The 140,234-nt window shown below is 38.2% G+C and overlaps 1 protein-coding gene across 1 annotated transcript; it reads left to right on the forward strand.

Moving 5' to 3' along the window:
• Positions 1 to 5,625: 5,625 nt before the first annotated feature.
• B3GLCT (beta 3-glucosyltransferase) lies at positions 5,626 to 92,733 on the forward strand. The gene is made up of 16 exons (XM_034411057.3): positions 5,626 to 6,225; positions 18,306 to 18,519; positions 27,434 to 27,492; positions 36,866 to 36,905; positions 40,229 to 40,338; positions 53,498 to 53,574; positions 58,507 to 58,618; positions 60,455 to 60,591; positions 65,867 to 65,930; positions 70,849 to 70,980; positions 75,560 to 75,629; positions 77,711 to 77,824; positions 78,535 to 78,634; positions 85,717 to 85,836; positions 86,665 to 86,809; positions 90,879 to 92,733. Exons 1-16 carry the CDS (start codon positions 6,202 to 6,204, stop codon positions 91,038 to 91,040), a joined length of 1,680 nt encoding a protein of 559 aa, XP_034266948.2. The 5' UTR covers positions 5,626 to 6,201; the 3' UTR covers positions 91,041 to 92,733.
• Positions 92,734 to 140,234: the final 47,501 nt, after the last annotated feature.

Consider the following 140,234-nt stretch of genomic DNA (forward strand, 5'->3'; position numbering starts at 1 on the left):
CCTTACAATTTTATCACCACAAATCTTAATTTCCAAATGTATACAACTCAATTTTTATTTCAATTTATTAATCAAAATTTCTTTCTATTTTTCTCGTTTTCTAAACCCAATCTGTCCTATCATATTCTTAAACTTTTACACAGAGATCTCAAAATTTACCATTTCATTTTAATTATCACCCATTTTTTTTCACCGCTTATTAATAGTTATTCTTCAATATATTTTCCTCATTCTCCTCTATTACTCCACCTATTTATTTGGCTGATTTCCAGCATAGCATATTTTGGCTGAGTTTTCAGCATATTATCCTCCTTAGCTTCCCCTTTTATTTGGCTGATTACCAGCATTTTCCATTGTTTTGGCTGATTTCCAGCATGTTTTGTTTTGGCTGATTAACAGTATTTCATTATTTGGCTGATTTCTCAGCATATTCTCCTCCATTAACTCCAACTTCTATTCTATTAACTTATTAAAGATTTCTTTTTCCATATGTTATCTATTAATCCATTATTTCCAACTGTACTCTTCCAGGGTGTTTCCCCATTTATTTCTTAATATTAATCATTCCAAGATATATTAAGTGCAATTACAATTATAACTTCCATCTGTGTACCTTAATACATCATCTAAAATCATTAACAATTGATCATAATTATCATCCACCATTTTGTTATCAAATTAAAACTAAAACATGTTACAATAAATTATGCTTTTATAAACATATCACTTTTATTCACCTTTACTTCCCATTTCTATTTTTAATATTTCTATCTTTGTTTACCATGAACACTACTTATTTTTATTTAAAATTCATTTAAAATTTGAACCATTTAAACAATTAAACATTCAAACAATTTATCTATTTTGCTTCTTTTCCTTATCTGTCCATATGCGTTTCAATTTAAAGTCAGTACTTCTACGCTTAAAACTTGGCATATCCTTTTTAATTCTATTATAAAGTCCGTTTCCAGTAAAACATCAGCTTCTCCACTTCTGGTCCTACACCAAGTCTTTTATTGCTGCGCTAGTTAATTAAAAGTTTATTAAACATTGTATTTCTTCTTTCTTTATGTAGCCATCTAATGACAGAATAGGAATCTCCAAAGTTCAAAAAGCCATAGTTCTTTTCAAGGCAATCCACAATATGTGACAAGTCAAATGGTTCTTTTCAGAAAAGAACAAGTTACCGCAATAAACACTTTCACTTAGTCACAGCTTCAAACACCATTTTGAACATTTATGTAATCCGTTTGATCTATTTGTCTGTCTTTTAAAGATGGCAAATCCTTAATTTCGCTTTTCTCTTTTCAAGTTCATTTCAGTTTTAACAAGAAAGTTCAAATATCCAGCTCTGTTAATAAGCAATTCCCTCCAATCAGTGGTGAAATAAGGTTCTTAAAGGGTTTAAAACTTCTTTCCCCCGCCCTTTCTTTTTCCAAAATCTTCAAGCCCCTCAGATCTTCAGCTGCTAAGTAAGGCTGGGGGTCTTATTTATTAATATCCTCTTTAACGCGTTGTTCTCGCCTGGGCTGGTGTCACTCACCCGGCTCCGAAGCACATTGTCTTTTCTTCCTTCCTCCTGCAATTTGCTTGTCCCGATCTGTCGCAGTCTCGAGGCAGCCGCCATGGCTGCTATCCCCCGCCGCTGACTTAGAGGGTTGCCTCTGGCCTCCGAGGAACTTGCCCATTCTTCTCAGCCGCCCAAGGGGTCCCTCTCTTTTCCCCTGTCCCTTCAGGACAGGGTAAGTCCGCAGACCTGTCAGCGGCGGTTAGCCAGTCAGGGTTTTGGTGGGGCTCATCAGAACCCCACCATTTCCCCGACTGCATCCCCGCGACACCAAACCAGAAGAAGAGAGCTTTGTATTTCAAAGCAGTGTAAAATTCTGGATAAACCAAACAAACAGAAAACTTATAAAATGAAATGGGATTGGTTGTAAAAATGCAGACAAGGTACGTAGCTCAATAAAACAGAGCTGTGATTGGGAAAGAACTATGAAGAACAGTCTGGGAGACCAAGTGAATTCTAGGTTAATCGAGACAGAACTAAAACCTTGACTATGGTAGGAGACCAGACAGAACAATTGATGCCCAAATCTAACTTCCATTAGAGACTTCAGAATGAGCTGAAAGGTATTGATGGGATTGTGATGGAGCAGAAGAACAGGATCAATGCTGCTATTTCACTGTGTTAAAGTCAGCTAACTAAATCAGGGGCTGGTTCCTTTTCTGGAATTGAATCTTTAAGTTGAAACAGTAAAAATATAAGACAACTTATATCTAGATAGAGATCTAGAATCTTTGAACTCATTAATTGCTGCAGACTTTCATAGATGAGTCTTCAAACATTATAGAACTTACTTGTTTAAGGGAAACATGCATAATCTGTCTTTAAAAAACTGAACCATTTCGGTCAGAACCAAGTAAATAACTTGCTTGATTCCAAATCTAATTTCAGTGCAAACTGGATTCTGATGTATCTTTGGTGTCACCAGGAATAGAACCAACTTTCTTTGCTAACCAACTTTCTAACCTCTCTCTCTCCCCTCTCCCTTTCCTACCCATCTGTTTGCTGCTTTCGTTTCTTCCAGTTTATCATCTCATCTATCTCCTTGTTATAATGAGAGGGCATAGAAAAGAAGAAATAATTTCTTAGCGGTGCTGGAAAATTGTATTCTCCAGTGGCCTTGGCTCTCATTTGCAAATTGGTGCTGTATATTAGGCATTTGTGAGGGATAGAGTAGATTTCTGTTTCTCTTCCCTCCGCTCCTGAATAGGTTGCAAGGATAGTGGGGGTGGGGATGAGGAAGAAGGAAGAAAGAGGGAAGTGATTCTGAAGGCAGGTGAGAGATGAAGAACCTGTTGGTTCTCCAAACAAAAACGCTGAGCCAGAGATGAATCTTGGAGCATGCTTCATATTTAAAATGAGATTGTTATCTACTAAGGTTTGCATCTCAAAAGCAGGGAAGATGAGCATTTGTGGTATTATTACTTTGTTAAATGAATGTGGAAACATAACAATTGGTTTTTAAATAATGTTTAGATTAGCATGCTAATGTGATTTTTGTCTAATGTTCTGCTTATTTGTATTAACTTTTAATTTTAACAATATTTATAAGATGATTTCCAGCTGAACACATTTATGAAAACTCTCCCACATCTGGAATCTTTTTTTTCCTTGTATTCCATTATTCTGACAGCTAGAAAAAAAAATCCCTCAAATAAATATCTCCATTGCCATTTTTTTTTGCAGTTGCTGTGTGCAGGCACTGTAGCAGTTTGGTGCCCAGATATATGTTTTTGTCCTTGCAGGTTAAGATCAGTCATAGACTGCCAGGGCTGCACTGTGCAGAAAGACCTTCATGTTCCAAAGTAATATATTGTCATTATCTCTTTCAGGCAGAAGTGAGCGCTGAAGGTTCTTGAAGCATGAGAGACAGCCTGATTGTTGCAGAAAGAAGGCATGGTGGTATTTCATGCTCAGAGTATCTATGTGTTTGGCAGAAAAGAGAGTCGACTTCTGTTGCACCAGTTTACTTGGGGGAACATGAATTTTAGATAAATCCTGTGGCTATTCTCTAACTGTGTAATGCATTATTGATTTAAAAATAGAGGCATGGGTTATCAGCCATCTGTCAGCCACTATTTATATCGTAATTATAATTTAGGTAACAAACCTTTGGGCAAAACAGTTAGAAGTCTATTAAAATCTACTCAAGCAGAAAATGCAGTTTTCCTGCTTATAAAAGGTAGTCTTCTTTGAAAATATTTTGACTCCTGGGCACTTCATGGATGTATCTATGTAGTTTTTGTCATGTAATATGGATATGGTCTGCCGTTCCCTTTGCCTGGCATGTCTTTCAACTTCCCTGTCTGGCCTACAGTCTGCAGATTTCCTGGTTTTCTATCCAGGTACTGTTCTATCCAGGTACTGAGCAAGTCAGTAGCTTTTTAAGATCGTGTTTGTAACAGTGTAAAATATAAAAAGGATTCTATTGAGCATAACCAGGCAAAACGTAGGCACAAGAGGCCGATATATTATTTTATTTAAAAATACATTTAAAAGTTTATTAAACTTTTTAAACTAATGTATTAATAATATTAATATTAATAATGAGCCGTGGTGGCACAGTTGTTAGAGTGCAGGCTACTTCTGCTGACTGCCGGCTGTCTGCAATTTGGCAGTTAAAATCTCACCAGGTTCAAGGTTGACTCAGCCTTCCATCCTTCCGAGGTGGGTAAAATGAGCCAAATTGTTGAGGGCAATATGCTGACTCTGTAAACCGCTTAGAGAGGGCTGTAAAGCACTGTAAAGCGGTATATAAGTCTAAGTGCTATTGTTTATTGCTATTAATCAGATGAAACAAGATTGGCTTTGGGTTGGGTTGGGTTGGCACTAGATTTCAGGATATCTTTGGGTATAATATACAAGGAATTGCCCTGTTACCAAATATCTTAACTACCCAGCCTATCATTACTATCACCAAGATAGTAGTAATCCCCCACCTTCCAGATATGAAGTCAACCCCAGGTTTTTTTTAAAAAAGGAAGCTATTTCAGCCACTCCTGCATTACATACTGATTTTAAAAAACATCCAACTTAGATTATCCCCATTAAGTGATAATGCAGTTTTTGGCTCCAGCAATTTTTTTGCTTGTGGATGCCATATGGTAGTCATTCTCATTGTTAGCTATTTAGCACAACTGAAGAGAATTATTGGCCTTCAAACTTGAACAGATCTGTTGGATGCAAGGAAGGACAGTAAAACTATCCCATTTATTCCAGGAATCCAATATAGATAACTGAGTTCCCTGTGGAAGGAAGTGAGCAATCTGTTCCTAGAAGGCCAGCCGTACATGGTAATTATTTGGCTGCAAGCAAAGTGGGCAGAATACGTTTAACATAACTGGTCCCACTTTTTGCTGCCAAAAGTTGCATGTGGTGTGTGGATTGCAGGTTTTCCATTTTAATTTGTGAATTTAAAAGATAGAAATACCACTGGAGTCAACTTCTCAGCAGAAGTTCAGAACCTGCAGACTACAGAGCTTGAGTGAAGTTGTTATGAGTCCTGTGTTCTTCCCACATTCTCTGACCACCCCAGCAGTAAATAATAAGCAGCAAATAAATTTTTTTGAAAAAGACAAAATTGCTGGGAATGAGATAAAAGGAACTTGCAAGAACAGAAAGGGCAACATAGGAGGTAGAATATATGGAGTTCATCTGGTAGGGGTTCCCTCAACCTTGGCAGTGTGACTACTAAAATAATACTATATTTATCTGTTTTGGGAGTATAATGTAGAGATGCTGTGGCATTTATAAAAATAAGTGATTTCCTTTATTTGCAAACGGACAAAACAAATTTAATTAAGTAAATTTGCCAAATCTGCTTTTAGCCTCCTTGTGTTTCACAGCCAACTTGTAAGCTCAGCTACTTAACATACATTAGCTATACGTACCTCTAATTGATTTGTAGATGATGCAATGGAAACAGGGTCAAAAGTGACTAAGAAAAATGCCTGTGCTAATATCCTGGAAACAATTCTGATCATCCATTCTTCTGTGCCATTTTGTTGCCTGTTAATGTATTCCTAAAGAGGGGTCCTTTTGTAACAAGTATTATAATAGGCATTGATCAAGGATTTTAGGAGTTAAGTGTAAATTACTCTAAACTTATATTTTAATGACAAAATAAACAGTCCTTAAGATGAAAAACACAAAAACAAAGTTTTGGCCCAAAGTTTGCTTAAGTCTTTCCTATCTGATATCCATAATCGCTGGGAATCCTAGGAGTTGCAGGCCTCATACAACTTAAGTGATCAAATTTGGGAAGGCTAGCCTACTATCTGCAACTTTCCCAGCTCTTTTCTATCTATTTTTGAAAATACCTGAAAGTAAACTGCAGAATATCTTTATTTAAAGAATTTAAAGATTAGCAAATAGGTGCTATGATTAAGCAAATAGTTTAATTTTTTTCAAGTTTCTGGGCCAGCCTGAAATTTTAAAAAAAATAGCCATTGTTTTAAGAGCTGCGTTAGATTGTCAAGGAAATCTGCATTACAGCTGTCATGGAGAAAAACTGTTTGGTCTAGAAAACTTGACACTGACTTGATGGTAGATAATCAATAAATTAATAGTAATTATTTATCAGGATCTCTTTTTTATGTGTAAACAGAACTCTGAAAGAAAGTGAGCTGGTTCAATGAATGTTGGAGAAATACCACAGTCAGGTGAGTTCTAAACATTAGTTCTAAAACATTATTTTAAAAATATACATCACCAAGAGCTGTGATGGCGGAGTGGTTAGAATGCAGTACTGCAGGCTAATTCTGCCAACTGACAGCAGTTCAATTCTCACTGGCTCAAGGTTGACTCAGCCTTCCATCCTTCTGAGTTCGGTAAATGAGGACTCAGATTATTGGGGGCAATATGCTAACTCTGTAAACAGCTTAGAGAGGGCTATAAAGCATTACAAAGCAGTATATAAGTCTAACTGCTATTTCTGTTGCTGATACCAAATATTTGTATGGTTGGTTACCCTTGAATGAAACTGCCTAATAGATCTACTACTTGGTATCCCATGTTCAGTACTTGAAGCAAGTCCTACATGCCTTTACTTTGCCTTTTGTATCCTCACTAGGACTTGGACTGTTTAGGTGTTCAGCCAGATTATTAACTCTTAATATCTTCTGGTTATGAGTAATTCATTTTAGAATTAGGCTGTATAGCTACTATTTTGCTTTTCCTAATCTCTGACTTAGAATGGGACATTAATTATATGTAATTGAATGTGGTTACAGCCTACTTCCCAAACTTTGAGGATTCACAGCAACCTTAGTGTCTCAGTATTTTTTTCACAGTGCTCTAATGGCTCTCAAGATGTGAGCCATGATTCTCCGGCATGCTGCAGTGAACTCACTAATATCTTCATTCATTAACTAGTAAAATATCATGTGGTGCATCTGTGAGTTTGCTGTAGTGACCCGGGGCACCATCGTTACAGTTTGGGAACCATGAGTCTAGTGAATAATTGAGCATCCTGGAAGATTTACTGTTTCCCGTATTAAAGAGGACATGTTGCATTCAGCTGAATAGGGCAACACTTTCTTTACATTATTTTTATTCACCATAGGACAGTGTTGGTGAACTTTTTTGGCACTGAGTGCTGAAACGGCAGTGTGCGCGCGCATGTGTGTGTGCCGGAAACTGGAAGAGCAGCTGCCCGGTGCGCATGCATGTATCGGGTGGCTGCTCTTCCAGTTTCCAGCGTGCGCTTGCGCACTGGCCACCTGATCTTGGTTTCAAAGACCAGCTGGCCAGTGTGCATACGCGTGCCGGAAACCGGAAGAGCAGCTGCCCAGTGCGCATGCCAGCTGGTCTTCGCGCATGCATGTGTACCAGAAACTGGAAGACCAAGGGGCTGCTGCCCATGCGCATACCAGAAACTGGAAGAGCAGCCGCCCAGCATGCGTATGCGTACCGGGCGGCTGCTCTTCTGGTTTCCGGCGTTCCCGCGCGTGTGAAAACCAGCTGACTGGCACACTGGAACCCGGAAGAGCAACAGGCAACAGTTCGCGAACCCGGAGAGATGGCTCTGCATGCCACTTCCAGCACACATGCCATAGGTTAGCCATCACGGTCATAGGAAGTTTGTGGAAGGGGATACATGCATTGAGTAGTTTTGGCACTCTTGACTATGGACTTCTGGATGTTATTGTTGCAATATTTTCAGGATCAGACTCAATAAGATCAACAAGAGTTAAAGATTTAACTATATATTCTTTTATTTACATTAGGCATTCTATATTCACTGAATATTCACAGATAGAAGCAAGGGAAATGGTGTAGGTAGCTCCTTATATATACAATGGGTGGAACTATATGTGGGAGTGGTGAATTATGAATACATTAAGAAGTGAAGAATAAGTTAACCCCTGATACCCTGTCTGTACACTATTTACACATTGGAGAATAAGGCATTTACATCTGACAAATCCCCCTCTAAATGCCGATTCGTTATACAACACCAGTTACATTCAGATTCAGGACAATACAAAACATACAACTTAGAGGTTAAGTATTTATGCTGTTTAGAAGGTAAAGGCTTCGTTAATATATCAGCTAATTGTTCTGAAGTATCGCAATGCACTGCTTTAATAAATCCATCCTGAGATAATTGTCTCACATGTTTAAATTTTATATCTATATGTCTGGACCTTTGTCCAATGGCATCAGATCTAGATATTTCAATGGCTGCTTTATTGTCTTCATGCATAACAAAAGGCAGAGCAGGTTTTTTCCAGACATCTGAAATTAAATCATTAAACCATACAAGGTTATTTGCGGCCTTGGATAAACAAACATATTCCGCTTCTGTTGTTGAAGTAGCCACTAGTTCTTGTTTACCAGTGTACCAGTAAACTGGACAGTCATTTAAGAGAAATACATAACCAGATGTGCTTTTTCTGCATGAGGTGTCTCCAGCCCAATCTGCATCCGCATAACACGTAAGCTTTGGTTCTTTAATATCATTAGGTTCTAACATTAAACAAAAGTCTAGTGTACTTTTTAAATATCTTAAAATTCTTTTAACAGCTTCCCAGTGGTACATTGTTGGTTTGCTGACATGCCTAGATAATAAATTGAGTGGTAAAGCGATGTCCGGTCTAGTCCAATTAGATATGTAAAGGAGTGAACCTATGATTGATCTATAGAATGTATTGTCCTTGAACTCGGGAGAAGATTCATCAGAATTCCTTAGAAAGTCAGTTTGCATAGGGGTATCACAAGGTTTGGCATTGTTTAAGTTGCATTTATTTAAAAGATCTATGATCTTATCTCTCTGGGTAAGTTTGAATCCCCTTTTTGTCTTATTAATTTGGACACCAAGGTATTTGTTTACCTTGCCTAAAGATTTCAATGAGAAATGTTCATTTAGTTTAGTTACAAAAATTTCTCTTCTTTCTTTATGTTTTCCTATGTATAAAATGTCATCCACATAAATCAATACAAATTCAATGTAATCATCACCCCTCTTGACAAAGAAACAATTATCAGCAGTGGTAGCGTTGAAGTCCATGGTCTTAAGTACTTTTACTAAACAATCATACCACCGTTTACCAGATTGTTTTAGCCCGTATAAACTCTTGTTTAACAACCAAGTCTCATTTCTGTTTGTGTATGGACTATGAGGTGCTCTCACGTATATTTCTTTATCTAATTTTGCGTGTAGGTACGCAGTCTGTATGTCATATTGGAATACATCTAGATTGAGTGCTGAAGCTACCACTAGAGCTGTTTTGACACTCTCTGTTCTTACAGTGGGGGAATACGTGTCAGTATAGTCCTCTGGATATTTCTGTGCATAACCCTGTGCAACCAATCTAGCTTTGTATAGAGTATTTCCTCCCTCTAAATTCTTAATTTTATATATCCATCTGGTACCAATAATTGTCTTATCTTTAGGTGCAGATGCAGGTGTAAATACATTTAGTCCTTGTAAACTTTCCATCTCTTTCTTCATTGCTAATTCCCATTTTTCTTTTTCTTCGTGAGGAAGTTTTAACACTTCCTCGTATGTATTGGGTGTTGTTGGTTCACCATTCATGTGCATTACATAATCCTTGTATTTATTTGGCATTTGATTTCTGGTGTTTCTAATGATTTTCTCGGGTTTACTATCGTTATCATGCAAATATCTTGCTTCCTTTTTTGTTAGTGTGTCTGTCTTTATTTTGAGTTGGCTATTTGTCCAAGTTTTGGTTTTGTTTTTATATTTGTTGATATTTTGTTTTTCTATAGTCCCTTTCTCATGAGATTTTGTATCTTCATGTTTATTTGGGAATATCTCATTAAGATGTAATTTAGACCAGTTAGCTTGTTCATGGAACACAGCTGTTCTGGAGACTATAAATTTGTTGTTACTATCAATGAATCTGTATCCTTTAGTGCCAGTCTCATATCCCATAAATCTGAGTCTCCTGGACACATTTTCTCCCTTTCTTCTTAATTGTTTAGGTATGTGTACGTCTGCTGTGACTCCAAATATATGCATGTGTGCTAATTTTGGTTTTCTATTATACATCACTTCATATGGTGTCTTATTTATAATGCTGGACCATGTTCTATTTTGTGTGTAATTTGAATAATGTAAGGCTTCTGACCAGAATTGTTTGCTTAAGCCAGCATCTTCCAATGTGCATCTAATCATGGTTTGTAATGTGGAATTTTTTCTCTCTGCAATCCCGTTTTGGAACGGAGAAAATGGACTAGATGTGTAATGTAACATTCCTTTGTCTTTTAACCATTGTGAGAATTCTTTAGACATGAATTCGCATCCTCTGTCTGTCATAATTTGTTTTATTTTGATGTTGTGTTGTGTTTCTATGCGTTTGTAAAATTCTTTAAATTTTTGAAATGTTTCATCTTTGTGTTTTAATGTGTAAACAAATCCATAGCGGCTATAATCGTCCACTATTGTCAGGAAGTAACGTTTCCTATAAGTGATTGATGGAGTTAATGGACCAACTAAGTCCATGTGTACTAAATCAAAAATTTTGTTAGTTGATCTGGTAGATTTTCTTGGCCTGGGACTAGTTTTTAGTTTTGTAGATTTACATACTGAGCATTCCAGATAATTTTCACAATTTTTTATTTTAACACCTTCTGCGTGTTCAGTCATTTTTTGCACTACAGGGAAACTGGCATGTCCTAACTTCCTATGCAATATGTGAGCACACTCATCATGAATTGGTTTACCTATCTTTGGCTTCTTATCGTTGTGTGCATCTGTGTGATCATGAGATATTTTACATTCATCATTGTCACTGTTGCTAACATTCTCATCATCTATTTCAATACAATCTTCCATATTTGAATCAATGTTATGTAACCATTTTTCTTTTGTTATTAGGTAAGGTAGTCCTCCTTTAGTCACCACAGTGCCTACATTTATTTTATTCTTTTCCAAAGTTGCCTTTCCTTTTGAAAAGACAATGTTAATGTCAGAATCTCTGCTTAGTTTTATGGCACTTAATATGTTATGAGGTATTTCAGGTATTAGTAATACCCCCTCTATTTTTCCTAAACCAGGCAAGGTTACATTTCCTCTACCTAATACTTGAACCTTTTCTTGGTTAGCTACCTTAATTACAAATTTATCTTCTGCAAATGAAGACAATATACTTTTGTTATTAGTGGTGTGATTAGTTGCTCCAGAATCAATAAGCCAATTATTGTTCTCACTTTGTTGTGTGTTAGTGTTGTCTTGTTTATTTAATCCATTCAGTGAACCAGACTTTCTATCCTTTGAATTGTCTCTGCCCCCTCTATTCTCTCTGTGATTTGGTGGGCTCCTATATCTATGCCTTTCTATGGAAGGCTGTCTATAATCGTATTTGTTTCTGTATTCTGATCTATATCTTTCTTTTAAGAATTTTGGGCAATCTCTTCTATTGTGTTCCCTGGATCCACAATTATGACATTTAAATGTTCCACTATATTTTTCTTGGAAAGCTACTTTCCTATATGGTTTATGTTCTGTGTGATTGTTAGAACGATTCCTTCTAGAATTATCTTCTGTTATCAATTTGTTAGATAGACTTTCTATGGATAAATACCCTAGATTGATTGTGTCTAAATGTGACATAAAATTGTCCCATGATGGATCAAGTGAGTTGATAATGACACTCTTCATTGTTTGGTCTGAAATCACCTCCCCCCTCAAATGCAGTTCAGCTCTTATTTTGTTCAAAGATATTAAATGTTCACTTATGGAAACCCCTGGTTTTATCCTAGATGAAAAGAAGTCTTTAGATATCCTTGTGGTGGTGGCTACACTGTCACTGTGAAACAAATTAAACATGCATTGAATAATTTCTGAAACAGTCAAATTTGGCTTAATGCTGTGATACATTGCAGGAGACACACTAGAAATTATTAAGAAAAAAGCTCTATGGTGTAAACAATCTATTTTTAGTGTCCAAGGTCTTTTTGGGGGACTAGTGATAAAAAACAGTAAGTTTTCCTTCATAAAGACAACCTGGAGCTGTTGATACCATTCTTGTAAATTAATGCCATCAACCCTTAGTTTTGGGAAGTCACTGGGTAAATTTCCGACATTATTGGGTTCATTACTTACAACCTGAGGTAGTCCGTGGTCTCGTAAATGCAGAAAATTGCAAAACGGCGTGGGGATGCTCGCTACGAGTCTGCATGATCTTCTCTCCTGTTCATGTCTTCCCGGATCGTCAGCGTAGTTTCGCGCATGCGCGTTGCTCATTTCTTCTTCGGCGTCGTCGTGGAAGGTTCTCCTCATTGCGGCTTGCTCGCTCTGCTCTTCTTCAGATGAGTCGGTCTCTGGTTCGACTTTGGGGGTTCTGGCGACGGTGGCTGTTCTTCCTCTTCTATTGAGAGCGTTGGTGCTTGCTTCGGTCTGCGGCGTAGGGCGGTATCGGCAGGGCTCTCTGGGTTCCGGCGTCAGCGCTCTAGTAGTCAGGATGGGAGCGGGCAGGTCTTGAGGCATTGGCTTGCTCGTTCGCTTTTTTGGTGTCTTTTTAGTAATTTTCAGTTTTGGCCCAAATGCAGCAAAGAGCGTTTTCATCGCTGATTTTATTTGGTGTTTTGTTGGATCTTCCTCGCTTTCTGGTTCTGATTCTTCTGAGGTGTTTGAATCTTCCTTTTCGTTTTCGTTGTCTGATAATATTTTTCGCGCCAGAAATTTTGAATTGAGCTTGCTGATTGGTTCTGCTTCGTTCATCTTGGAGGCCGGTTGAAACCAAGATGGCCGCCATTCAAATTTTTGCGCGGGATCATCGTTTTTCTTCTTTGTAATGATTTTTTCCGCAGTCATATTACTCACTATTTTTGGATCTTTGGGTTTTTCATTGGTGATGTTTTTCTCTCTCGCTGCTCCGCTGTTCTTCAGCATATCTTGGAGGTTCGCGATGAGGCTTTCATCATTCTTCTGGCTTTTTAATAGTTTTAATATCTCTGACCTGAGTTCGTTATTTTCTATTTCGATTTCCTCCTGGTCATCAATTATTTCTTCGTCTTCAGTGGTGTATTCTTCGGATTCTCTCGAAATTGCATTCGTGGATTCGTTGATTATTTCTTGTTCTGTTTCCATTTCTTTGCTGTAGGCCCTGGTGTTGGGCCTATCTTTCTTAGACATTTTAAAGCTTTTTTATTGAGTCAATTAACCATCCTCTGCTACCAGTTTGTTGCAATATTTTCAGGATCAGACTCAATAAGATCAACAAGAGTTAAAGATTTAACTATATATTCTTTTATTTACATTAGGCATTCTATATTCACTGAATATTCACAGATAGAAGCAAGGGAAATGGTGTAGGTAGCTCCTTATATATACAATGGGTGGAGCTATATGTGGGAGTGGTGAATTATGAATACATTAAGAAGTGAAGAATAAGTTAACCCCTGATACCCTGTCTGTACACTATTTACACATTGGAGAATAAGGCATTTACATCTGACAGTTATCATCTCTGGTTTTCTCAAACTTGACTTTTTTGTTGCAGTATTTGTCTGCTGCTATGTATTCTAGAGAGGTATCTTGTTTTCTTTGTTCTATTTTCAAAGATGGGACGTGAATCAGTTACAAATGGAAATGTCTGCAATATAATATATAGCTATATAATAGCAGTTACACATTTACTGCTAGTTCCTAAATGTTTATGACAGCATTTCATATAGGCAATGGCTTCAGAATTCAAAATAAAAATGCAACATGCTGCTTCCTAAATTATCCAAGATTAATGGCCCTGTACAACAAGTCACTCAGAAGAAAGGCATTGCTCAGCTAATAATTGGTTAGGATGGGATGTCTGAACCACAAAACTAGGAAGTGTTTTGTATTATCCCATTTTGCATATTACTGAACTGGGGAATGTGTATTTCCAAACAAAAGCCTTATATGTTCAAGTACGTTAACTATTGTATTCTTGTATTATTGCCAAGCGCGTCACGTACTATTGGCCTTGCTGGATAAAGCAGATAGGAATCATGACCAGATGGGCTAATTCTACTTTATTGTAAAGCTACATTGATGGGAAGGAACTGCAGTTCTATTTCTCTTGTCCTTTATAGTCCAAAAGACTAGGAAAGGTCTTTTCTAAGCCTCCCACTATTCAACTACCTGTTTGACTGTCTCATATCTGACTGTTCCCTTGGCAATGTCCATTCACCTAGTCTCCCAAGGTCTTTCCCATTATACATGCCATTCCAACCATAGTTTAATTTTTTTGATTATTCATTTGACTTCAAAAAGCCTGGACTAGAGAATTAATCTGTACAAATATCTACATTATATATAATATATTAATATCTACATTATACATATAATACATTATATATAATGTATTAATTCTCTTAATTTTCATTAAGAGAAACATGTTCAATTCTGTAGTTGGGCGAAGGGTAATGTCAAATTACCACATTCAGGAGAACATTCAGTATACAGTATTTTAAAAATGATATTTTAGTATTGTTCTAGCATACATTTTCAGCACCAATGTAATTCATAATGTCCTTTTGTTTTCCCAAAATGGACATGTAAAATAACAGATCAGGTGTTGTATGCCATTCTGTCATTATGAGATGCAGTTTCATATAGTGATTAAAGGCATTGTATTAGAAATGGAGAGACTATGTGTTCTAGTCCTGCCTTAGTCATGAAGCCAGCTGGTTGACTTTGGTCCAATCACTCTAGGCGCTAAGAGGAAGAAAATGGCAAACTATTTCCAAAATGTCAAGACAACTGCGGGGATTAGTCCAGATAGTCGCCATATACTAGTCATAACATTGTATGTTTGCATACAGATAGTCCTCACTTAGTGACAGTTGGGACTGATAAGGGCCATGATTGTTAACTGAAGTATCATATGACTGCAATTTATAATTTTACATCTGAATTCTCTATTAATTCTGCTAGTTGCAAGTGTTTGGGAAACATGCAAATGATAATCATTTGACCACAGGATGTTGCAACAGTAGTAAATGGGAGGATTGTTTGCAAAACTGCTTCTTTTATACTGTTGTAACTACAAAATGAGGCACTCTATAAGCAAGCACTACCTGCACAAACTTTCTGAAATTATTTTCCCAACTCCCAGCTGCACACTTAAAGTTTGAAGGTAAGTATAATCTTGCCTTCACTTAAATCAGTGCAGTTTAACAGTCTAATCCTTAATGTAATTACTTAAAGAATCCTGTTTCCTCAGTGCATCTAGTAGTAAAATTGAAATCTTAGACTGCAGAAAATTGTATTTGCCTGGTCCTGTCTCTGAGATTGCCTTTGGCGCTTAATTTTATTTTAAGCATTACGAAAGATTGATTAAGTGTCATCAACTCATTTTCAACTCCTAGTGATTGCGTGTGAGATAGAGTTTCTCCATATTGATCTTTCCCTAACCTGTTCTTTCAAGTTTCCCAATACTGCATTCATTGCCACTGTAACTGAGGCCATCCACCTTGCCTTATTTTTCTCTTTCCTAGCAATAAAACTTTTTCCAGAGCTCAATCTTCATATAAAATATCCAAAATAGGATAATCTGAATCTACTTTTGAGTATTTGTTATTAAAACAATAATATATATATATATATATATATATATATATATATATATATATATATATATATGCACATATCATTAGAATTTGCTTTAAGTGATATTAATGTATTACTTAATCTTGTAAAATTTATACTGATCAAATCCTTATAGACTATTTGTATTGATATTTATCATATAATTTTCCTGTACATAAATTAATTCGTTTTAGTCAATAAGATTATCTTAAAGCAATGAAAAAAAAATTTCTTGCACATAATTGATTCTCAAGAAATCATATGCAGTCTCTTCAAGAAATAATCTACTAAAACCCTGAAAATTTAGAACACAAGGCGTATCTACTTAGTAATAAGGGCCCTTGCTCCTTTTTTGTTGTTATTGTTAGTTTTGTCAGCATTTCTACTGCATTTTTTAATATGTTGCTTTAAAGGGCAGCCCATTCTTTACTTTTGTTAACCTTTCTGAAATGCCCTTACTGAAGTGTCATGGTTCAATTGATAATGTTAAATATAATTGTTTTCTCTTAAATTTTCTGAACACTTGGTGATGTTAACAATAGAACTCACAAATAATCTTCTCTAGAGTGATAACATTTAACCTGTTCCTTGTTTCTCTTTTAAGTTGGAGATGAGAAACCTGAAGCCCGTCACTTCTGTGTCTTGCTTGTGTTTAAAAAGCACGTTTTAATTAGCAAAAAATGTTGAATGTGCAGGCACTTATCACACCACCTACCTACATCATGTGATCACAATTTGGGCACTTGGCAACCAGTTCACACTTAAAACTATCTGCAGTGTTCTGCAGTCATGCGATTGTGATTTGCGACCTTCCCAATCAATTTCTGACAAAAAGTCAATTGAGGAAGCTATATTCACTTAATGTCCATGTGGTTTGCTTAATGACTAGTAAAAAATTGGAGCTGGTCATCTGATTGCTTGCTTTATGACCTCCTTGATTTATGATGGATATTTTAGTCTCAATTGCGGTTGAAAACTATCTGTATTGAAATGTTTTCTTACCATACTACTTCATCATATCACTCATAAAGTTATGCTCACACATTAGTCATATATTAGCTTTCCAGTCTGAAATTCCTATTACCCTCTTGCGTATTCTGCACACATCCAGACTCAGGTGACTTACCATCCCATTTGCCCAAATCTTCTGCTCTGACACTGAAAACAAAGCAGAATCTGAGAGTGAGTGATGTTCACACTCTATATACTTGCCAGGATACAACTGTAACTGACAGGTTAACTGCTTTGTGAAGCCATAGTGCTTGCAAAGAGCTGACAGCGAAGCATAATGTGGTCTCCTTAGCCAATAGGTCAGTACAAAGATGGCCCAATCAGTTAATGTTTATCTAATGGCCAGCCCGGAATCCCTCGTTCTTCCTCTGCCATTTTCTCATCAAAAGTAACCCTGTAAAAACAAATAATTTCAGGTGTTTTTATTTATTAAACACATTTATACAGCTGCCCAACTCACACATGATGACTTTTCATGGAGGCAATCTGCCAAGCCATCTATTCTGCCCTGAATTTGGAGCCCTTTTGGTTCCAATTTCACTCACAGGAATAAGATGGTGAGAGGTGAGTTACTGGACATTAAAATCATCCAATAGTGAAATTCTTGTTTTGGAGATAGTGTGTGCAATTGTTGCAGAAAATTAAAGGAGTCGGATTTCGAAATCAAGAGAAACTTTATTTTGGCCAAAATGGTTCAAACAGAAATATAATTGTCTAACATCTGAACAACATTCTGTAAAAACACACAGTCTTATAGTCTTCAGTAGTAGCAAAAACAGGAAATATGTGAAATCAGTCTTAATGGCTAGGCCCCCTTATTGCTTAGGCAGGAAAGCTGATTCATGCTGATCCATGTGGTTTTTAGTTCTGCATTTTGACATGGAAGGAGACAGTTAACTCTGCAGTTTGACTTTTTGAACTCAGCAACTGTCTCTTACAATAACAAATCAAGGGACCTTTAGAGATCATTCAAGCCAACCCCATATTATTTCACTCTTCTATCCAAATTTCACTTTATGTCCTACTTTACAATTGTTGCAGCCTCAACCAAAAATCCAGACTGTAGCAGTGCAGGATAGCAAAGATAGCACCTAATTTACCTGTTGCTTAGATTATTTCAGAGGTTGCTTAATACATATTAGGCTCTAACCACTAAGAGGTGCTGTGTCAGCTCTTTTGCTTTATACATTAAAATCAATCTGTGGACCTTGAGGACCCTAGTTCAGAAAAGAAAGTGCATTACCAAGACCAAAAGAAAGCTATAGCAGATATTTATCCCTGTGATGTATATACCACAATACTCAACCTCACATTGTATATTGAGCCGAACTAGAGGCACAGCTGAATTGGGGGGGGGGGGAGTGTTGCTCCCTACCCTGCAGCAGACAGTGCAACAGTGCATATTTATAACCTGCAACCCTAATGCAGCAGTACGGTGCAGTCTATCTGTGCTGCTAAGGATTCCAGCGCTTGAAAGGGCCAAAAAACCGAACCGCAAGGAGAGGGTTAGATACCAGAAAGCCCCGCCGGTGAAAGAAAACGGGTTTGGGGGCGTGTGTGAAAAGCTAGTCCCGAAGGTTGGGGGTCGACACCCCCCCCCACTCCCTCTTCTCCGAGCCGACCGGCGAGTGACCATTTCTCTCACTAGGTGGCGTCGCCATCTCCAACGCGGCTCTTCTTATTTTCTTTCCACAGAGCTGCCCGGCACCGAGACCATCCCGAAGCCGCTGGAAATCGGCTCCCGCTGCAGCAAGACGCGGAGGCCAGCGCAGGCTAGCGCTTCCCTTCCCCCGGAGCTGCGAACTCGAGGAAAGAGACGCCGCTGAAATGCAACGCGGGGAGGAGCGCGGTTGGCTCGGGACTCCCTCCGCCTCGGCTGCTTTTTTCCTCCTCTCGTGCTGCGCCTGGGGTGAGTGAGTTGCTGAGTTGCGGGCAGCCCGAGCAAGAGCAACTGCTGTCGCCGCCTCTTTCCCTCTTCGGGGCGGGAAAGGAAAAGGCGCCACCAGTAGCAGCAGCAGTCGCCGCACGAGAGCTGCTTTCCAGCCGCTAGCCCTGCTCGGTCCGCTTTCTCCCCCATCCGTGAGGGGAAGCGGATGCGGCGGGAGGTTTCACCCCCGCCTTGAAGTTTGTTCGCGGGATAGGCTGCTGGCGGGGAACAGAGGGAAGTCGCTTGCCCTTCACCCCTCGGCGTTGCTCAGGGCGGCCGCTGTTTCCTGTCCCTCTTCGGTTTAGCGTTGCAGCCTGTCCGGCAGGGGGAAAAGTCCGGAGTCCAGAGCCCAAAATCTTTGTTTTTGCTGAGGTTGAGGACCGAGGGGGGTTGGAGTAATAACCCCGGAAACGAGTTGAAAACTCCGGAGAGGCAGGGCGCTTTTCAGCTCTCTTCAAAGTGGTTCACACACACACACACACACACCCAGTCCTTAAACCAGAAAGCGGGCATGGCGTCAAATTTGCCGCCCCCGCTGGGTGAGCCTTATGCCACCGATGCGACGACGGGAAGCGCGCTGGCCTTATGTATTGGTGTGCAGGACGCGTTAAAAGGCAAGGAAGGGTGGATGGATTCCCCAGGCTTTTGTGTCTCCCACCAGATCAGTCAGGCGGGAAACATCTCTCGAGTCATTCTCCCTAATAATTGGGCCAAAGGCAAGTTTTGATAAATGGCTAAGCAGGGCAGATTTAGCCGTCTGTTAAAATTTATTGCCACCGGTGTGTGTGTGTGTGTGTGTGTGTGTGCCAAAGAAGCAGCCTACAAACACCCGCCCTGCCTCTGAGCTGCCACAGAGGCTGCTGCTTCTCTGAGGCAGGGCAAGGGGTATGGTGATGTTCCTGCAAGCTTATGGTTCATAACCTTACTGCAATATCTCTTTTCCCGTTCAGATAGGTTTTTGTGGGTTGAATAGCAAGTGATAGGATATAGTTGGAAAGGCAGAGTGACTGAACAAGTGATGCGTGAAGTTTAAGTATGACAAAGGAAGGAAGAAATAGGCATCTGAGTTATCTTGGCAGAATTGGCTTGGAGTTTACACACTGATTATGTATTAAATGTAAAGAAAAAAGCAAATCGGTTTCAGATATGTGGGAAAACGAACACACTATGTTCCCACAACTACATGCATGGGCCATGTGATTCAGTAGCCAAGATTGACAATTTTCCGATGCTTATATCTTGGTTATGAACTCAGAATGAATGTCATGTCTAGTTAACATTCCCCTTTATTTGAGGCATGGTTTTTCCTTTAGTTTAAATTTCTAGTTAAAAATGGCAGCTGCTGTAAGTTTGGGCAACACAATTAACTGGAGAAAAGCCACTGGGGAGCTTCGTGAGATGGCTACAAAAAGCTGATCAACATATGCACCTTGATGAGTTGGAGTTGTTTAATGTCCCTGTGGCCTCTCTAGTAGTATAGCTATACTGTTAAAGGATTTAAGAGCTTCAGCATCTACAATGACATGAAGAAGATGCTTTGAAACTAGCAAAATATATTTGAATACTACCGTAATTACTGTACGGTAAATACTGCCCTATATTGGGCAACATTTTTATAAGATAAAAATGTTTGTTATGGTAGAAAAACTTATTTTAATATCTGTTTGCATGTCTCCAGATTCAACTGATTCCTGGCAGTTGATAGATGGCATTTTAAAACTAGCTTTTTTCTTATTGAATGTTGAAAGGGGTTATCATTTATCTTTCGGTCTTTTAGTAATCATTTCCTACTCAGGTTTGCACACTGAAATCCTCTTAAGAGTAAAAATGGAGAAACTAGAAATGTATTAGCATAAAGTATTATCAGGTAGTGGATAAAAATTGGCTTTTTGGATCTCTTCTTTTGATTTTCACTTCTATTTCTGATATCTGGTGGCATACAGATGCCATAAATATATTAAGCCAAGAAAGCTAAATTGCAGTATAAATATAAGAAGTACTTCCCTTCATCCTGATGTTCTACAAACAGATTTTTCCCTCTAGGAACAGACATTTACCAGTACTTACTCTATGCAGAGCAATCTATAACCAACTAAGATTGTAAATTGACAGAGACTCACAGAGCTATCAATGAAAGATAAATAAAAGAAACCACCCAATACATGTTGATTTCAAATAAGACTAAAACATCTCCCAGGAAAGAACAAAAATGAAAGATAGCCCTTAAGTGTGTGTTTGTGTGTGTGTGTTTGCACAGGCTTTAATGGTGGTAGTATTCCAGTTCTAATTGCTATTCAAAAATTAAAATATAATATCTGTAGGCCTACAAAACATAATACATAAGGGAAAGTAATGAAGACAAAAAAGGAAAACGAATATATTAAGTTCCAAGTTACATAATCTCACTTCTATCACTTGGCATACAGAGAGAAAAAAGCAGTTTCTGAGATCTGTCACTGCCTTTTGTGTATTTGTCAATTACATAATAAAACCTAAGAGGAAGCCCAATAAACTTCTGTGATTCATTTTAATGGTCTTCTTTCATTTGTAGAAAAGCTTTGGATCCAACATAGGCTTGTACTATTCATAGAGGAAGGGAGGCTGTTGATTCTCCATTTCCCCTGAAGATGCTGCCTGCTGAAAATGTGCTACCGGCAGCAATAAGGGACCTTTCAGATCAGCAAGAGAGATAGTGTTGAGAGGCAGGAGGAGAAATTGATGAAAATCCTCTCTTTGTTACAAGAAGCCTCTGCTAGTTCACATGGAAGACTAACAGTGCAGGCACTGTTAAAATCATACCATCGAAATGTTAGCAATTACAAATGTTATTTGGAAACATATTATTGTTTATTCTTTTTCTCATGTTCAGCTTATCTTATTTAATGTAACCAAATAAGACCACCTATTCATTGACAGGCCTAGAGAACCCAAGATTTAAATAGATGTTCAAAAAATCTGCAATCCCATGTTCGCACTTATCTCTGCCAAAATCCCAAGAAACTCAAGGGAGTTACTTCTGAATAATACATAAGCCAACACTCTTAGTTAAATAATTAAATCATTTTCTTTCTAGAACTTTTCAGTTGTAGAAATCTAAAAGTAAGCTTGTATGACTGCTGGGCTGAAGCTTCATCCCTATTATTCATTAAGTGATGATCTGGGAATATGTTTTATTTAGGAAGCATTCACTTTTGACACCTAACTGTATTGCATAATTTACCAAACCAATGGAGAAAAGGATTGGAGAAGAGGAAGAGGAAATAAAAATATGATCTGTATTTACATGCAAAAGGGAATTTGCACATTATACCTGTATAGATTCAACTTTGGGGCATGAGGCAGTGGAGCAGTAAGTAAACAAATGAGAAAGAGAAGTACTGACTCAATGTAAAAAGGAAATGCCCTGTGTATGTTTGACAGTGTAAACATGCCTAAAATGAATTTTATATTCCCATCGGTGTTAGTGAGTCTCGTTGAACTCAACAAGTCAAATTAGCATAGGACTGCATTATGAAACACAAGTAAGATTTATTTACAGGGTTTCTTTCATAGAGTTAAGATCATAAAGAAAAATTTGTTTTTGACAGAATAGTTGTAGCTCAGGGATGAACTGTGGGTCCTTGGTGCTCTGAACTTGATTGCTTTCTTGCAGACGTTTCATTACTCAACTAGGTAACATCGTTAGTACTAGAAGGAAGTGGGAATAGATTTCTTTTTGTATGCTAGTGAAGCAGCCCCTAACCTTTTGGTTTCATGGAGAGATTTTTCCACGGATTGAAGGCATAGGTTTGCATGCTGCCTGCATCCCACAGATGGGGCTTTGCGTGTTTGCATGGCCTGGTTTCTGGCACGCCACGGCCCATTACCGGTCCAGGGTTGGAAACCTTTATACTAGTGGCTTGCTCTGTCACTGTTGGTGGGAAAGTTTATCTGCTAATTTAAAAATGGGTTATCTGTTTTAATTGTGGATGGATTTAAGGTATTTAAAGTATTCAAATGTAATCATTTGACGTGGTGGCTCAGTGGCTAAGATGCTGAGCTTGTCAATCGAAAGGTCGGTAGTTCAGCGGTTCAAATCCCTAGTGCCGCGTAACGGGGTGAGCTCCCATTACTTGTCCCAGCTTCTGCCAACCTAGCAGTTTGAAAGCACATAAAAAATGCAACTAGAAAAATAGGGATCAGCTTTGGTGGGAAGGTAACAGTGTTCCGTGCGCCTTTGGTGTTTAGTCATGCCAGCCACATGACCACGGAGACGTCTTTGGACAGCACTGACTCTTCAGCTTTGAAACGGAGATGAGCACCGCCCCCTAGAATCGGGAATGACTACCACATATGTGCGAGGGGAACCTTTACCTTTACCTTTAATCATTTATTTATTTATTATTTATTTATTTATTAAACTTCTATACCGCCCTTCTCCCGAAGGACTCAGGGCGGTGTACAGCCATATTAAACAAACATATACTCACAAAATTTAAAAACAATTTAACAATTTGACAGAATATGGAAGTTTCCTACATGATTCCATAAATTGATTGCTGTTTTCTTATCTAAATATTTTTTCTACATGCCATTTATCACCATAATCTGCATTACTCCTGGAGGTGTACAATAAAACCCATTAGGACAGATGATGCACTCTCATTATCTCCCAAGTGCTCTCCAACAAAGTAATTTTTATTAGCTAATAATATTTTTGATTATCCAGTCATAATCTAAATAAAATTAAGAATGCAATAAATGCCCTTACTTAAGTTTGCTAATAGGCTGAGTAAAGAAAGCCAGGCTGAAATTAAATCTGGTCAGTATTGCGGGTCAGTAGGAGATAGCACTTGAGAATTCACATTCAGCATGTTGTGAAAAGGGTTACATTCCTCCTGAAAGAAAGAGCAGTCTCACAGTTTTAAGATGTCATTGCTGGTCTGAAAGATAGTGGTTTCATAGAATGCATTTGCTCTGTAGTCTTATTACTCTCATATGCAAAAAACAAGGAATGCAAAAAAGGAAATATTTTTTCTTACATACAAATAAAAACATCAACATCAATATTAAACTTTGAACATCCAAAATAATACTGGCCAACCTTTCCATAATGTAAATAGAAAGCCACTTCATAGGCACAGATTCAAAAACAGGTGTCTTCAAGACTGCAAACTAGAGATAGTAACTTCCCCTCATTAAAAAAAACCTATTTTTTTTTTTGCTAACCCTCTTTCTCAGTTAATCTATGTCTGCCTTTGTGAGTTATTGGGGAAGTATAAGGCACAACTGGATGAAAAAAGAGTAAAAGGAGAAACAGCAGAAAATGGACATTTTACAGTAGCCTTCCCCACCAAGCCACGCCCACCAAGCCACATCCACAGAACCGGTACTAACATTTTTTGAAACCCACCACTGCCCTGGCCCCATTTCTGCCTCTGACGCAGAGCCCTCGTCCGAGCCTTCCTCAGACTCCAGGACTGGCCCATGTTCTTCCTCAGCCTTCTCACTGTCCGACTCTGCTGCCAGCTCTGCAGGCTGCTGGCGGATCACAAGCTGCAGCTTTTGAGGGCTCACTAGTGCCAACTGTGTGCTGGCAAGAATTGAACTTTTCTCCTATGCGGCATCTCTTTCATTTACGACCTACCAGACCACCATACCAGGCCAGTTGTTCCTTTGATGTTTACTTCTTCCACTTTCCCACCCCAATCCAGGGGAAGGTTACTGCAAAATCCCCATTTCTTCCCGATCAGTTGGGACTCAGGAGGCAGAGCATAGATGGGGGCGAGGCCAGTCAGAAGTTTTACTACCGGTTCTCCAAACTACTCAAAATTTCCGTTCCTGGTTCTCCAGAACTGGTCAGAACCTGCTGAAACCCACCTCTGGGCCAGGGCCATCTGGGAGTTATGTGGGGACTCTGGAGCCTCCGGACATCAGAGAGGCAGAGGAACAGGGGGAGCCTGTTCCTAGTGCGCGCATGCGCAGAGCTGCCAGAAGGCAAGAACAGTTAAAATAAAAGGGACGACTCGGGAGTAAGGCTTGGAGATGATTGGCCCCTCCCATAAGACATAAAGGAAGAGCAAAGGGACGTGGCCTTTGCTGGAAGCAATGTGGATGGTGTCGGTTTGTACTTTGAAGCTCCATTTTTGACTCTGCTTCCGTGTGGCCTTGCCAAGATAATTGCCAATTAGGTTTTTGGCAGCGTGTCAAGGAAGATAAAGGTGGGTGTTTACCAGCCTTATCTGAAGGACTGTGGCAGTCTTCTGTTGGACTATTTATAAACTTGTGGTGATTCAGCACATGCTGTGAATGAAAGGAATTCACAGCCCTTAAAATTAATAAAAGTGTTTTTGGACCAATTGTATGCTTTTTACTATATCAGGAAGCCTAGGTCAGAACACAGCTGTCATGGTGGAGACATTCGGCAAAATGTCAGTGGGGAGAGGAGAGTCTCAGCAGAGTTGTGTAGGGTTAGAAGGTCACCAACTGTCATCTGTTTCTTCCAAGAAATACAAACCTATGGAACTGGTGATTGATGTGGTTGCTTGACTAGGTCAACAGAAGTGATCAGAGAAAAAAAATTGGAAGATCAGAGGAGAATCTGAAAGGCTATTGGCTCTGTGCAACATTTGGCACTTGTTTCATCTGTCCCCTGTTGTAATTTGCCTGTGTAGAATTACACAGTGACTTGTGTGAGAATGGTGGCCATATAATTGTAACTTATGTGAGATGAGTGACCATATAAGACGATTGTGAGATGGGAGAGAGGGAGGGGGGGAGAGAGAGATACTGAGGCAGTAAAAAGCAATATTCATCCATCTCTCTAACTTCCAGAACAGCATTGATTGAAGTACATCGAAGAGGGAGATTTAACCAGGGCAGATGGTCCCAAAAGTAATCTGATCCAAATCATGCAACGCTTGAATTGCACTTGGAAGAAAAGGGAAATATCTGATGCAGCACCTAAATCAGTGGTTTAATCATCCCAAAGCATTTATCAATTGTGCTGCTACATTCTGCTGAAATAGGTTAAACAGTTTCCTTCTTATTTAGCAGATTTCAGACTTATTTAAAAGATTTCAGACTTAAAATTGTTAATTCCCAAAAAATTCATTGTCTAAAAGGAGTCCATACTTTATTGTACAATACTCTTAAGCAACAGGCTCACTGGTAAATTACCAATATATTACAAACTTATCATTGCTGAGAAAGGTAGCCACCATAACAACTAGTAATAACGTTATTTCGCACAATACAACCACACTTGACAGGTATAACACCTATAAAATCTTGCTGCAAGTCTTTTAATGACTGTATCCAACTGCTTCTTGTAGATCATGCTTTAAAAATTAAATGCACTTTCGATATTCATATAGTACAGTATTACTTCCCTGTGTGTATTTAGGTAAACTACTCTGTGACCAAACATGAAGATGGTATCAAATTATTCAGGGTAATGGGTTTTAAAGCAGAATAAGGAAAAAACCCAGTGAGAGTAAGAATCACAAGAAGAAATAAGGTTTTCTGTAAGCAATTAAAAATAATGTGTATAAAATATATTAAAATTCTTTGAAAAACTAATTGAGGTTGTATTAGACCGTTCATTGGATTAACTAAACTGCATTGGCAAATACTATACTATGTATTTTTCCATTATTTACCAAATAAATTTGAACTCAAAATAGTTCTGCTGATCATATACATATATATACATACATACATACATACAAACATATAAAGTGCTTTTCTATCGAAGCACCTGGCCTACCCCAATAGGAGACGGAGCATACTGCTTCCCTTTCACCTTTCAGCTGCAATCCAGGAGCCCTCAAGCAATCGCATTCACGACAAACCATTTTATACCAAATTTATATTTGCTGATAAAGAAATAAAGAGAGACTAGCATAGTTCTATTTCAAGCTATTTAGCTCTCATCAGCTAGCCATACCCTTACTCGGATTCGAACTTGGGCTGCCTGCATATTAGGCAGTTGCATTAATCTCTGAGCCACAAGTTCTCCTCCCTTTATCAGCTTGAGCCAGGGGAGAGATTAAGTGTTTTTCTATCGAAGCACCTGATCTACCCCAATATGAGAGGGAGCATACTGCTTCCCTTTCGCCTTTCAGCTCCAATCCAGGAACCCTCAAGCAGTCGCATTCACGACAAACCATTTTATACCAAATTTATATTTGCTGACAGGGAAGCAGTATGCTCCCACCCATATTGGGGTAAACCAGGTGCTTCAATAGAAAAACATTTAATCTCTCCCTTATGGCAATTTTTTTTTCAAATTATGCCAGATAATGTTAGTTTTGTCTATCTTATGACTTGTAAGCCTTTAACTGCAAATGTTTGGGAAGCATATTAATGGTGCTTCTGCTGCTGTTCTGATTGTGCCCAGATTCTGATTGTGGCTGTTTCTTAGACTTGTTATCCTGACATTGTTTCAGGAAAAATGAACTGTGAACAATTTCAGCCTCTGAAGAAGTCCTGTTTAATAAATAAAAACGTTAAGCTTAACCTAAGGGTAAAGGTAATATAGGTATGAAATGCATGTTACTTAGAAAAGTGAAGTGCTGGATGACAAAGCTATATGTGTGTATAAGGCTGTATAGATTTGGTTTTGACTTGAAACTATCTAAATTGGCTTCAGATCAGATCAATATTTTTTTTTATTCCAGGAAGAATGGAAATAACATTTTCACACTACAGCAAGCAATACAGTACTAATTTCATATGTAATTATCTCATGCTTGAAACTAATGTCTATAATAATGACTATTATAGACATTCTACACATTTAAGAGATATTATTATCTAAATTGCTTTTTAATATCTATGTAAACATAATTTCTCATATTTAAAAAAACAAGACACACACTTGAGGGGAGGATAACTTTGTTCTCCTTTTTTCCAGCTTTAATTCTACATGTTGCTGCTGAAAATGGAAAAGATTGGATTGAACTTCTGTCAGAGGTACTAAATTTCTTGTCCAAAGATAGCAAGAAACTTTGAAAAGATTTATCTGTAAAATATGTCAAGTTTTGATATACTGGTAAATAGGTTTGCTTGAAATGCAAAGAAGTTTTTCACAGCTGTGATTGTGAACAGCCTTGTAATCTCATATGTTAGAATTCTGCTTTGATACCCATCACACGCTTACTGTCCATTGGAGTTGAGCAGCTTATAAATTCAAAATTAAAAAATACTGTTCATTTATGGTTCAATAGCCAGGTAATCTTGTACTTACACCTGGAATTGAGCCTGGAATTATTGTCATAAGTTGGGTGACTGTTTATTGGGTAATCACGTGAGTGCAGTCAATTTTATACATTTATTTATTTGCCTGATCTGTGTTTTTGCTGGAAACTGGCAACTGCCAAAAAGTGCCGAAAATCTCAGTCATGTGACAGTGGCACACTCAAATGGTCATAAATGCAAGCCGGTTGCCAACGCCACAAACGGAGGGCTCTAATTTATTATAGTAGTGATACTGAATGATTTCTATCACTGAGTGATAATTTAATTAATTATTTTGAAAGCTTACTTTTTGTACACACAAAAAATGTCCCCAGTTACACAAACCATCTTTTAAATGTCTATAAAAACAAATTGCCAAAATGAGTATTAGCAGTAACCAATTCGATATGCACAACAGATCCTGATTCAAATTTTTAAGGTATAAAATGTCTCTCTAAAGGAATTCTACAGAAAGTGTCATAAAAGCACATAAAATTACATATATAAACAAGACTTTTCTAAAATCATTACCTGACTGCAAGGATGCTGGGACAGGTTGAATTTAGAGGACTGTTTGTCAGTCCCATTCTTCAGCATCGTTGTAAGTTTGAACAGTCACTGAACGAGTGGTTGTGAGGTGAGGGCCACCTCTAAAGTGTTCACATTTCAAAACAAACTCTTTCCCGAACCGCAAGCAAAATGTAATATCTGCAAATGCAAGCAGCTTGCATAAACTTAATATCTAGAAACACATTTTTCTTTCTGCATGAACATTACATGTTTGAAAGAGGCTGCATGAAATAATGCTATGTAAATTTACATCAAGTATTTTTTTGTATTCCTGTATGCACTGCTTTACTGTGGAAGGTGGAGGGACTCTGTAAAACTGCTGTCGGTAATCTTTTGGTACCCAAGCATCATACAGAATTTGGGAAATTTTGAGGAGTTTTTTATGGGGATGTTTTATGTTTTAATCTTTTAGTGCATATTTTCCTCACAAAATGTCAGGAAAGTTTCCTATCTTAAAATGAGAACAGTCAGTAGTTGCAGCCAGAGGATGCCCTAAATGCTATAAAAGGGACATTGTGGGCTGTAGACTGCTAATGTCTGATGGAAGGAAGGGAAAGAAAAAGCAAAGTGATTAAAGGGCTGCAGGAGAAATTCAGTAAAGTTAAATCAAAGTGAGCAAGGATTTGGAATAGGTTAAAGAGGTTATATGTTGCAGGTTGTTGAGAAATACTTTAAACAATTAATTCCCTTCTGCCTCTTTATGATGCTGCTCTATTTCATTGGTTAGGAAATGCTTCCTCTTGAGTAGTGAGATTGCCACATGATGTATAGGCGATTTCAGCAAGTATCTGCTATCAGTTGCTTAGTCACTATTGAATAATAGTCAAGATATTTTTAGAACTTGGTTTCCAGGGTGATGCTATGGTGAACTTTTTGCTCCAAAGCACAGTGCTAAGTTCTGAGATCTTTGTACATAACACCAAATTATTAGATTTTGTTTTGGCCTTTTCAGCTGTATTTGGATTGTAATATAATTAGGATTTGAGCTTTCCTGGGATGTATGTTCTCATCAATATTTGGCCACATGGACTTACTTGAAAAAGTAGTTTCTTTTAATTATCTATATAAGTTCCAGTCAATTATAACAAACAGAAAATTTAAAATGGCAAATTTGATCACAGGAGCTAATTTTTTATACTACGATTTCTAATAAAGTGGTATAAAATAATGTTCTGCCAGGGACCCGTCCAATAAACCTATTTAAGCTAGGGATAGTGTAGTGTGGTAACTAAGAATGTGAACAGGGAATTAAAGGCTTAACTACCAATGCATCTGGCAGCTTTAGGCTACATGAAAATAATAAGATCAGTCTAACTTTTGCTGGGCTTTTATAAGAATTACTGAGTTGGTAAGCGTGAGGCTCATTAGATATTTAAAACTTGTAATATACCGTATTTTTCGGAGTATTAAGACGTACCTTTTTCCCCAAAAAAAGAGAGTGAAAATCTGGGTGCGTCTTATACTCCAAATGTAGCCCTGTCCAGCCTCCCAAACGGCGATTTCAGAGGCTGAAAAAAGCCTCTGAAAGAAGCTTCAGAAAAAAAGCCTCTGAAAGGCTGTTATCTAAAATAATATGGCAAGCAACAAAAGAAGAATCAGTAAAGGTTCTAACCAAACTATGTTAACAAATCTGGAGAATGACACAATAACCAACAGATCGGAAGACGTTAATCTACATACCAATACCAAAGAAAGGAGATTGAACAAAGTACAGATAGTCCTTCAGAAAAAAAGCCTTTGAAAGAAGCTTCAGAAAAAAAGGCTTTTTTCCTGAGGCTCTTTTTCGGAGGCTTTTAGAGGCAGAAAAAAAAGTTTGAAGTTTCAGAGGCAGAAAAAAAAAAAGCAAGGCACAGAGCTCACAACCAACAAACCTGTTGCTAAAATTCATCTCTGGAAACAGCAGATTGGGGATATTCCGGGAGGCAGATCTACCTACAAATCAGCTTTTCTCCAACGCGCAGCTTGGAGAATCCAAAGCTTCGGGTTGTTCAGTAGTTGATAGCCTACACTGAGTGTGTTCCTTTAAGAGATTTCTCTTCAGACACGCCCACTTGCTCAACAGAGTCCCAGTTTAGTTCACTCAGTTGAGCCTGTGACACTGTCTGAAAATTTCTCTGATTGCTATCTGAACTGTTCCAGAAACTTTGGATTCTCCAACTCCAGTCCTTTGTTTGCCGGGTGGTGAGTCTGCCTGCTGCTTCAGGCAAGGCTGTCAGTGTTTTTCCCATCTTACTGACGCCTGCCCTAGTGACTGTCCTCTTCAAACTGCCGCAGGTGTGTGTGGCAAAATCAGCCTTGCCCACACTGCCTTCCTCAACGTCTGGACTTTCTCCTTGGCGGCTTGAGACTGACGCCCTATGCTCAGCGGCGTCTCTCTCCTCTCCCCTTAATCGTCCTGGGGGCTTACAGGCGTTTGGATCACTTCTGAGTGATCGCACGCCGTCGGCATCGCTGGGATTATTACAGCCTCCTCCCCCTCGGACGCCTCTTCGCCGGAGCGATCCTCGAGCGCCGGAGCGCCCCACGTGCGCCCCTTAATTGCCGGAGCGCTCTTCTATCGACCTAGACAGCCGGGGAAGAGCTTCTGAGCCTTCGGCTTCCTCTACATCGGCTTGGCAGATTTCTGAGGGCTAGGCGTCGCCGCTTGAACTGTATTTCAAAGCGCGCGCCCCTTTTTTCTTCCTGTTCGCCCCAGCGCTGGGAGCTGCGATCAGCGCAGCTCGCGCCCCTCAGCCTTCCTCCTCCCCCCACAAGGACTTTTCCTGACGCTTGGTCTCTGCCCTTGGCTAAATTTAATCGCCCGCTCAGGACTTCAAAGGGGGAACAGCCCTCCCTTTATTTCTGTCGCCCTCGCTCTACAAGCCCAGCTCGGCGCCATTTGCCTTACGAGGAGAGGAGTTACAACGGCTGTCAAATTCTGCCTGGTGACAGCCTCACGCATGCGCAGTGAGTTGTAGAGGCCGATCTTCTGCTTAATAGCATTGGGAGACCTACTAGCCTGTCTCTTTGGAGCAATTGGCTAGTTGTATTACCTCCCCCCCCCCAACTCCTCCCCCCCCCACCTCTCCTCCTAGAAAACTTACCTGCTAGCCCTTGGCTATCTTCATTTACTCCGTTGATCTTCAACTGCTTCCTGTAAAAAAAAAAAAAAAAAAAGAAAAGAAAAGAAAAGAAATAATAATCAACAACTGTTTCCTCTATATCTATCTATATAACCACATAAATTAAATACTTACTGAATCTTCATCTTCCTCCTTCCAAAAAAAAAAAAAAAAAAAAAAAAAAAAAAAAAAAAGGAAAACAAGTTACAAGATGGCAGAACGTGCTCTCTCATCCGATCTGGAGGACAACAACAGCTCTCCCGAGCGCATTCACGACCAGGCCAAACAACGTAAACGGTCGCGTAAACGCGCCTCACATTCATCTTCATCAGCTGCTCCACGCTCTAAAAAGACAAAACACTCATCAGCTGCAGACAAGGACGCCTCCAGGAGACACAAGGCTCTGGAGCGCCAGTTCGAGAAAGCGCGCAGCCAGTCAACACAAGCTGCCTTCGCACACTTACCGACGCCACTCTCGCCCGTTGTCGAAGCTACGGTCCAGCCCGTCCATCAGGCCCCTCAACAACCTTTGCAACCGTTGTATCAATCGCCAAACATGGAAGTTTTCCCTGAGGCGTTTTCGACACACTGCTTGGAGCCGGTGGACCTCTCCTGTAGTGCCATTCTTCCTCGGCGGTCTCAGCCGGAGGCAACCTTTACTCCCACGGCGGCAGGCTTGCGCGCCACGGAGGCAGCTCCTCCACCTTCTCAGTATGATATTCAGCAGATCATCTCTGACACGGTAACCAGGACACTGGCAGCAACTTCTCAACAAGCTGCACCATATGGAGCCTGGCCTCAGCCACGTTTTCCTCCTCCTCCTCGGGCCCGGGACTCTCATCAGGTCCCTGCCCAGTATCAGGCTACGACGCATGAGTCCGAGATGTATCTGGACCATGGTCACCGCGAGGAGTCTTCTTCGGAGGAGGGAGAGTGCGACCCGTCGGATATGGACTTATCTGATGATGCAGATATGCCACCCGAAAAGCCAGCCTTCTCTGGGCTCTTTCGACCCTCGCTGTTCAAATCGCTCCTGCGCAAGGCCAAGTTGGCCACAAATATGGTTGACCCAGTCTCTCAAGTTGATCAACCCGGTACCTCTCAACAACATGAGGCCTTGTTCACGGCGCCTAAGGCGCAGGCGGACTTTATTCCATGTCCACAGCTTTTTTCTGAGGTGGTCCAACGATCCTGGACCACGCCCTCCTCCTTGCCCGCTCCTTCGGGACTAGACAAAAAGCTTTATTGTTCGGCGCCTAGTCTCCAAGATCTCCTTCAGTTACCGACAGTAGATGCGCCAGTGGCCAATCTGACGGCTTCCTCTGTAATTTCCAACGACGTCGCCGACGGTTTACGCTCAGAGGACCGAAAAGCTGAGTTTAACTTCCGACGTACTCACAATGCGGCCGCATGGGCGGTTAAAGCAGCCACCTCTGCTTCCTTCTTCAGCCGCGCCTGCTTAATTTGGCTCCGTCAACTCCACGAGCGCCTTCCCTCTGCGGATTCACGCCTCCGCCAAGATGTCAACAAACTGGTGGCGGCTACCGAATATACGGCGGACGCCTCGCTCAACGCCGCGAAGTTTGCTTCGCGCGCCCTGGTGTCCTCCGTTACATCTCGCCGTTTATTATGGCTTAAAAATTGGAGAGCTGATGCCAAGTCTAGGTGGCGCCTCGCCTCAACTCCGTATAAGGGTTCCCGTCTTTTTGGAGAAGCCTTAGACCCCATCCTGGTCGAGGACAAGGATAAACGGAAGGTGATGCCATCCTCGTATAAGAGGGCAGATCGTAGACCATCGTCCTTCTTCACCAGGCAGCCCTTTCGGAACGACTCCGGCCCTTCGGGGTCCTTCTCCTCGAGGCCCTATTCTCAAGGATTCGACCGTTCCCTCGATAGATCCTCCTTCAGAGATCGTGGTCGAAAGGCCTCAGCACCCAAACGGCCATTTCGAGGTACAGGATCCCGTACCTTTCGAAGAGGGAAGTGACTACATCCATCTTCCCATTGGCGGCCGTCTGACTCATTTTCTTCCCCAGTGGGAGATCTCAACGTCGGACGCCTGGGTTCTCCAAACAATCCGTCTTGGCCTTACCCTGGAGTTCCGCTCCAGACCTCCCTCACACTTTGTCCAATGCCCTATTTCTCCCAACCTGGACAAGCGCCAGCTAATGGAGGCAGAAATCCACCACCTGCTTCAAATCCAAGCCATCGAACCGGTTCCCCACCATCATCGCGGGACCGGCTTCTATTCAATTTTCTTCCTGGTCCCCAAATCATCCGGGGGTCACAGGGGCATCCTAGACCTCAAGAGGCTGAACGAATTTATAGTATATCATCAGTTCAAAATGGAGTCCCTTCGATCAATTTTGGCTTCCATTCGACCATCGGACTGGATGACCTCGATCGATTTGAAGGAAGCGTACCTCCACGTTCCTATACGGCTGTCCCATCGTCGCTTCCTACGCTTTGCCTACAACAACAGGCATTACCAATACAGAGCAATGCCCTTCGGCCTCTCCTCCGCCCCAAGGACCTTTACAAAGCTCCTGGCAGCAGTGGCGGCCCATCTACGTCAACATCCGATCCGCCTCCACTGCTACTTGGACGATATCCTAGTGCTCTCCCCTTCTCCGGCCCGAGCATCCCGAGACCTAGCAGTGCTGTGTCGCTGCCTTCGTCATCATGGCTTCTCCCTCAACATCCCGAAGAGCCAATTGCAGCCCACTACTTGCATTCTCCATCTCGGGACATTAATAGACTCTGTAAGGGGCCAGGTGTTCCTGTCAACGGACCGGTGTTCCAGTCTCCAGTTATTAACATCCCAGGTCCTCTCCTCTCGGAAGGTGCCCTTGCTGCTCCTGTCCCGCCTGCTCGGCAAAATGATTTCCTGCCTGTCTGTCGTCCCTTGGGCGAGGTTCCATTCACGCCAGCTCCAGTGGTTCCTCCTTCCCTTTCAGAGAGCCAGGAGAAGCAACTCTCCCACACAAGTTTTCCTCCCGCCAGAGGTCTCAAGGTCTCTCCTCTGGTGGTCCTCCCAGAGCCTACATCAGGGCAGCTACTTCCAGAATCTACAGCGCCTGGTAGTGACAACGGACGCCAGCCTGACGGGATGGGGAGGTCATCTTTTATCCCACGTTGCCCAGGGAACGTGGTCAGCAGAGGAGAGCCTCAACGGGATCAATTGGTTGGAACTCCGTGCGATCCGCCTCTCCCTCCAACGGTTCCAACGGATTGTGTCGGGGCACCATGTCCTGATACGCACGGACAATGTAACCGCAAAGGCGCACGTGAACCGCCAGGGGGGGACTCGCTCGGGTCCATTGATGGAGGAAACGACCCTACTGCTGATCTGGGCGGAAAAGCACGTCCTATCCCTTGTGGCGGAGCACATTGCCGGGACCGCAAACATCACAGCGGACTGGCTCAGCAGACAACACTTGGATCACGCCGAGTGGCGACTTCACCCAGATCTGTTCACCGAGATCGTCTGCAGATTCGGCACGCCTCTAATCGATCTATTTGCCAGCCGCGACAACACTCACCTACCCAGGTTCTTCACCCGGTACCAGTGCCCTCAGGCAGAGGGAGTCGACGCCCTCGCATCTCCCTGGCCCAGGGGTCTCCTCTACGCCTTTCCCCCTCTACCGCTCCTTCCTCGTCTGATCCGCAGGATAATAGCAGAGAGGGCAGACGTCGTTCTGGTCGCACCCCACTGGCCTCGGAGGTCCTGGTTTGCGGATCTGGTGGACCTGTCGGTGGCACGGCCGTGGAGGATTCCAGGGGACAGGATCGTTCTCAGCCAGGGGGTCATTCTGCACCCAGACCCGCAGTGGTTGCAGTTGACCGCCTGGCGCTTGAACGGATCTTGCTAAGGCGAGCCAACGTGCCTAGCAATGCGATCCCCACGATTCAGGCGTCAAGACGGCCGTCAACATGCCGCATTTACAACGCAACCTGGAACTCCTTCTGCTCCTGGTGTGCTAAATTCCACCTGGATCCAACGTCTGCTTCTGTCCCCGAAGTGCTGGGATTCCTTCAGCGGGGCATGGACAAGCACCTTGCGCCTAACACTCTTCGTCGCCAAGTTGCTGCACTTAGTACGGTCCTTTCGACTTCTGCAAAGCTTCCTCTCTCCCAGGACCCGACGATTCGCGACTTTCTGCGAGGGGCATCCAACCTGCGCCCCCCTGTTATACATCGATACCCGACCTGGGATTTGACTCTGGTCCTTCAGGCTCTCATGCACCCTCCATTTGAGCCTCTCGCCTCAATCAGCCTCCGCTTTCTGACTCTTAAGGTGGCTTTTCTGGTCGCGATTACTTCGGCTCGCCGTGTATCCGAACTAGCTGCACTGTCTGTGAGAAGCGACCTTTGTATCTTCCACGCAAATCGCGTGGTATTAAGACTAGACCCCTCATTTCTGCCTAAAGTAAATTCCACATTCCATCGAGCCCAGGAATTGATCCTTCCGGACTTCTGCCCCGATCCTCGACATCCTCGGGAAGCAGACTGGCACCTCTTAGATGTCCGACGGGCCCTGCGCCGATATATTAAGCGGACTGAGCAGTTCCGGAAATCTGAATCGCTCTTCATTTCCTTTCTTCCCGCTTCCATGGGCCGGAAGGTTTCTTCCACGACAATTGGGAGATGGATTAAATCCTGCATCTCTCGGGCTTATTCGGCTCGGAACAAACCGGTTCCGCAGAGAATTCTTCCACACTCCACCAGGAGCGCCGCCACTACGGCCGCCTGGGCCACTAATGCCTCCATTCCCGACATATGCAGGGCGGCTACCTGGTCATCCTTGAACCCCTTCATCAGGCACTACAAGGTGGATTCCTTTGCCTCAGCGGAGGCATCCTTCGGCCGCCGGGTGCTCCAAGCTGTATGCAACTCTTCAGACGACGTACAGCAGCCGGGTTCCCTCCCTGTATGAACTTGCTTGGGTAAATCCCGAAGCTTTGGATTCTCCAAGCTGCGCGTTGGAGAACGGACGTTGCTTACCTGAACGTCCCTTCTCGACGCGCAGCTGGAGAATCCAACCCACCCAGCTGGCTGCTGGACATTCCTTCCTGACGCTCTACTGCTCCTTACTTCGTGAACAAAACTGGGACTCTGTTGAGCAAGTGGGCGTGTCTGAAGAGAAATCTCTTAAAGGAACACACTCAGTGTAGGCTATCAACTACTGAACAACCCGAAGCTTTGGATTCTCCAGCTGCGCGTCGAGAAGGGACGTTCAGGTAAGCAACGTCCGTTTTCTTATTTTCCTCCCAAAAACCTAAGGTGCATCTTATACTCCGAAAAATGCGGTAAATGGTGAATATTTGTGGATATTTAAGGTTGTGAATATTTTTAACCACTTGTAACTGTCTTAAAAGAGTTTTTTTTTTTTCCTGTTCAATTGCATTGTTAATGTAGTTTCTGATTTCTTAATTCAGATGCCAGGAAAACATGAGCATTCAGGCCAAATAAGCAAAGGTAAGTCAACCTATTTGGTATTAACCTTTATAGTAAGTCTGTTATACTGTTAGTCAGGATGAATAATATCTGTTACATTCATTGTTACATTATGCCTGGTAGTACCTTCTTAGACCTTAATCCTTGTAACTACTATCATAGTATAGTGATTGGATCACAAGTTTACATTATTTTCTTTATCTTCACAAGAACAACTTGTAAGAACATAAAAAGACTTCACATTAGATCAGAACAAATGTATGCTTTATGCAATTGTTTCCCCACAGACACCAACCAGATACATTTTCCATTGCGCTGCTCCTCCAATCCATGGACGGGTAGTATCTTCTAGTTGCTGGGCAGAACTGAGTGCAGATCACTTCCAATTGGTTGGCCACGCCCACATCGTCCAATCATCTCCAGTCTTTCTCACTCAGTTGCTGTGAGAACTGGAGAAATTGAGTGCTCTCTTATTTCTATGATCCTTCCATTATTTTATTATTTTAATTTCTTATTTTTGTGTTTTGACTGTATTGCTTTGGATTGCTGCTGAACGGGACGAGTTTGGGGCTCCAAACCGTCCCGCCAGTCTCCCTGTCCATCGGGACAGCAGCGCACCGGATTCCGACCCGGCTGGGCGGATCCGCGTTACTGACAGCCGCTGACATCGTGAGTTAGACCTGGGGGGCGTTTGACCAACAGCGACCCCTCAGCTCTTCATTTATAAAGTCTAGAATAACAAATACCCTCTGCTCAATTAAGTTCTCTTTTCAGTAAAAATACGTTGATTTAGCTAGGACAGATTGTCCATCTAGCCCAGAGGTGTCAAACTTGCGGTGTCACATGATGTATCGGGACTTTTTCCCCTTCACTACACCGGGCCTGGGCGTGACCAGTGTGTGACGCATCCGGCCTGTGGGCTATGAGTTTGACAGCCCTGATCTAGCCCAATACTATCTATTCCAGGAGTAAGAAATATGATATCTACTTGCACTGCAGTTATTTGCCATCAACTGGGTTAGCTAATGGGAGCTGAAGTCCAAAATATTGGGGTTGGAATGGGACTTGCAGTAGGTCTTCATGGATATGGACAAAGTTCTTTCTCCTCTTCTGCCACTGCAATGTGATTAATTTTAGTGAAGATCCAAGGGGATTATGCATTGACTGCTGAGTTATGGATTCTTCCTCTTCACTCTTCTGTTTCTGATTAAGTACTTCTGATAAAAGATGTTACTATACTTCATCTTGGCAAGGTTATATTAGTCTCTGCATTAGACTTTTATCTGCTGAATACCATTCTTTCCATGATTGTGCTTATAAATGGTTTGAAACAAGATGGTGTGAAATTATGTTATTGCAAAAAGCATTAGGAGCTGAAGACTAAACAACATGATGATAGTACAGTGGTGAAATCCAATTTTTTTTACTATCAGTTCTGTGGACGTGGCATGGTGGGCGTGGTGTGGCTTGGTGGGCATGGCAGGGGAAGAATACTGCAAAATCTCCATTCCCACCCCATTCTGGGACCAGAGGTGGCATTTGCCAGTTCTCCAAACTACTCAAAATTTCTCTGGTTCTCCAGAACCTGTCAGAACCTGCTGAATTTCACCCCTGGTACAGTTGGATCTCCATGTTCATGGAATACGGATCCTGCATGAGTGATTGAGAGGGACAAATGTTTTTAGTCTTTCAGTAAGTGTCATCAAAGTAGGATAGTTTGTGACCTTTGTGTACATTTGCGTTTGGCTACTCTGACTTGACTTCAGGCATCTGTGTAATTAGACACAGAAAATATCTTATGGGAATTTGAAAGAGGTTATGCATCTGAATACTATAGAAGTTGTACTGTCTATATTCCTGAGACTGTGCATTATTAATATGAACACTAATATAAACTTGCTCTTATTTGCTGACTTTTGATAAATGATTTAGTCTTCTATTTTTATATTGTGAGCTGCTTTGTATATTTTGAAATGTGGTACAGCATAAATACAGTAAAGTTAACTTTAGTATAGGTCTGACGAGAGGGGACCTTGATTCAAAGAAATGGACTGGAAGGGATGGCGATACAAAGAGCAGTTAGAACCACAGTCCAGATTAGCAGAGATGGTTCCTGATGTGATTGTTTTAGAGCAAAACACAAACGTTGTTTTTCCCCTTCATTATTTGATGAAAGGTTGAATATTTTTAAGAGAAGGTTGCAGGCAGAATTAGAGAAGCAAAGCCCCTGAAAATCTTTCTGGGCAGCAATGAAGCTTTAAACGTCTCATTGATTAATGTGAAAGCTGTTTTAAAACGTTGATATAAATAGTAATCAGCTTTGTTTATCAGTAAGAGCCCCTTTCTCTTGATCTTAGTAATAGTTGAAACAAGGGCCTAGGTGTCAGGTATGGCCTGGGAAATTAATTGGTGGATAAGATGAATAATTTCTTTCAGCTGTCTTTGAACCATTGAGACATTCATCATGCTTGGATCAAAATGTAGAATGCCATAATTAGCACAAAAGGTTTAATGTAATTGTATCTAATGTATAGCAATATTGACATTAAGTCCCTCTCTAAGGAAGATGGGTGGTTAAGAAGTATGAGAGATGGATGGATGGATGGATGGATGGGTAGGTAGGTAGGTAAGTAGGTAGGTAGGTAGGTAGGTAGAGAGAGATAGGAAGGAAGGAAGGGAAAGAGAAAGACAGACATCAGGGCAACCTATTGGTGCAACTAATAATATGGCAGCATACAGCTCTTTAGGTAGAAGAAATCAATACCTTTTAATTATTATACGTATAATTATCTTCAGGATCTGATGATTAACCGGTATTGAAACAAGAATGAAGAGATAATTAAAAGTCCCAATAGATTCTATTATATATGTTAAGGAAATCATCATTCTTGTAAGTACCACGGTGTGAATTTTTTTTGTAGCAGTGAGACAAGTTTAGATTGTTTTTTACAGGAGCATAATGCATCCGAGAAAATGAGTAGCATTTAAAACTGTTTACTCTAAATGAAATAGTAAATTACCTTCGGTTCATTGAACAAATACTTTAAAAATCCAATTCGCTATACAAATTCATGTAAAATTACATGTGTATTTTTATTGTATCTTATTTTCCACAGTATGGTTTGTGAATTGGATTTTCAGTGGTTAATAAGGTTCTGGCATTATTCTTTTATTTAAATGTAAAACTTTTTTCTTGCTTTTTTCAGCCAATTTCTTAGAATTCCGGAGATACTCATGTATGCGTACATTACTTGAAAACTCAAGGTGTTTTTCAGTGGGCTATTTACAATAATACTGAATTCACTTAACTATTGTTGACATTGTTTATTTATTTCTATTTACAGAGCTAAGGGAAATAGTATTTGTCATCCAGAGTCAGAAGAATTCTTATCATTTGAAGAAAGCTGATGGTCTTAAACGAAGTATTTTAAAACAGGCTGCCTCTTTGGGAAAGGTACGCTATATATTATAATTCCAGGATATGTTTTTCATTTAAAGCTGAAAAGATTCACCTCTACAACTGGGTAAGAGTTGACTTCTAAGCTTCCATTCATATATTCTTTAATTATTTTTTAACATGATGCTTATGCTATTTGATTTTTCCTTTGTTTTGCATGATTTTTTTTCTCCTCATTTAGGCACATCATGCAGATTAAAATTCATACCTGAGTTTTGTTTAATAATTGATCATAACAAGGTCCTAACTTATTAATATGTATTTCTTGCATGTTTGTTTTTACTGACAAAATAAATGCTAAGTTCTTAATTTAAAGTCAAATAGAACTTTATTTGCATTGTTGCCTTTTAAATAAAATCAAGACTATTTGGGGTTCATGGGAGTTAGAGGAGCTAGATGCAAGTTAACAAGGTTAGCTCTGTCACGGTAATTAATTGATTACAGGTAGTCCTTGTTTAGCAATCCAATTGGATTGGCAACTTAGTCACTAAGTGCCAGTCACTAAGCAGAAAATCACACAATCACAACAGGTTTAGAATCTTACCTCCCCTTTGGTTGTTAAGTGAAAGACTATGGTCACTAAGTGAAACATCACCTGATCATGGCTTATAATTTTACTTCTGCCTTCTCTGTTAACTTTTCTTGCTTGTCACAGCCAGTTGTAAACACACAAATGGTGATCACATGACCACAGGATGTTGCAATGCTGGTAAATATATGCTGGCTGCAAAGCACATGAATGGTGATTATATGACTGATGGGCACTGCAACGGTCATAAATGTGAGGATTGGTCACAAAGCTATTTTGTTTACACTGTTTTAACTTAGAACAGTCCTTAAACAAGGCAGTATGCAAGCAAGGACTCCTTTAGAATCCTCTGGCAGGCTCCAGCTACTGCCTGAAACTGACCAGACTTTAATCAGTTTTACTTTGAATGCTTTTGTTGTTCTAAATGTTGGCATTGAGACAAAGTTACTTTTTTATAATCATCCTAATTGCAAAAAGTTGCTATCGGAGGAAATTGCTATCTCTAACTATTTATCAATAGACATATTTTGAAACTGTAAGCAAGAAGGTGATAGACTAACAATTGAAATTGAAACTTAACAGCAGTTTCAATTCTATCAACACGACAAGGAAAATTAATATTGTAACCAAGGGAAATTATCCCTGCCTGTGTAAATTTTTTAAAGAATTTTTTAATAAAATTCATGAAAAGTCTGGAAAATGATAATATATCTGATATGATTTTCATACATTGTTTTGTTTCTATTTTCTATCTGCCTGATATGCATTTTCTTGTTTCTATCTGGATGTTTGTATTTTCTATCTGATTTGGTATTGGATTGTTAATTTTCCTGCATTCTATGTTACTGCAGTATCCTTGAATTGGTTGACTACAATATATTTTCACAAACTAATGAGTAAACAGTAATAAAACACAGTGAAACTTTTTTATGTTACATTTATTTAGAACTATTAAATGTACTGTTATAAATAGTATATCTAAGAAGAAGAAAGAAATGGCTGCATTATTGTTATTTTGAAAAGAACCGTTATATTGAAGAAAGATATTTTTTATTTGCATGATAAATAATGATGAATAAAAATTAAGTAAGCTATTACTACCACATTGTAGCCACTATTAGTGACTTCATATAGAATTGTTATATTCTCTGAGGTCCATTCCATATGGGCATTTTCCTATACCATCTCATCCATGCATATCAAGTAAATTAAAGAATTTTGTTCCTGACACAAGAGGAATTGGAATTGAATCAAATAACATACGTTTTACATATATAAAATTGTAGCTTCATTCCCTGAAAATAAAAATAATCAGTAGATGATGGAAATGCACGTTGCCTAAAAATTCTTAATTAAAATATAGAATATGTTTCCATATTCTTTCATCCATGTATATTCTTTTACTATTGGGTGAGTGGGTGGGTGGAGAATAAATACTACATGTGATCTGTTATATAGTAATTATAATGTTGATACTGAGAAAAATATATAGATGGAAGTGGATTACTATTTTGCCCTAGAGTAATTTCATGTTAACATCAGGAAGTGGACTGAAATGAAACCTTTGTAATATGCTATTCCGTGGGTAGGTCATGCAGTACATATTTATTTTAGCTCATATTTATTTTATATATAGATTATATGCTACAATGTAGCAGTCCCCAACCTTTGCTTGATGGCCTAGCTGGGAAGGGAGAGGGGAACCGGGCTGTGCGAGTGGTTGGCCCGTATGCACATGGTCCTTGTGCAGCTATACCCAAGCAGCTGTTGTGACCCAGGCCCAAGTAAGTAGTAGGAAAATCAGTCAGTGAAAAAACAAACAAACTTTATTTGAACAGCTGAGAATTACTTCATTCCCAGCGTCGTTCAACTAAATTAAAGCAAATTCCTCCCAACACAAATTCCTCAGTCCTATCGCAAATCTTGGTCCAATTTGGCAAACTGCCAAAGGCCTTTCTTGGCAAACATTCAGAAGTCACAGATACAAAAATAAATACAAGATGTAGACAAAGAAGAAGACGAAGCTATCAACATTGTTTTCCGGCAAAGTCCAAACGCCGTTGCTGGTCTGTTTTAAGCCTTATGGGAGGGGACAGTCATGTCATAGCCCTACTCCCGAGTTGTCCTCTTTGCTTGAGCTGCTCTTGCCTTCTGGCAGCTCTTCTCATGCGTGCATTGGGAACAGGCTCCTCCTGTTCCTCTGCCTCACTCGTATCAGTCTCTGGAAGCTCTGGAGTCCGCACCTCACTCCCCGATGGCCCTGGTCCCATCTCTGCCTCTGACGCAGAGCCCTCATCCGGGCCTTCCCCAGCCTCCAGGACTGGTCCATGTTCTTCCTCAGCCTCATTGCTGTCCGACTCCGCTGCCAACTCCGCAGGCTGCTGGCGGACCACAACAGCAACGGGCCTGTGCACATGCAGCATGCTGCTCAATTGCAAGTTGAGCTATGTGCACATGCATGTGACTCGTGTGACTTGAGTTAAGCACATGCACCAGTCTTTGTATGGCCCAGTTCCGAATAAGCCATGGTCCGATAGTGTGCCGCAGCTCAGGGGTTGGAGACCCCTGCTGTAATGTATTTGGAGAATAACAAGTAAAAATACTGTGAAAGATAATGATGAATTCTAGCTAAACGCAGACTAGTACTTCTTCATCAATTCTAGAAAAGATGGGTGGAACAAGGGGCAGAGAAGGGCACAAGGCCACAGTGTTTGTCCATAATGCATAATAAAACATGATTTATGACGTCATGGATAAATTTTAAAACATGATCTGCAGCATCATATTTTTATTACCTTTGTATGCAAGTTCTCTTGGTACATGAATTTGCGTTAGTATTGAAGCATGAGTCACAATCTGGTTGATTCTTTAACTCACACTAATTTGATGAGCAAGTGGCAGTTAGTTAAGAGGACACAACTCTATTTTGTGCACCAATAACAACCCCTCTTATAAGCCACAATTGGTCCAGAATAGAATAGGGGTCACAGGAACTTATCAATTTGTTCATTTCATCTCACTATTTTGACAGCTGCACTGGTTTCTTATTAGCCCTAGGTTTAGTTCAAGGTGCTAGTTGTCACCTTTAGAGTTTTATATGACTGGAGGTCTTGGTATCTTTCGGACTCCTTATCTTCCAATACAATTTGGAAGTGCAGGTTTTCTTCTAATTTCTATTGTTAGGGAATGTCATCATCAAGACTTAAAGAAGAAATCCTTTTTTTTTTTTTCTTGTCTCTTCTGTGAAATAGCATCCTGGAAACGTGATTGTATTTTCTGGCCAATATTGATTTGGGAAGATCATTAAAACTTGCCAATTTCTGAAGGCCTTTGAGTTGGGACTTTTTACTGTTGTACCCTGTTACTGTGAGGTATTTGTCTAGTGTAATTATTTTTGAAATATTATATGGTGTTTGATTTTCATATTATAATTGTGTGATTTTAAAACTTTTCATAATCTTTTTAACACAATATTTAACCTTAAGGCAGAAATAAAATGTTAAAAGTTCAAATTAAAAATTTAAATAAAGAGAAAAAAGGGAAAAATCTATCTTTATCTTATACTAAACATTGGTGAATAGTAAGGTTTACCAATGAATTCACTATTATAACATGAACAACAGAAGATATTATTGTAAGATATCACAAAATTTCTGCCATACTACACCAAAATTACAGAATGTGCAGAAATGGATAAACTTACAAAAGAACTACAAGAAAAAGATGACACAGATTATTACTTAGTATGGCAAAAATGGTATAACTGGTTGGAGAAAAAGATGGAAAGAGATACATAGGGATACAAAAGAAAGAGGTCAATGTAGAGACAAGAATTTGAGTACCAACTAAGGAATATAACAATTTAAGTATGGAACTTATTATATACTGTCTCATGTAAATATGTAAATACATAGATATATAGATAAGAATAGAAAAACAGTCTACCGATGTGATAGCTTTAAGAAGGAAGTCATAAGACTTGATTTATGTTTGTATGTTTTGCATGTTGTATCATTGTATCTATGTTTGTTCATAATTTTTAATTAATAAATTATTATTATTATTATTATTATTATTATTATTATTATTATTATTATTATTATTATTATTATTATTATTATTATTATTATTTCTGCCATACTGCAGTACACATGTTGCGGCATTTTTTGATTAGTAGAGAATCTAGCCTTTTCCAAAACTGATAAATCATACATTCCCAGCAATCATAACTTACCATCTCAAATATATTTATACATCTCATTATTTGGGAATGCCAGTACACCCTCAATACAATTTTTCCTATATTTACAATGTACCTATAAATTTTAACTTTTTAAGTACTTGAAGCCATTGATGTAGCTTTATCAGAAATTCCAGGATTTTAGTTCATGTTGGTAATATCCCAGAAATATCCACTTTAAAAATATTATTGAGCTTTTGATAGAGATATGTTACAGATTTTATTTTTGTCATGGATTTCAAGTAAGAAAGCAATTCAGGTGCCTTTGAGGGAGCCACAGCTTCTGGTCCATATTGAAAATATAATGGAATATTAGAACATGATTAAGCTGAACGTCCCTCCAATGTTGTGTATTGTGAAGATGAAATAGGAATTGAAGTCAGGAAAAAAATCTTAAAATAGTAATTACACAGTAGTTGATTTAAAGTAATGATCCCAGCTTCTACCCAAGCTTTCCAATAAGCCAATGAATTTTACCACAGTAGAATTTTTCCAAGGAGTGAAATATTCATAAATCACATTATGAAAATTTGCCATCCGCTTTGAAAGAGGCGGTGGTGAGGCCCCTCCTCAAGAAGCCTGCTCTGGATCCGGCTGTTTTGGCTAACTATCGTCCGGTCTCCAACCTTCCCTTCTTGGCGAAGGTTGTTGAGAGTGTGGTGGCGCGACAGCTTCCTGGGTACCTGGATGAAGCTGTCTATCTGGATCCGCTCCAGTCTGGCTTCAGGCCTGGGCACAGCACGGAAACGGCATTGGTCGCGTTGGTGGATGATCTCTGGAGGGCTCGGGATAGGGGTTGTTCCTCTAGCCTGGTCCTGTTAGATCTCTCAGCGGCTTTTGATACCATCAACCATGGTATCCTGCTGCGCCGGTTGGAGGGGTTGGGAGTGGGGGGCACCGTCTTGCGGTGGTTCTCCTATCTCTCCGACCGGTCGCAGTCGGTGTTGGCAGGGGGGCAGAGGTCGACCCCGAGGTGCCTTGTTTGTGGGGTGCTTCAGGGGTCGGTCCTCTCGCCCCTTCTGTTCAACATTTATGTGAAGCCGCTGGGTGAGATCATCCGTGGCTTTGGGATGGAGTTCCATCAGTACGCTGATGACACTCAGCTGTACATCTCCACCCCAGGCCATCCCAACGATGCCCTTGAAGTGATGTCCCGGTGCCTGGAGGCCGTCGGATCTGGATGGGGAGTAACAGGCTTCGTCTCAACCCTTCCAAGACCGAGTGGCTGTGGCTTCCGGCATCCCGATATAGCCAGCTGGTGCCATCGCTGGCTATTGGGGGCGAGTTATTGGCCCCCACGGATAGGGCTCGCAACTTGGGCGTCCTCCTGGATGCACGGCTGTCTTTAGAAGAGCATATGACGGCCATGGCCAGGGGGGCTTTTCATCAGGTTCGCCTGATTCGCCAGTTGCGTCCCTTTCTGGATCGGGACTCCTTACGCACAGTCACTCAGGCACTCGTCACTTCCCACCTGGACTACTGCAATGCTCTCTACATGGGGCTCCCCTTGAGGAGCACCCGGAGGCTCCAACTGGTGCAGAATGCGGCCACGCGGGGGATTATGGGAGCGAGGGGTCGCTCCCATGTGACACCTCTCCTGCGTGAGCTGCATTGGCTTCCAATGGTCTTTCGGGTGCGCTTCAAGGTGTTGGTTACCACCTTTAAAGCGTTCCATGGCATAGGACCTGGGTATTTGCAGGACCTCCTTCTGCCGCCGATAGCCTCCCACCGACCAGTACGCGCCCACAGAGAGGGACTCCTCAGGGTGCCGTCAACCAGGCAATGTCGGCTGGCGACCCCCATGGGGAGGGCCTTCTCTGTGGCAGCTCCTGCCCTCTGGAACGATTTGCCCCTGGAGATACGAAGGATATCGGATCTCTGGGTCTTTCGCCGTGCCCTGAAAACTTTTCTTTTCCATCAAGTAGGGCTGGCGTGAACCCCCTCCTCCTTTTTTAGTCTTTTTAGTTTTTTAGTTTTAAATTGTCATGGGGTTTTAAATTGAACTGTTTTAAATTGGGCCAGTTATATAATTCTTTTAACAATTTTAAATTTTGTATCTGCATGTGTTTTAGCTCTGGCTGTTCACCGCCCTGAGTCCACTAGGAGAAGGGCGGTATACAAATTGAAATAAATAAATAAATAAATAAATAAATAAATAAATTTACCTCCTAACATGGCCCAAAGATTTCTTGCCACTGATATTCCTGGAAATAAAACACCTTTTTTTCTACAAGTTTTTTCCCAAGATCACTAAAAAAATAGACCATAACCTTTAACTTCTCTGATAAGGAATAATATTCCATTATATTTTCATTCCAACAACAGGTGGCTGATAAAATATTAGACCAATGGTATTTTAGCAAATGAGATAAATTAAAACAACCTTCCTGAAATGATCAAATTTTTGACAACTCTAAGAAAAAAGGTTGAGATCAGTATTTTTCAAACTTGGCAACTTTAAGGTGAACAGACTTCAAGTCCCAGAATTCTCCAGACAGCAGGACTGAAGAAGTCTGAGAGTTGAAGTTATTGAAGGCAACATCTTAAAATTGCCAAGTTTGAAAAACATTGGCTTAGATATATGGCTTCCTAGAATGAAATATAAACAGTTTTATGCAGACACAGCTCCAAATAACCAGATATCTTCAGCAAATAGGATAAACAGCTGTTCAGCTGAGGGCTTTTAATGGTTAAATAGCTGTCATTAGGAAGTACCTAGATGGGTATAATTCTTGTAATTTAAGAGATATAAGTGTTATACTGCAACATTCCAGGAATCTTTGGAGTTTGGCAACTTTTTGTTGCCTTGTACAACTCATACCGATGTAAATAGTTGATGGTGACTTCCGGTTGACGTTGCAGTGAGATTGGACACGAAGAGTGGGTCTCCGCACTCCCGTGCCGAGTTCTCACCATTGGTGGGCTCTGAAAGGAGCCAGAGGCGCCCTGTGATATCACAGAGTGTCGCAACTCTCCTGCTGGACCCGGGTTTTTTTTCCCTCTCAGCCATGTCGAGGAGAAGAGGCAGCCTAAAGATGGCTGCCACGAAGCTGGGACAGCCGAGGAACACCTAAGACTGTTGCTGGAGCGGAGTTAGTGAACAGTGTCTAGAACTGGGTGGGAGGATTCTTTCTTATTTAAAACCTAACCCCAAAAAGAAATAATACAGGAAAAGAGGCTCACAACTATTTGCTAAAGCATCGACTAAGCACTTTGAGAAAAACTTCAGAATTGAAAAAAAAGAATTAAAGGGAGAAAAGCAAAAAAAAACCTGTTAAAAAAACAGAAAAATGGACTTTTAAGCCGAGCAGGCGTTGTTCTGGAAAGGCATTTTAAAAATACTGGAACTATTTACCTAGAAAACTAACTTTGTTTTCTATATTTTGAGTTATAAAACTGGTTAACGTTGAAATCTAAACTGAGAGTGCCATCTGCTGACGAAAGGAAAGTATAACATACTCTTAAATCCTGGAAAATTCTGACAAGGATATGTTTTATGCACCTATGTTGTGACTGCTGGAGATTTAAATATGAGAATAAGGAAGATTTTTTCATTAAAGAGACCCCTGAATGCTATGATACAAGATTGAATGCATAAAGGGGATTTAAAGAGATTCTGGAAAGCTTTTGGGATTATTTAAAGGAACAGATTGATTAACTATGGAATACAAAAATTGTGAACATTGAGTTCTTTTTGGGGAGTGACTTTAGGTTTGATTATATGGTTTTTGGATTACTGGACAAGAGCGGGACTTATTAAAACAAGATGAGCTGTTACACCAGGATGAAATGAGTGGAATTTGGGAATAAATGATGTCAATGTTTCAAAACATCAAGGATATTCTGATAAGAAACCACAAGGAGATTAAGAATTTAATATATGGCATGGATGAAAAACTAGGAAATATTATACAAAGAACAATAAGTGATCAAGATGCCCAGGAAAAGGAGGAGCCAAAACAATAATGACTGATTAAATAAACCAAAGGGAAAACATTTTAAGAGATTTAAAAAGGAAACCAAGAGCCTTGGTAGTACTAGGTAGTACTAGGGTTTAAGGCACCCTGTTATTAAGCTGCTTAAGACCAGCTGCCTGCAATTACTGCAGGGTTCGAATCTCGCCAAGGCTCAAGGTTGACTCAGCCTTCCATCCTTTCTAAGGTAGGTGAAATGAGGACCCAGTTTGTGGGGGCAATAAGCTGACTTTGTATAAATATACAAAAGGATGAAGGCTATTGCTGAGCACATTGTAAGCCGCCCTGAGTCTTCGGAGAAGGGCGGCATATAAATCAAATTAAAAAAAAAAAAAAAAAAAAAAACCAGAGATGCAGGAAGACATTTTTGAAAGGGAGACAGGAGCAGGGCTAGATATTTTGGAAACTAGATATTGGAAAAGGGCAGAGATGGGAGAAATGTTTAAAATGAATAGTCAGGACGTAGAATGATGCAGATAGGGATAAAGATCCAAGAGAGGAATATGGGAGGCAAGTTAAAAAATGAACAATTAAAGCTTTAAAACGGTCAAGAGATGACAGATAGAAAGGATTTGTTCTTAAATATAATGGTGGCACGATTAAAAGTTAGAATAGGGGTAGAAATAAGGGAGAGGGGGAATATTAGTATACACATTTGTATACAATAAGTTAAAAGTAATAGTAAGAGGGAAGATTAGAAATTGAATGATGGTATTATTATGTATGTTTAAACAATATTGTGATTGGCATTGGAATAACATATTGAAACATTGAATTAAATTAAATAATTGTTCTGACCTAGGCTTCCTGAGTCAGTAAAACACACGAATACTCCTAAAAACCTCTTTTATTGCAACAGCTGTGAATTCTGCTCATTCACAGATGAGTCCCAAATAGTTGTAAAGAGTCCTTTGGGATAAGGCTGATAATCACCCACCTTTATCTCCCTTGACACGCTGCCAAAGACCTAATTGGCAAAGCCACACGGAGTCCAGAATCAAACAGAGCTTCAGACTGAACAGAACTGAACAGAATTAACAACGTTGCTTCCTGCAAAGGTGTTGTGGCCCGTCAGCAGCCTGTGCAGATTGTAGCTGATTCCGACAACGAGGAGGCTGGTATGGTGCTGCGCCAGCAGACTGTGCAGCTGGCGCTTGAGTCGGACAGTGAGGAGGCTGGAGAAGATGTGGTGTCAGAAGCAGGGATGCAGCCAGTGCCTTCAGAACCTCCAGAAGCTCCTTTAAGTGAAGAGGACAAAGAGGAGGAGCCTCTTCTCAATGCACAGGCATGCAGAGCTGCCAAAAGGCAGGAGTGGCTCCTCAGGAGGAGGTCTCCTTGAGAATAAGGTTTGGGGCTAATTGGCCACTCCCTTAGCCTATTTAAGGAGGAACGCCGATTGCAGCAAGCTGTAGGGAACAACTTTAGTTCACTCTCCTTCATGTCTGGATTCTCTGCAAAATTGCTTCTGTGCTTTCTGCCAACCCTAGTAAGACTGTGATTACCTTATCTTAGAATTCTTGTAGGCTGTTAAGAAAGTTTATTAACAGCCTTTGGTTGAAAAAGACTGAGTTATTTGAGTAAAATAAGCTTTGTATAGATTTTGTGTGTGCTGCGTTCTTTGGGGTCCGTAGCTGGGGCAGAACAAAAGGCCTAAGTGCCTTTGCTCCTCTTTTAATCTTATGGGAGGGGCCAATCATCTCCAAGCCCTACTCCTAAGTCATCCATTTTGTTTTAACTGTTCTTGCCTTCTGGCAGCTCTGCGCATGCGCGCACTGGGAACAGGTTCCCCCTATTCCTCTGCCTTGCTGAGATCTGACACTGGAGACTCCGGAGGCAGCATGTACCTCTCAGATGGCCCTTTCTGTGCCTCCAACACAGAGCCCTCGTCCAAGTCTTCCCCAGCCTCCAGGACTGGCCTATGTTCCTCCCCAACCTCCTCACTGTCCGACTCTTCTGCCAGTTCCGCAGGCCACCGGCGGACCACAACAATAATGAAAGTTTATAATTTAATACAAATATGTGTATTAACACTAGAATTACATAAGCCTGAGGAATGTAACAAATATGATTAATATCACTATTTTTATTTGTATTAAAATGTATATGTAGATGGGGATAAAGATTCAAGAAAGGAATATGGGAGGCAAGTTAAAAAAATAAACAATCAAAGCGGGCAAGAGATGACGAATAGAAAGGATTTGTTTTTAAATATAAAGGTGGCATGATTAAAAGTTAGAATAGGGATAGAAATAAGTGAGGGAATATTAGTATACACATTTTTATACAATAAGACAAAAGTAATAATAAGGAAGATTAGAAATTGAATGATGGTATTATTATGTATGTTTAAACAATATTGTGATTGGCATTGGAATAACATTGAAACTTTGAATAATTAAATAATGAAAGTCCATAATTTAATACAAATATGTCTATTAATACTAGAACTACATAAGCTTGAGGAATGTAACAATTATGATTAATAGCACTATTTTTATTTGTACTAAAATGTATGATACCCAGATGCCACACTGTTCATGCATTGATATGGATATATTGTAAAATAAAATTAAAAAACTTGGAAAAAAATGGTGTAACTGCTTGCAGTTAAGCTGCCATCCTATTTGATTAGTTTTATTAGTTTTGATTAGTTATCCTTTCAAAAGGATTTGGCATTTGTGCAGAATTAGAAATATTATGGTCCTGGAAAATAGTAAATTCTACAGTATCTAAAATTGATTTTTCAGTTTGAATATCTAGAGATGGTTTTATTCATTACAATCTGTTCTATACTGCAGTATCTTCTGACAGATCTCCCAAATCTACCCTTATAAAAATGTATCATAGATTTCTTTTATATCCCTATTTAGGACTCTCTATTGTATTAAAAAAGTACAATCACAAAATATATATGTAATGATGAAGTAAGCACTAGCTAATTGCTTGTCACAAAATTGTTTTTAAAAAGTATGAATAAAAGCTGCAGGAGAAATGTAAAAAATGTGCACATTTTTATACAGCCCCTGCTTTTTGCGGGAGAGGGGAAAGGAGCAAACACATAAATCACTAGAGAAATTGGCTGGAATAAACTTATAAAAATGATGAATGGGGTGGATATAAAATTGGTAAGAGTCAGCCATTTGCAATATACTATCATAGTTGATTCCTGTATAGCCATGAATGTGAAACAAGAAAAAACTGTCCTTTATTTAAAATCTGTTCAGCCACTTATCTGCATGTTCTCTATCATGCAAATATAAAATAAGCAATAAAGATATTTTTACTAAAAGTAGTAATATACAAGATACAATTGTGAAAATAGCACTTCATTTTATTAAAAATAATCATGGATCTCAGTAATGTATATCTGCATGGACATACATATAGTTAGGTTCACAAAATAACTTTTATATTACTGACTTTTATACTATTGCTTAAAAAAATATACTCGACTCAAAAATGGGTATCAATATGGGTATCAATATCATATTTTAAAAATCAAAATATGTTGATTTTTAAAAACAAAATAAAACAGTGTATTTAAAATACAATTCATACTCTCAATCTCAGGTCAGAATTTAACTCCTGAGTTGACTATTGCAACTGCCCAGTGTCTTTTAGTGGAATCAAATATTTTCAAATTGCAATAATCAAACCTGGAAATGCATCTGATACTAAAAAATATATGCATGCCTTAAGTAGGTAGGATTGCCTGCAGGTAGGATTTTTAAGCTAAATAAATGTTCTAATGCATTTATAGTGGGATTGGGGTATATACTCCTAATAATATCTGCATATTCAGTTTTTACAAAACAATAAAAATACAAAGGTATTCTTCTTTTCAGATCTATGGAACAATGTCTTTTATTTAATTTTGATTGTTTTTGAGCCTTTTATTTCCAGGTTCACTAAGTGTTCAAAAACAGCATTTTGCCTGTGCAGTGTGCATTGTATATTAAAAGAATAATCAAGTTTAAGGAATTTAATAAAGGTAGAATTGCAGCTCAGTTGCTTTTTCACAGATCTCAGAAATGCTGAGGTATATCCTTTGGGATTAGCAGCTGAAATATGCTTGTACAACATTTACGCCTGATATTTGCATTTCATTTACCTTCAGGATTCTGTGCATACTCTATCATTGCCAATATTCTAAATATTCTAAATATCAGTGGATCAGAATGTAACATTTATTTTCAATAAGGTTCCTATGTGAATCTACTTACTTGAATAGCTAATCTTATTACTTATTACTATTACTGTTCCTTAGAAAATACTCTTTTGTGTTTAAAATAATTTTGATATTTATGAATAGGAATGTTTAATTTATGGAAAACATGAAACAAAGTATTCCATTTTTAACTCTGTTAAAGGTGTTCATTATTCTGTGGTTCATGAAATGTGTTTTCTTAAAAGGAAATGCCTACCGTTCTGCTTACTCATCAGATGGACAGACATGAAGGGACATGGACTATTTTACCATTAATGCATGAGTAAGTGTAAAAACAAGGTATGACATTGTGAACTACAGGCTCTTGGAGTTGGAAGGGATCATTTAGGCTGTTAATTTTCATCCCACTGCTGCGTTCATGAATCAATCTCCACTTAAAAACATCCAGCAAAGGAAAGCTCTCTTCTTTGATAATTGGTTCCATGTCAAACTTACCATTAAGAATTTTTTAGAAACTGCCTTATACTGTAAAAAGAGCATTAATTTGTGTCCTGCACAAATATGTTGATAAAAAAATAGATCTTGGCTTTTCATATGACAATTTTTTAGACACTCAAAGAGTGCTGTCATAGTCCCTTTCAGTTTTCTTTTCTCAATGGTGAATATGTCCGCTTTCCTCAGTCTCTGCTGGTAAGACTTAATTCCAGAACTTTGATCATCCTTGCAGACTTTCTTTTCATGTTCTATAATTTTTCTGTATCTTTTTCAAATGTGTTGCTCAGTAATGAATATGGCTCTGAAAGTGCAGCTTGGCCAGTGCAGAAGATAACAGAATTGTTTCTTCTGATAATACCAAACTTTTATTTCTGTTAATGTAAATTATACTTCTACTGTATTGACTTTGCCTTTTCAACTTGCAGTTAACTACAATCGTACCTCACCCTAGTTTAATGAAAGGCTGTCACTGACCGATCTTTGTACAGTCTTTGTCAGTGAGCATTCTTTCAAGCCAACTGTGGCTCCTTCCAATGGACTTCATCCCACCTTTATAGAATGTTACAAGATACTTTATCAAATGCTTTGCTGAAAGTTAAATTATATTATATCCATATTATTCCTATGATTTGCTAAACTAAAGAAATTACCTAATTGAAAAGGGAAATAATATTAGTGTGATTACTTCTTGATAAATCCATATATACTTCTGGCAACTAATAAATGGTGTTTTGAGGTGTTTACAAACGGTCATTTTGTCATCTGCTCTATAATGTCCCCTGGTATCCATTACTCTATTTCAACCTTAGAAAAAGACAGGAAACAGTTTACCTCCTCTAGCTATCTGGTTCTTTCCACTTTCTCAAAGATAATGGATAGAAATTGAAATTCCTTCAGTCACCTAAGATGCAGTCTATCAGGTTCTGGAGATTTAAGCATATTCAGGGTCAGTTGTTCTATGCCTTGTTTTCTGTCAGCTTTCAGGTAAATCCTGCCCTTCAGTCAACTCTTCACAATCTCCTGACAGAATGCACTTCAGAGGACACTGAACCAAAATAGTAGTTACGCTTGTTCTTTGCTATATCTCTTACCATTTTCACTCTGAACAGTTGAAACACTATTCCATTAAAATTTAGAATGTAACTGAAAAGGCCCTTAATGGTCTTATTATCCTTCATTAATCTCATTCTTGTTCTGAATTTTAGCTTTCCTGATACAATACCAGACTATCCCTATATGCTTTTTTTGTGATGATTTTCCACCCCCTATATATATTCTTTTTTATTTTCAAATCCTTATTAAGTTTTTGTGTAGCTTCTTTTAGTGTAGTTTCTTTTTTGCCTCATTGAAATTATTTTCAGTAGTACTTTTGGTATTTCATTTTTAGACACTCTTACCAATCATGAATTTATTTTCCCATTTGCATCTTCTAATATCTGAACTTACTGATCATTACTCTGAATTTATTAAAATCCAGCTCTTGAAGACATGTTTGCTTACATTTAGTTTTAGTTTCCCTTAATGTCCAGAATCCTTCCAATGTTCCTACTATTTTCAATTCATCAACTAAATCTCTCCTATTTGGTAGGATCAAGTCAAGAATAGCAGATCCCATTATACCTTTCTTCACCTTTTGAGGGAAAAAGCAATGAGCAAGACAGCTCCTACATTTCCTGGAAGAACCATCCTTGGCAGTGTCTCTCAGTGGATGTCAGGTAATTCTAAAGTCTAAGAAATTCTAAATTCTAAAATCTCTTGGTTCTTTGAAAGATTGGCAGTTTGGTTTAGAGTACATCATTAACATTTTTTCTTGATTTGTGATTGGCAGGAGACATCAGCAACATCTGTTGTTATTCCTCTATTTATTTTGGTCTAGATTCTTTAAGTAAGGCCAAGTTCATTCCCTTGGATCTCTGCAGTATTTTCAATATTTAGTGGAAATTTGCCTCCTTTTCTAAAAATTCTGTTTATTTTGAACAAGCTGTGTTCATGAGTTCCTGTGCTGTAATCATGAAAATCATCCCAGTGGTCTCAGTTATACCATACCTATTAAATCATATGTACTAATCTTATCTTGTTTATCAGTCATAGTCTGAGCATTAGTATATAGAAAATGAAGAACATGCACTTTGTAAGAAGATGTTATCTTTGAGTTTTCATTGAGTCATTGAACATAACAAGTTTAATAATTATTTATTTCTACAGTATCAATTATTTATTTCTACAGTATACAGAATATTAGGAACTTTAAGTTATATATATATATATATATTCTCAATTACCTTAAAGTTGTCTTAATCAGACATGTTTGCATCAAAAAGTATTCTGAAGCTTAGTATATGTATATAAAATCAAAGGATCAGAGTAAAATACCAGCCCATAATACTGTACACCCAGATTTATAAAACTATTAAGTATTCGTATGACTAACAAATAAACCATCATGATATACTATTGTATGAAGAGGGGAAGGTTAAACTTAAAAGTGCATTTATAATTCTGAAGGGCTTTAAAATAGTCCATTAATAATCCATGTAAACGGACATAAAATCAAATTTGTAAACTTCTGGTCTATAGTACATGAGTTAAAACACAATGGAATGCTGGAACTGCTATAGAAATTATAAGGAACTCCAGCTAAACGTAAGATGTTTATTTCATTGGTGGACACACAGAAAGTTGGTATCCTGTTACAATAGCTACTTCTGTAACTAGCTATTGTGCTGGAATATTATGCTTCCCCTTTCTAGTCATCTGTGGACTATGAAAGTTTTGGCAGTTTCTCCATCATTTGCCTAATCCATGCTCCCAGACATTAACACATAAGTTACTCTATCAGACAGGTCCTAGAGTAACCAATTATTATGATTTTCTTATCCTTTTACTGATAGCAGCACATCCCCTCTGCTTTTCAGGACTGTCATCCTCCAAAGATTGAGAGGCTGTTTCTTCTATAGGACACTCAAAGACATTTCTATATTCCTTTGCTGTTTAATATCTCCAATATCTCGTTGTTTCTCATTTCTCTCTCATTCATGGGCTACCTGTTCTAATTGGTTATTCTGTCAGTTCTTGTTGTAGCGTTCAGTTTTTTAGGTTAAAAACTGAAGTCCACTTTTCTATGTGATAACCCTTCAGATATTTGAAAACTACTGTCATATTTCTCGTGAATCATATTTTTGGGGTTAATCATATCCAGATCCGTTAACCCTTTCTCATAGGACTTCATTTTTAGACTCCCTTCCCCCACCATCTGGGAGTGGGAATCCTCATTCCAATTTTTGTCTTTTTTAAACTGGTGCTTGGAACTGGGTAGAGTACTCCAAATGGGGATGGAGGAAAGTAGAAGGGAACACTTACTTCTCGTGAACTGGGCTTTTTGCTTCTGTTAATGCACCCAAAATAATATTTGCCTTTTAAGCAGCTGCATCACATTACTGGCTCACATTTCATTTTTGTTCAATAAAAACACGAAGTTCTGCTATCTGTTTCACTTGTGCTTTTGGCAAATTTTTGCCCCCCAACCTATATTTTGCTTTATATTTTTCTTACTCAGATGCAGAGTTTTACATTTCTCTCTGTTGAATCCCATTCTATTCAGTTTTGCTGGGCCCTCAAGCCCATTTAGATCCTTCCAAATCTTTCCTGTTTCATCTAAATTGGTGGGACACCCCATGAAGGTTTGTATCATCTGCAGCTCTTATAAATTTCCCTCATCCAACTTAACTGATAAAAATGTTGAAGAGTTGATTCCATGGAAACTGACTGGCTGCCTTATATAACTTTTACCATCTCTACTTATTTACAAGGAAATAATCGGTCACTTGGACAACGGTCAGCAACACAATGCATGTGTGGGAAATGGCATTGTGAGCTGTTCAGATACATATGTCAAATAATCAATATAATTTGCTGTAAAATGGGTGAAAATAGCATCAGCAGTAGATATATTTTTTCTTTACAGTGGGCTTATATGTCCAAGTGTAGTTCAGACAAAGCAGTCATCTTTTTAACATCCCTGAAGCTACTGAAATGAACTTTTCTGAAGCGCATTTGGTGAATGCTTCATTATTGCCATTTTACTCTATTTCACTTTGAATTGTTTATATTGATTTGTTACTATTATTTCATTTGACTTTGATGACTAATTTTATGTATTTCTCAGTGTCACTTTTATATTTTGTCCTTGCATTTCTTTAAGTTTGATTGACGCTGAGCTTGTCGGTCGAAAGGTCGGCAATTCAGCGGTTCGAATCCCTAGGGCCGCATAACGCGGTGAGCTCCCGTTACTTGTCCCAGCTTCTGCTAACCTAGCAGTTCAAAAGCACGTAAAAAATACATGTAGAAAAATAAGGATCACTTTTGGTGGGAAAGTAACAGCATTCTGTGCACCTTTGGCATTTAGTCATGCCGGCCACATGACCACGGAGACGTCTTCGGACAATGCTGGCTCTTCAGCTTTGAAATGGAGATGAGCACTGCCCCCTAGAGTCAGGAATGACTAGCACATATGTGCGAGGGGAACCTTTATCTTTACTTTTTTACCATAGATATTTTAACGTTGAGACAGTGGTAGTCCTTTTTTTACTGTTTTTTAAATCACCAAGACTCAATATTGATTTGGTTTTTAATAAATAATATAATGTCCACAATAGAGATAGAGCAAGATTATAAATATTTCCTAATCTGCAAAAATACTTGAATCACAGAATTCTTTCTAAATCATGTTTACAATAAATGAATTTTTTTTTTCTTTCAGGTTTTCTGTTTCCTACAGCAAAAACTCCTCATGGATTTTTTTCTGTGAAGAAGATACAAGAATACAGATTGTAAAACTACTGAAAACACTTAGTAGATATGACAAAGCTAAGGTGATATTTTAAAAAATGATTTCTTATTGTTTGACTCCAAAATGTACTACAAACTGTGAAAAAGAATCAAAAACTGAATTAATTTGCATTTTGATAAACCTATGACTATAATAGATGAGAAAGAACAGTTTTCTTCTTATTTAACATGCATCATGCCTAAAACCTAGACCAGTGTAATTAATGATAATAAATTATATACTGACAGTTGCATTATATTACAATTACAGTTTTATATCAACATTATAAGAATAAAATCTCAATTATCAAGATCTATTCAGTATAAAAAATCAAAACCATTATTGCATAGATTTTTTTTAAAGAAGTATTTACAAAGAGCTGAAATATAGAAAGTTACAAGTTATTTTACATCTACTAGTAAAAAATAGTACAAGACATTCTAAAATAATAATTATTATATATTTAAATATATCAACAACATATTGATAGGAATAATTGTAAGAACACTAGTTCAGGTTCTCACCTTAGTTCATTTACTATTAATAAGAAACTGAGATGTTGGGAAATCTTGCATACATGTGTGAAAGTATTACTTCTGAGTGGTTTCTTATCTGTGGCTAAAATTATACTTGGTCATGGAAATATTCTACCATAAAGTTAACACCTATTAATTAGCAGTCTAGTTCACACTTATTCATATAGTGTTACTTAGTTTGCAAATAGCTGAAGGCTAGGAATATGCATAGCATAGTAAACATATTTCATTTAGAACAGGGGTGTCAAACTGACAGCCCACGGGCTGGATGCGTCACATGTAGGTCATGCCCACCCCAGCTCCGCAAAGGGAAAAATGTCATGAAATGTCAAGTGATGGCAGCGTGACACTGCAAGTTTGACACCTGTGATTTAGAACAAATGAGCCCTAAAACCAGTACAAGTGGAAGAAGCACACAATAGAATTTGTGTCTGTTACTATAAGTTGAGATTTTCTGTCCTCATAAAGAAGTTGAGTGAAATTAGTTTTTCTTGGGGCAAGGGGGATAATGTAATAAGCATTCAGAGGACATATTTAAAGAAAGAGAAAAGTACTCTCTTGAGAAATTCAGCAATTGATTGAGGAAAAACTTTTAACAGATTTTTATTCTTACCTGGGGTTTTTTTTGTTCCTGTTTTTCCCCTATCCCAAAGCAGGGATTTTTGGGGTGGTTTGGTGGGGTGGGAGGCTTTGTTTTTTTAAAAAAATGTTTGACTAGCTTTCTGTAAATTAGATAGTAGTTAGCATATACTGTTTTTTCACCTACTCTTGCAGCATGGTCTGACTCACATATAAGCTGTTAAGCTTATCCTTTGTTTTAGGTTTAGAATAATGTTGGAACTATCTGTTTTTGCACAAACAAGTCCATGTCACTTGTTCATCAAAACATACTTTTAAAAAATAGATTTGATATGATGTATGAATATATCAAGTAAGCAAAGACTTATTTCTTATTTCTTATTTCTTGGTTAAAAGTTAGTTTTGTCTGCCAGCCAATTTTGCCTGTGCAAACCTAGACTTTAATTTTGCTGAAATGCCATCACTAATAGAACCTCCAATCAACATAACGAATGGTGAAAGATGCAGTGAACTGTGGTTCCTCCATATCTCGAAGGTCACAAGTTTCCAAACCTTCACAATTGGTTTACATTTTAAGTTTGATAGATGAAGCATTAGTATGATTTATTATACAACTAAGGATGCCTTTACTCTCTGTGTGTTCGTGCACTCGAATAAGAGAAAAATAGTCTTATAAGGTTCTGTGGACCATGTAATAGATCTTCAGGATCTTAGTGAAGTTAAATTCATTAAGCACATTCAATAATATTTCTGTTCTCCCACAGGAATTTTTTTTAGGCAAAGCATTACATGATGATGAATCTACAATTATCCACCATTATGCCTTTGCAGAAAACCCTACAGTTTTCAAATTTCCAGATTTTGCTGCTGGCTGGGCACTTAGTATTCCACTTGTAAAAAAGTAAGATTGAATGATGTAATTTATTATAAATTGTTTTACTGAATAGTTGGTGTTTTTAAAATACTTTGGAGAAGTAATGCTGTTAAACATTAAAAGTCTTTCCATCTTGGTGTGTATGCATATAAAATGTACTGAGAATCTCTAATTACTTACCAGCTTTTATCTCATTTAAAACATTTAAAATCCAGTTTCATGTACCGTAAAAGTGACTATTCCACAAACATGTGATGCTATATATTTGTGTGTGTGTGTGTGTGTGTAAGTGATCAGCAACTAATAAATTTAAACAGTGAACTAGTAAAATTGTGTAAGAGGTGTTACACGACTTGTGCAGCAGAACTGTCAGTGCTTTGACCCTCTGGCCTAATTTAGCAGAAAGCTGAAAGAGCATAAAAGTGAAATGATAGGATCAATAACTTGCTCCGTTGGATCCTGAAAAGAAAACCGGAAAATGCAGCTTAGCCTTTGTTCTTCATATAAAAAAGTGAAGGAAAAAGCAATAAGGCTGCCTCTTCATGAATGACCCATTGTTTGTTTTTAATTTCATTTAACTTGGGTTACAATAAAATGGAACATTAGACATAGGATGGAACCCAGAGATGATGGGTGGGATCATACAGTCAGACTTTCCTCTTCCCTGCTACAGTATCATGGTTTGGTAGATGTCTTTCCTATTGGCTGGTGATGTGCTAAAGAGAAAGAGAAGGCAGCAAAGCTGAAACAATCAGGAAATTATTTAGGTTACTATTATACATTGCCCATGCCTAATGAGGAGAAAACTATTCGGCATGACTCAGAACAAAATCAATAGAGGCAAGTTAAGATTAGGCAGCGGAAACAGAACATTTCATACCAGTGTAGTTTTATGTGAATCAGTGAAAGATGGCTACACTTCAACTCAGCTTTGGAAAATGGTCCAAAGAGAATTAGAGACTGATGTTACCACAATATTGACAGGATCACAGCATGTAAATGTTGAAAAACAGAAAAATAGACATTATTGGACTTTACAATATAATAGCACAGGTTGAAGTCAAATTCAGAATTTCTATAGCAATGTTCCTCTGATGCCCAACTATAAATCAACATAGCAAGATTGCTATACTCATGTTACAGTCTATCTCCAATAGAGGCATTCTGTCAGGCAACCAGAGGCATCTCCTTATCAAATCGCAGGATTATACCTGGATTGTTAACCTGCTTACACCAGGGCTGTTTCGGTACAAAATCCAGGATGGAAGATGATTCAAATAATCTGATACATAATAAAATGCAAAGCAATGGAAGTGAAGAATTAAATCAAACACTGTAATAAGAAATGATCACAGATAAATAAAACCTATAGAGTAGAATGTATTTATTCAAATTTATATAGCTGCCCATATCTCACAAACAAGTGATTCTGGGTAATAAACAGAGTTATAACACAATATATGCATCGTTATTATTATTAAAAAACTTTAAAACTATAAAAAGTACAAAACTAAAAGAGAAAAAATATTCTCGAAGAATGCATATCAGAGAAGAATGCATATCACAGATTAAACTAATAGATATATAATTTTATATAAAATATAAATTCTATAAAATGAAATATATAAATATTCATATTAAATTTCATATTACCAATTTTAGTTAATATATTACTATTTTAATAACAGGAGGAAAAAGAACTGTTGCAAAAGAGACACTTCAGGCCAGGGATTTGGGGAATATGAGAAGGAGCAACCCTGCTTTAATTATGTTAGACATAAACTAAGCAGGACAATTGCTTAGACAGGTTTTCAAGATTCGGTTACACGCTACTTAGCAATAACAGTCTTTCCAGAAGTCCAGGTGGTTCACATTTGCCTGCCTCACAGGTTTGAAAGATTAAATATTTGCAGTGAAATACACAAAATTGAGCTTTTTAATAAAGTGTGTTTCATATTCTCCAACTCTGGTGCTTTGGCACGTGAGATTATTTGGAAAGATTGTTCTCATCTGTTTTTCTGGATAACCTGCTTGCAGATTATCTTCGGCTGTGTTGGGACTGCAACTCTTAGTGGGTATGATGAAATGGGAATTCTAGGAGTTGGAGTCCAAGAATTAAATAGTGCGAGGTTGGAAAGGCTGATTTACAGCAAAAGTATTTACCTGAGGTTTTGAATATTCCCCATCTACCTGAAAAAGGAATATTATTAACAACTAAGAATCTTAGGTCCTGAATTTCTTATTGCTTAAACACATTTTTCTTTTCTTCTTTTTTTTGGGGGGAAAAATTTATTTTATTTTTTTTTAACAAAAAAACCCACATCTTTTCAAAACGAAGCTTTTGCTCCAGTCACAAATTAAAACAAATCATTAACAAATCTTATTTTCAATTAACACAACTCAATATTTTAAACAAATATTTCCCTCATATCTATCTTTAATACTATGCCATTATTTCCAAAAAAAACATTTCTTAAATCCTAATCAGTTATCAATTCATTTTTCTCTTTCATTTGCTTAGATGGATATTTTAACAATATAAGTTTTACAATTATATTAGACAAATTAAACATTCATTAACTATTTAATTATTATTAAACCTAACATGCATTTTATCTTAACTATCACTCTCAACATACACCTCCTCATTTTAGTTATCCCACCTCTTTTTATTATCTTTGATGTTAAACCAATCATTTCTATTTCTTGACTGTTAATCACAGCGTAAACCTTTGTTTTGGCTGTTGAATATAGCATATTTTTATTTTTTGGCCATTGCCCAGCATGACTTTTGTTTGGCTGTTAAACACATCATATTAATTTTGTTTTTTGGCCGTTACACGGCATCTTCAGGTTTGTTTGGCTGTTGAACACAACATCTCTATTTTTGTTTTTTGGCCGTTACATGGCATATTAAGTTTTGTTTTGGCTGATACCCAGCATGACCATTTGTTTGGCTGTTCAATACAGCATATTATAGCTTTTTGGCTGTGAAATAAAGCATGTTCATAGTTGGTTTAACAATCTCTACTTAAACCTTTCTTTGTTGTTTCCCTCCATCTATGCATTGCTTTTCATTTAATCATATTTTTCTTTATCCTTTTGCATAGCATTCATAACATTTTAACCTTGAGATATGGTTCTTGCTTAAGACATATTTTTAATTATATTTTTAAATTCCTTTTAACATTTTCACTGAATCATATTCACCCTTATTCTTTACCTTAACATGTTACCATTAAAACATAGTTCTTGCATTAAACACATCTTTACATGTATTAATTAGTTTCATTTAACATTTTTAATTTCTATAGAAACCTCCAACCCCCCCTTTAATTTATTACAATCATCTTTACTTTATTTTATTTTTAATCACATTATCTTCATTTCCTCGTCCGCAAACATAAATTTCCTTCCATTTTCCAAGTTTTTAATTTTATTCTCCATAAGTCCAATTAAATCTCTCTTCATATTTTATTCCGGATATAGTGTATCAAATCTCTTTCTTTTAAGGCTGCGCTTAATCCTTCTTCTATTCCTGCGCCAACATTCAAATTATTATTTGTTCAACTGTAGGAGTTCCATTGTAAATTCCTTTTCTTCACCAAAGTCCAGCTGTTTGCAGTCAAGAAAGAAAAATCCTCCTCCAAAGTTCAGCAATTTTTTTTTATTTTTTTTGTTGGTAGAGCTCAAAGTTCTCATAACAAAGGGAGGTTACAAAGTTCCTCTTTATGCCAGATGGTGTCTCTCTATAATCCACATTTCCCATTAGTCATGCAAGACTCCATTTTATTTCTTATTATATAACCATCCACTTTATTTTCTTCTTTTAGTTAAAAAAGTATCAAATCTTCTTTTTTTTTTTCCTTAGTCCAATTCAGATTTTTAAAGTGTTTAGTCCTTTTACCATATCTCTAAATTAAGTCTCTTAGTTCTTGTTCCAAAATTAGTTGTTTCTCGGGTCTTTGTTCTTTAAAGTTACAGTTTAAAAAAACATTCCAAAGCCCCTTTGTTACTTAGCTGCTGTTTTAGGCTAGGGGTCTTCTAGTTACTAATGTAGCTCCAAACCTTGTTGCAAGCCTGGACTGTTGTCACTCATCCGGCTTCAAAAGCCTCCGTTTTACTTCGCTTTCCTCCAGCACTTTCCTTGCCCAGTTGTCACAGCTTCATGGCAGCCGCCATGTCTGCCGCCCCCCGCTGCCGCCTCACAGAGGGTTTCCTCTGACCTCCGAAGAACTTGCCTGTTCCTCTCGGTCTTCCGAGGCGCCCCTCTTCTTCCCCTGCCCTACAGGACAGGTTTGGTCCGCAGACCCATCGGCGGCGGTTCGGCAGCCGGGGTTTTCGCGGGACTCATCAGAGCCCACTATTTCCCCGACTGTCTTGCCGCAACGTCAACCGGACGTTCCCCGCTTAAACACATTTTTCAAGTTAGTTGACAACACTGCTTTTCAGAAAGACAAACTATCTCAGCCATCGTATAATATGCAATTTTTTAATGTGTGTGTGTGTGTGTGTGTGTGTGTGTGTGTGTGTGTGTGTGTGTGTGTGAGAGAGAGAGAGAGAGAGAGAGAGAGAGAGAGAGAGAGAGAGAGAGAGAGGGAGAGAGAGAGAGAGAGAGCACACTGCCTTCGAGTCAGTGTTGACACTTGGCAACTGCCTACACCAGTCCCTGCTGTTTTCTTGGCAAAGAAAGATAATTTGCCATTGCCTGTTTGCTAGGGCTGAGAGTGAGTGACTGGTCCAAGGTCACCTAGCTGGCTTTGTGCCTAGGCAAGACTAGAACTCAGAGGCTCCTGGCTTGTAGCCTGATCTTATAACCACTACAACAAACTGGCTGTCTTGATCAGCTGTACTGCCCATATATTAAAGTTGAAAATAGTTGCATCCAACAACTAAACAAAGTAGTATACCAAGTTTAAAGAGATATAGCTGACTTTATCTTCAAAGTGCCATGCAGGGTCTGGTTTTGACCTCCAAGGAAGGTTCATCTTGGTAGCTACTTTGATTGCCATGAGGGCAAAGAAATAGAAGTTCTCCACTATTATTGGAACAGCGTAAGCATTATCTATATTCTAAGCATTGTATTCTGTTTCATGAATCACATATCGTTTTTATAACCATGGCCAGATTCTATCAAATAGTCATTGATATTTCATCAGTTTTAAATTTGGAAATTATACACTATATGTCATCATCTAAGGTAGGGTTACAGAATTACTATGTAATGGTTGGTAACTTCATTTAAAAAGATCGATGTTTTTCCATATATCAGTATTTTGTTTTTATTATTCTTATTGCTTAGGCTTGCAAGGAGACTGAAGAATGAACCTTTAAAGTCAGATTTTACAATAGATTTAAAACATGAGGTAAGCCCTTTCTGATTCACTTGAACATGATTTACTTCATATAATCAGGTTCCAAACAATACAAAGCAGTTATATTAGTATTTTTGTTCATTATGTACAATAATAAAATTCAGATAACAAAGTATCAATAATCTCATCTCTGGTAGCAATCCTATGTAGCCAAAAATCACATTATTGCAGGAGAATAGCTGATTTTTTTTTTTAACGTGGAGATCCACACATCTTTGCTGTAGCATAAATTGGTTTATTGATCCGTGCTAGAGGCAAAAGCAAGTCTAAAAGTAGGTGAGGTTTACAACCCCTCTTTATAGAATTTTGTATTAAAAATACATTAGCTAAGAATAATTGCAAGTAGCAAGTACAGGGATTATGAATACTGTGTATTCATAGTCTGTCCTCTGCAGGATGCCATTCAGTGACTCTTATCGACATACTGCTTTATTCATGAGTTTTTCAAAGGTGAAACCATGTCATATCATCTGCAAGAAGACAAATGAATGACTATAATTGACAACTCACTGCTGCAGGTGAGAAACTAACAAGATCCGTGGACTCATGAAGTGTGCTGTCTGCTAGGAGCACAGATTATTGATGGGACAGAACAACTTTCAATTATCTCTCCCTGCTTATCCATGTGGGGACAAATGATATTGCCAGGAGTATCTAAAATATCTAATGAGGAAGAAAGATCAAGAACCAGGAGCCTAAGGTATTCCCATCCTTCTTTCAAGTTCACGCAAAAAGGATGGGGAAAAAAAGAATGCTGTTGATGAACAATTTATGAATTGGTTTAGATATAGGAGATATAGTTTTTAAGGACTAGGATTCTGCAGAAATTGTAGATTTGAAGAGCAAAGAATGATTTTGTATATAAACGGATATACAGTACATGTTGCTCCTATCAGGAACACCATAAGCAGTTGCACCTTTTCCCAGGATTGAATGGCTGCTCATGCATGTAATAAACATATTTTGCCCTTTGAATGTGGCATAAGATGATAAAAGTCTAATACTGCATTTGCTCAAGCCATGATGAGCTTCAACAGGAAGGCTTTAGATGGAATCCTAAGCAATGTGTGCAGTGCAGAAGGAAATGGGAGTGTTGATGTAATGGGGGCCCTGTTAAAGAGCTCAACCTTAAAATTAAAAAAAACATATAAAATTCATGATCTTCATTGTCTATTGTTTTCAACATATAAGAAATAAAAAAGATGGGTTTGAAATGTTAGTACTGGATGATTTAGTAGAAGTATGAAAGACCCAGTGGGATGTCTCTGAGGATTATACTTCAGCAGCTGAAGGATATAATTTGTTCAAAAGGAACAGAAGCAAATGAAAGGGAGGAGGAGGAGATGAACTAAATATTAAAAGTATTCACACCTGCTCAGAAATTCAAGGAAATGAAGCTGTCAAGAATATCTAATTAAAACAAGTAAAAGAATGTATAAAAATTGCATTGTTGTTTAGGTCTGCTATTACCTGCCCAAGCAAAAAGACAATATGGATTAAACTTTCCACAAGCACTTAGATCTTTCAAAAAGGTTTCAAGTGGTGATGCCAAGAAAAATTAATTACTGACATATAATTGTGAGGCAAACTCTGCCAAGCATAGTTATTTCAGGAAATTCCCAGCTTTTCTTTCTATATTTTTCTTCTAAGAGTAGTGTAAGAGATAAAATATAGTTTTCTTGATTTGACATCTACCCTGGCAGTAGGGAGGGATCAAATGTGGAGCTAGCCTGGAGTCACTGTGCAACAACAAAAGGGTTAAGGCCTCCCCCCTCCCCCCCTGTTCCTTGGAGCCTTATCTAATTGTTCCTAGGAGCAGGCTGTCAGACTGGGAAGATTTCTGTAGTATAGGCAGAATATAAAAAGTAGTTAGCTCAGACTCTGCACACGTGAGTCTGGTTGTTTGTACCTGACAAATGGAAATAGCAGGAATACTGGACATAAAGATAACTACCTTGATTTCAGCAAAATATTTGAAAAAACCCTGTGAAATTCCAAATAACAAACCAGCTAAGGATGTTGTGGATACATGAAAATTTACTAAGTAGACACCAGGGTCAGAAATTGGATTCCAAGAGTAATGATTTGCTACAAAAACTGCAATTTTAGACATATTGAACCAGTATAATTTCCTAATCAAAAAAACAATTTCATTATCTTTTGCATTTGCCAAACCCTACTTTGTTCACAGTTATATACATCATAGTTTAAGAAGATTCAGACAAACTGAAATAAGTTCAGGGAAGGACAACAAGGATGATCTGTGTTCTATGTAGAATGATTGAAGGAATTAGGCATGGTCAGACTTTTTATTAAAAGACAGGAGGATTATATAAAATCTTCAAATATTTGAAGGAATGTGACCTAGAAGAAAGCCAAGATCTGTTCTCCTTCATTTCCGATAACAGGATAAGGAATAATGGATTTAAATTATACGAAGGGAGATTCCACCTGAATACTAGGCAAAAATTGACATTAAATCTATAGTGAATTAATTTCCAGAGAGATGGTAGTCTTTATATAACTACAAATTTTCAGGCAGATAGTAGGTAGTCCTATGATATGAATGATTTAGATTTGATTCCTCTGTTGAGCAACGTGACTATCATAGCCTCAAGAACCCTGTCATTTTATGATTCTTTGATTTCCCTCAGAAATTTCCTCAAAAATTCAACCTCATCCACTTCAGCATAGAAATGTTCAGTAATGGTAATTCCAATGCCAGCAGTCTCTACAACTGCCTCTTATGCAGTGAGAATTCCATCCTGAAGGGAAGGAGGCAATCTTTGTAAATAAGGAATATTTCTGAAAAACACCCTACCAAGCATTTAGATCTTTCTTTTTCTTATACATTCTGTTTTATTTCTTTAACAATGTAGAGATTGTAGAAGTTTGTGAGAGCCATTGAAAATTCTTTTTTTTTCCAGAAACCAAGATGAATTTATTCATGAGATATATGTTCAAACATTACTAACTGTTCTTCCTTTTATTGTGGCACTTTATGGTAATAATAGTGTTATTAAAGTAAAAAGAATTGTGATTCATTCTGCCTCAATACAAAGCATTGAAAAGTATTTGATGCCTCAAGTCATATTTTTCTTGATTTCCTCATTTATGTTCAGTGCTCTATGGCCTTGGATAGAATATAATTATTTTAATGTATTTTAATTATAATCCATTTTTTTCCTGGCACATGCTGACGGTATTATGGATATCTTTAAAATTATTCTTTTCAAAGTGTCTTAAAAAAAAAGTTTCTGAAAATAATCTGAAATGGCAGGCTCCTACTGCATTATAACCTAATCCAATTCTTCACCAATGTCAAGTTGCATTTGAATCATTAATTATTTTCTAAAATGCTGCATGTTTTATATTACATTAAGAAATACTCAATCATTCCACTTTCGGTATAAACATGATTTTAAAATAAGTCTTTTACTTTTATTATTTGATTGTTTGCCAAATGTATCTGAAAGTTAAAAGTAGCTACAGAGAAGCAAACACAACTCTGCCCTTTGTAATCCTCCCTGCCATCTGTTCTTGTCAGTCCTGACTAAACTTATTTTTAATTTGTGTTGTCGTCTTCTCCACTTGGGAATAAACAATATTCACCAAGCGTATGTGCTGTTTTATGAGGTAATTTAGTAATATGTGTGATAAAATTAGTAAAAGGGCAAATTTGCAAATAAAGGACTATGAGATACAGACTCCCTAGTTTGAAAAATCTTTCTTTCTTTCTTTCTTTCTTTCTTTCTTTCTTTCTTTCTTTCTTTCTTTCTTTCTTTCTTTCTTTCCTTCCTTCCTTCCTTCCTTCCTTCCTTCCTTCCTTCTTTCTTTCTTTCTTTTTTCTTTTTTTCTTTCTTTCTTTCTTTCTCCATTCATCTTACATATGTGACTCTCAGTGGCCTTCAAGATTAAAACCAAACAATAGCTGGAAACCAGGAAAAAAAAAGAAAGAAAGAAAGCACGCAAACATTGCAACAAATAAAACCATACTATATAGTCAACCGAGACCACAGTTAATTCATGTACAATGTAACTATTTTAGATTATATATATTGTATATATTTCTGGAAGGTCAGCAAGGTGGGGACCAGTCTGACCTCTGTGTGGGAATGATGTTTCATAGGGCAGGCAAAGCATTATGTGCTCAGTCTTCTTGATTTGTCCTTACTCTAAGCTTGGCCCTCCTCAACCATCCTAGTTTTCCCTTTCCATATCTCAGAGAAACAAACAATTGTGACTTTTGTCAGAGAAAGAGGTCCAAAGAAAATATTGTTTCTGGGCATGCTCAAAAGCAACATCTAAGGAACATGTCATACATTGTTTCTTCTAATTCCAAATTGAATCTGAGAAGATTATAAAATTTATATTCCCATCTGCATTTTTTCTTAGACATTCCTTGCTGATGTCTCTTGTGAGGAACATAAGAAGTTGCCTTATTGTAGTTTGGACCATTGCTCTATCTATCATATTGCAGTGTCTAAAGCAGTGTTTTTCAAACTTGGTAATTTTTAAGTTGTGTGGACTTCAACTCCCATAATTCCCCAGCCACCATGTTGCCAAGTTTGGAAAATGATGTTCTAGAGCCACTAGAATGGCTCGTCAATCATAGCATGGCCTTATTGGAGATGCCAGGAGTTGTCTGCAGGATTATGTGCTGGAACTTTTCATCTTTGTAATGGAAACATATCATTTTCCTTTGGTTGATTTTTATTTTAACTGAGAAGAAAGCGTCATCTTTTTCTGCTTTGCATTTTTTTAGGTTTCTTAGAAAATCTCTAGGGAACATCAAGGGTTTATATAACTTTTCTTTGAAAGTTGATAAATAATTTCAAGTGTAATTCTCTCTCTCATAATGTATATAGATAATGCATATCTACATAAATATGTGATTACATTTTGAAAGATTGCATTATATATCTGGGAGAAAGGGAATGGACCACAACTCACACCGGTGCCTGAATTCTGTACAGAAGACTTCAACTCTCCTAATGGTGTTACCTGTGCCACTACATTCACGAATTTCTTCCCACAATGTGTAAGTACTTCCTGATTGCTTCTCCTGATAGAGAATATAGAGAAAGTATTCTATTCTATCCCATATGTATCTTGTTAGAACTTTCCAAATGGGGAACTTTGCAGGCATAAACAATTTGATAAAATTGAAGGAAAAAGAAATGTATCTATTTATACTGAATCTTGTCACTGGTTAGATGCAAATAAAGGACTTTTTAATCTTCTGCTGTAAAAGTAAAGGAATCTTACTTTTATAGACAGTAAAAGGGACATTTCCATAGACTTCCGCACTTCGGGATGAATCTGTTTTTAGCATGCAACTTGCAACTTCTATCCACGCAGCAATTGTGGCTTAACGAAATAGGTAATGTTACCACTTCCTTTTGCTCATGCCTGAAGCTAGTAAAGTGGATGCTTTTCATTGCCTTTTCAGCATATACCTCTATCTATCTCTGTCTTTGTCTTTCTCTCTCCCTCTCTCTCCATTATTTGCTTCAGTACAAAGAAAATACCTGATAACAAAGGTAACTTTTCAGAAAACATAATTAAAATGGGAGTGGGAAACATTACCAATCTGTTTTTTATAGTCAGTTTCATCATCATTTCTTGATTTCCCTTGTAATCGTGCAAGGAAATCTATCTAATAGATTTATTTTCCGAATCCATTCCAAAGTTGACATTTGCTTTTAAGGGGAGTCATTTTCCCAAATAGGCTAGAAAACTGCAGAATTTGTTTTCTTAGATTCTCGGTACTTTTCTTCCCATATACAAATAGATTGGGGTTTTTTCCCTCAAGACATTTGAAAGGTCTCCTTGATTCACTATATCTAAATGCCATTTCATGCAAAGAAGGAGAAAAATCTGCACTGTTTGTTAATACTGCGACTGCAAATTTGTCTTCTGTATTAAGAACAACTCTGGTATGTCTTTTATAATCCTAGCATTTTGAGTTAAATAAATAAAGCAAACTTAGAGCCAGATCCTATATGTGCTTACCTACAATGTCATCTACTCCTGTTTTGCATGGAGAAAGAAGAAAAGGGACATTGCAGAGTAGAAACTGGTTCTTCAAGTTGAAATTGAAAAAGGGAGGGGGGGCAGTTCCAAGATGTCACCCATCTCAGGGGTTTGTTTGTTGGTGTATTCAGGTCAGTTTTTTATTCCTGGTATTTGCCTGGTCTAGTCCTTGCAGTTTTCTTGCAAGGGTTTTCTCTTCTACCCAAGGCTGAGAGAGTGACCCTCACAAGGTCACCCAGCTGGCTTTCTACCGAATGTGGGACTAGAATTCACCATTTCTGGGTTTCTAACCTGATATTTTAACCACTACATCAAATTGACTCGCCTTGGATTTAACATCTCCAACACCACATTTTTTGTTCGCAAATTCAGAAAAGAGTGGTTATTGCTGATTTTACCTAGATTGTTGGGGGCAACATGCTGACTCTGTAAACCGCCTAGAGAGGGCTGTAAAGCACTATTAAGCGGTATATAAGTGCAAGTGCTATTGCTATTTTAAAATGGGAAAACATAGGATTGGGAAACAACAGGCAGGCAATCCATTTTCTTTAACCCTCATCCATAATCTGTTTGTCGTGATTTGCTACATAGGGCTAATATTACTGGGATCTGCAATATGGCAATAGGAATGCTGTCATATAGCTGAAAGAATTATAAAATCATTTATGTAAAACATTTAGAATGTTCAAAGCTGGTATTATAGTAATCATCAGTGAGCTTAGATATTTTTCTTTTTCTTTCAATATGTTTTTCAATTGCTTCTGACTCTTGGTGATTCAGTGATCATCGCTGTACAGGACTAAGGGTCAGTAACTGCTTCTTTGTGTTCTTGTAAGATCATACTTATGTCATGTAACCTCCTTATTGTCAGTTGGCTTCTTTTCCAGTGCTTTTGATTTGTCCAAACAGTAGAATATTTTCCGATGACTCTTGCTGTTGCATTATGTGTCCAAAAATATTTAACGGTTAGGCGCATTATTAATGCTTGCTTTTAGCAGCCTGGTTTCACTTCATCTAATTCTGAGTGATTTGTTCTTATTCCAGTCCAAATTATTGCAATTTTCTCCAGCGCCACAACTCGAAGGAATCATTTTCTTTGTTAAGACTTTCCAGCAGCCATCTAGAATAACTAATAGCAACAACTTTGACAACATGTAACTTGGATGTCAGTGGCAAGTGTTTGCATTTTGGTATGTCGTGTAGGCTTGTGATAGTCTTTCACCAAATAATAGTTACCTCCTGTATGAGACCCCAGAATTTCTGACATAATTTCAGTTCTTGTTAATATTGAGCAGCAGTCAGACAGACGTTTCCCCTTTCTTCATCTTCAACAAGAGATTCCTTAAGTTAGCCTGCTTCTACTATCATAATATATCATGAACATACCTGAAGTAACTATTGCTCCAAACAATTTTACAGTAATTCCAAATATTACTTCTTCTATTCCTGCATTTCTCATAATATATTCTGCATATAAATTAAAGAAAGTAACAATAGATCATTCCCGATGCACTTCGTGCCAAAGTTGAATCACTTAGTTCCTCCATATTCCCTTCTCTTATTTTTTGTTATCATACAAATTCTTCAAAAGGCAGATGAGATGTTTTTAAGAGATACCCACAACTTATGTGTGGCCTACATAGTCAAAACAAAATTAGACATTTTTAGAATTTTCTTGCCTTTTCCATTATGCTAGTAAAATGATCCCAAGGGTTCCTGACCCTTCTAAACCCAGCTGGTACATCAGGCAGTTCTCTTTCTGTAGGTTGTTGAAGTTGGATTGCGAAATTCTGGGCACTGTTTTATTTGTGTATGAGATAACTGCAATGATTGGGTAGTCTGAGCTTTCTTCACTTATTTTGCAAACTTCTTAACTTTCATATGAGTTTTTACAACAAAGCCATACAGGTAGTCTTTTCTTATTGATCGTTCTTTCAGCAATCATTCAAAGTTACGACTATGCTGAAAAAATAACTTTACAGATCATTTACAATCTTTTCAGCATCTCTCAGTTAGTAATCACCTTTACTGTCCGTAGCATTATCTTGTGTCTGACCTCTGTTTTTTTCTCTCCCCCCCCCCACCTTTTGCGGGGCAAATTTACTGAAGAGAAAGGGATTGCAAGAAAATAAGCTGTTTGCTCTTCTACGCATTTGAGAGCAATGTGATTGCGTTGACAGCAAGAAAGGGTCAGGCAAAGGAGAGGCTGCCTACAGAAATTGCTTGCTGTTTTTTAACCCATCTCCTCTCACATAGAGGAGAGATTAGAGAGGAATCGACTTCAAGAAACTACTGTAAACTGTATGCATAGCATGAATTTGGTTCCAGCGCCAGGCTACAATACAATCACATGACTTTTGGTGTGTATAAGACAGTAAGCAGGCATTCCAAAGGGGAATGGTGGGAATGATTAGGATGCAAACCAAAACCAAACCTGTGAAACTGGCTAGTCTTGTCTCTTTCCATCCAGAAATCACAGTCACAATCCCCCTTAGTAACCCCTTAGTAACCGCTTCGCTTAGCAGCAGAGTCACAGATCCCAATTAGGGTTGTTAAATGAGGACTAACTGTATTCCTTTGAAAATAATGTGTTAGCTTTTTGATATTGAAAGTACATTCATTTTCTTAACTTTAATATTAAAAATTAAGGAAAATATGATTGTTCAGTTAATACACATTTATTCTACTCTACTTCCAATTTGGTTTTCTGATTTTATCTTAGCAATATTTTCTGCAACTACTGGTTTATTTATTTATTTATTTGAGGTGTTTCTCCATTCATGGTTTTGGGTTTTTCCCCCCAAGTTAGTTTCTAACTTTTCTACATTTACAGTTTTACCAATGTCTGATACCCAGAGAGAGGGGAGGGGGGGCAGAGGGAGAGGGAGGGAGAGAGCGAGAGAGAGAGAGAGAGAGAGTTGATACACTTATCTGCTATTATTTCTGATATGTTGCATGAAGAAAAAAAAACCATTTGACCGAATGCTTGTAAAAACTGGATTTCCATCTACCAGGAAGCTACCAGGAATCCTTATAAAAAACATTTGCTGCTTAGATCCAAAGAATCCTGAAATTAACCATTTATAGCCATAAAATATAGCTCTTATTGAAAATACGTTTGGGTATGTTTGTATTTATATATGTTTATAAATATTTGACTTGATTACAGGAAAAAGAAAAAAAAAAAGTCCTAGCAGAATCCTAAGAAAATGTGATCTAGTCAAAATTAGTGAGATATGATATGCTTAACTCCCTCACATTAAAATCAATGGGATTCAACCAACCTTATCTTAGTATAGTATTCATTGACTGCGGTAATTAGACTATTCCTTTTTCTTATTTATCACTAATCATGGCTGCAATCTGACTTTCTAGTATAGTTTAAATGGCAAATGCTGCCAGGAAACATTTGATTATTTAAATCGTTTACATTTTCAGATATAGAATGTATTTTAAATATTTTGTGGAGAATGGAATTGCGTTCTTCTATAGTTTTTTTTCCTTAAAAATGAATTCATAATTATCAGTCTAAATTGAAAAATATATAAATTGAAAAATATATGGAGATGGTATTTTATTTTTAGGGTGATCCTGTGAAGAAAACGGATATCTTTATTGCTGTAAAAACATGCAGGAAATTCCATGGAGACAGAAGTAAGTTCTGGAGTTAAGAGTATATTTACATTTTTTTTTCTGAAGCTGTTTTTATTAATTTATATAACATGTTGAAAAGTATAGCTAGCCTTTTCGTTTAGCATATTCTCTTTTTGAATTTTTCACATATAATAAAAATCACTTGTGAGAAAATTAGTCGGAAAAGTGGTAAGGAAGGAAATTGAAATTTGCATTGAAGGTGCAAATTCACAGTTTTCAAAACAAAACATCTTATGCCTTTAGCTTGTCAAGAAAAGATGGGATATAAATCTAACAAATCAATGGAATATTTATTTATTAAATATGTACATATGAGATTTATTTTATTTGTTTATTAAATTTATTCCCATCCATCTTGCTATTACGTGACTCTGGGCAGTGATCTATTGGAGAGTTTCCTTTTTTTTTTCTTAGATGCTTTGGATACATAAGACTGAGAATCTAGTATATTCCTAAAAACGAAATCCATGAATTGACCCACATTTCACTCAAATAATTATGTGATTCTTACTGACATCCTAATGAAAGCCAATAGCAGCCTATCTCTAATGTTGGGTGATAGGAGAAATTATTAACCAGTGATGCTCTATTTTAGTTGAAATATATTTTAATGTATATATGGAAGTGAATAAAACCTTTGCATAAAATCCCAAAAGTGCTTTTCAAAAGGCAACTGGATTTTCTTGGTTTTTTCCTTGAAAATGTTTTACTTCTTATTCAAGAAGCTTCTTTACTTCAGAACTGAAGAAGCTTCTTGAATGAGAAGTGAAATGTTTTCAAGGAAAAAACAAATGAAATCCATTTGCTTTTTAAAAAGCACCTTTGGGGCAACCATGATATGAGTGATTGAGAATCTCCATAGACACCATTGCATACAGTATTGTGTTTTATAAACATATACATATTATCTAAATGTTAAATATTTACAGTAATTTTAACCAGAGTTTTGTTGAAAGTGAAGATTTTGGCCCACATGAAGCATCGCTTTTTTCTCTTCTAATCACAGCTCTTTGAAGCGTGAAGAGTTTTCCTTTCATCATAACTGTCCTCTTATTTTTTGCATCTCTTCTATGTCAGGCAGTGACTAGTTTAGTAGGCTGTATTGTAAATTAATCTGATGTCCTTGTTTGAAGGAAATTGCCTTCAGCATTTTTCCCTTCAAATCACAACAAAGATGTATTGAGCCTATTGTCTCTGTAAACTGTTCTATCAGTATGATATACACAGATGATAAATGAGTTTCAGACATTACTTTTATTCTTTGATAGTCTTTTTAGGATGATGAGAGAATTTATTTTCTCAGTACCCAACTATTTCACTCATCACTTGTTTTAATTATAGCAAAGTCTGCTGCTTTTTAAACCCCTTACCTCTTTCTGAAGAAATCCAACCACAGTTTTACGCTCTTTGCATACCTCACAACCTTTCTCTTTTCCTTCATGTATTCTCACGCCTGCTTTACTTCCATCACACGCAGCAACCAAACCTCAGCTCCATATTCATGCAAACTATTCCATAATTTGGTTCTATTCATTGTGTCATATGCTTTCTCTAGATCAACACACAATGAATTTTTAAAAATAATTTTTGAAAAGCAAAAATGCGGCATTCACTTCCCTGCCCTGACATAAGAGCTTGTTGAATTTTCCAGTTCATGAGCGACTACATCCATGTTTTGATATTTCTACAGCCACCAGCATTTTCATAGTGTTTATGTCTTCCTTTTCATCCTTTTTTTCCCCTTTGATGCGAACATTTAAAGCATTAATTTCACACTGTCCTGTGCAAACAAGGATTTCTAATCTCAGGATTACTTTGCAAGTCAATATATTGTGGCTGCTATATCCCACCAATTAGGATAGCGGCTTCAAATTCATGTCGTTTCAGTGCTGCATAAGAACTATTTCATTAGCCCAAATACTGCAAACACATAAGCTGTCTATGACTAGGACACCATCTAAAAGGATATACTAAATTGAACTTGGTGTGAAGACGTGGCAATGTATTCTAAATGAGTATTATTATTTCCAAATGGTCATTTTGCTTCTCCTGCCTGTGTCTTCATTTTTTTTTAAATTCAGTACCTATTGTGAAACAAACCTGGGAAGGAGAAGCCACTTTTATTGAATACTACAGTGATTATGCAGAAAGTTCAATACCTACTGTTGACATAGGAGTACCAAATACCGAAAGAGGTGGGTTTTAATATGATATTTCTTCCATGAGTTGTAGCAAGTATTCCACGTGAATGTCTGTAACAATGAAATGCTTATTGCTAATATGGCTTCAAGTTGCAGCCTGAAAAGTGATACTTAAGTGATACCTGCAAACGGTGGCCTCAGTTCCTCTACTTCTGTCATGTGGGATTGGGCTGAGCAGGAATGGTCAAATATTGGAGCAGAGCCCTCTCCTAGACTAGATGTTTGTCTTAATTACAGCAAGGAAAGGCAATCATATTGAAGCTTCCACATTACTTTTCATTTATTTTTCTGTCTCTGAGGGCTGTAGTAGGCATGGACATGAGATTAAAATGTTCAGCCCATTTTTGAGATTTTGGACGCTGGGCTTGGTTGTTTAAAAAGAAAAGAGCTTTACTCTAATTGCATCAAACAAACAAAAACACTGTCCCAAGTTAGCATTTTTATGGTTGAATGTTAGCAGAATGATCTGTGCTGCAGAGTAGATGGCCAAGGATTACCCTCTTTTTAAATTGCTATATTAAGGGCAGCCAGCCAAGCAGATTGTGTTTCCAGTTCCTAGTTTTGTTTAGATGTTCTAATTAATTGTTACTAAGCTGATCGATCCATACTGTAACAGGACATACCTTATTTGGATATATATCCAAAGTTTTACTCAATATCTACTTCCCAGTTTCCTTTTTTTTTTTTCTTTTGTTACTTTCTAGGTCACTGTGGAAAGACTTTTGCCATTTTGGAAAGATTTTTAAATCATAGTCCTGCTAAAATGCCTTGGTTAGTCATTGTGGATGATGATACCTTGATAAGGTAAGAATTTCTGAATCAAATTAAATTGAATTATACTAATGTCTGTTATTGTTATTGTTATTATTATTTGCAGGATTGCAGACTCCAGATGAAATGTGAAACATGACAATTCATGTTGCAATGAAATTTTGAGGGAATCAGACAACAAATCCAAACCGAACAAATTAAAAGCATCTCCCAAATGAATAATTTATTACTGGACATTTGAGCATGTTGTGGCATAAAATTGAATTAGTGTCTAAAAAGATGACAATTTTGAAATATTGCTCTAGCATTGGGATTTCTGAGGATATATGGGGGGAAATGTACAAATAATAAGATGGCATTGGTTGCCCAAACCAAGAAACTCACTCAAGTACTGCAGAGTGGAGGATTATGATGTTCAAGACAACAATATTTCTCTTCTGTCTTGGTCATGCAGTAAGCACTCAGCATGTCTGAGCCCATCACTGGAATTGGGGATCTGGCAACTGCTGTTCTTCACTGAATAGCTATTTCTTTCTGTATGCAGTTTAATCTCCTTGCCACATCATGCTCTGTTTCCACGGGGGGTGGGGGGGGATTGACATAATTGATTATCGACTATGGCTCATCTTTGGATCACACAGGCTGACAAGCATGAATGTTTACTTGTCACCTAAGGGCTTCAGGAGATTTTTAAGAAGTTGTACAACGATTTATCTGAAATGGTACAGTTTCCTGCCTGAATGGGGGGTTGGACTAGAACAGTGGTCACCACCAGTGGTCCATGAGAAAAATTTGGTGGTCCACAGAAAAATTATTTGCATTTTTATATTGCATTAAATACTATTTATCTTTTTAAAAAAATCATATTAGTGGTCCATGGGATTTAAAATTATGAATTTAGTGGTCCCTGAGGTCCCAAAGGTTGGTGACTCCTGGACTAGAAGACCTCCAAGGTCCCTTCCATCTCTTTTATTCTGTTATCATGAGGTATGTTACCAGGTTCTGACATTCTCAAAGTTCAGTTTCCAGGACTCTTTTTGGGCAGGGGGGAGGGGAGGGGATGGGTTGATCCTGGTACACATATCACTTTGCTTAAGAAATTTATTGCAAAAACACTATTCTCCATTAGCCTAGCAGGAAAACATGTTTTAATATCATATTTTATTTTTCACTAGCAAGGAGTACGATTTTCAAGAGAACTATGTCTTTATGAAGGGACGATGCATGACAAATTTTACTAAAAATGATGAAGGCGCTTTCAAGCCATGTTCCTTTAAAATCTGACCGTTACTATTTGTGCACAGAATGCAATGAAGTCTTTTATGCTAGGAGACCATATGATGGGGAGAAAGCATGCCAGATTTCAAACAGATGGGTTAAGGGAGATTATGCAGAGGAAGAAGTGTTCATAAGGAATGATGGTGTTTATTTCTGGATACAGTAGAGGTGATTTATAGTTTTGACAGTATAGCTCGCTGGTCTTTATCTTAAAATAACTAAGTTTTTAGGAGAGGTCAAGTAGCTCCCAAAGCATTTTCACACAACCATGTAGAAAAAAAGACTGGATGACACTAAAAGGCTACAAATGATAGAGCTCTTTTCAATCCCAAAGATTTTTCCAGCTTCCACAGTTCTGTGATTGCAGCAACCAAAGGTGGCCATTGTGATTTAATCACCCACTTACAGTATCTTCCCTCCATCACCTACACTGTCATTATGTCTTATCTAAGTAATAGAAACATCTTGTCCTTTTGGCATACCCGCTCATCAGCTTTTCTAAAGTATCAGCAGTCTGGTGAAACTAATCAAGACTATTCATGTAAGCCCAGAACAGATGTCTATTCAGATCTATTTACTGTTGTCTGGGTAACAAAAGGAACTCCTGTTCCAAATTACCCTATTCCAGCTTGTCATCTGAGCTTTGACCAAATCTAATGTACAACCCTAGTAAGTATGCGAGTATGTTTGGAAGTTGGGTTCAAAAGTTTTGCAAGCAGATTTTTACAAAAGCAGATTTTTAAAACAATTTTATCCTTCATGCCCCCAAGCCTTTCCAAATATTTGGAGGTTTTCCTGAACTTTGGTATTGGAGCCTGATAGGCAAAGTCAATGACTTCTATATTTTTTATTCCAATTGTTTTTTCCATGTATGAATGCTACTTATTTTCATTCTGGCAAACTGTCTTGAAAAACATAAGCAAGTACCAGGTTTGTAGTTTCCTCAGAAGTCCTGATTGTGAGATTCTTGGGACTCTCTGAGCTTGGTTGTTTCCTTGCAGATATTTCATTACCAAATTAGGTAATGTCATCAGTACAACCTCAGAGAACCAAGGACTCGACAGTTCAGTTCAGAACTACAAATACTCAATTCCATTGGTCATGTCCTGATTTTAGTATTAAAAATTAAAATCATGGAACATGAGGAATTTAAAACATGGCACATATGATTTAAAATTACATTTTCCAATTAATACAATAGGAAAAAAATAATCTCTCTTTCCTGTGTTCTTGCATGCTTAATGAATGGAAGGAAATCTAGCATGTTTAAAACCCCATTATATTTGTTAAATTGAAGATTCAGTGCTTCATCCAATAATTGTATCTTATACAAAAAATAAGCATGACTTAAAAACGAGAAATTTACCAGAAGGTATGCCTAATTTTCTGTGAAATTCTACAGTGGCTGTAGGTGTAAAATGTAATTCATTTCCAGTACTAAGAATTATTTTTACATAGTCTACACAATATTATTTATTTTTTTATTTACTTATTTTATATGTGTGTGTGTGTATGTGTGTATATATATGTGTGTGTGTGTGAGAGAGAGCATTATACACACATACACACACACACACACACCCCTCCCATCTCACTATCTAAAGCAAATATGGAAATGCCAGCATCACTGTAGTACATTTTAAAAATTAATGTTCACAATGTTTAAAGAAAAAGAATCTTCACGTAATGTGATTATATTCTTTTTGAATAGCTACATTTGGAAAAGTAGCAATAAGGAGCAATTCTTGCATTGGGAACATAGGAAAGATTGTACATATAGTATTTTTGGCAACAAAAGAGGTCATATGATGTGAAAAGATCTCACTTTCAGATTTTTTGGGGGATGGGGGAAACTAGTGATGAGAGTGGCATGCTTCTCAATCTTTTCCAGCATCCAGGTCTTGAAGCAATAGTCTAATATTTACTGATGTGTAAACGAATTAACTGATGCCAAACAGGACATTAGAAGAAATCCATTTAGGCATGCTTTTTTTGGTATTTGGAATATACAGCTTTTGCTGATCTATGATAGCTTATATTTCATGTTCCATATTGGCAACAGAATCACTGGAAAGTTAATCACACAGCCACCACTTCTGCAGAAGTAATTAAAATGTCACCGTTTGATGCCAAATATCCTTATGTACATCACACTTGAATATAAATGTAATTATATCATATAAATTCACCCAAACCTCTTTTCTGCATAATTTAAAAGCTAGTCTATATTACTAGAGCAGAGCGATTAAATTAAAAATAAAACTATACCCACTTGTTATTTATCTTGGTACATATATTATACCTATTAAAAAATGCAATATAGTGTATATTCCCAAAATTAATATCCCACCAACTTCCAAAGACTCCTAAAAATTATCATCATAAATATTAATTCAAACCAATAATTAAACATTTCAGATTTGACATCAAATGCTAAAATTAAAGAGCAATGTTAAAAATGACCTTTATGCAACAAGATATTCAGCCCACAAATACCATAGGGAACAGGAGGGCATTTGCCACTTTCCAAAGCACAAGCAATATGAATTTTTGGCAACAGCCAAAAATTATAAAGGTCTGCTTCTGTGTCTGTGGAGCTTCTCAGTCATCCAGGTCATAGTTACCTCAAAGGTGCTTTTTCAAAAAGCAAATGGGCTGGGTTTTTTTTCCTTGAGGAAGAAGAAGAAAAAGTTTCGCTTCTCATCCAAGAAGCTTCATCAATTCTGATGTTGGGGTGTGTGTGGAAGGATAGTACTGACAATTGAGCCTGGATAGTGGGAGGATGGAAGGATAGGTTCTGACCGGAGGGGGGTGGGGTGGAGGATGGAAAGATTATATTCCTGTGCAGTCATCTGGACCTTAGCACTCTCTCTGAAAGCCCATGAGGCCACTTGGGGGGTTTATCTTTGCCCTCAGGGTCACCTGAATCAGAGTGCAATTGATTGTGGAATCTTCCTGGAACTGATGCAAGAGCTGTGTTGTAGACTGGAGATAGGTGGTGTCTTATCCCTCCCCCTCTGTTGAGATAGGGCTGCTCAATGTTAAAATAAAGGGCCTCTTATACCCCTCCTTCTTAAAGGGACGCGATGGCTCAGCGGCTAAGATGCTGAGCTTGTTGATTGAAAGGTCAGCAGTTCAGCAGTTCGAATCCGTAGTGCTGTGTAACAGGGTGAGCTCCCATTACTTGTCCTAGCTTCTGCCAACCTAACAGTTCGAAAGCACGTAAAAAATGCAAATAGAAAAATAGGGACCACCTTTGGTGGGAAGGTAACAGTGTTCTGTATGCCTTTGATGTTTAGTCATGCCAGTCACATGACCATGGAGACATCTTCGGACAGCGCTGGCTCTTTGGCTTTGAAACAGAGATGAGCACCGCCCCCTAGAGTCAGGAATGACTAGCACATATGAGCGAGGGGAAACTTTACCTTTACCTTACCCCAGGGGTGAAATGCTCCCGGCTCGGACCGACTCGGCTGATCTGGTAGCGATGATGGCCAGTAGTTCAGAGAACTGGTAGCGATGGCAGTTCGAGACTTCACCCACCCACCCAGAAGTTATGCACTGGCTGCGCAAGCGCACACCGTTTAATTCATTCATTCATCAGTGGCAGGTTGGGTGTGCGCTTGCGCAGCTGGTGCGTGGAACAGGGTGACGATGGAGGTGGCACATTCAAGAAGGAGAGTGGCTCCGGTAACTTTCTGGCGCTTGCCTTCCCTGGCAGCCAGGCGCGGGAAAAAGGTAAAGACATGCTGCATGGCGAAGGGAGACGGGGCAGTGGTTCCAGGGCAAGGCTGGTGTCGGGGAATGGTGCATTCCCTGGCCCAGTTGAGGCAGGTGGCGAGCAGGCAGTGGCTCCCGGACCTCGGGGAATGGCACGTCCCTGGGCCCCAGACCCCAACCCCAAACCAAGGCGAAGGGTGAGTGGGCGGCAGCTCCGGGGCAAGTTCGGAGTTGGGGAATGGTGCATTGCCTGAACCGGTCGAAGCGGGCAGTGTCTCCAGGGCCCCGGAGAATGGCACATCCCTGGGCCCTGGCCCCCGACCCAAAGTGAAGAGAGAGCGGGTGGCGAGCGGGCGGCAGAATAGAAATTTAAAAAGTTTTCCTACCAGGTTCTGTGGGCGTGGCTTAGTGGGGGGGTCTTGTGACTGAGTGGGCGTGGCTGTGAATGACATTGAGTTGGCCACACCCACTCAGTCACAGGACACACACCCCACCAAGTCACACCCACAAAACCGGTAGGGAAAAATTTTAGATTTCACCCCTGCCTTACCCCTCCTTCAAACCAGTGATCCTCTTTATCCAACATGTGGACTTTGTTGTCTTGAAAAGAGTGGCCTTTGTCTTTCAAATGCAGATGGACCACTGAATCTTGTCCTGCAAGGTTTGATCTGCTAAGTTGTGCCATCCCCTTGTGAAGTGGTTCTGTGTCTGCTTTTGTGTTTCTCCCCATCCAAGCTCAGGCATTTGTAGCTTCCCTATCCAAGTGGGTGAAACAGGATAGGCAGATTCCTTTTCAAAGGAGACAATCCCATAAAAAATCTGGTACTAAACAATATACAACTTTATTTTATTTATTTATTAATCAAATGTATATAGATACCCATTTCGCCAAAGGTGGTTCTGGACAGTGCACAGCAATAAATAAAACAATATAAAGCATAAAAATCTTTTTTTTTTTAAATCACAGTAATAAAAATAAAGATTCTAACCATGGGAGAAACAGGATAAAAATGACCCCCATTATAAGTTAATATCAGCACCTTGAAACTTGAATTGGAAATAAAACTACTGAAATGTTCCTAAAATGTCAATTTGGTTCATGGCATTTTATAGCAACTATAGTGTCCAGGTTGTTTTCATAGACAGCCCTGGGTACTCATCACAATAGGGAGATAATAAAACTAGGAGTAACTGTCACTAAAGCCTTCTGCTCTAAGAAGTGCTGCATTTGGCAAACCAGCCAAAACTGGCCAGTGACTCCAACCGTTGCTCCAGAAGAATTATATGTTCAGGAGGAACCTGGAGTCCATGGGCCTGCCTCTCAGGAGGAGAATGACCACATCCAGAAGTGAATGATAGCTGCCAGCAAAACCAAAGATTATTGAGAAGTTCCATACGGGAAGCTCCCTAATTTTCTGAGTATAATAGGTTGTGGATATGGGCGATCAGTGCTGAAAAACCTTTATTCTGTAATTAGATAACCAAGATTTGGATGTAGTCCTCTACATCCTCTTTCACAGTCCTCTGTGAAAGGGGCAAATGTTGAAATGTGTATCCTACATTTACAATGGAAATACTGCAATTCAGGTATTGCACCAGGTGGACAGAGCACACAAGGGCTATGATAATGAAATCATCGAAACAGATCTTTATTACAATCACAGATGAGCACATATCATCAACATCATTATGATTTGCTGCAGACATCAACCCTGAATTTTGTCATTTTTACCAGTGGGGGTGTAATTGTAGAAATAAGTTAAATGATTCAGCCTGATACAAGAGTTTTATAAAAATAACTTTTGCTTTAGAATATTAAAATTAGGAGGGAACAAGGTTATAGGCCTTTATATTGAAGAAAAGACCCAAAGAGTATGACAGAAAAGCTTATTCTTTTTATAGTAATATTTGATGATTATATAGATTTTTTTAGAAGCAAAGAGGGTTTTTTTTTAAAGTAACTACTGAAAATTTTAAATATTCAAAAGACATTCTCTTAAATATTCCGTTTCAGCTACGTACATGTGCTTGCTTAAGCTGATAGCTTCAGGGTTTGGGATTTTTTAAAAGTAATTAAATATATTAGATGATATTTCACTATGTGGTTTTTGTTCTAGCATCTCTAGGCTCCAGAAATTACTCAGTTGCTATGACTCAAGTGAGCCAGTGGTTCTCGGGGAACGCTATGGCTATGGTTTAGGATCAGGAGGCTATAGTTACATTACTGGTGGAGGAGGGTAAGTCATTTAAATTATTCAAAGGAGTAAAGATGCATAAGAGCAATAACTTAAGTTTTCAGTTGCTTTCATGACGGATAGATTTCTTCTCATACCAGGCTCTGCCATTATGAATGAGATTTTTGTAGTCCTACTGTCATAGAATTTTTACAAGAATATGAAATATAAAAATTTCCTAACTTTGTAAATAGTAATATGGTAATTTACAGTAGCATTTCAATAGACAAATAAACATAGCAAAAAGAAATTCAAAGCTGTGAGTACAGTTTGAGATCATTTCTGATTTATTAAAGCTGTATATTTGAAGGGCCTCTTCCCTGAAAGACTAGAAGATTGTAGCTGTAGAATATCTTCTGTGAAAGGCATGTGGGAGTGAGGCTATTACATGATTTTTCTAAAATATCCATGGCTTAGTCCAAATAAGAAAGTTGACAGGCTTTTAAAAATACTGGCTTAATGTCAGTAACCCACAGATAATAAAACAAGAGTTATTGGCTTCTCTTTTTAACCTTGTTGTATTGTGAAAGGTTTTTTTTTTCCTCAGTTGAGTTGTATTTGGAAGTGGTATATGACTGAGCATCTAATTTGTCAATAATCCTAAAACAGATTCTGCTATCAATAACAACTAATGATATCCATTAGGTTATGTTGACTAGAGACATGGAAGAACATAGGGCATTATGACTTCATTAGGAGACCCAGAGCAGTAATAATCTGTTTGCAATGACTGCTACGAACTCATAATTGCTGTTAGTAGATAAAACTTTTTATTCAATAATAATGCTTATCTTCTTGATTATTAATTTCTTTTTGGATTTGCCTTAAAAGGATGGTCTTCAATAGAGAAGCAATCCAAAAACTGTTTGCTAGTAAGTGCAGGTGCTACAGCAATGATGCCCCTGATGATATGGTAATTGGAATGTGTTTCAGTGGTTTAGGAATTCCTGTTACACACAGCCCTCTCTTCCATCAGGTGAGTGTCATTATATGTCACTAAGTATCTCATGGTTAATATTAGTTCAATTTCCTTAAAACCTAATTAAAATGATACAACAGCTGGGAAATATATTACAAAACCATTCCTGCTTTTTCTTAGAATCTTTACTACTTAGACCTGAGAATAGGGATGCAAGGGCATTTCAAAACTGTAAGTAGAAGGCTGTAACTTTGGCAATGAAATACAGTACACACATTATTAATAGGATAGTAAAAGATTTATTTTTTTTTTGGTCTGCTCAAATTAAACCCTTCCAGAATAATAAAGTGGAAACAGGTGAACATACAATGAATATCCTGATGCTTCAAATCATACTTATTTTCATAAATATTATTAATATTTATCAATATCTGGCTTTGATACAAATTCCAACTAGAGCATCTTCTCACAACACAGCTGTCAAAATATTACAAGACGTGTTTAGATCATTTTTTAAAAAAAATTCAGGAGAGATTAAATATTTCATTGTAGTTTTAACCACAGATTTTGTGGTTTTCAATTTCCACATATAACTACACAATATTCTTCCCTAAGTTGTGTTTTATCATTGTTCAAACAAATGTAATTTCCAAAATATACAGTAGTGGCCAAAATTGTGGAAGCCTTTTTGGAAAAGTGTATTTTCTAAAACTAGCTAATAACACCACTTTTTTTTGGAGTAGTACCATAAAATTATATATCAATAGAAAGATAATTTAATCAAGAATGTAATGCAGTAACTTTTATGAAGGATTTGCTATTAGAATAGCAGTTACAGTATAAAGAAGAAAAGTGAAACACATAGAATGAGATATACAAAAATTATCACCATAGAAAAAATGATATATACCAAAATTACCACCATAGAAAAAATGAGATATAAAAAAATTATCATGTCAGTTAATACTTAGTTGGGTAACCTTTAGCATGAATTACGGCCTTACAACGTCTTCCCATGGAGTGGACCAAGTCTTTTAGTTCTGCAGCTGTTATAATGTGAAACCAGGTTTGAATGATTGCTTCTATTAACTGGGTTTTATTGCTGGGTCGCTTCTGACTAACAAGTTTCTTTAGTCGGCTCCATAGATTTTCAATTGGATTAAGGTCTGGGCTATTCCCAGGCCATTCCAGCAGTGGAATATGATTATCTTGAAACTCAAAAAAAAGTGGTGTTATTAGCCATCAAACCTCAAAAATACATTTTTCCTGAAAGGTTTCCACAATTTTGGCCACTACTGTAATGCCTTAACTTTTTAACGTGCTGATTATCACCAAATTTATTTAGAACCCTTTTGTAATGGTAACGTGAAAGCAATAGAAAATGCTGACAAAGGGGGATTATATGAAAAATGGACTCCTAAAGTTTCAGTGAAACATGAATATCATTTAAAAACTCATGTAATTAGTATAACTTCTGAAAAATGTTGAAACGTGAAGAAATGATCATATGATTATATTGATATCAGACGTATTTAGTGGCTGGGGCAACTTTTTCTGTTTCAAATAAACAATTATTTATTTAAAATATTTATATTCTGCTTTTTTCATAAGTATGCAAACTACATTAAATAATAAATTAACAATTTATACATATTATTAGCATTCTCATATCAACAATTAGCAGCCATTTCATGTTTAGACTATAGAGTTGGTTTCTAATAGGAAATGGTCCAATGCTATTTCACTTTATCCTTCTAGAAGATATAGACTCTGGGGAATCTACTTAAATACTCTTAATTTTTGATAAGTATATAATTAATGTCCTGGGATGATCTTGTTACTGTAACTGTTAGCTGAACAATTCAGATTATGAAATTGTTACCTCTTAAGCTTTTATTTCAATCTGTCTTCTCATTATGCGGCAAGTAACCAACTTATTATGCCAAAATGCTTAACTGCAGATGAAGAAATGCTTTGGTGCTATCCAAAGTCATCCAGTTTTTCATCTATTCAGCCTTCTGGTACAATATAGCCTCAAGGAAGCATAAATCCTCACAGTAATTTTAACATTCTGCAGAGTCATAAGGCAAAATGTATGAATCTTAATATGAAAGCAGAATAAAAATTGATTAAATAATAAATTAAAATATAAAACAAATTAGGTAGAGGAAATTCTATAATTCCAGATCACAACTATCCATTTTGCATATTGATGTTTGATTAACAGCAACTTTTCAGGGATGCTGTATTTGACTCATGAAAAAAGAAGTTCCTGGAGATGCCACACACTGAATTGCAAAATAATTTTATTATAAAATAAATATGAAAGTTTAAGGACAGAGCATAAATAACATTTGCTATGTTGAAAATTAAGTCAGATTTTAATCATTTTTACAGTGCAAGCACAATTCTTAAAGTATAGCCCATTCATTTATTTATTATTCTTATTTCTTGGGATTTAGTTTAACATTTAAATTTCAAATGGAGAAAGCAAAACAGATGAGGAAGCAAAATGTATATTCAAGTTACCTTCATATACAAGTAGCTGATCAAAATTGATACATTCTTGTGTTCTTTAAAAATTCTCTTTATTGTGGAAGCAAAAGGCAACTATCATGTATAAGATTATTTGCTTCTGTTTAAATATTTCACTAATATGCATTGTAACATTATGAGAAAGTGAAAAAACAAATGCTGTTGTGGTTCTAAGAATGTATTCATGAATAAATGGTTTTCAATTGCCATATTCAATCAGCCGTATCCTTAATAGACTTTCCATATTCCCGAGATCTCAATATATTTACAGTGTTTCTCCAAAAAGAAGTCCAGATCTTATTTCTTTTGACCCTTGAAAAAACGGCTAGGTCTTCTTTTTGAAGGGTTCTAATTATTGACTCACGTTGTGGCGGTGGCACCAACAGCCATGCCCAGGAGGAGTCCGCTGCTGGCCCACTTCTTCTGCGGCCACTTGCCACAACTCCAGATCGATCCAGAGTTCTATTATCGGCTGCAGATGCCTTCCAGCATACATCTGAAGGCGAAACGGAGGCCAGGGCGATGCGTGCAGGCGGTGGCAAGCAGCCGCAGAAGAAGCAGCCGCAGAAGAAGGCAAGGCAAGTGTCAGGGTGTTTGATGCCTGGTAAGTAGAGCAGCTCCACCACCCCCATCCCCACCCTAGCTTAATTTTTTACCTGTGTGCCTCACCCCACTCCCTCACCCTGGGATGGGCAGGGTCTTAATTAGGGCTAATTTTGAGGGTGGGGCTTAATATGATCGCATGCACTCAAAAACATGATAGGGCTTCTTTTCAAGGTGGGTCGTCTTTTTGGAGAAATACAGTATTTATTTATATATACAATATATGGTATAAAGTACAATGTATCTTATGGACTATCCAGTACCACAGTTCTCATGGCAGACAGATTGTAGAATTTGGAGGAAAAAACAGTGTTTTATATCCTTTTATATCATCTAAGCATGAAGGTAATATTATTCTTAAGTGCATAATTTAAATCCATACTTTAATAAGGAGGACTAATAAAATGCTCATTTTTTTAATTTATATTGCTTCAAAGGCCAGAAGCTATGCTTTTCCCTTCATTTCAGTACCTACTTTCTCAGGCCTAACTACCTTTCTCTTAAATAACACAATATTTTTAACTTACTGGAAAAAACATGCTTAGCTTTTCTATTTTCTTTCAGAATGTAATCTTTTGTTGACAGTAGAACAATTTGTTTTATCCATTATTGGTTATCAGATAATGGGATTTAGTAATGCTTCTCCTAAAAAGAAAAAATACAGCTTTGTTTACCATATACACAGTGGTTACATTAGCTATTTGCAGCCATTCAAATTGTATATGCAAAGTTTCATTGGAATAATAATAGCCCTGTCTCACTGCCATATTAGATTCATCTTGTCACAAAGACCTACATTTGTAAAGGTCAGGGTGAACAGATTTTCTACAAAGACACCGTACATTCCTACTGTGCTTATCATGTCATCCACTTCACAGGGCTGTATCTGTATCTGATTTAAGAATACATTATCTTTGCTTCTTTTTTTATAATTGAAGAAATTATTTTATAAGTATGCAACTCATTCTCTCTTTTACTTCAATTCTAGGCTCGCCCAATGGATTACCCGAAGGACTTCCTATCCCATCAAGTTCCAATATCATTTCATAAACACTGGAATGTTGATCCAGTAAAGATTTATTTCACATGGTTGGCTCCAAAAGTACAAGATTTGGAATATGGAAGCAAACATGTCAGAGAGGATTTATAATCTGTGAAAGTATTTAAATATTGTTATGGTCTTAATATTTAGAATGTAGATAAAATTTTATTGCTCTATTTATAATTATTTGTTGCCCATATTGTACAAGACAATATGGACACAATCCAGTACCACTTTTTGGCACAGTATGCTGCTTTCTTCCTTTTGGACCACTATAATTTGTATCCCATAATTAGAACCACTGTTTAGGGATATAGTGTCTGCACAAGGCATTTAACCTCTCCACTGCCACATTGTGCATTACTTTGTGTAGGTACTAATGAAGGATAGGTTGGAAATAAGTTTATATTAAATCTTGTGAGTGTACACTGCACAGGATCCACAGTTATTACTAGACCATGCTCTGAATATTGCTGCTCTAAATCAAATGAATGCAAACTTTTATTTGTGCATTTATTCCTTCTTTTTATTGGCCTTAAAGTTTTAAAATTAATGTTTTTGTCCTAGAATTTTGTAATCATTACCACCTTTAAGATGCTTTTGCCAGTTCATCAACAAGTTTTTCTTTGTTCTCTCCAATTCTTTTGCTTCCCAAAGAAAAGAATACATTTTGAAGGAAAGAAAATACAATAGCTCTTCCACATACATATTTTATCTCATGTAATCATTTTGCAATTATTTAAAATAGGCACAGCAGAATAGGATAAAATGTTTGCCCAGAATCAGAGTAAAAAGTATTGCCTTCATTTTGTTTCTTCATCTAGCAAGGTTTAAGTGCCGTGTGACAATAACACGGCATTCTGTTTCCCATAAGAACTTTAATTGCTTGGAATCAATTCAAGAAGCAGCAGTTACTGGCAAGGATTGCACATGCTTCAAAAATGGTTAGGAAGAAATGTTTCACCTTCACAGCAGCTCAGCATTTTTTATTTTTTGATACTCATTAAAACAGCCCCTTTTTTCAAGCTTCTGTGCAAGTCTGCGTCTGCTTTAAGAGCCTTTGTGTTGTGCTTGCCCAAACATCCAAAGCACTTCTGTTGAATCATTTTTTAAATGCACACAGCTCTACTGATTCTTCATTTTTTCCCTCTTCTAACAGCATTGAAATACTAATGGAACAAATAAACTGAATGCAGTGAATCAAAAAGTAAATTAGGATCATTAGATGAAACATCTAATCTACCATCATCTCAGACTCCCTTTCGTCTTAAAAAACATACAGGCAAAATTTATTGTAGCCTTAATTTAAAAAATTGTATTTGGTACACTATCCTATCCTAACTTTTCTAATACTGTAAAATTTCTTCCATCAAAGGCAGTTAAAGATATAAATCAATCTTTGCTATATTGTAACCAGAAAAATTCTTAAAGCGGTATTGTAGTTTTGTGGGGTTTTTTAATAGCACAAAGCATTGTGGTCCAAAGCACTCTCATTCTTAGACCATTGGCCAATTTGGAAAATTAATTATTTAACCAAAATCAATAAAGCAGTATACACTTACTATGAATGCAGCTTGGATTTTTTTTAAGTGTACTCAGTGGTCTGACTCAAGATGACTTGAATTGAAGTGTTTGAATTAAACGAGTCACTGTTTTCTATAGTTTCTGTATTTCCTTCTCTCAGTGCCTTAAACAATGGATACATCTGCTGATTCAGATCTACTATGCTTTTTGTACTGAATGGGATGGATTATTATTTATGTTTACCGTGTGAAATAAAACAAAATGGTTCAAAATAGAATAATATATCGTACTGTTACTTTTTGTCAACAGAGTAGGAGCTGAGAATTCAAGAAGACCCCCAAATTGCTAGGAAGAGTGCTACCCCATTTATAACTGAAGATCAAAAGTCAACAAATCTAGGGGGACTAAAATCAATAGCTACTCAGTCTTCTCAGGAATAAGCTGAAGTCCATTCTTCCCCAGACTCACACAATCTCCAGGGAAAGAATAATGAAACAAGCACTTGGTCTGACATGGAGCAGAACTATACAACACCATTGGGAAGATGCTCCTAACACTCACATGATGAATGAGTGACCAAGCAAGCTGAATAAGTAAGAAGAAAAATATGCTTTCCTGTAATCTAAAACCATATGCCACGCCCTTCACTACCCTTCATTTTTGGCATGTTTTTTTTATGGCTTCTTCCCCTCCTCCTCTCAATTACTGACACTGGAACATCTGTTCCTTCCAATGTCTTGCTGGCAAAAAAAAAAAAAAAAAGACTTTAACTCACAATCTCCATGGATCTCCGTACACAGAACAGGGTGAGAGATCATCAATATGTAGATGACACCCAGCTTTATATCACTACCCCAGGCCCTTTAAGTGATGCTGTGGACATCCCACCCCAGTGTCTGGAAGCTGTTGGGACTGGATGGGCCAAACAGGATCAGACTCAATGTCTGTAGAGATTCTCAATTATCCAGGCCATAGTTGTCCTAAAGGTGATTTTCCAAAAGGCAACTGGACTTTCTGAAGAAGCTTCTTGGGTGAGAAGTTAGAACTGAAGAAGCTTCTTCGATGGGAAATAGAACTTTTTCAGGGAAAAACCAAGAAAGTCCAGTTGACTTTTGAATAAGCACCTTTGGGACTCTTGACTCAACCGTAGCAAGACAGAGTGGCTGTGGATAGGATATTTGTATCTCCAGAGACAAAGTTCTTTCATCTTTGATTCTGAATGGGGTTGCACTACCCTCAAACACCCAGCGTACAATATGAGGGTCCTCCTGAAAGAGCAGGTGGCAGCCATTGCTAGGAGATCCTTTGTGCACCTTTGACTGGTGTGCCAATTGTGCCATTCTTGGTCTGGGAGGTGGTGCTCAAAGTAACCCATGTCTTTGTAGCTGCTCATTTCGATTACTGCAACATGCTTTACATGAGGCTGTTCCTGAAGTGCAAATAGCAGGACAAGCCCATATCAAGAATAAGAATCTGCTCACCATTTACAACACAATGAACTGGACAATCAACCACAATGAACTTGACTATTTTTAAAACATTCTCTATGGTACCCACTAAGCAAGAAAAAGAACCTTTTGAATGGTTTGATTTTAAGGTCATAAAAATATACTTAACTACTATTTAAGAACTTCACAATTAAAGAGTTCTTGCAAATAACATCAATCTTAGCAATGCTTTTTAATTGTGTGTGTGTACATAGATACACATACATACACACAACCAAACTATGAACATAGAATCCTCCAAAATACATTCCGATATCAACAGTAAATTGGGAGTTTTAGATTATGTTAAAGCATCTCAAAATTTGAGAATTTTAATATGTGTAGATTTCAACTAGAATTCTCTAGCCTGGGAAAACATGATTGTGAAATCAAGATTTCAGTGAATACTGCCATTTAAATTTTTTTGACTATCTAAATTTCTCTTTTTGTAACTTAGTTTAAAGCATGTTTGACAATATGGTGTTCTACAGTAATAATTAACATAATGATAATGTTCAAGATTGCCAGACAAAGACTATTATACTATGGTTGTGTCATGTGAGCTGACTCACTCAAAAAATCAATCATGCTGAGAGTGATCAGTGGAAAAAGAAGTCGTAATATTCTTTGGCTGGACATTATAAAGGATGACATCGGGATGAGCATAGCATAGAGAATCTGAAGGAGGTGGTGCAAGACAGAGGGGCATGGAGAATGTTGGTCCCTAGAATGGCCAAGAATTGGATATGACTGGCTGACAACAACAATGACAATGATAATGTTCAAATTCAAATTAGGATTATTCCAAGGCATACATTTCTTGCATTATTATTCTTAGACATTATGCTTTCATACTAACTTCTTCCAATGTGTCTGCAACCTCCTATTTGGATTGATGCAATATGCTGTACATGGAGCTGCCCTTGAAAAGCATTCAGAAGCTGAAATGCAGAACACAACAGCATGGGCAGTTTTCACCATCTGTCGCTATGACCAAATAACACTTTTGCTCCATGAACTACACAGATTCCCCAGGGGCAGGTGCTGGTGCTGGTTTTCACCTGTAAAACTCTGTACATAGCACAGGACCAGGCTACTAGCAGGACTGCTTTTCTTCCACTCTTCCCCTCGCCCCACAGATCTACTACAGCAGGCAAGCTCCAGGTTCCCTTTTGTAAGGTAAGGCCACACTTGGAAAACTGCATCCAGTTTTGGTCGTCACAATGTTAAAAAATATTGAGACTCTAGAAAGAGTGCAAAGAGCAACAAAGATGATGAGGGGACTGAAGGCTAAAACGTATAAAGAATCATTGCTGGAGCTGAGTATGTCTAGTCTGATGAAAAGAAGGACTAGGAGTGACATGATAGCAGTGTTCCAATATCTCAGGGGCTGCCACAAGGAAGATGGAGTCAAGCTATTCTCCAAAGCACCCGCGGGCAGGACAAGAAGCAATGGGTGGAAACTAATCAAGGAGAGAAGCAACCTACTCTAGAACTAAGAAGAAATTTCCTGACAGAACAATTAACCAGTGGAACAACTTGCTTCCAGAAGCTGTGAATTCTCCAACACTGGAAGTTTTAAAGAAGAAATTGGATAACCATTTGTCTGAAATGGTATAGGGTTTCCTGCCTAAGCAGGGGGTTGGACTAGAAGATCTCCAAGGTCCCTTCCAACTTTGTTATTCTGTTCTGTTCTATTTTGTAAACAGTTTTATTTTGTTAGGCCTAGAAGTTGTGTCCTCTATAACAACCCCTCCCTTATGGAACAGCATCTCGTAGAGAGGTCCTGACCCTGTTAGCCGTTCGTAAGGTTCTGAAAACGTAGCTGTTTCCCCTGGCATTTGAGCCAGAGTCTCTGCTGTTGATTTCATTGTATGATTTTACAGTTGGAAAGAATTTATCGCAAGACATCATGGAGTATTTTTTAAAGTATTGGAATTTTAATCTACAGAAAATGCGCTATAATGCGCATTATAATGCGCTATAAGATCTCAATAAACTCACTTTTTTAAAAAAATGAATGAAAGGGCTCCCAATTCCTCCTCCCAAAATCTGGGAGGAAATCAGAAAATAAGTGGCATGAAATTGTGCATGCATTTTCACCCTCTAAATGCAGTTCTGCTCCAAACAAATACTCATGTCAACAGGCTGTTGCCCATCCTAGCATGATCCCAACCAATTTTATCATGAATTTTCTTGAACGATGGAATATTTTTCCTTTTGGGGTTTCAAAAATGAAAGGATCTTTGCAAAGGTTCCGCAATGTAACACATTGTTGTTTGGGATTTATGCTTTTGGCTCTGTCAAGCATTAAGGCTTGGATTGCAAATGGAAATCAACTTTTGAGATGCAAGCTAACGCTTGCTGCAAATCACTTGATTTCTCAGCCAGTAGCAGGGCATTGTCTGCATATAAAAGTACGTATAGATTCATGTCCCCAGCCAACACACCTTTTCCCTCCAAGCATTCCTGTTACATTTATCTGTAAATAAGATTAGACAATCGAAGAGGCACTATACAACTTGTCCCTGCATAGTATTAAACAATTTGCTAAGCACATAATTTATTCTCATGCACGTTTTACTTCTGTCATATACTGTTCTTATTACATTCAGCAACTAACCGCGACATTCTATTCATAGAAAGCATTTCTTAATTCAAGCTATTCATTTTCTCGTGTTTAATCAGTGAACATACGATAAAACATCTTTTGTATATTCGTACATTTCTTAATGACTTGGTGGAGAATAAAAATATGATCTCCACATACATTACTTGATATAAAGAAACATATTGCACATCCCAGATTTTGCTTAATGTTCTCTTTTGTGTACTTTCAATCAAATTTTTGAATGTGCCTTATTTCATTGAAATGTTGGTTCAAATAGCCATGGGGTTTCTAGTAGGAGCAATGGGTACCAGAGACATCTTCAGGGCGTGTCAACAGTATCAAGATAATGGGATGCAACCAGATCAATTGAAGCCCCACCCCTTTCTTACATCATTGCAATGCATATAAGGCATGTTAATGGTGGGATTTGATTGCCCATTGCCCCTACTATTTTGATGAATGAATGCATGACAAAACTACAGGTAGTCCTCGACTGACGATCACAATTGAGTCCCAAATTTCTGTTGCTAAGTGAAACATTTGTTAAGTGAATTTCCCCCCATTCAACGAATGTTCTTGCCACAGTTGCTAACTGAATCACTGCAGTTGTTAAATTAGTAACACAGTTGTTAAGTGAATCTGGCTTCCCCATTGACGTTGCTTGTCAGAAGGTTACAAAAGGAGATTACATTATCCCAGGGCACTGCGACTGTCATATATATAAGTCAGTTGCCAAGCATCTGAATTTTGATCACATGATCATGGGAATGCTGTAAGAGTCATAAGTATGAAAAACGGTGATAAGTCCCTTTTCTCAATGCTGTTGTAACTTTGAATGGTCACTAAGTGAACTGTTGTAAAACGAGGACTTTTCTATTTCTTTTTTTCGTTACCCTAATATTACATTGCCAAAGAAAGTGGAGGAACTTAACGGCATTTGTGCTACAGGCATACCTTTGAAAACAATGTGAATTGGTCTAGAACAGGGATCCTCAACCCACTACCAGGCCGTGGCCTATTCAGAATTGGATTATTTTTTAAAAAATTGATTTATATGCCGCCCTTCTCCGGAGACTCAGGGCGGCTTACAGTGCGTTAAGCAATAGCCTTCATACTTTTTGTATATTTTTATACAAAATCAGCTTATTGCCCCCACAAACTGGGTCCTCAATTTACCTACCCTAGAAAGGATGGAAGGCTGAGTCAACCTTGAGCCTGGCGAGATTCGATCTTACTTTAATTGCAGACAGCTGGTGTTAAATTACAGTGCTTAGTCTGTTGAGCTATCCAGGATTGTGCAAGTGGGTGGCTGGAACCCGCATGCATATGCGTGCAGCTCAACTTGTGGGAGGCTGCTGGACATGTGCATGCCAGCCCGCTGCTTACGCAAGTTGAGCTGTGCTCATGCAGCCCAGTTCTCCTCTCCCCCTTCCCCGCTGGGCCGCCAAGCCTCAAAGATTGAGAACTGCTGGTCTAGAATATTATGAAGGATTCTTGTCAGTCTCCTACATCTGTCGTTTACTAAACCTATCTTTCTACTCTTTTTGAAGACTGGGACCATACTACCTCTCATCTAGTCATTTAGCATTTCATCTAGCATTTCATGCATAGCTCCCAGCGATTGGTAAGATCCCACAGAGTTGGTCCTCCGGGTCCTCTGGTCTCCCCCAGAGAAGGGGGAGGGCCTTCTCTGTGGCTGCCCCAGCTCTCTGGAACCAGTTACCTCCTGTGGTCCAGACCATCCCCACCCTATTGGCCTTCCGAAAAGCGGTGAAGACCTGGCTTTTCCTGCAGGCCTGGGGCCGTTGATCTCGCTTTGCGATCTGACGAGATCTGGCCATGAATGATGTGAATGGGTTTTAATGTCTTTAATGTTTTTAATTTTTAAGTGTTTTTATAGTGATTTTTTGAGTGTATTGTGAGCCGCCCTGGATCTTTGGAGAGGGGCAGCATATAAATTGAATAAACAAACAAACAAACAAACAAACAAACAAACAAACAAACAAACAAATAAATAAATAAATAAATAAATAAATAAATAAATAAATAAATAAATAAAAATAAAAAAATCTGGTCTTCAGGGTTTCTTAAATATAGTTTTTGCTCATGCTACCAGCTAATTCGTTCACTATCGTAGAATGTTGATCCTAGACATAAACTTATTCAAAGTAAAAACAAGTATTCCCTGAGATGTTTTTATCAGTCTCATCCTTCAATCCTGCTCTTTTATTTTACTGTTCCTATTTCCTGGTGGAACAGATACTTTTAATGGAAAAGACCGAATCTAAATACTGACTGTTTGCTCTTTATTAGCATTTTGCCTCCTTCACAGAGCAGCTTGTACACTAATCCCTTTCTTTTTATTTTGAACATGGCAAAAAAAGAAGAAGCCTTAATTGGTATTCTTACCATCCTTCACCAAGCTCATTCCAAGCTTTCATTTTCTGATATCAAGTCTAGAATTCCAGGCTATCTGTCTACGCTCTGGGTTTATGAGCTGACCCACATTCCATTTTCTACATGCATCTTTTTAATATTTTCAGAACATTACTAAACTTTTTCTGTAGTCACAAGCACATTTCTTCTCTCTTTCTCTCTCTCCCTTTCCCTCCCTCATTAGAATTGTTTGCCGTTGTCCTTTTATATTTTTACATTTCTTTTTATAGGAATTTCCAGCCATCATAAATACCCTTTTCCCATTGTTTTCTTTTGCTGTGGGATCCTATTGACAATTGGTGTGAATCAGGGGTGGGTTCTAAATTTTTTTACTACCGGTTCTGTGGGCGTGGCTTATTTTGTGGGTGGGGCTTGGAGGTCATGTGACTAGGTGGGCATGGCTAGCTGGTCAGACCTTTATTTCTGGAAGGTCCTCACACTTACGACCAATCCTCGCACTTACAACCCAACTCATTTATTTGCTTTTAACACTGATCAGCCCTTTGAAGCCCCGCGACAAGAGTTTAAACAGTTTTTTTTCCCTCTAGTCATCAGCTGGGACTCAGGATGCAGCAATAGATTGGGGGTGGGACCAAATAAAAGGTAAGAATAACGTGGAGGGGTGGGTGGGAGAATCGGTTCGGTGATGTCATATCGTCACCGCTACCGGCTCGGCTGAACCGGACCGAACCGGGAGGAACCCACCACTGGTGTGAATGTATCAAAATCTGCTTTAAAAAATTCGGGGTACTCAGCTACATTTGGAGCTAATTTCCCTTAAATTCACCTTGCTTTTAAAATTCCTTAAAAGATTGTTTTTATGGTGATGATGACCTGTCTGTAAAAGTTCTTTCTTTGAGACTTTTTAAGTTCATATTTTCCAAAGTTGTGCTCCTCATAAGATGTTTACGATGCTTCTGTTACTAGTCAATTGTTTAACATTTTAAAGCTAATATTGAAACCGAATGGGCCAAAAAAGCAGCATATGTGTGTTTTCCCTTAAGCCAGCCATTATAATAACTTTATATATTTGATATTTGGATTTTCTTGGTATATCTTTTTTTCCATATCTTTTTTCCCATTTGTGTTGTAAACCTAGAGGCAGGAACTATCCTGTTTTTATTGATTTTATATAAACTCTGAAAGCCTATTTCAGCTGAAAATGATTGTACAAATGAAGGGGCTATATCCATGCATGCAAAAAAAAAAAACCCAAACCCCACAATAGCTAACAACAAATCAAATTTTAGTACCGTATGCACATATAGACATGCACAGAAAGTGAAAAGATATTACACTGTACATCATTTTTGAGGTTTGGAAATGATTGTTAACAATAGCAAGTGGAACTAAAAGGCCACAATGGCCTATGGGAGACCAACGATGTGTTTGGCTGCAAAAAACAAGCTTGTAAAAGTAATGGTTCAGGTAGCACTTGGTGCGTACAATATACAGGCAATTAATTGCAACCCAACTGAGGTGTGAGTAAGAATAACATGTTCATACTGATAATAACAAATGGATGCCAAAGGAAACTATAGTATAGGAGTCTCAATTATGGGGTGTCCTGGCTGGGAATTCTTTGAGTTGTTAGCCTCAAAACATCTGGAGGACATCATGTTGTAGATGCTCCAAATGTTAGAATTGTCCTGACCAGGTTGGGTTTCCCACTGAGTTCAAGAGATACCCCTTTATGTATCAACCCCTTAGCATATGTACAGAGCTGCCCTATATCTATTGAAAAGAGCAAGAGTCTTAAGAGATCATTTGATAGAATGTTACCTACATATATATTCCACAATATACAGTATTAATCCTCTTTGGTTCCAATAATGTTAGTAAACTTAGATCAATCATTCATCGTGATACACTTCTTCTGATTTATGTGTCTCGCCTCACTATCATCCCTTTTTAAGGGCCTTCCTATCTTACTCATTTCATAAAAACAGTGGCATAAATTCAGTCAAGAAAGGGAGGTCAGCCATTTTAAGACCTGCAAGCATAGAGGCAAACCTGTAAGTCTTTATATACGTGTGTGTGTTGTTGTTGTTGTTGTTGTTGTTGTTGTTGTTGTTGTTGTTGCTGGAGGGCCAGTGTATTCCACAGTATGTATGGAAACAAGTGATAAAAAATGCCTGGCATCGCAAACTCCATAACTTAAGCTCTAATGTCAAGATGAGAGCCTTGGTGGCGCAGTGGACTAAAGTGCTGTTAAGTAGCACTTAGCTGCCAGCTACCTGCAATTACTGTGAGTTCAAATCTCACCAGGCTCAAGGTTGACTCATCCTTCCATCCTTCCGAGGTAGATAAAATGAGGACCCGGATTGTGGGGGCAATAAGCTGACTTTGTATAAAAAGAACACCGCTTGGAGGGGCCGAAAGCCCTACTAAGCAGGTATATACAAAAGTATGAAGGCTATTGCTTAACGCATTCTAAGCTGCCCTGGGTCTCCGGAGAAGGGCGGCATATAAATTGAACCAATAAATAAATAAATAAATAAATGAACATTCAAAAGGATAGGATTTGCAGTGTGACATTATTGTACATATGTCTCATCATTTTTTCATCACCATGGTTACTTGTAGACACCTATGTAATATTTAATATTGGGAAGGGAGAACCAAATTAAGAGGTGTGCAAAAGAATCCAGAAAGCTCCATTTAAGTGATTACCTGCAGCTAACAAATGCCATACTGCTGTATGTACCGCTATACATAAGTTTAAATATTCTGGAGTATATCACAATGAAATCTGTGGGGAAAAACATAAGTTAATGCTACTTTCTCTTCAAGATCTTAGATCAAAATTAGTTTTAATAATTGGCAGCTAGGATTCTTTTCAAAACATTTTGCAACAATAAAGTCAGTCAATTGATACAGTACTTAGTGACTGTTTTTCACAATATTTATAAACCATCTTTTCGCTACTGCATTTCAAGGTAATTTAAAATTTACAATTACAATAAATAATATAATAGACATGACATAAGTGGGATAGGGAGCATGGGACAATGAGCGAATTCTCTTCACAATGTAAGATTAAAATCTGACATTGTTTTTCTTTATAAACCTACTTGCTCAATATTTTTATATCAATTCTGGTGAACGACTTTCCAGAATGAAATTAACTCTCCTTTAAAAATCCTAATATAGCCTCAACAACTCGAGAAATGTAAAATAAGTAATTTATTCTTTAAAATAAGCAATTATGAATACAATCCAAGATAACATGACTATTTGGAATATTTACAGAATGGTGTGTATTACAAGGCCGTCTTTATCTAGAATAGGATAGAATTCTTTATTGGCCCAAATGTGATTGGACGCACAAGGAATTTGTCTTGGTGCATATGCTCTCAGCATACATAAAAGAAAAGATACATTTATCAAGAATCATAAGGTACAACACTTAATGATAGTCATAGGGAACAAATAAGCAATCAAATCCTATTAGGAAACAGTCAATATAAATCTTAAGGATACCAGCAACTAGATTACAGTTATACAGTCATAAGTGGGAGGAGATGAGTGATAGGAACGATGAGAAGATTAATAGTAATGCAGACTTAGTAACTAGTTTGACAGTGTTGAGGGAATTATTTGTTTAGCAGAGTGATGGCGTTTGGGAAAAAACTGTTCTTGTGTCTAGTTGTTCTGGTGTGCAGTGCTACACCTCTTCATTACAACATCTATGAAGATTTCAAAATTAAATCACCAATAAAGCTTTTGTATCTTATTGCAATAAGAATCATAACAATAAAAACCAAAACCATAATGAGAGCGTAAATATCTTTTCCCTCTTGGACAATGGGTCTGATCATATACTCATTTTTATTGTGTATGGTAGACTAATGGTCATCCATGGTAGGAAAAGCATGGGTTGGCTATTACTTACAATTATGTAGGAGCAGAGAAAGATCAATCCTCTAAAATATAAAAGAAACATCCTGATATAACAGCAAGAGGAAGAACAGTTAACATGGAATTTGGGGAGTCACATGCAGTTTTCAAGGTCCATTTCTATGCCCCTTAGGACTTGCAATATTGAGTCTTCGAAACTCAGCAGAAAAAGATACTGGATTTCGGTGATGCTATTTTTCTGTTTGTAAATAAAATTAGCAATAGTATAGATACACGAGCTCCTTTCTCAAGACTGAAAATCTCAGCATTTTCCCATCACTTCATTTTCATGTCCACTCAGCCCTCAGCATTTAAAACATAATCACACATACGATGGTTAAAATATAGACCTGCAAACATAGCAAATACATTTTTAAAAAGTAGTGAGTATAACAGCTCTGAGTTTTTGAGAACATGCATACTAGATAGACCCTTTGGTCAACTCCAGATTTGTGTATTATTGCCAATATAGGATATCTTGGATTCCTGACCACAGGAAAGGAGCTCTGCATTAATATAGGCAATCCATGGAATTCTAGATGTGACTGAACAACTCCCAGAATCCCTCATAATTCATTATGTTTCCTAAGAATGCTGGAAACTGCAGTTCCGCAAACATTTGAAGTGCCACAAATTATCCATCATGACCTATATATCAAAAGTATTATATGAGCAGTGTACTCTTAGTGTACGTGTTTCCATTAATGCATTTGTCCTTCTCCATTCATGCACTCAAGCTGTACATTCGAAAATGGTTATGCAGCTGCATTTATATCATCACGTCCATGTTTCTGAGGTTTGGAAACCTGAGTCCACATTATTTTGATTTATTACTAGTGTGCAAAACTGGATAAACTCAAATCCCTCTTACGTTTTATTTGACTTTTCCATCAATTGATTTTGTTCCACAAAATGTAGGACTATGATGGCTGTTAACTCTTAACATCCGACAATTTTAAGAATGCATGCTCAGGGGGAAAAAATACCACTGTTTTCATTATGCCTTTCTCTCAGATAAGTATGCTTAGAATCTCAAACTTAGTGGCCATTGATTAGCATAAGAAATAAAGATGAATAGTTAATTAATCAGAAGCAGACTGACTTGTGCAAGAGCCATTAAAGGGATTTATAAAGCTGATTGATCTGCTATGAAATCTGATCACCTTGGAAACCATTGATGTGGATCTGAAGCTGCAAAGAAAGTGATTCCTTCTGGTTGCTGCCTTGATGAAGGATGGATGACTTAGAAAATGCATATCTCGACCACATCTATAAGCAGCATGGAATGGATATAATGGAGTCATGATAAGATTAGACTGACCTCACCTTGCCCTTGTTTATTTTCAAAGAGCAAGATTTGTCATTCATTCCTCAAAAAACTTCTCTCTCCCTTCAGGGAGAGATGGATAAAAACAGGAGGAAAAGTGTTATAAGGATTGGCTACAAAAGTATTCAGTCTGATGATGTGATTTAATTTCTAATATGATTGTATAATATAACAGTGTGAACAAAAATAATAGTTACAACATCCTGTTAGATTTTAAGTCAATGAATTATATTTGTATTGCCAACACAAATAAGATGGAAACCTATCATTTGATTTTAGCCACACATAATGCATATTTTCCAGCTATTTTTATTTTTATATTTGAGGAGATTGTCTATTAGAAGGATGGTCTGTCAGACAGACAACACACCTACTCTACTCTACTGACTATTAACTCAATAGAATCCAAAGCTCCTATCTTAAAGAGAATGTAACCCACTTATCTAACCCATACTGGGGAAGCTTTTTTTGGATACCCATCCCCATGCTCTTGTGTTCATTTAACCTTTGAAAGCCCTGAATACTACAAGACAGGGGTGTCAAACTCAATTTCATTGAGGGCTGCATCAGGGTTGTGTTTGACCTTGGGGGTGGGGCAAGGGGTTGGTGGGCCAGGGCCAGCTCAATGTCACTCATGTCGGAGGAGCCTGTGGTAGCCTGAGAGCTGTCAGCAAAAACGAGCTCCCGAGCTCAGTTTTTGGCTGCAACCCTCTGCCAGCGAAAACTTTTCGCTGGCAGAGGATTTCAGGAGGCTGTCGCAACCAAAAATGGAGTTCGGGAGCCTGTTTTTGCTGGCAGGGGCACCATGGGCCAATCCTTTGCTGTTTCCAGGGTGGCCCTGCAGGCCAGATCTAAGCACCCTGTGGGCAGGATCCAGCACCTGGGCTTTGAGTTTGACACCCCTGCTACAAGATAAATGTTTAACTGAATACACAAAGTGACGGCCCTGCTTTCTTTTTCTTTCTTTCTTTCTCTTTCTTTCTTTCTTTCTTTCTTTCTTTCTTTCTTTCTTTCTTTCTTTCTCTTTCTTTCTTTTTCTTCCTTCCTTCCTTCCTTCTTTCTTTCTGCTATCTGTCTGTCTGTCTTGCTTTCTTGCTTTCTTTTGACTGCTTGAAACTAAGCAGACTTTAGCACCTTACCAAGCTTAATATAAAACTATATTTCACATTTCAAAATTTTATACATTTTTATTTATTTATTTATTTTTGTCAAGAACATATTTGGTAATAAGTATAAGCATGAATTGGATACATAAAATAGATACAAATGGAAGAAACATTAGGACAGGGACGGTAGGCACACTGGTGCTCTTATGCACACCCCTTACAGACCTCTTAGGAATGGGGTGAGGTCAACAGTAGACAGTCTTAGGTTAAAACTTTGGGGGTTTTGGGATGAAACCACAGAGTCAGATAGTGTATTCTAGGAATTGACACTCTGTTGCTGAAGCCATATTTTCTGCAATTGAGTTTGGTGAGGTTTACTTTAAGTTTGTATCTATTGTGTGCTCGTGTATTGTTGTGGTTGAAGCTGAAATAGTCATTGACAGGTAGGACATTGTAGCAGATAATTTTATGAGCTACGCTTAGGTCATACTGAAGGCGGCGTAGTTCTGAATTTTCTAAGCCCAGAATTTCAAGTCTGGTGGCATAAGGTATTTTGTTGCAAGCGGAGGAGTGGAGGACTCTTCTTGTGAAATATTTCTGGACACATTCAATTGTATTAATGTCCGATATGTAGTGCAGGTTCCAGACAGATGAGCTGTATTGGAGAATTGGTCTAGCCTTGGTGGCGCAGCAGACTGAAGTGTTATTAAGTAGCACCAGCTGCCTGCAATTACTGCAAGTTCAAATCTCATCAGGCTGAAGGTTGACTCAGCCTTCTATCCTTTCGAGGTAGGTAAAATGAGGACCTGGATTGTGGGGGCAATAAGCTGACTTTGTATAAAAAAGAACACCACTTAGGGGGGTCCGAAAGCCCTACTAAACAGGTATATACAAAAGTATGAAGGCTATTGCTTAACGCATTGTAAGCTGCCCTGAGTCTCCAGAGAAGGGCGGCATATAAATCAAACCAATAAATAAATAAATAAATAAATAAATAAATAAATAAATAAATAAATAAATAAATAAATAAATAGCAAATGTTTTGTTTGCTCTGGTTAGTAGTGTGATATTACTGGAGAAGAAGCTACGCAAAATTAGGTTTACAACTCTTAATGCCTTTTTGGCAATGTTGTTACACTGGGCTTTGGCACTTAGATCATTAGATATGAGTACTCCAAGATCCTTGACAGAGTGAGGGTCATCTACAAACTCATGTCCACTCAGCATGTATTTTGTGTTCTGGGTTTTTTTGCCAATGTGCAAGACAGAGCATTTGTTGGTTGAGATTTGGAGTTGCCAATTGTTTGACCATTCTGACACAAAGTCAAGGACTTTTTGAAGGGTAGCAACATTGTTGGTGGTGTTAAATATTTTTACATCATCAGTGAAGAGAACACAGTTGCTTATAATATGATCATAAAGGTCATTTATGTATAGTATGAAGCGTGTTGGTCCTAGAACGCTGCCTTGGGGGACACCACTATTAACAGGTGCAGGATTTGATAGGGCGTTCCCTATTTTGACCACTTGTTGTCTGTTTGACAGGAACGCAGCTATCCAATTATGTAGGGGTCCGGAGATGCCATAGGATTTTAGTTTTAGAAGTAGTTTGTCATGTATCACTGAGTCAAAGGCTTTACAGAAGTCTATGTAAATTGTGTCTATTGTTTTGCCCTGATCAAGATTTGTAGTCCATATGTTCTTGCAGTGTAGAGGTTGTAGTTTACAGGGTAATTTTTTTCTGAAACCAAATGGTTTATTAGAGAGTAGATTGTTTGTTTCTAGGTGGAGGGTAATGGAATGGTTAATGATTGATTCCATGACTTTGCAGGTGATGCAGCCTAAAGAGATTGGTCTGTAATTTTCAACTAGGCTGGGGTTCTCCCTTTTTGAAGATAGGGATGACCCTGGCTAGTCATTCCTATCATCCCTATCTAGACCCTGGCTACCCTAGGTTGGGTACGGAGCTGGTCCTCATTGAGCAACTGCCTTGGACAAGAACTGTTTCCAGTTACAACAGTGATGAAAAAGTAACTTTACACCCCATCCTTGCATTTACAACTTTGCGAGTTTGCAAAACAAAGAAAGTAAAATTGTAAGCACAGTTGCAGTTTCACTTAGCAACCACTTCATTTAGCGGCTGAGGCCCCATTATGATTATTAAACCAGAACTATCTGTATGTGGAAATAGCATTTTATGCAGGATTTTCAAATGAAAGATGACCATCCCTAGATATAATAAAATCTGATATTCAAAAAGTTGGGTATAGTTTTGGAAATTTTTCCACTTTTGCTTGCATTCAGGACATGACTTTTTTTCCCAGTAATGACTGACATGTGGAATATGAAAATCAATTGCTTCAGTAGCAGGAGCTATAAGTTTTTGCTTATTTTTCTGCAAAGTGACCTCCTTACTTAAAATCATGAAGAACAAAGTAATGTTGATGTTACTCACTAGAGGGAATAAAAGAAACTGCTAGCTTTCATGTGACAGATATTTAGAAATGGAGCATAACAGAACATGTCAGAATGCATGAATAAGATCCAAAATCTTTATATTTTTTTCCTCCCTGAAGTCTTTCTTTTGACATTCCAGTATAATATATTGGGGCTTCCCACAACATCCATTCCACAGACAAAAACTATGAGTTATTTATTGAACTGCCTTATGTTTTCTGGAAGCTCAAAAATGAATCTAGAATTCATAACCAGTTCATACAAGCTGTTAAAGGATATTTGAAGTGAATAGCAAATATGACAATCAAATAATCACGTGGTAGCCAACCGTTATAAATAACAGTTTGTGGGATAACAAAGATGTAAAACAGGTATCAATCCCTGGGAAATAGGTTGCATTCAGTTCAGTGAGAGAAGGAGTAAAGAGCATTTAAAGAAATATCTAGGAAGCAGGGAATTTCAAAAAGAGTACAGATAGAGTTCAGCCACAAATGAAGCAAGCAGAATAATAAAAATGGAAATGATACACACCATAGGAATTCTTCCCAAAGCAAGACTGTCAGGCTTCCCCCCAAGCGAACATGGAACATTGCACATGTATAGCTTGGCTTGGGAATAGAGAACAAAGGAAGGGAAGATTGAATGTTTTGGAAAGAAGGCAGAAAAGGGATTTCTGGCTTGAGCAGGAAGAGGGAAAGAATAGACTTTCTTCATAGGGTTGGCCAGTATTAACCTGCATTGCTGGGTTGGTTATGATGGGAAGTGACTTAGCTTTGTTTCCATATAAAGTGAGAGGGAGGGAGGGAGGGAGGGAGGGAGGGGGAGAGAGAGAAAGAGGGGGAGAGAGGGAGAGAGTTTTGGTTGAACAGAATTCTTGGTTCTGCACTGGCTCAATGGACAGGTGAGGGCCATTTTTATTCTTTCTTTAAGGAATTTAATAATTTTTTTAAAAAAGGAATAGGTTAATGTTCTCAATGGCAAATTGTGTTATTTACTGCTTACGTAACCCTCAAAAGGATTTGTGATTTGTCGCATTGTCTGGTCAAGTTCCAAAATAATGCAAATGGGTAAAGGATATTTTCAACCTTTAGCAATCACAATTTTGTTGGGAAGGTCGATCTCAGAGTATTTTAGTATGTTTTTTGCCTATTCTTGAGGAAATTAGTGAGCAAAGTGAAACATGGAAGGAGGGGTGCCTACAGGGGATGGTCCTAAAAGTGAAGTTGAAAGCCCTGGTTGATCAAGGCATGTAAAAAAACAAATGGAGCTTCAATCATATCATTGGACTGCCATTTTTACCTTTTTAGATCCCACCCAACAGACATCCCTGCATGTCAAGGTTCTCTGAAAGCATTTCTCCGTCATGTAAGAATACCTTTGCAAGTCATTCTCTGTCATTTTCCTTCTCAAATGCAAGCATGCCAGCTTTTACAGTAGGAATGAAATAATTTGTACAACCAGCTTTTTGGGTTTAATGGCCCAACTGGAGTATTGAAAATATACAACAGTGAGCCAATTGCGAATACAATTTAGGGAGCAGAGTGGAAAATCATATAACACCCATAATGGAAGCATTCCATAGACACCAGATATGCTTTACTTTTAGTGGTAAAGTTATTTATATTCTTTCTTATTCTAATTTACATGCAGCCTACAAATAACAGTAAAATCATCTTACAAATAACAATGAAAAATTAATACATAGAAAGTAACATTTTTAATTTCCAAAGTAGCCTGCAAATAACAATGAAAAATTAAGGCAAACAAAGTAATGTTGACATAACACAACCGGAAGGCCCTATTATGCCACCAATCCGGCAACAGAATGTTGGTATTTATATATTCAATTCTAGACAATTTTAAATAGTGTTATAAATTTTATTGTCTCTTAGTGCATGTATCTATTCTGTCTCTATGCACCTACCCTCCCATGTATATTATTGGATGGATCATTGAAACTTTCTCCAACCTTCAGTCCTCCAGACAGTTGAAATGAAATCCTAGGAATTATTGTCACAACAGGGCATCACATTTTGAAAAGCAATCATTGCACATTATAAAATTCTAACATTCCAAACAGATGGCAGTATGAAACGCCATAGAGTTTGTGGTTGGCAACAACTGCCCATTCCAGATTTCAACAGAACTCATACTGAAGGAACACATCATCAAAGTAATGTGTACATCAAATTAGATAGGTTATTGATTGATCCAAGTCCCATAATGAGCTCCCACCTCATCTACCCTACAGAAACTAGCAGAGATAAAACTTGTTTTAGGTTGCACGTATATTTTATTTCTACATTTATTTTATTTCCCTCTGTCGCTGAGACCTCTGTCCACTAAATCATATTGAGTGTGTTGTTTTTTTTTAATTTTGATACATCACTAATTCAGAGAGCATTATTATGTTACACAGGAGAAACAAAAGATATCAAGATTTCTTTTTCTCAACCATTCCATTAAATTCTTGATCAGATGGTCGCAGTTTACATTATTTTATTACTGGTCTGTTTTGGTTTGGTTTCGCTCAGCAAAGCATAAACAAATGCATACTTTCTGTAAATGGTGCAAAAAAAAAGTAGCTGTCTAATTACTCTTGGCATAATGTAATAAGAATATCTTTCAAGTATGTTGACCCTTTGAACACAAGAGCTAGCAAAAATAAGCATTTGGTCTCTGTGGGCCTATAAAGGCACCGACCCAATTAAAAAAATGACTAGAATAGTGAAGTCACATATGCTAATTGACTATAAATGTCCTTGTTTCATTCTCATTACCCCAAGTACTATTGATTACTGTTATATACATGCAGACACATTAACACACAGAGGGAGAGAGAGGGGGGGGAGGGAGAGAGAGAGAGAGAGAGATGTTATTTGGCATTCTATTCACTTGATATCAGAGCTGGGTTTCAGCAGATTCTGACCCGTTCTGGAGAACCGGTAGCGGATATATTGAGTAGTTCGGAGAATCGGTAGTAAAAATTCTGACTGGCCCCACCCCCATCTACTCTCTGCCTCCCAAGTCTCAGCTGATCGGGAGAAAATGGGGATTTTGCAGTAACCTTCCCCTGGATTGGGGAGGGAATGGAGATTTTATAGTATCCTTCCCATGCCATGCCCACCAAGCCACGCCCACCAAGCCATGCCATGCCCACCAAGCCACATCCACAGAACCGGTAGTAAAAAAATTTGAAACCAACCCCTGCTTGATATGAACGTAAAATGATGGCAAATGTTAGAGCACAGGTGGGATAGCTTTCAGAAGAATCACTTGTAGCAGCAACAGCGTTCATTAGCTTTTGCAATTCTCAGGCATCTTCAGGCAAATTCTGGCCCTAAAAATGTTTAGTATTTCAAATACTTGCTAAGAGGTCAACTTAGTGAATAACTTAAAGTATGTTCCTCTCCTCCTCAGCCTAATATAATTTTATCAAACCAGACTAAATATGTCATGTATTTTCTAAATGCGGTCTATAAAATTTTCTTTCTGGATTATTAATATTAACATTACATTTAATGAACATGGCCCTTACTTTCTAAGACCCAAAGTAAAAATAAGCACATTAAAGCTTAAAAATCAACACTCGTTTCCAGTTGCTTTTTATTTTAAATTGGATGGATTTTAGGGATTTTAAATCCATAAAAATGTTGAGCTCTCCCCTTTGCTGAATATTTCAGCGGTAGCTGGGAAATTATCAACCAGAGTTCCTATAACTATTCTTCATTGAACTATTTCATTATTATCCAACTTTAGATTCTCAAAATACAATATATAGGTAGTCCTTGACAGTTTGTTTAGTGGTCGTTAAAGAGTTTGTTAGTGACTGTCCAAAGTTACAACAGCACTGAAAAAGGTGGTTTATGACAGATTTTCACACTTATGACCGTTGCAGCATCCCCATGGTCACATCTTCAAAATTGAGATGCTTGGCAACTGACTCATATTTATGATGGTTGCAAGGTCCCAGTATCGCATGATCCCATTTTGCGACCTTAAACTCACTTAACAAATTTGGTAACATAAAGTTTGGACTCATTCAGCAATACCAACTTCAGCAATACCAACAGTTATGCTGATCAAAGGAGTCAGTCTATTGCAGTTGCAAAGTGTTGCACTGTCTAAAAAAAAGGTATTTTCAAAATATTTTTCAATATCTGAGTCCTTCAGGAGAAGGGCGGTATAAAAATTTAATAAATAATAATAATAATAATAATAATAATAATAATAATAATAATAATAATATCAAATTAAGCCTATTAAAGTGCAAAGATGCCAGTACTGATAAGCCTTTTCAATTTTGTATTGGGTTAAGACTTTTTGTCTGAGAACTGCCTATAGCGTGTGAATCAGCATATGCTCTTCGAGCTGCAGACCATGGGTTACCAATCCCCAGATTAGCATATTTACATTTATACCTGTTAGATTGGCGCAGGGAAAAGAATACGCGAGCAGCGAGAGGTCCGTTCAGCACTTTATTTAGGAGAATCAGAACTGCCGGCTGTGCTGCTGGGCTTGCCTTATAAAGGGAGTCGGCAGGCAAGCTGGCCAATGACAGATCTTCAAATCTCCCGCCGGTGGACTAGCCAATCTGGCGGGGATGCCCATATACGGACATAACAATACCTAATACCACTTGTTATAAAAATGGTTTGAGGAACAAAGTCTTTGTGTGCATGGGTTGATGAAATTTAGAAGTGAACTCACAGAATGAAAAATCTGCTTTCACAAGCCGGAAGCCATTTATGCTCCAGTAGGAGTAGTTCTGAAAATGACAAGTAGTAACTTTTCCCCCCAACATTGCTATCTGTGTTACATTTCATGGTCTATTTCATAGCACATAATTTCCACACAATTGCCCATCAAATTACAAATCAGTCTCTCCCACTCAGTTGCAGAACATGAGCTCTGTTTAGTACAAAGCAAACTGATGAGGGAACCGATGCATTTTTAGATGACCTTTTCTGTTGTTTTAAGCAGCAAATGATACAACAGTAAGATATTTCACTTATATTTCTCAGAGCCAGCCTTAGCAGTGTGCGAACACAGCTTTCTAATAATAGATGAATCAATACATAAGTCAAATTGAATTTTTTTTCTTGGAAGCCAGTTTGGGGCAATGTTTAAGGCATCAAGCTAGAAACAGGAGGCTCTAAGCTCTATTCTGCACCACAGAGGAAACAATTTGGTGGATGTGAATGATGTAACTAATATGGATACTCTCTGCCTATCATTATTGGCTTATTGATTGGCAGATGGATCAATGTTCTACATGGGAGTTGGTCTTCTCTTTCTCTTATATCCAAGCAGGTAATATTGAGTTTGAGTTTTACCACAGATCCTGTTGAAAATTTCTTCCCCTGCATGCTATTATTATTTGTTAATGATATCAGCCCAAGTGATTCATGTAGCACCTTCACATTTAGTTTGCCCTCAGGATCTTTTGCAGAGAAAGCTCTGGGAAGATAAAGTCTCTGGCAGAGGCTCCTGAAGGGTTCCCCTCCCCCAATTGACACAGTGAAATTACCTAAATTTAACAATAAGTGGGTCTGAGAAAATATGAAACCTCACTCTTATTCAATTATGTATGATTTTTCACAGTGTGAGAGATATTTAAAACTCAATAAATGCGGATGTTTACATTTTTCAGGTTCATCTATTGGAGCCATTGTCCTAACCAAACTTAAGTTTTTTCAGATTATGGAGCTCATAGACATCCATAGATCAGGAGCGTCTTCTAGTTTTATTTGTTATTTAAGTTATTGTCAGGCGCAAACAACCAAATCCACGCATGCTAGGTACTTTATTGTATTCTGCCTATAATACAAGAATCTCCCCAGCCTGTTGCCTTCCTTTGGGAACAGATAAAGTGCCATTGAGCTGGGGATTAAGGAGTCAGTTCAGAATCTCTTGTGGCTCTGCAACAATTCAAGGTTAATTCCCCATTTGATCTCTCATCCGTGCCTGGTTGGGCATTTACCAACAGTTCTAAACAAAGTGTACATATTAAAATGTGTATGTGTGTGTTTATTTCCTTATGAAAGTGGTTTATATTTTTTAACTTCACATTCAGATACTTCAGAATTTCTATGCATAATGTTTCCAAACTCGCCCTTTTGTTGTAATATCATTTTTTTCCTTTAGGCCAGCGGTGTCAAATGCAAGGCCCGGGGCCCGGAGTCAGCTCGCAGGGTGCTTAGATCTGGCCCACAGGGCTGCCCTGGAAACAGCAAAGGACTGGCCCACAGTGCCTCTAGCAGCAAAAACAGAGCTTGCGAGAGCTACGCCCTCCTGAGCTCCGTTTTCCCTGACAGAGAGTAGCAGGAAGCCATTGCAGCTGAAAACGGAGAAAAGGAGCCAGTTCACTGGCAGAGCTCTCGGGCCACCACAGGTGGCCCTGACACAAGTGATGTCGAGCTTGCCACCCCCACCCTGGCCATGCCCACTCTGGCCCCCCAAGGTCAAACACAACCCTGATGCAGCCCTCAATGAAATCAAGTTTGACACCACTGCTTTAGGCAATCACTCTCAGTCCAGCCCAACTCACAGGAAGCGTAGATACACATTTAACAAAGAAACTAATAAATAAGTAAATCAGCCCTCTCAACGCACATACAGCCCATTTCCTTGCAATTTTCTTTGGAATCAATTCATTTCGGAACATAAACCCAGAGCGACAGCAATCTGGAAATGGGTGTGGAGAAATAACACTGTGTCTCCCAGTGGCCTCCTCCAAGGTTCACACACATTCATTTCAAGAGAAACCATCAGGAACTGCCAAGAACAACCCTACTCTCAAACTGTAAGGGGTTGTCAGTGCCAGTCCACATTTATCATAGTTACTTTTTTTTCTAGGTGTTTTAGTCGTAGAGACACTGAGTTTCAGCATTCATATTTATTTTGTGCTATGAGAATCCCTCGTTGGATAGAAAATTGGTTGGATTTATCATTTCCCTCAGATGGATATGCATGATGGCCATATCTGGCACACCTGTGAAGGATCCTATATGCATCTTTTCTTTGTGCACAAAGGTTCAAAAGAAGTCACAATTCCCCTGGCGTTGGTGAGACTGACCTTTTCCCCTTCTCCTTTGTAATTTGCACACTGAAAAGAATCAAGGAGAGAGGTGCTTCATTATTCGGATGATACAGGACACCAGAGCTGCTAGCTTCAGGCAGGAGTTCAGTTTCTTGTGCAGTTTGGCTTAGGCACAGCTGTGTCCTGAAAGGAAACACAGCATGTGGTTTTAATGAGACTTTTGCCAGCTAACGAACTCACGTATGTTTCTGTAGCTGTTAATTCCATTTTTCCATGAAACCTAAAATCTATAAAGCTCTAATTCTCCTCTGCAAACCATTAGCTTGTATGTGTGTTTTTAAATCAAACTTGGCAGGCTTTCATAAAGCATCATGCCTAAGGCCTTGCTGCCATTTGTGGACAAAAAGCATTCTGGACTTCAATTCATTGCTAAAATTATGAACCATCAAACTGTGGCAACAGATGTGGATGTTGCATAGTTGAGTGAACAATTAATTGACAACTATTTCAGCAGGGCTGATTCTCTGCCAAACTATTGGTGGGATTGAGAGAATTTAATGTCAACTTTGGGGCTTGTTCTTTTCTCTTTATAGAACCATAAACTTGGAAGGGCCATTGAATCTTACTTTCTGCTCAGTGCAGGAATCCTATGTAATATACCCTTGACTGGTGTTATTGTAAAGAGCAGAAGGAATGGCCTTGAAGGACAGAAGGAAGAAATGCTACAGTTTGGCAACTGTCAGATAAGAGGGACTTGAGCTCCTTGCAAAAAAATAACTTGAGAAAATATTTCAGACAGTCCGAATGATGGGCTGTCTGCTAAAATAAAGCCAGGTCATAATATACACTTGAAAGTAAATCAGAAAGTCTGTAATTGTGGAGTCTGTCTGACAAGAACAAAGACTGCTTACTCACAAGAAATATACGTGTAAAGCTTGTAACAATTCTGGATAGTTAGAAAGCTGATAAAAGTAACAAAGAGTTAGGCAACTTGCAGACGTCAGCTAAAATTTAGGAATAGAGATGGCGCGCAGCAAATAAAATGTGTATTAAATAACTCCTGGGGCATTCATTAGCTAAGGCTTAGGAATAGGGACAATGTTACTATGTTATGGATTCAGGCCTTCTTTTAATGCTACCAACATAAAAAAGACAGGGCCATGAGCAATTGAAAGCTTCTTTCCTTTGATCATTCCAGCTGCCCTATTATTTAATGACTGTTGAGTAAAACTAAAATAGTCAATTTTACCATTTTTATTAATTTTGCTGTAGGTGTGATTATATTTATTAATGACAACATATTCAAATGTTTGTACATAATATTAAAATGATACCTTTAGGTAAAGGTACAATAAACAAACATGCTTGGAGGGGAAATTGTGCACTTTTCAGAATTTTCTGAAGCATTTCAGACGTCAAAATGTATTTATGATTGATTTATATATGAAAAGTATAGTTTCAAAAAATGTCTATGTACCAAAAGGTGTCCTGTGAGTTAAGAAAAATGGGCATGAAAGATGTGTGTGTGTGTGTTTGTGTGTTTGTGTGATTATAATTTACAGACAGATGCAGAAATTGGCTAATGCAAGCATGCAGTACTTATTCTCCTGTATGTTAGTTCACTGCAGAGGTTATTTCTGAGTAAACAGGTATAAGATTACACTGTTAATGTTTAAGAAAGCCCAACTAATAAATTTGCCCACCCTTAATTGCATTTTTGCCTACATCACTTCCATGGCAATTGTTAGGAAGTATTGATTAATGAACCTTCTGAAATGCCCAGAAGTGCTTGTATGAGTAAAAAATATAATGGTGCTTTAGGAGAAAGCCTCAGCCAAGGGAATTACTGAACATGGTAGATCAGTAGAAGGAGAAATTGAAACATATATTTTTGAAGGATAAATAATATATTGCACAGTATGCACATTTGCAAAATGAATGCTTTTATGGGGTAAAATCCCTTTTGTATGGTAGATTATCAACTGATTAAAGCAAAGATCTGTACTTGTTTTTATTCTTCTGATACATTGCATATATTAATGCTAGTATACCATATTCTTTTGGTTGTATAAAATCTCCTGGAAAACTGGAATATAGATTTCCCATCCCCCTTTATTTTCCCCCAATACCAGCTTGATCCTCTGCATCATTTCAAATAATTACAGAATTGGCCCAAATATAATAACGATGGGCATTAAATATGCTGACACAAATGGGATTAGTACCAATACAATGTTGTATTGTTGCAAGATTTCCCCTTTTCCATTGTTCTCCTTCCATTCTCTTTTATTTCTCTTATTTTTTCATTTTCCTTCCCAAAGTGCTCTGTGCTTATTGAGTGAGTTTAGTCAGTAAGATTTTAAAAGATCCCCCTTTCTCCCCCTTCTGAGTTGCTTAAGGCTTCCTTTTCTTCTCAGTGGCTCATTTTAGCAAGAACAAACAATTACCATTCATTTTCCTTTTTTTTTTTTCTGTTGTTCTGTTCTGTTTTCTTGAAGCAAGAACATTTTTATTTAGTTGATGTAGCTATGGTAGTGGAGCAAGAAATAATTAAGAATTCTGTAGGTTGGCAGACGGTTTTCTTGCAATAATATTTGTTTGACAGCTCTCTGACCCACAACCAGCAAAACAGATTGATACCCATCTCATCTGTTAAACCCTGATGTTTTCAAATTGTTACCCAAACATATCATAAATCCTACATCTCCATCTGGCATGCATCTAGGTTTATAATAAACTCCTCTAAGGATTCCTTCCTATGTTAAGAGTCTCAATTGAATTGATTTTTTTCCTATCCCTATAGTATATAGCTCATACAAGTGAGAGAACAATGTTTGCCTGGCACTAAAAACAAAAAAACAAAAACTGAAAGACCTAGGAGGAACAAGAAATGCATTCTGCATAATTTTACTTGGCAAAAATGTATTACTTTAAGTTCTAAGCAACAGGGAATGTTTCACTGTAACAAATATCTGAATGTTTTTCGTCCAGCATTTGAGCGGAAAGTAGGAATAAATGAAGGCATGTAAACAGTGGGTTGCCCTGGAAGAACTATATTGGGGCCAGCTGTTATTTATTTATTGGATATTTAATATACAATCAAAAAGGAAAAACTGGGGAGAAAATGGTAAAATAAGACCAAAGGTAAGAACACATGAGATTTGCAAACCTAGCAAGACTGAGTAGATTTTTTCAAGGTGACTTTAGTTAAATTCTACCTAATAAAGTGTCCTAAACCAAGAATTTCAGCTTATTTTTAAGATCAAGTTAATATGCTACAATTATCAACAGTGATTAATATCGTACGGTATGTAAATCAAAGACATTGTGATAACTGCTGTTTAATCTAAGAGATCTATCCTTATTCAGTGCATCATATCTGAATGAACTACTGCAATGAGCCGTGGTGGTGCAGCGGTTATTTATTAGTTCGATTTATATGCTGCTCTTCTCCGAAGACTCAGGCCGGCTTACAATGCTTTTAAGCAATAGCCTTCATACTTTTGTATATACCTGCTTAATAGGGCTTTTTGCCCTCCCCCCCAAGCGGTGTTCTATTTTATACAAAGTCAGCTTATTGCCCCCACAAACCGGGTCCTCATTTTACCTACCTCGGAAGGATGGAAGGCTGAGTCAACCTTGAGAATTAGAATTAGGGTTAGAATACAATATTGCAGGCTGACTCTGCCCCAGCCAGGAGTTTGATTCTGATCAGCTCAAGGTTGGCTCAGACTTCCTTCCTTCCGAGGTCTCTAAAATGAGGACAATATGGGGGCAATATGCTGACTCTTCAAACTGCTTAGAGAGCGCTGTAAAGCATTATGGGGTGCTATAGCTGTTGCTATTTTCATAGGGCTGCCCTTGAAGACCATCTGAAAGGAACAGCTGGTGCATAATGCAGCAATGTGGGCAGTTATTTGTGCTCCTCGATCAGTGCATTTACTTACTGAACAAAGTAAGATTATATATAATTTCCAGAGTGATAGTGAAGTGGCATCAGAAGCAGAAAGAGGTTTATGACACCTTAGCCCATATATATTGCATGAATCAAAAAAGCCTCAATGTTTTTAGGTATTATAAAATGCATAACTACATTGCATACTATAAACACCTTTGAGAAATAACACATATATTATGATATAAGCTTTTATTTCAGAAAAAAAAAGAATCCCAGTTGTCAAAAAACATGCGGGTGATAATCAATGCCTTTGTCTTTAAGATGCCAGAAACATTTTCTGTTGCCACATCTAAAGCATTTAAAATGTCTACAACTTTTAATTGCTTTTTCTGGATAACCCATGCACATTCCTGTAAGGTAAACTGATGTTATTATTACTTCCACGTTTGACAGATGGGTTAAGGCCAAAAGGAACAATGGCTTACCTACAGCAATTTACTGAAATTGTGGCTGATAAATGAATCCAGGATTTCTTGGTTCATGCTGCTAGCTACCCTGTCACATTTGCTCTTAAAGTAAGATGAATGTCAATAGTGTCCTAATAGAGGACATGTCTGGATGCCTTTTGAAATGCATCTTTCATGTTACTTATTACTGACTTATTAATAAAAACCAATTTTGATTTGCTTTCCTATCATCATGAGATTACAGCATGATTAGACAATATTTGGAGAGGGTTTTTTTCCAGGTTTTCGTTGAGCATACTTCATACGTGAAAGATTCTAAGTAAGTAAAAACTGTAGCGAGCATAGTACTTTGATGGAGTAGCTGTCTATGTTTGCTTGACAGTTAACCCTCTGGAGATTGTCTTAGCATTTAGAATAAAGGTGCGCCCTTTTATGAGATGTAGCACATGACCTTGATACTCTACATGTAAAATGCATTATTCCAAAATCTACATTAAAGTAATTATTTTCTCAACCCAACTTAATAATCCAATAATAAGTACATTTGTTATTTTTACATAGCATCACTATTGTTTGCCTTTGAACTGGCTTTTGTTCTGTTATGGATTTTGGCTATTTCTGGATAAGCCAGCTGGCTATTTTGTATGAAGATGACTGAACTTATCATGGGTTAGACACCTCTTCACACTTGAATTTATAATATTGATGGAGAAAATTCTTTAGTTTTCAAACATGTTATCTTTGGCATTTCACAAAGCTATCTTGTCTTCCGAAATAAGTACAGGGAGACCTCAATTTACAATCATTCATTTAGTGACAGTTCTAAGTTACAACAGTACTGGAAAAAGTGACTTATGACTTTTTACACTTACAGCCATTATAGCATCTCCATGTCCATGTCACTTCTTAGAAGCCTTTAAAAAGAGTTCTACCAAACACGTTTGAAGACACCTTTGGAGTATTGCATATATTAGGCAACAATGGTTCCAATCACAATTTGTGAAAATCACCTGTTTTGTATTTGCTAATAAAGTGGTATCAGTGTAGTCATGTATAATGTTCAGGCCCGGACATGCATTCCTACAGGATTTGCTGGTTACTCCAATCCCTGGGCCCATATTTTGCAACAAAAAAGGATATTTAGGGTACAATATTGTTTTTGTCTATATCATATTTACATGATATGTCTGTTTCTACACTGGAAAGAGAGAATACTGAAGGCACTTATACCTAAAATGATTCCCTCTTCCACAAACTCCCATCGCTACTACCTGATATATATGAAACTCATCAAACAGCTATCTTTTCATCCATTCTTGGGTCTTCACATGGCCCATCACTTCCTTTGTCACACATTTTGGCCATTTGCACAGTCAAAGAGCAAATTTAATCCACACATGTAAATCAGATGAAGAAATTAACCAATTCTCATCCCAACATTTTGCACTTTGATTGAATGGAAAACCCACAACTCAGCATACACACTCAGGGCGGCTTACAAGCATTAAGCAATAGCCTTCATACTTTTGTATATTTTATATTTTATAAAGATCATTGCTTTTCTAATTAAATTTGAACATTATTTTAAACTTCATATTTATATGCAGATTTCACACAAATGTGTATTGACTTTTCTCCTAACATGATCACTGTTTTAAATAATCCCAGTTTTATTCAGCTGGGATTCATCGACTACATTGTACCATAGTTCCCAAAGCTTTAAGTTGTGCTAGCACAGGGGTGAAACTCAAGGCACATGGGCCGCATCCAGCCCACAGGGTACTTCAATCTGGCCCGAGGAGCCACCTTGGAAACAGTGAAGGACCGTCCCACAGTGCCTCTGCCAGTGAAAACGGACCTCTGGAGGGCTGCACGTGCCCCCCAAGTTTTGTTTTCGGTTGCGATGGCCTCCTGAAACCCTCTGCCAGTGAAAACGGAGTTCATTTTCACTGGCAGAGTGGCACTGGCAGAGTGTTCAGGCCACTACAGGTGCCCCTGACATGAATGACGTCGAGCTGGGCATGCCCACCCTGGCCATGCCCACCCAGCCCTCCGAGGTCAAACACAACCCTGATGTAGCCCTCAATGAAATTGAGTTTGACACCCCTGTGCTAGCATATCTGAACTGCAAAAATCGGATGACCACTAGATGGTAGCAAATAGTTACAGTTTTATGGATCTCTTTGCTGCCATATAGTAGAAATCTGATTTTTTTTCAGCCCAGATGTGTTAACCATATTTTGGAACTAACTGAACTATTCCGAAAACATCAGGTTGTAGAAAGTTGGGGTACAGATTGTAGCCAAAATTACACTGAAATATTCATTTAAAATACTGTTTGTTCAGTAGCAAACACTTTGAACGTGTAAAATGATTTTGTTTAATTAGAACTGATGTGCTTATTTTATAGTTTTTTTTATTAACTGAAGATATTTCAGTGAGCAATGTCTGTCACAAAGTCTGTTTGCCATATGAGCATTGCACAAAATATTTACATCAAACCTTTTAGTCAATATGGTGCAAAATCTAATATTACTGATATAATATGGCCATAATAATATAAACTAGCTATTGGGTTTTGGTTCAAGTTATAGAGCATACTCAGGTACTGTGGTTTGTAAACTGTGATTTATAATTTATTTTGTATTACAATCAATTATGGGTTATTCAATGAAGCATAGTTTATAACTTAGTGTATTATGTGTGTCAGTCAACTATGCTTCAGCCCAAAACATGATTAAACGAATTTTAACGCAGCAAATGTTTGAAGCCAACATGGGGACAATGATGAAAGCTCTGGCAATATGCAATAATCTGGGGGAAAAAATCCCAGTGACAATTTATGTTATATTCTAGGGTAATTGGTTTATTTGTGAGCCTAAAAAAGCATGAAATTGGTTGTTATCTAACTAATGGATATAGCTGGCACTTAGAAAGGATGGGGTGGGGTACCAACAGAAAGGAATATACTGTAGTTATTCAGGGTCAAACTATGGAGTCCTTCATGCTCCCTGAGCTGGCTTTTTATTTGCAAATGTTTCATTACCCAACTAGGTAACATCATTTGCGCAAGTAAATTTGAGGTTTGCTCCTTAATCATATACAGTAGCTGCGGATGGGGTGACTTAACGTATATTGCAAGAGGTCAATGAATATTTAATATAATATCATTAATGATATTTTTATGCATGCATCAATCTTTCCTCGTGATCATGTCTGGAATTCAGGAACGGTACCTTATAGATGTTTTACCAAATACTTACACAAACAGGGATGAGATTTAGTACTGTGCTGTTTATCTCAGCTACGATAATCTGAAGGAAACTAGAATATTTATCATTATAAAAGACATAGTAATCCAAAATCCCAAATTATCAAATACAGTAACATTAGCTACCTTAAAAAGAGGTCTAATAAATAAGTGGCTGTACTTAATGTATTTTCTTGCTCAAATATTTTCTTGGGCTCAGTTGAAAAATATTGTATCAGTCTCCTTTTCTAAAATTTATGTGCTTGTTTATAACATCATCATAATACAGAAAAAATTGTTTTATAGCAACCTGATTTATTCAAGGTTACAGAAATTATTTACATGTAATGCTGAATAAATATCTTATCTCTTTAGGATGGTCTTTTACAAGTCCATCTGTTAATGTGGCCGATGTAATTTGAATAGAAGAAATTACTCATTTTGACCTTTGGTGATCAGCAGACATTCAATTTCCTGTTTCTGTAAACAGTTGTGCTCTTATAACACTTTCATAACAGAAATTGCAAAATTGGAATTTTGCAATAGCAAACTTATTTACAGGAAAGGTCAGAGCTCAATGATTGGAATATACCTTGCAAAGAATTTCAGTTTTTGGCACCTTCGGATAAGTGGATCCAGGAAGCTACAGCTAGTCAGAGTAGACAATATTAGTCTGATTTCTGATTGACAGGTCCTACCACTGTCAGTCAAATGTTATTGTATCATCAGTCTTCTTCCACTAAGAAAAAAAAGGAACAATGAGAAAATGAAAAGCAGAAAATGAAATCTCAATACAATTTTATGAAAGCAGCTTCATTTATCTTTGTAAACTGCCCAGAGTCACTGAGAGTGAGCTGGGCGGCTGCATATTTTTTTTCAAATAAATAAATATGTTTGAAAAAATAGAAAAATATTAGTGTCTGAGCACGTACTGTATTATTTATGGTCGATGACCATACTATATGTTCAAATACTAATCCAAGGATTTTCTCTTCTCACGCACAGAAGCATACATCTATGAATAATGTAGTAGAAACATAACATCCATTCAGATGTTTTTTAAAAAATTCATTTAATTGCATGTTGCTTCTATAGAATGTCAAAGAAATGTAAAATGTGAGACATTGCAAGATATTTACTGGGTGTTCTCTTTGTTATTTTTAGTTGCTTAAAAATATGATAGGCTATTTAAAAACAATAAAGCTAGTTAGAGTATAAAAATAATGATCTTATTTTTAAATAATGGACGTATAAATATCTTTGAAAGGATCCATATAGCCTACTCAAATGGAAATGCAGAAAGTATTGTGTGGTACAAAGAAGCCAGGCAATACTGAGTACAAAAAAAAATCGATATTATAACGAAATCCAAGCATGATTTTTGTGGATATGAATTTTATTTTAACAGCACTAAATAAATTTATGACATAGTTATGATGGCTTTCAGGCTGAGCTTACCATCTGCTAAGTGGTATGAACATTTTCATTTTACCAACATCACTTCATCCCTCCTTAATTGTATGCAAGTTTTTTTAACCAACCTTTGAAGCTTATCATTTTGTCCATTCTATCCTGTAACGTATGCTTATCTGAGCTCAAAAATCCAATATCCAATAAGCAAAAATATATCAAAATGCTTTCTTGCCATCTGATGGTCATACCCAGCTCAGACAGGGTAGCTCTACGTATTTATAACAAATATTAATTTGATTATGTTATGCATGTGCTGGAAAGGAACTATACATAGTTAATTTATATTGTTGTGTGAATGCATTTTGTGAATGTCCACAGTCCCTAATGATACCTAGATATTTACAGTGTTTTCTTATGCAGTTTAACTCAGGAGGATATACTTCCAAAAAGCATAGTACTGCTGTCCTTAAATGGAATTCAAAAATTACTTAGGCCAGGGGTCCCCAATCCCCAGGCAGTGGCCCACTACCAGGCCATGGCCTGTTCAGAACCTGGCTGTGTGAGTGGCAAGTTGACACATAGGCGCATGCAACTCAACATGCACAAGCAGAAGGACGGCGTGCATGTACGCAGCTCAACTTGTACAAGCAGTGGGCTGGTGCATATGCACACTGCTTGATTTGTACAAGTGGTAGGCCAGTGCACACATACTTGTGCGAGCTGGTTCACCTTTTCTTCCCATACCCACTGGGCCACCAAGCCATAAAGCAGAGGTCTTCAAATTTGGCAGCTTTAAGACTTGTGGACTTCAACTCCCAGAATTCTCCAGCCAGCTATGCTGGCTGGAGAATTCTGGGAGTTGAAGTCCACAAGTCTTAAAGCTGCCAAATTTGGAGACCCCCGCCATAAAGGTTGGGGACCACTGACTATACAATCCTAAACCAAGTTATATGGAAGTATACCTGACCATAAATGCAGTGGGACATACTTCAGACTAGACTATGCCATAAGGAGGCAAGAGGCCATGACTGAGACATGCAAATTTTATAATTCATTAAAAATGTACAGGGGGAACACCTCCCCGCTTCCTTAAAACACTAGAATTCTACTTTATGTGATGAAACAGAGGCTTTAAATAGTTTATAACATGTATTTTATGAAAATACATCATAACACATATAATTAATTTGGAGGATTTTCTATCAAACATACAGTCAGGGTGAAATCCAGCAGGTTCTGACAGGTTCTGGAGAACCAGTAGCGGAAATTTTGAGTAGTGTGGAGAACTGGCAAATACCACCTCTAGCTGGTCCCAGAGTGGGGAGGGAATGGGGATTTTGCAGTATCCTTCCCCTGGAGTGGGATGGGAATGGAGATATTTCAGTATCCTTCTCCTGGAGTGGGGTGGGAATGGAGATATTGCAGTATCCTTCCCCTGCCACGTCTACCAAGCCACGCCCACCAAGCCACACCATGCCCGCCAAGCCACGCCCACAGAACCGGTAGTAAATAAATTGGATTTCACCACTGCATACAATGCTCTGTATTGAGTTAAATGTCTAGAGTTAGACAAATTCATAAATACCCCTCTGTTATGACACATAGATGGAAGAACCAGGATTAGGGAAAGTGAGGAGGTTTTGGAAAGAGTCAACACTGTCTTCATCCTTTATGAGCTTCAAAGGAACTTTTTAATAGCCATTTTGGAGATGCTGGATTAGATGACATTTGGTCTGTTCAGTAACTTACAATCAATACATCTTTGTTTATTGATTAAGCAGTAGAATATCCATTGAGTTCTGTTCCCTGTTCAGCATTTGGCTGATATAATTTCTTAACATTCTACACTGTGGAAACATAACCTTTTCATAGCAAAGCAAATTAGGGAACCTTATATATACCAAGCCAATGAAGAAAGATTATGGAGTACAACTCTCAGCATTTCTAAAAGGAGAGAGCGTGCCAGGTAAATATCAAAGGGGGAAACAGACTTTCAATAAATATCTCTGAAAGATATATTTCATATACCATGCAGGATGTTTTACAGTAAAGTACAGTTAATAGAATTACATCCCATATATTACCAAGACCCCTCCCAACTCTGATGTTCTATTTAGTAATTTTCACCTTCTGTCTCATTAAACATTATGATAGAGGCCTTAGGATGTACAATCCTGCTTTCCCATATCTGAAGAACTGAAATTGCTGTGCATTAGCATCATGTCATCTGCCCAGTTGTTTCATTTCTAAAGGCATACAATAAAATCATATCAACCTGTGTGGAAATATTGACTTCAACAAGTCTACTGCTCTCAAGCCAATACTGCTAGGTACTTGGCTAATTCACTCTTTTTACCTACAATTGAGTTGACTAATTTGCTGGTTTTTCTTGCAATTGATTTGAACACAGATTTCGATCGAAGGTTAGATGGTTCAAAGTTTGAAGGTTGGACCCAGCTTCTTAAGAAAGTGAGCTATTTGTGAATTTCTTGTCTATATTTGCTTACAGGAAAAATAGACAGGGAAAATGTGCTTCTCTTTGTTCTGCAGCCTCAGTCTCATGTTAGCAAAGCCATCTATCCATATAAGGGGAGATTTCACATGTACCGATTGGATTGTTGGTAAATGTTTTGAAATCTCTCAAGAGCTTCTAGGGCCATTCTGGGTAACATATAGCTCACTACAAATTCCTACAAATTCCACTCTGATCACAAAGAGAAGGGAGAAAAATACAGTTTAGCTGACATCAGGCACAAAGACTAATGAACTAAACTTAGAAATGTATTTAGTTACAACACATTGTACCAACTTAATTGCAGTGGATGCTATGAAGTCTACATAAAAGTATACACTTAATAATATTGATATTCTAAAACATAATGATACTCCTTGTATACAATACTTATAAATCAGGGGTCAGCAACCCGTGGCTCTGGAGCCGCATGTGGCTCTTTCATTCCTCTGCTGTGGCTCCCTGTCGCCGGTCGGCTCCACAATTGATAGGGCTTTTGTTTAGGACAGGTAGAGGAAAAAGGATGCCGTGCTAGGAGGAGACTCTATGGTGGGGGAACGGACTTCCGGTCGGTTCCACAATTGAATGGGGGGCTTCTGTTTAGGACCTTTGTGGCTCTTTGAGTGTTTAAGGTTGTATGTTATAAATAATGCCATTAGCACATCTGTCAGCATTCCTTTGTGTGGTGTAGTTTTTAAATAATGTGATCCCCAAAGACTATGGGTACCACCAGGTTTTTATAAGCCTTCAGAAAACAAAAGGGAAAAATCTGTTTTTGCCTCCATGAAAAAGCTGTTTCATAGGAATGGAGCTCCCCTCACACACACACCAAAAAAATGCCTGCTTCTGAATCTTCTATTGACACACCTCAATAGGCATTCTTTGTTTCTATCACCTGGCAGATTCTACCTGGAATAGACAATCTCAAAAATACAGACTTCCAAGTGTTCTAGGGCTTTGTACGTAACAAGCAATATCTTTAATTGCACTCAGAAACAAACGGAAAATCCATTCAGTTCCCAAAGCCGTGGTCTCAAGGCAGTCGTGTATATGGCCAACAGGCATACAAACAACCATGCTTTGTGCCAGCTGAAGTCTCCAGGTAGCCGTAAAGAGCAAATTAATGTGAAGCAAATCACAATAACCTATCAAGAGATGATAAGGTCATGAGTGACTATTATCAAGCCTACATTCCAAAAAAGGCCTCAATTGAAGCACCCGCTGAAGCTAAACCGTGCTCTTCAACCGAAGAGCTGGGACTCCAGAATTGCAAATTTGCTATTTCAAGGGAAGCACAACCCCATCCAGACTCAATGTTGATAAAATCCTGGAGTTAGTAGGTTTTGAAGTAATAGCCACTCTATCTCGCTTGGGTTGAGTGGTCTGTTGTGTGGATGATTGGGTGGTTTAGGAGTGGGGAATTGTGGTGGGTGGCAGTGTGTTTGGGGATTGTTATGTGTGTTGGACCTGGTCTTTCGGTGTTAAGTGAATTTCGTTGTATGGGTATGCTGTGTATACACGTACAATGACAATAAAGTTATTATTGAGTGCACTTGCTGCTCCCCATCCAGACATGACATTCTCGGGGCATTGAGAATTTCCATTATATCTCTTACTTGCCCAGGGTGGAGATATATAACTGTGTATCATTTACTTATTGATACCTTGTCCCAGACTTATCCCTGAGACTTCATGTTAAATAAAATGCAAGAGAATGTCTACAAGCCCCAAGGTATCCTGTATTAGAGTGCTTAAGGCTCAACCTCATTTTCTACCAAAATCACTCTAGACATCTCTTTACTCATTTCATCTCTTGGAATGTCTTAATTCAATTGGCTGGTGAGCAAGGAAAGGCTGCACTGGAACAGTCCTTTAAAGCAGCCTTGTCACTTCTATATTCCAGGAGTTTGCTTCCTGGAATATAGAGGTGACAAGGCTGCTTTAAAGGTCTTGTCATTGTCATGGGGTAGCCCACTGATGCAGTCTGTCCTCCTAGCAGTGGTTAGTGGCTCTAGTCCATCCTGTAAGTGATCTGTCATTGACAAAGGAGAACTAGAAATAATAGACATCAGTAGATCACAATTCATCTGCTCTTATGTAGACAGCTTATAGGTACATCCCTGTGAGTCAGATTTGATTCCTGGCAACTGCATTGACTAGTCCTTTGGCAAGGTTTTTCGGAAGTGGTTTGCCATTGCTTCCTTCCTAAAGCTGAAAGAGAATGACTGGCTCAAGGTCACCCAGCTGACTTTGTGCCCAAGACAGGACTAGAACTAATGATCTCCTGGTTTCTAATCTGATGCCTTAAGCACTGTACCAATCTGGTTCTCAATATGGGAGCCTTTATATGGTAATCATATAAGACTCAAAGGTGACTTACAAGAATGATTATTTGAACATTCCTGTTCAGTCCCTTTTAGTTGCACGCTAGAGCCTTGAAGGACAAACTCTCTCCTTGTCTTGACTAGAACTTTTCCTTCGATTGGATTCTACATTAAAGAAATGCCATCTATTTTCTATATTTTGACTAAAACAGTATTTTTGGTGCAGAAAAAATATGGACATTTTTCCTTTGCTAACTTGTTTACGCTAGCTTCTGTTTCCCTAACAGAAAAAGTATTGTTTGTGCATTATTCATAGATGCTTGAGTATATATATTGACATATGAGAAAAAGGGGCCAGCCATCTCAATTTAATGTTGGCCCTTCTGCCTTATACTTTCTGGGGGGAAAAATCCATAGGAAAAAGCTTCCCAACCATAGAAAACAGAAAGTGGGAGTTTGACCCCTCCAGAATAAATCATTATCATCATAGCCATAATCATTATTATCATAATCATCTCTGATAATATAACATTATTATACAATGATTATGTATATAAATAATAATTTATATATGAATATAAACAGTGGTGAAATCCGAACCGGTTTGCTACCAGTTCGCTGGCCGCGCATGCACAGTGCACGCCAAACGCACGCTGTGTGTGCATGCACAGTGTGCACCAAAAGGAGGCTTGGGAAGAAGTGAGAGGGGATCAGCTGTGGTGCGTGATTTAGCTTCGCTAGAAAGCAGGATTTCCTGCTTTGTGGCAAAGCTAAACTGCACTGGACAGCTGATTCCCCCACCCACGCTGTTCTACTTACCTTCCTAAGCTTCCTTTTGGTACATACTGCACCAAATATATAATATAATATAATAGGCAACAGGGCTATACTCATCCTTCGGATGCTTCCAAAGAATAATGTTGGGAAGTCAGATGACTAGATATCATTTCTATATGTACAAATAAAGGAGGCTCTTTGGAGGCTTGAATTCAGGAAAGAGGACGTATGAGTCACCTCCTTGTCACCTCCCGACTGTAATGTAATGCTCTCTACATGGGGCTCCCCTTGAAAAGCACCCGGAGGCTCCAACTGGTCCAGAATGCGGCCACGGCAGGTGGTTATGGGCGCAACTTGTTGTGCCCACGTGACACCCCTCCTGCGCGAGCTGCACTGGCTCCCAGTAGTCTTCCGGATGCGATTCAAGGTGTTGGTTACCACCTTTAAAGCGCTCCATGGCATTGAACCTGGATACCTTCGAGACCGTCTTCTGCCACCAGTAGCCTCCCACCGGCCAGTCCACTCCCACAGAGAGGGTCTCCTTAGGGTGCCATCGGCCAAATTATGTCAGCTGGCGACACCCAGGGGGAGGGCCTTCTCTGTGGGAATGAACTGCCCCCAGAAATTCGTAAGATCTCTGATCTCCGTGTATTTCGCTGTGCCCTCAAAACCGTGTTGTTCCGCCAGGCCGCGCTATCAATGTAAAGATTTTAATTGGTTTTAAATATGGGATTTTAAATTTGGGGGCTTTATAATTGAGCCAATTTTTTAATAATTTTAATTATTTTTAAATTTTGTCTGTCTTGTGCTTTTAATCAGGCTGTACACCGCCCTGAGTCCTTCGGGAGAAGGGCGGTATAGAAATAAAATTTAAAAAATAAAAAAATAAAAAATGAGATATCGGATTAAAATGCTATAATAGTAAATAAGGAAAGATGCAGAGAAGCTGTAGATGGCTGGAAGAGCTCATGTGATACATACAAAGTAGATTCAATTCTAAATTACAGTTCTAAACTAGGAAAGATGACAGGTCTATATGCCTAGGATATCTGAATCATCTGACATAAGAGCGTTGCACAGACGAGCAACTCGACTTTTGTGGGGGGGGGAACCCATGTGTATCTGGTCTTCACCACCTTATCTGATCAATCCATAGGTATTTTGAATGGTTGTTCTGTTATGCCAATTCATCATAGAGTGAACTGGCTCATAAATGACACTAAGCTATGGCTTTTTTGTCATGTTTTGTAATTAAGCTAAAATTGGCTGGGGTCATATATAATTTATTTATTTTTTATTTTTATTTTATATAATATATAATACTTATATATAATGCGAAGTGTATTAGAAAAGCACTCCACATAGGATCCCAACCAAAAATGCCATAGAGCAGGGGTGTCAAACTTGCATTGGTGGGATGGCGTCACATGACGTATAATGATTTTTCCCCTCTATCACATGACACAGCCCTGTCATACAGCTTTGTAAAATAAAAGCTCCTTATTATGGGCTAGAATGATCTCTAAACCCAGTGAAGCATATTTGTTTAACTTAGATTTACTGAATAAATTTGGGCTCATTAAAAAGTAGTTCATAAATTATGAAACATATTAGTTATATTTACTCAAACCACATTATACGTAATGCAAAATATATCCGATCATAGCATTATGTTGTGGTCAGCAGCTAACATATGTATTCCATTTGCAAAGGAATAGGGAGAATGATACCATCTAAGGGCACAGTATACATTTCAATGGGCCAACACATCCATGTACTTCCCCATATATTTTTTGTTGTGCTCTTACATCATATATTTCTACAATTTAGTACAGTCTCCATATGGTGGGCTGCCAAATGCCTTAATACAACACATCACTTGGATAGATGGAACCATTCAAGTATAAGATGGCTTTGCAACCTAGCCAGATTTTATCTTATTTTCTTTCTATTAAATAACAATTCCCTCCAGCTGAACTCAATTCCAGGTGACTATATGCACACATCAATGTAGTTTCCTTGGCAACAGTAAAAAAAAGTGGTTTGAAATGGCCTTCTTCCTGGATGTCTTTTTGATTTCCCAGTTGAGTCTACAGCCTTTGGACTTTCCCATTTACTTACCAAATATGTACCAACTCTGCTTAGTTTCGAGGCCCAGATAAATATTAATCAAGAAATATTAATCCACAACTTTATCAAACGTTAAGGAGGAATATGACTGATAGCCAGGGGGATCATCATTCAGTGGTTGGATTTACAGAACAGGTTAAACCGTACTGTGGTTGCCTAGTTTGCATCTCAGTCTGTTGTGTAATTCAACCTGTGTAATGTATAGTTCAGCATGTTGTCCAAACCTGGGGAAGTAAGTTTATCTAATAAACCAGAGCTCAAGTAATCATGGACTGGCATGTTGTGTGAATATAGCTAATATCATTTTGAAAAAGAAAAGTAGAAGTTTCATGATTCAACTTTAACTTAGAAATGTAAGATTCAATTTATAGAGTAGCATCTGTGCTAGTCTATCCGTTTAGACCTGCAGGGATTCTTTAACAACACAGAAGATATTAGAGAAAATGCACTTTGAATCCATTATCCCCAGATATCCCATTAAATAGCACAGTAAAGAATAAGAAATGAGAAAAACTGGCATGTATGAGAACTTTTATTTCTGGCAATGAGTTCTTCAAAAATATAACACTGACAGAGGTAGAATTGTGCTAATTGGAGCATTAATGACTGTTTATTTTTCGTTGACACTATAAATGTTCATAAACTGATCCTAATTTCTACCGTAGGGGAAAACTTCTACAGGAAGGAGCTGCAATAATTTCCTTCTCTTCCATCCTACAGTGTGTACAGAATTTGTAATCTATTGTAACATCAGAAATATCCTCATTCAAATCAATATTAAGCACACATAATTTGAATGGGATTGAAATATTCCCATGTAATAAAGCATTGCAGACTATGAATAGTTTTTCTCCTTAGATCGTCCCCTGCTTATAGACTTTATTGTAATCAGAACTGCTTAAACATCACATCAAGTTACGAATTGTTGAATTATAATTTACTGAAAAAAAATAAAAAAAAAAATAGTTGGTTGAATTTGTACAACCTACCAAGCCTTAAATCATGACTTAAATATCACATTGCCTACCAACTGCAAACATCTTAAGGTTTAGCAAAATTTGTAAACTATGTTACTATTTTTACCATTTATACAATATAGGCTTAGCTATAAAAGTACATTTTAAAAAGTTAAAAATAAGGGGTAAAAGTAAAATTAAGAATTAAAGAATCCTTTTAATTCCTTTGAATAAAGAATATAGTAATGCAAAAAGTTGCCAATTTGTTCAATAAAAATAAAATAGTTGTTTAATTCCATCAAACAGATGAGGATACTATTGAAAACATGAACTTTAAAGCAAGCAAGAAGATGCTCTTCAGATGTTGTTATAGCCCTTCAGAGTTATGTCATTTATAAATAATCCTCACTTGGTTAAATGTGTGGACAAAGATAAGAGCCATCTCTAATCCTCTATTTGCTACACAAGAAAGAATTACTAAGAGGAATTAATGTATAGGATTGGGAAAATCCTTGGCAGTTAACACTGCCATCCTGTGGATGCTGCTTACATTCCTACCAATATAACTCTCTTAAGGCCTATAAAACTACTAAAATGAGTCAAACTATGGTAGACTGAAGATATAATCTTGGCTGGCAAAAGAATAACTTAAAAACAACAACCATATGAAACAGAGGGGATTATACCACAACAGGAAAGAGGTTCAAGCAAAAAATATTATTTGAAATATTACATGGTGGAGGAGGAAGAACAAGATAAGACTCTTGCTTTCATTGGCTGGATCATTGATAGATGAGTTGGATTGCTTGATCTCTTGTTTTGATGCACCTTTTATGTTATTACCGTATGATTTTATCATGAAATTATTCTTATTAGAGTGGATTTTAAGTATGAGTTTTTAATGTGTGAATAATATTTTGGGCAGTTCTCACCATTTGAATTTGCAGCATACTGATAACTTGACAGCCAATCAGAATGGATTCTTCTTAAGCCGAAAAGTATCAACCAGTCATTTCTTAGCTGTTGACCAATAAGCAGATGGCTTGCTCTGTTCCCTCATGCTTGCACCAAACCCTAATCTCTTCCCCTACCAAAAGCCCAGTAAACGAAAGTAAACTGAAAGAATTCCAGCAATGTCTCTGGGAATATAAAAATCTGCAAGAGGCTGAGCAGAGTGTTGCAATCTAAGCTCGGTCCCTTTTGTGTGTGTATCACTTCACACAGACATGCAAAAGGAGTGAGGTGTGGTCATTACACTGTACCAGCTACCTTGAAGATTTTGAAACACGCAGACAGACATCCCCATGGACTCCAAGGAAACTTCCCATCGGCTTAGGACGGCATAACTCTTGGCATGTTTTGACTCCATGTTTTGCCTAAACTCCATCACATTGCAAATATGCCAAGGGGTCAACAGGTGAGAGGCAAATGACAAATCATAAAGCCAGCACTTCTGCTGCATTTGTTAACTGAATTCTACAATTCCAAAAAAAAAAAAAAAAGTCTTACATTTGCAGAAACAGGAGATGGAAAAGAGGAAGTAACAGTCTTGATTAATTGTCAGAAGTTTCTATCTCAGTGTTTTTTGTTTTTTAATTTGATTTATATGCCGCCCTTCTCCGGAGACTCAGGGCGGCTTACAATGCGTTAAGCAATAGCCTTCATACTTTTGTATATTTATACAAAGTCAGCTTATTGCCCCCACAAACTGGGTCCTCATTTCACCTACCTTAGAAAGGATGGAAGGCTGAGTCAATCTTGACCCTTGGAGAGATTCGAACCAGCAGTAAATTGCAGGCAGCTGTGTTAATAACAGGGTGCGTAGACCACTGTACTATCAAGGCTCTTTGCCAAGTTTCTTGGCAACTTTAAGATGTGTGGAGTCCTGGGAGTTGAAGTCCACAATTCTTAAAGCTGTTAAGATTGAGAAATACTCTTCTATGCATTTCTACAAGATGAGCAGAACTGATTCCTGGTAAATGTCCTTAGCTGAAAGATGTAATACCTGTGTTTCCCCAAAAATAAGACTGGGTCTTATTTTCTTTTGCATAAGCACTAGGGTTTATTTTTGGGGGGTGTCTTGTTTTTTTCCATATAAGGGAAGCCCACTTCTTCTTGCTTGCGGTGGAGCATGAGGCCACACCATGCGCCAGTGCCACTGCTGTGAGGCGGGGCTTGTGCCGCCTCACACACCCTGCACCAACTTATCTCAGGGCCTCTGCTTGTGGCTGCAACGGAGCAGGATGCTGAGTGACTCTCTGATGCCAGGCCATGAGGCGAAGTGGGGGTGGAATTGCCCCACACACCCTGCATGGATTACCTCAGGGCCCCCACAGCCAGGCCATCCATGCCCCAACACTTGCCTTGCCTCTGCAGCACTGTGCTGCTCAGCCTCCTGCTCTGTTGCAGCCGTGAGCAAGCAGAAGTGGCCGGTGGCATGTGGACTCCTGCTGCACATGGCTGGTGGTGCTGCCGCCGCAAGACGAGTCTCAGGGCATGGAGGGCCTGGCTGCAGGGGCCCTGAAGTAAGCCGGTGTGGGGCGTATAGAGCAGCTCCACTTTCCTGCCTTGCCTTGTTGCCACAGCACTGCGAGCAACCAGACAGAATGAGCTGTGCAAGCTCTGAAGTAGGGCTTATTTTGGGGGGTAGGGCTTATATTAGGTGCACATGTAAAAACATGCAAGGGTTTATTTTTGGAATAGGTCTTATTTTGGGGGAAACAGGGTATATACATCTTTTAAAAATATAAATATTATATAAATAATGTAGTACTCAATCAGAGAGGTTTTCTAAACTCTCTGCTTCAGTTTATAGGGCATGCAGAAGTTTGTGGGTTTTTTTGCTTTAATTTATATGCTGCAGGAGATGACAGCATTTACTGAGATAGTTTGAACAGGTTAACCTTATAGTGCCATCCAACAATGAATCCAAGCTTCCTGTGTGCAATGTACATAAAAAAGGAGGGCAGGACTTTTCTTGCATGATTGTAGCCATCATCATGACTTTTTTGACCTTCCCAAAGACCCTGTGTGGGTTGATTTCTTTACCTTTTTTCTTTCCCCTGAGATGATTAGAGGCAGCAGAGAAAAACTAAGCTTAAAAACAAAGAAAGGGGCTCACAGATGGTATATTAAGCATCTAGCACAAAGACTAATAGTATTTCAGATGCTCCTTCACCAGTGTGACAGTACTTTTTGCATTTCTATTTTAACTGAATCTCACTTGAGCTATAAATAAAGGCAAGGCAGATGTGTTTAGCTCTTTGCATTATGTGTAAAAGGTCAGACTAGACCAGGGGTCGGCAAACTTAAACACTCAAAGAGCCACTTGGACCCGTTTCCCACAGAAAAAACACACACTGGAGCCACAAAACCTGAGTGGGTGTGGCCAACTCGATGTAACTCACTCACCCAATCACATGACCCCCCTAGCCACACCTACCAGGCCACAAAACCATTCTGTCTCTCTCTCTCTCCCTCTTCCTATCTCCCCCTCTCTCCCCCATGTCTCTCTCCCTCTGTATCTCTCCCTCTCTTCCCCTCTCTCACCCCTCTCTCACTCACTCTGTATGTGTCTCTATGTCTCTCTCTCCCCCCATCTCTTTCTCTCTGTGTCTCTCCCCCTCCCTTCAGGTGACCGTCCTCCTCCTCCCCCTCCTCTTGTGATGTCCTGGATGGCTGTGGCTGAGCCAGGAGCGTGTGCATGGGCGGGGAGACCCTCTCCAAACGAGCACCAAAGCACAGCAAAGGCACCCGCGAGGTGAGCTGCTGCTCGATTAGGAGGGTCTTAACAGGATGGGGCTTCTTTCCTGCACTAATGCTCTGGCCATCGCCTTGCTGTTTCATCCCCCACCCTCAGCAACTCTTCGGCTGAGTGCGGCGGGTGCAAACTCCAGCCTGAAGCGGCAGAAAGCAAAGGCTGCCTTACGTGCAAATGTGGCGCGAAGGTAGGTACAGGGCAGCTTCTCTCCTGCACTCTCCTCCTCCTCCTCCTCCCACTCTTGTGATGCCCTGGCTGGCTGTGGCTGAGCCGGGAGCATCTGCACACGTGGGAAGACCCTCCTTAAGCAAGCCGCTGCCCACCCTGCATGCACCTTTCCTGAGCTTCGGCGCTCGCTTGAGGAGGGTCTCCCTGTGCGTGCGCATGCTCTCGGCTCAGCCACAGCCGGCCAGGGCATCACGAGTGTGGAAGAACCACACTCAAGGGGCCAAAGAGCCGCATGTGGCTCGCGAGCCGTGGTTTGCCGACCACTGGACTAGACCATTATAACAGCCCCCTCTGGTGTTAAAATCCATAGCTCAATAATGATGGTTAGAGGAAAGTGGTCTGTCTTTCTCAAAATAATAATAAGAAAAAGGTTTGAAGCCAAACCCATTATATGGATAGTCAATTAGTTTGTTATCCTAGCCCTGCAATGAATCTAATTCTCAAAATTTTGCACTTTCTGCCAAGTAATTTCACTTGTTATGTATATTCTTTATTCTCCATTCCTATATCTGAGTAAATGAAAGCAAGTCCCAAGAGTAGATTGATTTAGGAGGATTATGATCATAGTTTTCAAACTGTTTCCCCAGTTTTTGTCTTCATTTTTGTTTTGATTGTTCTTGCATTTTGTTCTTCAGTGGTTATGCAGTCAAGGTAATCTGGGAGTTGCAGTTGCAAGAAATACCTTTATGTAAAAACCTGTACCATTTTTTTTTACTTTATCAAAAACTAAATGTTATCAAAAATCAGTTTAGCTGAATGTGTTTTTTCATGTTGCTCTACATGCTAATTGCTTTTATTATCTGTCTTAAAATATGTTTTCAATCTTAGAAATATCACATAGAATCATTTCAACTGCTATTTTTCAGCAAATTCAATTTTTGTTGTTGACTTTTGTCCTGTGCTGTATCATTCTATCCAATATGACAAATTAAAAGATGTTTAGTGGAATTATCCCCCTACCCACAAAAGGAAGATGTACTTTTGGTGCAAGATGTAAACCACAGGAAACGTTTGTTTGGCTTTTATTGTAACATTACACAGCTCTATAAAAGATAAAGGTGTTTTATCTTTATGAAGACAGCATCAAAAACACTATGCGCCTGTGTTTAGTGCTAAGTCTATGTGTAGTGAGGCTTTCTCTTATGAAGTATGTAGAAGGTTGCAATTTAAAAATGTCTCCTGTGGATTAATTATAGAATCAAAATGGTAAAATGAGATGTACAAATTTTTCAGTTTTCAGTTCCTCAGGAGGAGTGATAATCAGCACAATCATTTATTTTTATGGGTATAAATTTTGCTCTGTTCAAAACTCCAGACAATACAAAAGGATCAATATTTTTAAAAATATTGTATTTGCCAATCAATTTTTCTGTACAGTAGTCACTGCTGCCATCTGCTGGATTCTTGTCTCCATGACAAAAAAATTTCACTGTTGCAAGTGGAAAGTCTAACAAAAATTAAACTGACACCAAAGAATGCAATTTTGTATTGCTTTTATTTGCTTGTGTGTAAATTATTCTACTTCTTCCCATTTCAATTTAAAATTTGTTTCAGAAGGACAAAATATAGGGGTGCAAATATTGGCTTAGAAAGCCTGGCTCATTCCTCTGCTCCCTCCTCAGTCAAGCAAGCTTACTGGGAAAAGTTGGGAGCACTCCAGACACCTTGAGATCCTGAAGAAAAAGCACAATATATTGTATATTTAATACATAGCTATATACATTCATATCCAATGCTCCACACATGTATGTAGATATATTATCAGCACTCTAGAAATTAATTAAACAAAATTGCCTAATTCCTTCTTTGTATTTGTCTTCATGTAAAAAGAAAAAAATAGTCCAACCTACCAAAAGCAGCACCATGGGAGATGGAGCAGGAATGGATGTCAAAATATGAAAGACATTAATAAAAGGACACTAATGCACACTAGAAGAGTTCAAATTGTCAGGACCAGATAGACTGCAGGCCAGGGTTCCAAAGGAACTGGCAAAAAAGATCTTGGAACCATTAAACAGAATATTTCATAACTCGTGGAGCACAAGAAATCTTCAAAAAAGGGGAAAAGAAAGATCCAGGAAACTATAGACCAATCAGTTTGATATCAATAGCCAGGAAAATCCTGGAAAAGATAATCAAGCAGTGGATTTATGAACACCTAGAAATGAATAAGGCAATAACTACAGTAGAAGCCAGCATGGGTTTGTTAAGAACAGATCATGCCAGACAAATCTTAATGCCATCTTTGATAAAGTGACTAAATCAGTAGGTCAGGGAAATGTTCCGGATATCGTATTCTTGGACTTTTCACTAAGGAGAGCATCATGAAGCGATAGTACTGCTTTGTCACACTCGGAATACTGTATCCACTTCTGGTCATCAAGATAAAAAAGGTGCTGAGATCCTAGAAAGGGTGCAGAGAAGAGCAACAAAGATGATAAGGGGATTGGAAGCTAAACTGTATGATGAACGGTTAAAAGAACTAAGCATGTCTAGCCTACTGAAGAGAAGGTTTAGGGCTGACATGGTAGCTGTCTTCCAGTATTTGAGGGGCTGTCACAGAAAAGAGAGGGTTAACTTATTCTCCAAAGCATCTGAGAGTAGGGCAGGAAGCAAATGGGAGAAATTTGTTAAAGAGAGATTCAACCTGGAATTAAAGAGAGATTCCTGGCAGTGAGAACAATTATTCAATGAAACATCCAGAGTGGGTGCTCCATCGCTGGACGTTTTCAAGAAAAGATTGGACAATCATTTGTCCAGGATCAGTGGTGGGTTTCTACCTGTTCACCCCGTTCGGGTAAACCGGTAGTGGCGGTGGCGGGAGGGTCCACCCACCCGCCCGGATATCATCACGGACGCTCTGCGCATGTGCAGAAGGTTCTGTGCATGCACAGAAGCACCGCGTGCAAGCGCTCCCAGTTCCAAACTGGTAGCAAGGGTAAGTGGAACCCACTATTGTCCAGGATGGTATAAGTTCTCCTGCCTTGGGCAGGAGGTTAAACTAGAAAAGCTTCAAGATCCATTCCAGTTCAATGATTTTAGTCTAGTCTAGTGTAGTCTTTGTTTTAAGTAGTAATTGGGATACAGCAATTTACGATTCCTTTAGACAAAAGGTAATAGTTTCTCTGACTAATTAAAGGTGTTCTCATAAATACTTCTCAAGTTATATGTGTACTTACGTGGAATATAGATTAGTTCTTGATTCCATGGATGGATGCATAAGAATAAGTACTCTCTGTGTCCGTCTGTCCCCCCCCTTTTTTTATATCAATATATATGTATTTATACATCACAAACTCACAGGTGCAAATGAAAGAGTACAATAGCATAAATAAAATAGAGAATAACATTAAAATTAGAGCGTGCCTATAATGTATTCAGTGCCTGTTTGAATTATAATATGGTTCCTAACAACGTCCTATAATTGGACGCCACCATAAATGAAGCAGTGAATTCTTTTTTTCTTCCTAGTAATCCTGCTCAAGAATGGATGTGTAGGTTTTATGTTCATTTCTAAACCACTATAGAAAGTTAGAACCCACCCCTCTCTTAGAAGAATGAAATATTTTGAGAAATATTTAAAAAGGCAGAATATTAAAGAGTTTTTTTAAAACAATCAAAAACAGATATTTACATCTTCTTTTCAACAGTTTCGCGTCAGTAATCCATATTTATACATTTTCTTTTTCTTATCTTA

This window comes from Pantherophis guttatus, chromosome 5 (assembly GCF_059756535.1).
Source record: "Pantherophis guttatus breed Tessera chromosome 5, ASM5975653v1, whole genome shotgun sequence".
In the NCBI taxonomy this organism is placed as follows: Eukaryota; Metazoa; Chordata; class Lepidosauria; order Squamata; family Colubridae; genus Pantherophis; species Pantherophis guttatus.

Coding starts and splice junctions, on each gene's coding strand:
- B3GLCT (XM_034411057.3), top strand. CDS start 6,202: ATGTTGGAGAAATACCACAGTCAG. Junction 36,906..40,228: donor TTCAGGCCAAATAAGCAAAG/GTAAGTCAACCT, acceptor TTCTATTTACAG/AGCTAAGGGAAATAGTATTT. Junction 86,810..90,878: donor ACAGCCCTCTCTTCCATCAG/GTGAGTGTCATT, acceptor CTTCAATTCTAG/GCTCGCCCAATGGATTACCC.